At 29.6% G+C, this 109,112-nt stretch overlaps 2 protein-coding genes across 3 annotated transcripts; both read right to left on the bottom strand.

Moving 5' to 3' along the window:
• Positions 1 to 5,412: 5,412 nt before the first annotated feature.
• Positions 5,413 to 93,793, bottom strand: LOC100163966 (scavenger receptor class B member 1). 2 transcript variants are annotated; one of them, XM_016804376.2, is made up of 10 exons: positions 92,478 to 93,793; positions 31,906 to 31,997; positions 27,950 to 28,113; positions 17,907 to 18,048; positions 16,200 to 16,400; positions 11,661 to 11,888; positions 10,850 to 11,015; positions 10,216 to 10,334; positions 9,916 to 10,041; positions 5,413 to 7,218 (listed from the first exon to the last, which is right to left on the bottom strand). In XM_016804376.2, the coding sequence occupies exons 1-10, from the start codon at positions 92,746 to 92,748 to the stop codon at positions 6,769 to 6,771; spliced, it is 1,959 nt and encodes a 652-aa protein (XP_016659865.1). In that variant the 5' UTR covers positions 92,749 to 93,793; the 3' UTR covers positions 5,413 to 6,768. The 2 variants fall into 2 exon arrangements, with proteins under 2 accessions (XP_016659865.1, XP_001947205.2); XM_001947170.5 differs by lacking the exon at positions 92,478 to 93,793 and adding an exon at positions 50,986 to 51,961.
• Positions 93,794 to 107,673: 13,880 nt separating this feature from the next.
• LOC103309443 lies at positions 107,674 to 108,627 on the bottom strand. The gene has a single exon (XM_008184893.1). It carries the CDS (start codon positions 108,625 to 108,627, stop codon positions 107,674 to 107,676), a length of 954 nt encoding a protein of 317 aa, XP_008183115.1.
• Positions 108,628 to 109,112: the final 485 nt, after the last annotated feature.

Genomic DNA, 109,112 nt, shown 5'->3' with positions numbered 1-109,112 from the left:
TATGAGTACTTATCTAGATAATTTATTTAAATGAACTAAAAAAAAATTTGGAAATTTAAAATATTTTTATTATTTTATTTTTACATTTTTCTATACTTCATCTATTACATAGAAAACACGTTTAGTAATATGCATTATAATGCCATGATTTTCATATTTATTAATATTCGTTGTTAGCCTGGTGTCTTACATCGTAAACAATGAGAAAACCCAAAAATAGAAATATGCAATGGGTATGTAGTAGGTAAGATTGTAAGAACAACTAATAATAGCAAAAGGAAAAACATCTATCCCTGCTACCCGCCGGCTCCCGACCACCAACGAATGATGATGGTCTCATTAGCTGATACCCGTTTCATAGAAATGTGTACAAACTATGAAAAATAATTATTGTTTTAAAAAAATAAACCAACATTCGTGGATATTGGACTCACAAGCATAATAATATTATAATAATTGTAATTTATAACAATTTAATATTTATAAAACCCTATTTGAATTCCTGGTATTTCAGTTATTGCTTAACCGATCTGTACGATCTCTGTCCTCTGCTTTAAAAAAATTTAAATTATGTATTTTTTTTCTACCTGTAGACTCAAGTAAGTATCCTGAATATTTTCAAAATTAAACATGAAATTATCTCATATTTATCTAGATAAAAATGTACTAATTTTTATCTTTATCTAGATAAAATTTAGTATAGTTATCATTATCTGTATCTAGATAAAAATTATTACAGTCATCTTTATCTTTATCTAGATAAATTATTAGTTATCTATTCCCAACACTGCTTACGTGGAATCTTATTTTAAATTTTCAGTCCTTAGATACAAAAGTTGAAAATTTTATAAATTTTTAACAACAAAAAAATTATTCAATTTCAAATTTGATAAATTTTGTAAAAATTCGAACTTCAAATGCTTATAAAAAAAAATGTGACTATGTATTTTTAATATTTTTCAACTGCTATTGTAAAAATAAATCAGGAGCCTTGCATTACATTTTCACGCTTTTTTACCAAACAAACAAAATTTTATTGATATTTATAGAAAAAAAAACTAAAAAAATTGAAAACTGACCATGTCCGTAAACAGCTCTAAAAGAGTCAAAATATTTTGAAAATGTTATGGTGTATAAAAAATAAAAATATTAACATTCAGTGAAATTTTCAAATATCTACAGTCATTCGTTTTTAATTACAATAATATAAGAAAATCGTCACATGAGAAATCGAGCGAATATCAAATGTGGTAAAAATGTGAATTTCAAACGCTCATAAAAATTTAATTTGACTTTCTTGTAGACATTTTTATTTTGATAAAGGTAGACAATATTATGTGGAATCTTGTAATACATTTTCAAATCTTAGATTTAAAAAGAAAAATTTTTTTGAATTCTTAACTCATAATAATTTTCTAATTTTTGTGATTTTTACATATTTTGTCAATTTTTGAACTTTAAATGCTAATAAAAAAAAACTGTGACTAAGGATTTTTAATATTTTTCAAATGTCATTGTAACAGTATAGTAGGAGCCATGTATTAAATTTTCAAGTATTTTTACTCAACAAATATAGTTTTATTGACATTCATAGAAAAAAAAACTAATAAAATTGGAAACTGAAAATATCCCTAAACAGTTCAAAACAAATCAAAATATTTTGAAAATTGTATTATGTATATTGTATAGAAAATGGAAATATAAACAACCAGTGAACATTTCATGTATCTACGGTTATTTGTTTAAAGTTACATCAAAAACCAAAATCGATTTTCTTGAAAACAGCTTTTGCGTAAAAATTCCCGTTTTTCCTTAATTTTTCTTTTGTTTTTCATGGAGCTTTTGAAAACTATTGGAAATTTCAAATTTCGACATCAAACAAGATACCATTGAAGAAAAATCGAAGCAGTTTTACTGCCCCAAACCGTGATGACAGAAACAAAAAAAAAAAAAAAAAAATAAAAAAAAAAACACACATCATTGTAAAACCAATACATTCATCGTTCCATTCGGAATCTAAAAAGTATAACAAATTACAAAGTATAAACATTTATATGTAGATAAACATAAAGTGCAAAATATTAAAAAAATTATACCGTGCAGTTTAATATGGTATAATATGTCTTATATTTCAAATTACTATAAGAATATTTTGTGCAGGATCTTGTACAAAATTGTCTAGCTTTTTTTACTCAAAACCAATAATGTTATTATACAAAAATTAAACGAAGTAAAATATTTCAAACATTTGATATATACCTAGCTCAAAATATGTTGATGTAAATAAATTATATATTGTATAAACCTTTGTTTTAATTTTTCAGCATATAATTGTGCAGCTTGACAAGAATTTTGGGACACTCATTAAAAATTAAAACCATATCCAATTTTTCACTGGGATCTAGCCATTTTTGTATATTATGAATAAGCACAGAGATAAAAAAATGACCAAGAAAATGAATGAATTGTAATGATGTTTGTCGTGGTTATGCTTATGAGGTAAAAATTACTTAAAAAAATTAATCTGTCTGAATTTACCTGAAGACAATAACTAAATAAACATTTGAAAATCGTTTAATACATATGCCTCCAGCATATGGACTGGATGGCTTGGCCTGAGCATTCACCTGATGTAACATCTCTTGATTTTTTTCTTTGAGGACATTCAAAATCTGCATTTTTTCAACTCGCCAATAATTCACAGCAAATAAAATCGAAAATCACCGAAACATGCATACAAGATACAACTGACAAATGAACAAATTATGGCATCTTGCTACTCAAGATGAAGTCATAGGTATGATGTATTTACAATTCATAAGATGCTGATGAGTAATATCAGTAATAATATATGAGTAAATTATTGTTTAAAATAAAAATACGATTTTAACGTAATTGTATTGACTATTAAAATTCCCTCTTCCTAGTAGCGAGTTTCAATCAAAAGTTATTTTAAAATGACAAAATACAGATACCTTTTTTTATGTCAATTTCACTTGATGTAAATCAGCCATTTTCAAGATGAGAGAAAAGTTTATTAATAAAAGTTGCTTAAAAAAATCGGACTGTCCAAATCTAGCGTGTTACAAACACCTGTTGCTAAATAAAAAAAAATGCAAGTTGAAGGATTGCACATGCACACACTGAAAAGGTTAGCAATTTGAAAATCAGAAAAAAATGTGTATTTCCGTATTCCCTATTATTTCCTGAAAAGCATATTTCAATCCGAGATTACTAAATAGAAATATTTTGTGTTACCATTTGAATAAAACTCACTGTATAGGTACAATGTAAATATACATTTAAAAAAAGGCAATGTTCGAGTTGTTCTCGATCTTGATCATTTCACAAAACCTCTAAATATTAATTTTATCAGACAATTATTACATGCGTGTGTCAAGGTAATACAAACTAATTTAACATATGTGCAAATTTATGTCTGTAATATAAAATATTTTTTCCTCAATTTATTGCACAATATCAGTTCATTTATTTCAGCTGGTTTCTCAGTTCTTCTATTGTATAATATATTAATAAATTGTCGGCGACATTATTTTTCGGACTTTTTATAGCTCCTCTCCAGATAATGCAGTAACGTTGATAACATATTAATATATTATAGGAGAACAGCGAAACCAGCTAGGGGTTACAACAAAACTAACCTAATAATATTATTTTATAAATTACCATTACAGAATTATCTACACATTTTTTACACTTGATATAATATACTTAATATTATTTAACTATATGGGTTATACGATTTGTTTGCAAGTCATAAAATAAGTTTGAAGACTTGTTTAGAAACAAATGATTAGGTTATGGTTTCGATTTTTGGGAATAAATACTATTTTGTCCAACTAATTATATTCGGTTACTGTACGCCAGTGGCGTACCCAGGATTTTCGAATGGGGGGGGGGGGGGGCTAAACAAAGTAAATCAAAATTTAACATCATCTTAACAAACAATTTTCAATTAAGTCTTATAGCAGTTAATTGTAATATTTCATTATTATATACTTTTTATAACACATACATAATATATTAGTGATATATTTAATTAGTAGGAAGTAGGGACTGATTTATTATAAAAAATATGTTATACGATTATTGCTTATAATAGGTCGTTGTTACTTAAGATAATAGTACGTTCAACGTTGTATTCAACACTGTTTTTAGGAATATAATGGTTGGTACTTTGTATTTTATAATATAAAATGTATTCCATAACACGGCCAATGGGGGGGGCTGAAGCCCTCTAAGCCCCCCCCTGGGTACGCCACTGCTGTACGCCATTGTATCTATAGGTACCTGCTGTCTAATTATTATAATAAAAACAATACACTTTAGATATTAAAAATACAAAATATTCTTTCAATTGTCAACTGATATTCGTTGGTAATTGACAAATATGTTTTATATGTAATGATCGAAACGAGGAAATTTTGAAAATAACATTTTTCTGTCCCGAGTACAATTCGATCATTACGCTGATCTAATGAATAGTGCCGTGGTAATACTAAAAGTAAATAATTATATTGTTGTTGAAAACTAAAATCATATTTATTAAATTATTCCCACTCAGGTATATATATATACTTTAAACAGTATTAAAGATTAGCTTACATCTTGTAAGTATAAAGTAAAATATTTAATTTCAAATTGTACGTTTTAATACTTTTAATTTTTTAATATGATGTTTTTTTTATAAACGCTGTCTAATATAACAATTAAATTAATCCGTTTTATGAACTACAATAATTTTGCCATAATTTTATTTGATATTTTAATGTTTTTATATAGGTATTTAGTAGTTTAATATACCTAGGTACTATATTATATATATAAATGATATAAATATTGTAGTGATGAGAACGACAGCATATGTAGCTATATCTTAGTTTAATGAGTTTCGTAGAAGAAAAACGTGTAAGTACCTATTTATTATAATATTTTATTGCATACGATTCGTCCAAATAGGCAAGACGACTTTGTAATTATGACACGTGACGGCAACAGGTATTCTGCTAACAACGATGGGAAAAAAGACTTGGTAACGTTTATTATTATTATAAAATGGATAAAAACTAGTCGCTCCTCTCGCCTCCGTCACTCTGTCCGGATTCTGGTTTTTTACTTTTGTGTTTCGACGCATGCGATTTTATATAGGCGCAACATCTATCAGATTCTCATTTCCCAGACTTTGTATAATTGGTTACCTATAGGTATAATATATGGAAATAGTTTGTGGACAAAGACAGTAAAAAACATGTTTGGCTCACGGAGCATATTAAAATTTATTGCATTTTAACTTCGAGATTCCGAGTCATTAATCCAAATGCTTTAGTGCCAACCTGTGCACGTACATTGTACATAAAGCCATATAAGTTAGACCATAAGCAAATTATACGATTTTAATTGGAAGAATACTTTTCTCCATTTATATTTATTTCAGATAAATACAAGTAAATCCAATATACAACACTTATGTACTAATGACAGCCTTAAAGATACATTTCAATATGGCTTGGCCAGTATAATATAGACGTATACTATAATATAATATTAAACTAAAAGTTAAAATAAAATTAGTACTAGAATATTTTTACTTAACTTTTCAGCCAAAAAAAAAAAAAAAATTATAATAGTAAAATAATATATTATAATGTATATCATTGTTCCATATTTGTGTACACAAAACAAATGTCAAATATATTACTATTCATATCGCTATAATATTATATAAAAATAATTGTGGTCTTTTGGGCAAATGCAATCGAAAGGTATATATTTTTCGTATGATTTGTGGTCAATTAATTTAGTATTACTGGAATATAAAATCAGTAGTGCCATTTGAGGTTGATTCCAATGATGATAAAATAATTGCCAATCGATGGATATTATTACGGTAAACCGTGGTATAGGTACAACTACTTTTGTTTGGGTATAATATTATTATTAGTTTAAGGTGGGTGTTAGCGATTTCCACGTTAATATTATGTAAGTTGATGGCCACTGCCTAAATATATATATATATATATCGATAGGATTTCCGAAAGACGCTTTATTTGGGCTTGTAGGCGCAACGGAGTGATAAAAAAAAAAAAAACAACGGTCGTATAATTTTTTATCCGGGTGATTCAAAGAAATTTACGATCGACCACAAACACGCGTACTCGTTATAAATTATAATACCTATATTATACCGATCGCATAGGGGCCGACACCGAAAAGTGCGTAAACAGTGTATAATATTATATATAATTAATAAAATATAATATAAAAATAACATTTTAATAACTTAGGTCTAGGTTATCACATTTTTGCATCGATATAATATTATATAGTAATATATTACCATATTATATTGTATTATACATTTATGAATAAACATGACGTACATATATATAATAATATATAATATTATTACGGTTTAAAAAACGAGGAATGGGCAATCGTCGAAACGTGATTGAACAAAAGTTAAATCGAATTTTTTTGATTTTTCTCTTCGAATGGCTTTGAGATTAAATGTTACATACACATTACACAAATACATAATATGCACAGGTACATAATATAAATAAATATATATACATATATATATATATATATGTATATCGTACAGCTCGATGATGTTAATAACATTATGATATAATAAATGTAAATATAATAATATTATTATATATTATGTCGAGGCGACAAAATGCTGTTGCGTCATCGGGTCGTATTATAAATAACAATATTTTTCGCGTCCCGTCGTCCGGTCGGTCAGACGATTCGGTCGTTTTCGTCGGCGTCGTCGTCGTCGTCCTCCGATCCGGTGCAACTGCTCCTGAGCGACCTCACCTCGTGCACCACGTCCAGCCTGTCGCAGAGGTCGTCGTTGAGCCGGGCCGCGGCCGCGCCGTCCCCGTCAAGCAGCGAGTTGTAGTACGTGTTCATCTCCTTGCCGGCCACGACGGCCGCGGGTATCGGCATGCGTATCGTCGGCGTCGTGTCCCGCGTGGTCAGCGTCTGGCTCTCGCGGCGCCACGCCGACGAGTTACGGTACCTCAGTTCGTCGTCGACGGGTATGAACAGGGACGCGAACACGGTGAGCGCGACGAACGCAACGCCGCCGACCAGCAGCGCGTACTTGAGCCCGATGAGCATGACCGGCCCGACCCGAAGGTACAGGAAGAACTTGTTCAGCATGTCGTCGGGCAACTTTTCGAATCCCTGAAACGCCGCACAAGACAATATTGTTGTAGAAATATGTTTTCGCATGTATATTATGTACCGATGGTTAATATAATATTAGGTTACCATATTATACCAAACTCATTATACTTTTTTAGATTTTGAGCGGATAGCGATGAATGCATTAAATTTACAAGACTGAATACATGATGTATCTACATGCAGTGTCGATACGCCTTGGTTTAAATAGTTTTATCTTTTGTAGGGTTTTATTTTTTATAATTTACTATTTCGATACTTTTTTTTACAGACGTTACAAAATCATATTACTAGCACATATTATATAATTTTTTTCATAATTTGCAGGCTATATCTACTTTGTGGAATAAAATACGCAATGTTAAAATAATATTATGAATACATTTTTGCCGTTTATTTTATAGATACATTAATTACTTATTGAACATGTTAAACAACTAAAACCCAAATTTTGAAAACAGGAGAACCTTGACTGTAATATTGGTTTTATCTTTTAAGAAAATTAAAAATGCATACGATATTATACACTGCCAAAGTTATTCTCTTTTTGTAATGAAAATTTGGGTTCCTAACTTGGGTTGTAACCCGAGTGTCTCGTTTAAGATGATTTATCGAGATTTTTGATTACCTAGTGATAGTTTTTTTATTATTCTTATGAGCCTGGAGACATGTTTTTAATTAAAAACTCTTACAGTGTTTAACATTAGCGCGTACGCTTGAACAGAAATATTGTTTTAATAAAGCGACATAATATAATAATATGTCTATAAATCGTAGCATTGGTTGAATCAGTGGCGTCATTTCAGTTTTTATTAGACTAGGGCAAGTTTTCACTGCTTTTCCGACTCAACATTTTCTTCACTCAGATTCTCATAGCATAGTGCCATAGACATTAACGGGGGGGAGGGGCATGTGGTAAATGTGCCGACTTAAGTTTGATGTAAATACTAGACTGGGGCAAATGCCCCAGTTCCCTCCCCCCCCCAAATAACGCCACTGGGTTTTTAATTCTAGCACTTACTACTTACAGAGTTTCGGCAAACGAGAGCGAGTTGAAAATTTGATCCTTCGTTAAATACTTTTTGGTCGGGTTTTGTTTTCTTCAGTACTTTATGTTTTTAAAAGTAATAACGTATGAATTAGTAGTTTTTGTTTTCAGCAATCAAGTGGGTAAAATATTCAATTAATGTCCCTTACCTTATAAAAAATTACGCGATTAAAAGTGAAGGTTATCCCACAAATAAATTTAGTGTTATATATTCGGATCGTTTTTATTTAGTGTTTTTTGAAGGCTAAATATTAAAACATTTTATGATTTTTATATATTTCGCGATATATTTATGTATAATATATATTAATAAAATATATGGGTACAGTGTGCAATTATTAATTTATACATCAAACGCAATGTATAAAAATGTGAAGGTTGCATCGCATATTTTTTCTCAAGTTCCTATACTTATCTATTTTATGACCAAAGAGCAATTCTTTTTTACAACATTTTTATCATATACTTTGTCAGTGTACCAAATTGTAATTTTTATTGTTTCACAATTTGAAAGGATTTAATTTTTTTAACACACAAAATTATACCACTAAATTTGGTTGTAGGTATATTATGGGGTAAGTACCTATAATAAATGCATTAAGATTTTTTAAAAGAATTATATAATTTGCTTAAAAACTATTTCAATATAATTTAGCAAGCAGCTCACCTCTTTAAAATGTCTATCCTTTAATCAATAAATTGCGCATTTAGTATGCATAATATTAAAAATAACTTTAAAAGATGCTCGATTAAAGTTCATTATACATTATACCTATCAAAATATACAATAAAAGATTATCTGCCTAATAATGTACATGTACTGCAGTATTTTATTTCACAACATGGCACTATAGCATAAAGAATCAAAATAATATAGTATTGAAGTAAACTTCAAAATTTCAAAAATGCGAATTTAAATAAATGGATAATTTAATAAATTGGAAATGTCAGTTTGTATGAATACTGCTTAGTGAATCAATTATTTGTCTATATAGTATATATATTAGTTGTATTTGTATATTATAGTATTATGTTTAATGTAAAACTGCACTGCAAGGTATAAGGGATTGTTCTAGAAAAACTTCAATTGAAGTTATAACGACTGACTTTCCAATAATTAGAATCCAAACTGGGTAAATTAGAAATTTGAAACAGATAACTTGTTCACGTACTATACCGACCTATTTTCAGTGTTAAAATGTTATTCAAATTCTCCATTTATTAAGATTGCGAGTGAACCTCGTGTTCTCATTAGTGTCATCGAGATAGCCTTAACAAATTAGCCATGCTTATTATTTTTATAACGATTTAAATTTAGAATAGTGACTGTGAACCTATTAAAAGTAATTCATTTAAATTTGTATCAGATTAAATTAAAATGTAATATTTCATATCGTTCGTCTTGTAATTCAATTATTTTTATTTTTTATTTTCATTGTGAAACGTCCGTATGACTTATTTCTGTTAATTATTTAGCACTTAATGAAAATTATTTATGGGTTTTGTTCACTATAATATAGTTAATATTATTATGTTGTGTTGTTACTTATCATTATTACATTTTATATTGTCGCATTATTATGCACGTTTAGTCATAATAAATAACGAAAGAATGATATTGTGAGCTAAATAAATGGGCAGGTACTTACAATCTCAGTCCAAACTAATGGTATAACCAAGTTGCTACAATGTTCCGTATTTGCCATGTCCGATATGTCACCTAGAGCTATGTTAATTTGCATTCTGACGTACAATTGTGTGGGCATACCCGTTTCCTATATAAACACAAACAATAAGTAGTAAATAATACAATAAATTGTAACTACGCGTTTGATTTTCGATCTCTGGAAAACACACAACAACAACGTGGAATGTAATTATCGTAATATTATATTATATATTATTATGGGTACTTATTTTTTGATATTAATTATAAGGTATCGTCTTACCGGGTTGATGAGAAAATAGGTTTCGTGCTGTTTTTGATCAGGATTCATTCCTTCAATGGCGTCTAATATCGATTGGTCGGACTTGTAAAAGTGAGGGTAAGACAATGCGATGGGAAAACCTTAAAACAAAACCAAAATAGATTTTAGCTTTAAAAATCTGCTTATAACCGGTTGGTTGTTGCGCGTAAAACAAATTTATTCATATACGGCGCCGTAGTATCATAATAATATAATATACCTACAGTCAAGTATTTTTCAAACGGACATAGTATTGCAAGGGAAGAAATCGATTTTGAATATCAATAAAAATCGTTAAAAATCATCTAAGAAATCAGAAGTGATTGATTAAAATCAAATATTTCTTTTGATGATTGGTATTCAAAATGTATATTGAAATTGAAAAAAAAGAAAAATTATGTTCAAAATCTAATTAGAAATCATAATACAATTAAATTGATATTATGCAACAATGCAACAATATAAAAATTATAAAATCATAATATAATTAATATATTATTTCAAATTTAAATCAGAAAAAACAAATATCGATAAGTGAATTTGAATTTGATATTAAAATTTTTCATTTTTATTTCAAATCCTGTAGTAGGTATTGCACGGTAGTTGACAATCTTACCATAATAACAGTCGGTGACATCGATCAGTCCCGGTTTCAAACATTTGTTTTTACGGCAAAAACACTTATTGGCCGGGTTGTCGGCACCGTTGTCCAATGATCCATTTTCGAAAATATACTTATTCACTTGCAAGCCGTCGTGCAAAAACAGTTCGCTATTTTTTACCTAAAACCGAACGTAAAAAATAAACATGAGTGTTATTCGTGTTGATCGCATTTAGTGATGGCAACACATTTTATCTGTTCATCGAAACTATACGAAAACGCCACAACGTTGAATTCACAATGTATCAGTGCAAATGGAACATGTTTGTTAAGAGGACGACAAACAACAACTTCTCAAGTGGTTGGACATGCTAAATCTTATTGACATTTTAAGAAAAATTTAAATACCTACTTATTCAAAATAACTTCAAACAGTCCCAAACAGTAACATATGTTGGTTATTGGGTAATTATAAAGCAAAACAATTTCGAATGTCATTATAGATAAGGAATCAAATTGTTGACATCACAAAAGGAGTGCCTATAGGTTGTAAAATAAATGTAATTTAAGTTTAAAAATAAAATAAAAATAATATAAGGAGGAAGTTATTTTTGGTATTATTTTCGATACAAAAAAAATTTAAATTCTAATTTCAAAGTTCGAGTCTCTTTATGATAAATTATAGCCCAAGTGGTTGTTTGCACACGCAAAACGAGTTTCAACAAACAATTTATATCTTTCAAAAAAAAATCTAATATTTGCGTCCCCGGGAGTCCAGAAGCAACCGGTGGTTTGTAGTTATACCTACGCGCACCATAATACGTACCATCGGAATTGCCCTGCAGAGAGACTTCCTGAAGAACATCATTTGTGTGCCGTCGTCTGATACTGATGGAAACTTAGTACCATCCGAAGCACCCGAAACTTTGTTGCAAGGGGCCGCTGGCCATTGCGGCAGATATGGTCTATTATTGTAGTTCTCTATGGTCCCGGACTTGGAAACGTCACCTGTGCCTGTGTAAATCGTCGCACTGTCACCGGTGAAGTCGTACATCTGTAAAAGACGCAAAATAAGAACATCGATCACTTCAAGCCTCCCTCGAAAGAAAGAAGAAACGAAAAGAATAAAATATGTCAGTGTGTAGCACTGTAGCTAAATGATATATATTGTATTATATAATACGCATTAGACAACATTGTTAATGGTAGTATTTTGGCCGTATACCGACAGAAGTTGAAACTGATTACGAGCTTATAGATTAAGTTAGGAAAAATACACTGCTTTTGGCGTCTTATAGAGTTCCTGATTTCTATATGTTAATGTAAGAAAATATTGTTTGATCAGGTAAACCTATATGTATTAGAATAGTAATTAGAAATACAAATACCTATTATATTATTACAATAGCAGTGAATATGCGTCGTCAAATTTAAACTTTGAAATATTATTATTAAAATTCAATTTTCCTATACATATTTTAATCACGGCTTAAGTGTAAGTATTTTCACTGTGATCTAGGAATCAGGGACTGGAACCTTGATAATTTTTATGGTTTCAGTTCCTGTTTGGTTCCCAGAAAATCGTATTTCAGTAAGGTTACGGTTTTAAATTAATTTAAATAATGGTTCCGGTGAGGTTCTGGTATTAAAATTAATTTAAAAATAGTTTCGGTTCCCAATATTCAAAGGGTTCCGGTTCTTTTCGGTAAGGTACCAGTCCCTGCTAGGAATATTTCAATGTTCCTAGGAAAATGCAACAACTTTATCTATCAAATACATTACCATTCAATAATATAGGTACCTAATAATATAATGGTTTAATAAAATTTATAATAATATAATAAATCACAAAAACAAAATAACATAATATTATGTTAAGTTTGTAAAAAAAACATAAGGCTCATTTATCCTAACCTGCTCGGTTACAACTTACAAATCAGAAGTACACACAGACGGACAAACGCGCGGGGATATAATAATTGAATATATTTCGCGAGTAAAAATCGTGTCGCAACGCATTAAAATGAAATATTTCATAAAATACTACAAGTTATCGCAAAAATGTGCAACAGTTCTCTGAATTTCCTGTTAAATGCAGCCGTACAAATAAACAATATTGTGATTTATACTTATACATTTTATTTTTGTTCGAACAAAATAAATATTGACATAATATACTAACAAATTCTACTCTTTTATTTGTCGTTTCAGATAATCGTGAAAAAAAAAAACTAGATTTATTTTGAGTTACTTACATTAAAACGACTATGCATAATAAAACCTATTATTCATCATTATACCCACACTACTGATTCGAAATAAAAATAAATATAATGATAACGTTAAGTGCTTACCCTCCATAGCACTATGTCTAACGACTTGTGATTTGCTCACCTGAGAACTTGCCAAATACTTTACTAGTTTACTGCACGTCTCTTGTTATGATTTAATGTTCAATGTATCGCGATGGTCACCCACCGACAATAATACACACATATCATTATCAATAAAATTACAATTATGAACTACTCAGAAATATTTGAACTACATAATATATAATGTACCACCGTGCAAGTATAATATTATAATGCCGTGGAATGTGCTTTAGATTATCGTATTATACTTCATTACAGATTTGATTATTTATTTGTCGAGACGCGCCCTAGATGCCCACTGAAGTGTGTAGTCGTTATTGTTTAAATTTATTTTCGCAACTAGGAAGTATTGAAAATTGAAAATTATTTGAAATGCATAAGTAGGTAGCCTAGGTAGGTGTAGCGACTCGTATTAGATATAGGTAGATTAGTTTGAGTTTTTACTGGTGAAAAAGACAAAGCCGACGCGCTTTTAAAAAATATTATTATTTTTCTGCATAATATAAGTTGTAGGTATATCGAAATGTTGTTTATAGTGTGGCCATTTGTTTAATTATTTTCTTCCCGTGGTTAGGTGTATTATAATTGTATGAATGCTTGGGGATATTTTTTGTTTTAACTGTGACAGGGAATGAATAGTTTTTCTAAGCTATTAATTGATGATTAAACTTACAATAATAATATTTATTATAGATAATAATTTAAATCTTCTCTAAAGTATTAAATTTTGACGATATCGAATAAATATAAATTTATACTGTACTTTATCATTTACGTACGTAGTTATACAATATGACGGAGGTAGGTATATTTATGTATCTAACAGAATTGTAAAAAATGTTTATTTTTTAAATTAATGTATGTACCTATTCTTCTGTATACTTCCCTTATTAAAATTAAATTTACTTTATTTATAGTTGTAGGAAATCTCACGAACTCGTCAAAATATGATTGCCTGTTTTTATGCACGTGCAATACATTAATGCACATGCTCATATTATTTACTATCTGACCAATACTGTATTTTTATTCACAAAAAATAACCATTATTTGAATAATTACATTTCAAGAGTGATGTATTAAATTATTATGTTCATATTTAATAATTATACATATTGAAGTGAAATTCGGTATAATATAGGTATAACACCTACTATTATAATATCAACGTTTCGTACACGAGCGTGTGTATTTGTTTTCCTTTAACAAACAATTACATTAAAAATAATGTTTTTGGTACAACCCGCAGATTTGTCATGAGTTATGATTAATAATCATTTTTTAACAAATCGAGGCCAACTGTGCAGCGAACAATAACCAGGATTCTTTGTGTGGTCTAATCATCGTCATTATATTCTGGGTGTATAATCTCGAGTATTGTAATAATATACATAATTTATAAATTATAAACCACACAGTTTGGTTAATCCGAACTTCGGATAAAATTTTCCGTGTGGCAACTACACGGTCATGCCGATTAGACAACATAATATTATAGCCTATAATGATCGTGCACACGAGTTATAATTTTATACACTTTACGCCGTACACGTTTATAATTATTCCGAAGAGGCGAAGAAACGTCCGACCACGCGCTCGAATAGACATAAAAACAAATAATTATGCAATTTTCAGCTACACGTAACGGGTTTCGTTTTGAGCACGCCTTGCATTTGAACATCGATTATACAGAGTGATCCATTTTAGTGTAGTTACTCATAATTTCGGAGGAAACGATTTTATAGTATATTATTACAATATTTTTATTCTTATATATTTCTTTCATTTTTCAAAAAATTTATAATTTTCTTAATTATCTGAAGTTTTAATGTTGATGAAATTACTCCTTCATAAACAAAGTGATCATATAATACTTATAAGTTCTAACTAAACACTAATAGTTCAAAATCCAAATTGTTACATAAAAACTCTTTGACAAATAGTCTGCTTTATAATATGAAATAAAAAATGTATTTTATCTTCTAAAAAGGTAAAAATACCTAATAATAATGAAGACAAATAGTAAAATATGATTTTTAAAAACATTGCTTGGTAAAAATTCAAATACAAATTATATGAAAAGAAATATTTTAAAAAGCGTTAATACTCAACAAGACAAATGTTTTCTGTTAAATAATCACTCTGTATAATAACTATGTTGCACAGTATTAACGCCAACATAAAATGCTTATGGATATTTTTATAGTTTTGTGTCGAAAAAATGGAAAAACTTCTTAAATGCAACAGCTAATTTATGTATTTATTTAGTTTAATGAATAAACATTTGACGTATAGACGTAAATAATAAATTGTGCATTATAGTATATAGGTAATATATATTTTTTTCATCCAACATTTTACAATATACCTACCCAATAAGTAATAACAATAATAATGACTCGCCTACGATCCCACAGATCACCCTTTGGTAGGTACGTCGACTTGACACTTTGACTACATGACGTTAACATGTAAGAACAGGCTGTGCAGCTGCTCATTTTAAATTTTTGATTTAGTTACAAATATTATTGTAATTTATTATAATATTATGAATCTATTGATTGTAGGCAAAATGTATAGCAAAAATATAAAATATATATATCACTAAAAAAAAATGTACTAACTTAAAACTATAAAAGTCATATAGGTACAAAAGGAGTTTGATAGTTTGTATGTAATGTACTAATATTACTAATACTATATAGTATATATATTTGTAAGCATATTATATACCTAGTATCTATATAGGTATACTATATTACCTAAGTTTAAAACAATTGTAGAAAAAAGGTATTTTTTTCATAATAAAATAGTTTTGGAATCGTTATTTTTTATGTCAGTGAAGTTGTCCCCCAACTTTGTCCAATCAATTTCAAACCTGTACCTACAAATATTTAGGGCCAAATTCACTGACATTCATTTTTTCAGTAATTGATCTTAACTGTCAATGTGATATGTAGTAGGTACTTTTTATTATTTTCTAAACTTACTCTGTCTATAAGGCCCAGCTTGTCAAACGCGATCCAGGATGGCAAGAACTTGTTGCCTATAGTCACTAATGGACTTTCGTAACCAAACATGAACTCCTTAGCCGTTTGTCTGATAAATGGTTTGGATTTTGTTTGGCGAATAAGTAGATTGACACCCATCCTGGTGATCAAAGATGCTTCTGACATAACACTGGCAAAACTCTATAAACACACAGCGAGAAAAATAATTTTATAAACATTATTTTAGGATTGGAAACGTGATTATACGCAGAACAATAATTATTGATAATTATTATAAAAATATTCGTTGGGTTGAGTTTCAAAAATCCAAATCTATAAATCAGGGTTCGGCAATCTACGGCTTTCATACCAGTTTTATGTGGCCCGAAATTAAAAATGATAATGTGTATAAAATTAGACATTATGTATAAAAACTAAGATGGAACTATATGGACAGGGAAACGACGGATTAAAACGTTTGTTTGTAGATACCTTGTTAAACTAATATAATATCTAACAGTTAAAACTTAACTAAACAAAAATTGATATGACCATACATTTTTATTTGAAATAAAATAAGAAAGGTTTATTAGAATATTGTGGCCCGTGAAAAATTTACATTTATTTTTTGGTCTTTGTTATCAAAAAGATTCCCGGCCCTTGCTTTAACTTAAATTATAATAATAATGAAATATGTGATGTAACCATAGGCTAATTACCATTTGGTTGAAGCCTTATACATTTAACAATTAAAAATGTATAGATATAGGTAACGCAACGTTTTTAATTCGATATCAATAGTAGCCAGTAGGTGACATTAAAAAATATTTAAGGATTTAATTATTATTCATTCTGAAAAACCAATGGTCGATATAAGGTTAATTATATTGACGAAAATATTATTGAGAAAACATAATGATATGATAATTTATTGAGGTTTGAGTATATCTATACGAAAGCCTTTGTTTTATTGCTATAGTATGTACTACACTACTATTGGGTATAATGTGTTTGTATCGTATACCGCATGTCGACTGTGAGTCTGTAAAAATCAAAATATCGTTGTAAATAACCGAATTCACTCCAACCGCTTCGACAGATTTTTTTTGCTTCGTCTGTTTTAATTATGATAATTTGACAGAGACGAGTCACTAAAAAACGAGTGAGGACGTAGTGTGTACTTTGGTTGGACGGTTTACCACGTACGTAAAGATCGTGCACCGACTTTGGCGTGGCGACTCTAAATCTTTACCAATATTTCGGCAGTTAAATGCGAGAATTTGAGAGTTCTCTTTGCCGTTTATGAAATTTTTTAACGAAATTTAAGAGCGACACGGGTGGGTTACGTGAAGTTGGCACGCCCATATTTATTTTTGTCTGCAGTAGCTTATAAACGGGCAACTAGCAAATCCTGAAAGCAATAACTAGGATATTCTCGCAATTAACTCTTTAATAGTTTGCAAAATATTGGTGAAGATCTCGAGTCACTACGCCCAAGTAGGTGGGCCAACTTCACGTTTAGGTACGTCACTTTACCACGTTTCAAAATAATTATTCGTTCGTATGGCAATCGATCACCGAACATATTATTTTGACCGGTTTCTATGTCCGCATTTGAGTTTAATTTATTATGTCTACAGCAGTAGGTATACCATGGCTGATGGATCGGTGTCGTAAAATAATGTTTTATTATATCGAATAACTTACCAGAAGAGCAATGTTTGGTAATATCAACACGTCGTCTTCTTTTCCAGCATTCAGTTCCGGCACCCATGTCAACGGAAATACAGGCGTCATCGTCAGCGTATCGTTAGAATTAAACGTTACGTTTTTGTGTGCCGAATTTTCCCTGAAAATATTTCAATATTACTATTTAAATATAAAGTAGGTAGGTACATGCATTATCAAACGAATCGTTTCAAATGGAATCAAATAGTATGAAATAAGGCACAATAAACAGTACAGCTATAGAGTTAGGTATATAATTTTCAACTCGTAGGTACCTATAATAATGCACTAAGCAATGTTAATAAATAAATACGGGTTTAGAGTTATGACCTATTGTATTACTAAGGATAATTAATCTACTGTATGTTGAGGTAGTTATAACAATTAAATATAACTGGTATTAGAAAACAAAATGTAATTCAATTATAATTGTTCACATCATATTTTATGGCCATGATTTAATACTTAATATTTGATATTGTTGTGTAAAGTGGTGTTACGTAATCCGTGAGACACTAAAATGTCTTAAATACATTTAATGCATTTAAATGTCTTAAATATATCATTCCCCCCTTCAAGTTGGAGGGTTTCCACAATGGTGGGGGAGCTCTTCATGGGTTTTTCATATTCATGTATATTTATATTTCACTTATGCACGTATGCATAGTAAATTTATGTGTCACATGTTAAAATAGGTATGTCTTGTGTGACACACAAAATATTAACTACGCATACGGACATTAGTGCTTACAAAATATAACTGGTTGTAAATATACCTAATATTTTGTTAAATAAAAAAAAAATATATCATTACAAATATACCACTATTAGTAAAAAAAAATGAAACTAAATAGTAGTTACAGGGGAATTTTTTTTTTAATTGTTGTCTCACATTATTTAATCTTATAAAATAGGTGTAGATATATTATTAATAGTCATACAGTGACCGATATTTAAATCTTAAATGTATAATTTTGCATCCTAGAAGACAAAAACAAGAAGCAGTAATCTCTTCTCATTCACTCAGCACAATAATTGTATAATAATTTAAAATTATAAATCATTGATCAATTTATTATATCACCACATTAAAAAAAATTTGTTAAACAGAAACCAATAGCTTACGAGAAAATGTGCAAGTTTTTTTAAAACTGGGTGTGCAAATTTTTGCGGGGATATACGATTTATTGTAAAAATAATCGAAAATTCTGTGTTCTATTGTAGCTACCGTCCTAAAGAGTGTTTATCAAAATATCGACATTTAAAAGGGGCAATAATCGTTTTTGCGATTTATATAAAAAATAAAATCTGTTACAACCAAATCACAATTTTTCGTAACATTTTTTTTTTTATTATTATTGATGGGAGTGCCTATTTGTAATCCTAAATTCTGAAAAATATCAAATTTGTAAAAATGTTTCAACAACCACATTTTTGAAAGATTGAACAAATATAATATATTCGTGTTATTCATGGTCAATTAATGAACAATTAATTTTTAAGGTGACGTATATAGCCAATCAATTTAGTGTACACTAAACTGTGGGCACCTGCATATACTTACGCTCTCTCAAGCATTACACTTAATTGCATTGATTGATATGTTACATTGGGAACGATTAAAAAACTACAACGATATATCATCGGTCAGAGATTGAACACACCCACTGTGTACATATCAAGTGTCTTAAATGCTTTTCTGCTATAACTGAATTAAAATTATTCATGGACCATGATAAAATCACGTATAATGTGTATCGTCGCGTTTGTCCTCGTACGAATACGCTCACCTGCCTATATACTATATAATATTATTATATATATGTATTGTAATATTGTTTAACCCGCCTCTCCCTTGAACCAAAACTACATACCGATTTGATGATTGATGGAAATATGAATCTGAAACGCTAAAAAATTATTTACATAAATTATCTGTATCGAAATTTCAAGAACCAAAAAGAACTACCAACCATTATAATTTATTGGTTGGGTACCTAAACCAAAAATGTACTACTTATATTTAATTCATACCGATAATAGTATTACAAAATTAGTCAAAATCATGAAAATGTGCAAATTATCTCGGGTAAAATATTCTTTTAATTTTAAGCAACTTATATTTCGGGTATAGTTTGGACAAAATGGAAGGTCTATACTACACAAACGTGGCCGAGTAGCACATAGAATGTATAAACATTTCGTGTCATGTTAAGTAAAATATACGAATACTAATCGAAACGAAATTATTTACAAGCTGTTGAAATAAAAATATAATACCTTGCACTGAATTTTTTTTTTATTAACTGTCATGATATCACGGATTTACTCTAATTATAAAACAATTAAATTACGTATATACGTACGAGGGCGATGTACAGAGTCAATCACAAATAATATCGTACCATTTTAGCTTCTACATGACGCTTGGGTACTAAGAAAATCGTATTGACGATGACATATCGACACATAAATAATAACAACTGCTAAGGATGGTTTGAAAAACTGTATGCGTATCCTACACTTATACCTACTTTATGTATACATAATAGTGTTTTAAGCTAAGCACTGCTGCAGCTTGATAAATTCTCACCCGGAAGAAAATCAAAATTAAAGGCCAAATTTGTATATTTGGCTTAGTTATTTTGGTATGGATTACCTTAATGCCTTTTGGCATACCTTAAGTATGTCTATTCTAATAGTATAGCATACTACACAATAATAAAAATATTTTTATTCCAGAAAGATATTTTATGTTAAACTATATAATATGCCACGTGCATGGTATTATTAAACTGTTGTTAAGAAATGCAGAGGTAAAAATCACCTTTTATTTATAAACACTCATATAGGTACTTCTAATCGAATCGAACCCTGAAATGTTTATGATAAATACTATTCTAATTTTTATAGATATACACATCCATTTACAGTTATTAATTAATTGTAATGTTTGAATTGAATTTATATTACAAGTAAAAATATTTAATAATGAAAATACATATTAAGTTTATAATTGAATATAAAATATATTATAAAGGAAAATTTCAATAAAAAAAAAAGAACATTAAAGCCCATTTGAATATATTATCCTATTACTTATTTAAATTCATGATTTCACAAACATACTTGATTGTAATTAGTTAACTCTCTAGTTAACCAAACCGAATATCATAGTTTAATTTTCTGTATTGGAATTTATTTTACTATATTATTAGGTATTCCCAATATGCGGTACGCCTATATGGTGGTACACCTAACCTAGATAAACCTAAACAGAGATGGTAAACATGTATAAGTTTATAACGTACTCTTAATTTCTATTTTATTATGTATACAACGTATATAAATTGTTTGAGAAGTACCTATTATTATTGATGTAAAAATATCGGCAATAAGATAAAAGAGATCCAATTTTTTTTAAAATTCTTTTTGATTCATTTCGACCGTTTGCTCGAGTATACATTATAGCTAGTATTAATACATAGACAATAGACACTTATTAATTATATTCACCGTGAAACGTCCCTGAATTCGATTACTGCCCGAGGGAGTTTCTGCTGTCTTGGGATAGGTCCGATCAACCAAAACCGTAAAGTCCGAGTGTTACATAATTACAACCGCGGAGACGTATTGCAACAAGTTAATATCGTTTTGTTACTTATCTGAGATTATTGAAGTAAAAATACGGTAATTTTTTTGTATGTTAGTATTGGTAGGTAGGTACCTTGTATAAATTATGCTTGTATTAAAATTTGCATAGTGCCTATACTGTATGCATTAAAAGCAATGCAAATTATTAAATTTGAATTAAATTATAAAAGAGTAAAGAGAAAAAAAATATTGAAATTTTTTAACAAGTTTACATAATCAGTAAGCACACACTTTTTTTTCATTTATTTATCATTTAATTACATTTCTTAGTTTTTATACGAATGTTACACTATTGTATTAAATAATTCTATATAGCGTGTATTATAATATCTTATATAATACGATATTATGAATACACGTGTATTATTCAAATTATTAATATTAATATCGTTACCTAATGTATATATTCTATAATCTATATTATAGTATAATATGGATATTCGGTATCGGTTAGAAAAAATGTATTTCCGTTTTGGCGTTCCATCCATAGTGGTTTGCCTTCACGCGAGACCCCTTATATACATATAATATAACGTTGTATAACGTCTAATTATAGCGCCTATAAGTTGTCCAAATATTCATAAATCATAATCTGCTCGAAAAATATTATATATTTTGATCTTATGTTACTGCAATGGGTTTTTTTTAAACATTTTATTAGTTTTAATTTTTCCCGTTTTTGCGATCAGGCGGTGTACGCCACGATGTGATTTTACGCACCCGTATTCAGATGAGACGAATCTATAAGTTTTTTTTTATTGGGTAGGTGTATTAGGGCGACGCGAAAAAGCACCACACGGCGCAGCTAGATAATTATATTAGATTAAAAATCGTGAGATGGAAAATATTATTCATTACAATACACATGACGTGATAAATACGCTCTATAATTATTTTACTTACATTGTGTACCTTCAAAATATACTCGTAGATTATTAAACTTGCCCAGTTTGTCTTAAGTATGTATTTTTTCTTAACTAGTATCATTATGTAGACGCGCTACAGACATAATTTCGGGCCACCAGTGTAGAGTATTAATTAAATTAGTATTTGAATTTCAGCACTATAGAAATGTTCTTATTCAGTTAATATTTATAAGTTATAACTCGCAGGTATTAATGGCTTACATACATTGTACATTTATGCCTTGTACACTTATTTCAAGTATTATGTTCGGTTTCTATGGAAATAAAATCCCCCAACCCTCGGTAATTATAGATACATTATAAATGAAGTACCCGCACCCGAACATCCCGAAACGTCTTACTCTCGGGTCGAAGCTAGCAACTTTTGAATTCATGCACAACATTTAAAAAAAATTTAATATCGACGCTTTCATGGTCAGGTTTGGATTATAAACAAATTATATTAATTGAGTCTTTGATTAGTAACTCATAGCACAATAATTATACTTAGGTGCATAATATTATTATCTATGTAAAGATGTTAATAACAGTAATAATATTATATACATTTCGTAACAGAAGTCAATATAAATAATAGGTTATTAATATAGGTATATATTATAATATATACCTATAGTGAATAACAATATTAACATCTATACGTCGCGTTTCTGATATCCGATTATTAAATAATAAAAGATTAAATTATTAGGTACATGAGCACAGTGTTATAAAATTAGCCTCGATTAATTGAATTTCATTTTTAAGTACCTTTTTTTTTTTTTTTTTATTTTTTTGGTTGAGGCTTCGACAACTTAGGTCATTAGCCTTTGGTACTGTGGGGGGGTGGAACTGTAGGTTTGTTTGTTTGGAACACGTGGACAGAATTTTTTAGTGGGCACCCGTAGGTATCTGCCATTGCCCGGGTGGGGGATGGCGGCACTTGTTCTCCGGACCCTTAAGTACCTTTGTAGGTATTGCATTCTATTATAGTGCCCGCCTCATAACAGTATGATAGCTGCGTTATTTTTTATACATTATATTAAATATTTATCTTAATGGACATAGATTGTATAAAATAATTATATTCGATAGCTATAACAGTAGATGTTTGACTAAAAATATTATTATGACATTTTAATAATATTATTATAATCATAGGCGCAAATAGACAAATTATTTTGGGGGACTATAGCCCCTCCTATAATATTTTCTAAAAATGATTTATGCTCAGTACTAATTACTGACTTTTGAACTGGGGGGACTTGGCAGAAATATGGGGAGGATTAAGTGCCCCCAAGCCCCCACCTATTTGCGCCAATGATTATAATATTATAATAGAACAATAAAATTACAAAATGTTGTCTGTGCGTGTATTGTGTATATTTAAAATTTAAATGAAACGTTCGATTAGTTAAGCCGGATAAGAGTTTCTACAAATCGAATACTTAAGACGAAATAGAGACAATTTTGAGGAAAACTAGGAAATATGAATTAAATCTGAATTATTTGAAAAACGCTTGTATATAACTATTAAAAGTGGGTCTTTAAGTCTTCTTGCCTATTCTATACGTTCAATGTATCCATTTTTTGACCATTATAATATAATAACGGTTAGGTATTCCACAAATTCTGATAACAGTTTTTAATAAATCAACGCCTATACTTTACATCGAATTTTTTTTTTAAACATTGTTATTACTGATTTGAGAAATTTGTCATTTGACTAAAAAATATGTATTCAAATTAAATTATCTTTATAGCTAGACTTCTAGGACTTCAATTAATATTTGATTTAAAGGTTCATAATTCACTATATTTTTTTAAACAAACATCAGAAACTTAAAAGCGTAAAGAAATTGTGGGACTAAATATTACAGCTAAGCCTAAATAAGAAAAATCAATAATCATCTGGTTTTTGTGTTAGAGATGCGTATAGTTAGATTATACATGAATACATGATACTGTTGTGTAATGTCCATGTTTGATGATTTAAATTTAAATTTATAATATATTATTAACAAATGAAAATAATTAGACGTTTATTCGATCATCGTGTATGTATATATTGTATATAATATACTATTGCGGTAAAAAGCGAGACTATTATATGTTTATAATAAACATATAATATAAAATATAATGGGAATACTATAAAAATCAATCTTTATATATTTGATTAAAATCAATATAACATCTTAATATGTTTTATGTTTGTGTTATATAATAATGGAATAAAAATATAGTGATGCAACATGATTATAGACGACTTACAAAGTTTGAATTTGACCTCAGTACCGAATATTGAATTAATTTTTACTCAGCCGATTTGCTAAAACTTAAAAGTTGTTTCCGGTGAGCTATATTACACACGCGTTATTTTTTATTTCCATTATTTGTGGGTCTACATATTAGTAATGTGTGTGAATGGATTTTGAACGCACACAATCATTTCCGTTGATTGTCGATAACTGTTTCAAACAGTTTTACAAATATTTCTTTAATGATTTCACAAATCCACAGTTCAAATATAACGTACCTATATTTTTCTCATCTATAAAATAATTGTATTTGTGTCTCATTAAATTTGTTTTTAATCAGTATCGACTCTATCGGCTATCTGCAGGGCGCAACTAATCTGTCTCAACAGACTAATATTATCGATATATCAATTGCGTATTTTTATGTATTTTAAATTCGCTATTATAAGAGCATAGATTATTAGTTATTAAGTTAATATAGGGTATATTATGATATTTATGTGTATGTTTTTTTGTAACATTGCTGCCGCAATGAATCAATCCTTCTAGCACCTGCATATGGTAGTACTGTAGTATAGAATGCACACTGTGATAAAAATTGTTAAAAATAAAATGAAATCAAAATTTATAAGTTAATAAATGTGTGACTATGGCCCTAATTCATTGCACACTTATATACTATTATAGGTAATAATTATGGTATACGTATAAAAAATTGTATATAATATTCACCAATATTAACTATTTTACATAGGTATATAATAGGTATGCATTATCCCCATATTATATGTGTGACTGTACGTCTATAATATAGTATGTACTATGTACATATATTTAAATTTGTTCATTTTAATTGAGTTTCTAGAAGGTTTAATGCCATACGAATAGTTTTTTAGCAGCGGATACGAGATAGCTTCGGGTACTAATATAATATTGCCATTCGCCGATCACTAATTAAACTCACACTAGGACGAACGTTATACCTACTACAAACTATCTTGGGATTAAAACAATATTATTTTCTACAAATAAAGTGAATAATATTAAGACAGGTTTTGATATAATAATTAGGTACCTATAGTGTTTAATGCTGAAATGAGTAAAAAAAATATGCGCAATGTATTATTTTACATGTTTCCATTTTTTATCTTCGTTTTTTTTTATTATTATAATTATGTTTTTTTCTGTCTGAGATACATACTAACTGCAGTGTTATATATATGCATGGTAGTGACGTAGGTCCCTATAGTACCTACCCATTTTATGTATGGTAATTAGTGGGATTACTTAATTTTTATTTTTCCTCAAACAATAAACAATTAAATGTTGTAAGCTGCGAGAAGCAATGTAATTATATCTTAATAACATCATTTTTATCGAACAATTCTAATTGTTTTAAATTAATTATATTGTAATAACAAAGTCTTTAAAAGTAAAAAAAAACGTTATTATGTAATATCTATCTTTCAGCTTTATATATATATATATATCTCGCATTATGTTGATTGTGCCTACGCTGTTTTTGTCTTGATCGTGTGTTTTGTGTATAATCGATTTTAATCAATTTTTGTGGTAACGAATAAACTTAGTGATGAAAGTATACACATTAAAATGTGTATTGAATAACATTGTAGTTTTGACGGTGTATTATACAAATGAAGAAAATTAATTATACATACATTTACAAAACTAACTAAATTCATAAGAAAATAAATATCAGATACGATAAATATACAGATATTTTATTAAAGTGTATGCCATAAAAATAACATTAAAAATATTACCATTGTTTGTACCATTATCTGATTGGACCCAACATTTTGAATAAACACTTTTGACAATTTAAAAGATTTTAATTAATTCATTTTTCTATAATAGGTTCTAAGTAGAAATCGCTCAATTCTGAACTAAAACAATTAAGAATTTGAATTTTATTAGGTACAAGTTTATTTTAAGTCCGTAGGTTAATTTTAAAACATAATAATAATGAACAAACATTGTACGTGGTTAATTTTACTTACAGGTAAACATTTTTTGAATAACTATCAATGCATCAATTTTCAATAAGCAAGGTAATAAAAATATGGTAGAACGGTCGACGACAATATATTATATGTATAATATTATCATAATATATTTAGTAATGGTATAAAATTGTTTAGTAATTGCGTATTTAATCTTTAAACCATTGGCTGGGCCTGCTATGTCACTGTAAATGGCTACTTTAGAATTAGTTTTCTGTATTTTATGTGACAGGAATTTATTTGAATATTATATATCCGTTAGGTTTATTATTCAACATCATTTTCAGTTCTCATGTTAGAGTAGAATTATAAAATTTAAAATTCAAATATTTATGAAAATGTATAACTATTAATAACTTATTATTGTTTTGAACTAAATGTGAAAAATAATAAATGAAAAACAAAATGTATATTTATATATATTAATATATTATAATATATTAATCCAGTGGAGCCAAAATATATATTTATCTATGACAATATTGTCATAGGTGATTTTAGTAGGTAGGGGGTCACCTTTGTCATTCCATAGTAATTTTATAGAAATGTTTTCAATTATAGACAACATAAATACTTGGTGTTTGTTAAAGTAATTATAAGAAATAGGTGGGTGTCAACATTTTATGTGGAGGTGTCTAATGTCATACGTTAAATTTTGGACTTCGGCGCCACTGTATTAATCAAAAGTAGAAATGTCACTTTGTTATAGCAGTTTTCGAGTGTACGAGGAGTGACTTACCACATGTAATTTATTGATGACGTGATTTTAACTTATTGAATTCAATGATCAATCATCTGCACATACAAAAAATGATGTTGTGCGAAATTGATGCGTCAGCATCACTCAGAAGTCAGAAGGATATATTTTGGTTTATTTGTATTACTATTACCTAGTAATTAATTTTTTATGAGTAATAATTATATTATAACATGGTATGTTGAACTAATTTTAAAACCACATATTATATCATATATTATTATTATTCGTTTATAGGTAAGTCAAGCATGTTGTTATTTCAATTTATTTTTTTGTGTTTTTGTAAGCTCCTTTGGCAGGCATATAATAGTTTATACATTTATCATATTATATGATGGTATTATACACTCGCCATACATAGGTACCTATAGATACCCTTAAAATAATGTTTTTAAATATAAATTTAACATTCAATACACACCTGTAAACATATGGCCCGACTTCTTGAAACCGCAGTTTTTCGTCTCTCCCAGACAAGAAATCTTCACGGTTCGTTATGTTGAATATGTATACCTTTAAGTAAACGGCTGCTGTTGGTGTTTTCCACATCTCGAACGTCTCGTCACCTTCGACCATTACGAGTTTCTGAAAAGGAAAACATTGCAACGATAACATAATGCGTTTTCCCAGGTTTGTTATTCATTAATCATTATAATTTATGAACAATAACGACAAATTATCGGATTGTATCGAAATAGCGATGAATTTTGAAATGAAAAATGAAAAATCTTATCGATCTCTACTGTGAAAATAGTAGAATAGTGGATACGTATTATGCGGGCCGGAACTAGCGGAATTCTCGAGGCTGGAAAGAAAACAATATTTAAATTTCAGGGTTAATACTATCGAAGGTCGAAAAATATTATAATACTATTTACGTATAACCAAACGATACCTATCCTAACGAATCAACGAAGGAGTTGATAATTCAGACGATCGGTAAAAATATATACCTAAATATATTTTTTGTATTTCTAATAAAACATTCCAATTTTTTGTAATCGATAATGAAATTATTATTTATGAAATTAAAATATGTACATTTTAATGGCACATTATTAAAAGGTGCAATTATCAAATGTCATCTTTATCCTATTGGCTAAAATAAAATATCATACAAGAGCGAACGTCATGTTAGTATTTTACATAATACATTGAATTCCCGGCAACTCAACTTCTTTGTCGCCATAATATTATATTTCAAACTCAAAACAGATTCATAATTTTTAGCGATTAATTCACGCGATGGTAAAGATACACTATCTAAAATATCATGTATGTTAATTTTATATTCTGCAGTTTTTTCGTATATTTAATCATACAATATATACTATACATTATAGCGGAAAAATAAGTGTTAATAGAATAATAAAAAGACATGTTCGTTTGTCGAAGAAATCATCCTGCGACAGCACTTCGGCTCATGATTCTATGCCTAGTAAGAATTAAAAAACAAACGTATGATTGCTTATAAATGCATTAACTTTTCCGGGCCATCGAAGTAGGCACACTACACGAGGAAGTGTAATGCTATAAGATTATAACACTAAGTTGAGTCGAAAACATCGTATAGTTTATCCAAAAAGTAATCAACACGAACATTTTCTGGTTTTGATATTATAGGTAGTGTTAGTTAGGAATATTATAAACACGTAATAGACAATTATAAATATTTTAAGTACGCGGAAAAAAAAAACAGTTATTATATACTAAAAGAAAAAAATCAATTATATGCACATCTAGATGTGATGCTGAAATTATCAATCTAATTTTCCAACAACGTAAATTATGTAATTAGTATAAGACATTTCAGGTTTACGACCCGAAGTTGTAGAGGTTATGTACGTCATAGACTCGTAGTAGTTGAATTTTATACCTGAAATCGGGTTACTACTCGTTGTAGGTATAAGCCGCAAACAACTACAGTGACGGAAGAGTGTTATTATAATTTATTATTATGGGTCGGTATTATTACACATTAAGGATATTTTTATTATGACCCGAATCGTTTTCGATCGCCCTCAGAACAAATAGCAAAATAATAAATACCTTTTCGCATAGGTATCATGTGCAAAATCAAAGCAGCCGCAACTACGTTTAAAAAAGTTGTTATTATTATTTTATTTTTATTTACTTCGTACCACTTTAGATAAATTGCTATACCTATATAACAAAATGATGACGCGAGTGGTCGGGCAACTCATCGGGATAACCCCGGTGAATAAATAAGTGGCTGGAGAACTGGTATTGCCTACTATTCGCGGTCACGGTCTTGCGGTTATCTCCGGATGTGCAACAAGAAATATTTTAAGAAAAAAAACATTTTTGACTCAATGACCGCATAGGTGAAGAGGTAGGAGGTATCTATTTTAACTATTTCAACGGCGGTCGGCGGAAGAGGTACCTAAGTGGTTTTTGTTATTTATTTCTTTTTTTAACTTTTCATACGATTCGCCGCCTAGATGGATTTCAGATTGGCCGAACGAAATGCATTCTTCGTACCAGAATATTATACCTAAAATTATCTAAGCCTCTTTAGTCAATAACATATAATACGCCTAACTTGTACCTACGGGGATCATTAAACTATGCATAATTTAATATAGTGGATCGGGAGAATTATTTTGACCTTAACAAACCGCCAAGACGCATTCGACTCAATCTGGCGATTATGTGTGAAATTCTTAACGTGTTGCCGTTTAGGTTCGTCTGACTATTTGATAGAACACATACAATATTTTCGGATATAAATGCAATCATGTATATTACAATATAGGTATAAGGTACTAAAAAGAAGAGCGTCGTATAAATTATATAAATGCACATTGTCACAGTATTATAATTTTACTCATGCATGATTCATCCTAATTTTTCTTTTAATGAATTAAAAAAAAATACTAATTTATAAATTAATTTACTAATTTAGCACCGTGTTTTCAATTATTTAGATTTTTTACACCATTTAAAGAGTTCATACAATTTCGATACAAACTTATATTTTTCAAATAAAACCTTCAATGAGTAGGTTTGTGAGTTATTAAAATGTATATTCCAACTAAGGATAATAGTCCTTAAAAATAGGATTACAAAAATATTAAATATATGTAATATTGGATGTTAGGGTCTAGACAGTATTATACTCAAATAATTTTTACATAATATTATAAAATGTTGATATTTATAGATTAATAGATTATTGTTATTTACTAAAATTCTCAAATTATCATAGCCTCCATATCTTTAAAACCATCGTGAACGATAAGTAATTCAAAAACTACGTGTTTCAATATTGATTTATATTTATATAATATAAAAAGAAAGTCATCTGATTAACAACTCACAGGGAAAAGGGATAGCTCGCATTTGAATAAAAGAAAATTATATCGTCACAGTTTATTCCTTAAACAGTATAGTTATAATATGAAATCAAAATTAAAATACATTCTATATTAAAAGATAAAATTGGAGTGAGCGTGTTTAGTGAATTATAATATGTTTATGTTAAAGCCGTCAGGGCTCAGAGAATGAAAAAAAATCATTAAAATGTTTAAATGGCCCCAAAAATGTAAATAGAGGTTAATATGCATAATTAATAATTTACAAAGAATTAATAAAAAAATTTTTTAAAAATTACTCTTAATATTTATATTTTTACTTGTACCTTGAACACCGATTAGCGTTAATTTTATTCTACTACCAATGTTCCAAATATTATATCCACCCATTAAAGTCGCGTACATATATTGAGAGAGTATTTAATACATTTTATAGGTACTCATAGGTATGTCTTTGTGCAGCGGACCCAATATGGCAAATTGAATAACATTATAATAATAATAATAATAATAATGATAATATTTTATTTTTATTTCATAGTATTGGAACGAATGATTAAGTACAGCGTTTCTCAACCTGTGTTACTCGAAAAGCTCATAGGTGGTACCCAAAGAAAATCTCCCTTTATAAAAAAAAATGGCATTGGTTATTTACATCAAATGTTATTTGGTTTATTTGATATTAATAATAATATAAATAATAATTTTATATATTTAATTTTCTTTTTGTGCATTAAATGTTTATATTGTCATCATTTTGATGCTCCTAATAAAATAAAATCCCATGCATGTAAAATAATGTAAACATTTTTGATACGAAAAAAAAGGTATTTTAGTCAAGTGGTAAACGACAATTTAAAAACTGTGGTACGCGGATATAAAAAGGTTGAGAACCGCTTTTTGGTATGTTTGATAAACGGTAAATGCGTATTAAAATGTGTGACACTACTGTATCGTTTTTCTTAAAATCATATAATCTTAAAATACATAAAACAATTATAACATATTATTATGACTGTCGCCGGCGGACTCCGTCACTTACCCATTTGAGTATTAATTGAAATGGATCGAACACGGCGATTAGCGTACCCAGAACGAGTGCGGAGAAGCCAATTAGCATCAACGATATCAGACCTGAAAACAAATTAAACGAATTTATTATACATGTAAATCTGCAACATCATAATATAAGCGACGAGTGCACAATATATTATAATAATATTATGTACTATTTCATTCTACGCGTGTAAATACATGCACATTTCAAACAGCCAAAAGTTAACGCTATGACGAAAACACAATATTCAAATCATTGTTCAAAGCAGGGCTTGCAAACGTTATAATAACGTTATGATTGTAACGTTATATTACTTATGTTTGACAAAAAAAACGATTGAAATTTGTAAACGTAATTATAACGGAAAGCGATAGTCAAAAATAATTAAATACTGCAAAACATAACATAACGATTAACAAAATATATTATACATCATTAAACAAAACGTAATTTATAGAATATCATTAAATGAAAAATAACACAAATCGTAATTTATGGAATATCATTGAACGAAAAATAACGCCTATTGGTTTCGTAGAAACATTTATTTCATGCAAACAGTCTAAACTTGCACAACGTTTTAATTCTAAATAACGATAAACGCAAATGTTGAATAACGTTTTAATTCTAAATAACGATAAATGGAAAAATTATGTAACGTTTTAATTGTAAGAAACATAAAACAGAATTCTTTTCCAACGCAAGCCCTGGTACAAAGCAATTCAAAGAACATTCATTTTGAAAATTACGGTTCCGGCAACAGGTGTTATATTTTTTCCCTAAAAATGGTGCATATACACCGTTTCAGTGTTTAACTTACATAAATTGGACATTACTATTTACTGGCAGTCATAGTTTGCGCACGTTCAGTAAATTACCCAACAACTTATTTGTCCATAGTTTTACAACTATTTTGCGCGCAGATTATGAAAAAAACATTTTTCATTATTAAAACTAAAAGAATTATTTCTTTGGTTGTTCATCATTTGGTTTTCCAGCACACAGGGATGGGTTGAAATTTTAATTGGATAAAAAATATTATATATGATGCAAAAACATAGTGTGAGCAGTATAATCCGTCTGCTGGAGCAATAGCTATTCAGTTTTTAAAATAATATGTTATCTCCATCTATTTTTTCTACTGGTAAATAAGGCAAACCTTATATTATTATAAACCGTCATATTAAGTCCATATCGAGTCAATGGAATTAACCGTTTAATACATAGATGCGTTTATAATAATTTACTATGAAATTGATCAGATGTATTAAGCCATAACTAGGACCGTTACAAAAGTAGTTATAATAATACGTTGTATCGGTGCATTATACTGTGTTGGTAAATAAGAAAAAGCCAGCTTTTTCAATCCTATTTTTTATTAATAACGAATGATGGTTATACGCTTATAAACAGGTAGGTACATATGTATACACACAGGCTCGGCTCTCTCTGGAAAGGCATTTTCTTGTACTACAGCGTGGCCAACTTTGAGAGAGATCAATTCGATGTTAATTTTATCATTAAAAATAGAACAATGTGCAGGGGCCGGGTGGAAGCAATGCGAAAGTAATCCTCGCCAGATCTCACGATTGAAATAGAAGAAAAAAAGGCAAATAGTAATTACTATATGAACTTGATAAAATTTATTAAAATATAAATTGAACCGTTATAATAGTAGTTATAATAATGAGGTGTATCGGTATAGGTACAACAAGAAAAAGCCAGCTTTTTCAACCGCATTATTTTGTTAATAACAACGAATGATTGTAAAACGCCTATATTAGTGCTTGTAGGTACCTAGGTAATCTATACTGGGCACTTATAATAGGTAATAGTGATTATAGTTAATCTGCAAAAACCAATTTCATCATGTCTTTAGAATATAACAACTATAAAATAATTTTAATATTATTAAAACATCTAGACCAGTAAAATATTATAGTACCAGATACTACCTAGTAGGTACTTATACAACTATAGTATTTTGTATCCTAATCGTTATATAACACTGATATATGATGCTTTCAGACTTGTCGAATACGGTATACAATAATTACATAATCATACGTTATTCGCACACCTATAATAACATTCGGCAATAAAATTGAACGGGTACAGTATTTTTTCCTCGTATGGAGAATTTAACGGTCGTAGAAAATAATTCCCACTTGCAACGCAGTTGCGTTCGAATGAGCATTAGCGCGTGTCATAAAATATGTACGACAATCGACGTGGCGCAAGTCGAGCACATCATGTAACAACAAAGTCGTCTGCAATCGTCATCGTATCATAATATGTACAAAACGGCTGTGAAACAATGTAAAATATTGTGGTTTTAGGTATAGATACTTGCTCAATTTCATACCAATAACAATTGACAAAACTAGACGCCAGGCACAGACGCGCTAGGATTTGCAGCTGATCGGATTTGAGAAATGTCCCACGTGATAATATTATATATTTTTTTAAAAATGTAAACGCCGAATGGATTTTAATTATAATAACAGTTATTCACATAATTTCAGTGACAAAATAATTATCAGAAAAAATACAAAAAAACATTAAGTGGTAAAATTTGGGTAAGTGCTGTTGTAACCTACTAATGAGATTGCATTTCTGTCTCGCATAAATTGCACCATTCTTGTAAAATGGGCATTTTTCAAAAAATTTATTTGCCCAAGAAGTGAATAAGTCGTGTGACCTTGTTTTATTTGATACCCGGATGCTGAGTCATATTATAAAAGACGCGGGGTACCTATAAGTTATAACTTATAAGGCTATTTTTAACAGTCCCAATATAAAGCAAAATCCACAAATCTAACGTCTTTACTTTAAAGCATCTATGGTAATAACTTTCAGTGTACCAGGTCTGCAATCATAAGGATGCAGGTAAGTAGATATTTAGGATAATTCAACAAAGCCGACTAGAAATCTATTCTGAACGACTGAATCAGCGACCATATAATATATATATTACACATCGAAATATATCACTCACAGTGTATGGATACCAAAACATTGTCTCATAGCATGTTACATAATTAATAAACGCGTTATAATGAAGTACGGATCAGCAAAGACATTTTCCACATAACGCATAATAGTGATGTTTGTGAAGCAAGTTAAATCGCAAAAAAATTACGCAAACAGAAATAATAATAATATATAGTTACTGTATACATATTGATATGTTGTATAATCACTATAATACCTATCTTTGTGCGGTACTTTGTTCCGACTGAACGCGTTTGCAACCTACCTATCATTATTTACACGTGTATATAATATTAGGTATAATGTCTCGATCGCGAACGACACTACAAAGATTTGTAGTGTTTTCGAGTCACACTTCCATGCAGGCGGAGTACTGGAGTGGAGGAAAGTGGACTTTTTTTAAAAATATACTTCTTCATACGTCGTTTGTTGAGTACGATGATAGATCATATATTATGTTGACAGAGATCCGGTGACTGGGGCATAATTTTAAGGGAGGGGGTGGAAGAGTGAGATGGTCGTGAATTCGTAAAATCTCGTTTTACGTTGACGAACTCATCTATATAACCATATTATATACGTACGACCTATCGGCGAATATCCAATAATATATTTCCTCGTTGTATACTGCCGTCTGTACTCGTGTATATTACTATATATTAATATGTTACTCATATTACTGTGGCATATTATTTAAAAAATAATTAGAACTACACAGAACAAATCTTAAATTTGACACGATTTTGAAAACAAGCTGACGGTGGCGGACTTTGTTTACCCAATGTACACTTTAACTAGACTACTTGAACCAAGATCTATGCGCATTTTCAATTTTCAATTTTTACTTAATATTATATATAATAGTCCCTCCATTTTACTCCTAGAACCGACCTTGTGGGAATTAGGTAAGTATTGAGTTTTTAATTTTACAATCACAAACGTATAATGTACCTATACCATCAACAGTAGAACAAGTAGAATTTTAAATGCATTTACCTGTGTCCCGCGGTTGTTAAATAATGTTATTAAACGTGCCCACAAGTGTACCAGCTATGATATAGCGATAATAATATTTGAAACGAAAACAACCGAAATGTGAAATAATACCATTACGTAATATGGCGATATAGATAGACAGATCGCGCAGTGTCAGGGAGACCGAGTAACATAATTTTCATCAAATTCGCGAATATTTTGTTTTTATGCGCCTATTTTTCCCTATTTCGAATTTATACGGTTGTAGGTAAAGCGGACCTGTTGATATCATTCTTGTTATTTAATCTGGTTACCTGCGCTAACCGAATTACTGGTTACCTACATACTTAGCAAAGTATAGATACCTAATTATAATGGGACTTAAAAAACCATTATAATAAAAAACCGTAAAATAAAATCCACTTTTATGAATGTATAAAGGTATGCATTATTTTGTATACCCACATAATAATAATATTCCGAATTCTTCATTACTATTATTATTATTATCACGGGTCATCTTGAGCGCACACAACAAGAACATGATATGAATAAGACAAGTAATGAGAAGTGATATCGAAAAAGCACGTCACAATATCGCAGCAGCCAATGATAATAATAATAACCAATAAATCGGAATCGGATGTCTTCGAAGAGAAAAAAATTATTGATTATGCTATTATAGATAAATAGTTTGTGCAGGTGGCTGTGGCGCGCTGATTGCAATCATGACTGTATCAGTGCCTAATCTTTGCAATACACATATTATGCGCAAATTTAATTAAGTCCACAACAGCTGAGCAGCGTTCCTGATAAATAAAAAAAATAAGTATCACGTGCGTGCTCCAAACGCGTTATTATAATATGGTGATTTGTAGTGGTAAGTATGGGTACACGCCTGGATTAAAACCGTTCACAGGTCTTAATAATATATCATAATAGTAAAGTTATTGTACCTTAACTATTTTAAATGGTTATAATATTATTAATTATCAATTTGTATTACATGTCGTGTGTGTAAGTTGATTACAGAAATCATTCCAACAGTAAACTTATTCTATACCTACATTTTTTACGAAATCAACCGAGTTAGAATATTTAATTGGTATACTTAATGTATTATTGTACAACTATTATTATGTAATAATTTTTTTTTTTATTAGTTTTCTATTACAATCCTACTGAACATACTAATAGTTTAGTTCTTAGATTGTGCCGTTTTGTATGTGTTGAAAGGTTTGTAAATAATTTTGAACCCGTAATTGTTACCTATCAAGTTATCGGACATTAGTATCTATATCCTCCATTCAACAGTCATCGGAGGCCTCTGGCTATATAGTCTGAAATTAGTTTAAAACTCACACTTTATTCAAAACATAAATTTATTATTTATAATTTAAGCACAATGATTTTACTTATTTTTTTGCTTGGTATGAATCAGTATTAAGTCTTAACATCAATGACTGAGTTTGTGGTAAAAGAAAGGTGAAATATGAATTAATTGTAAAATACTCAAGGCACACTACATTGTAGTGACTAAAACATGCCAAACAGTACCTATATTTGTGAATATTTCAAACTTTTTTAAGAGGTCAGTGCCGATTTCAATCTCCGTCGATTAAAGTCGGTATGAAAATATAAAAATAAAATTATTATATATCAGCGTCACTGGGCGAAAATAATTAATATATCAGCTAATAAGATTTAATAAATAAAACACGTGAAACTAATATAAAAAATTTAGTTTTATAATAATTAATAATTATAAACGTATCTATTGTCGAATCGACAAACAATCAATTAAATACGTATATTTATTAACCGTAAATGGTCTTAAATAAATAATTATTCTTGTCGTAATTAGATATAGGTATAAATAAGAACACGAAATAACCAATAAAAATGTCGACAGAAAAACATATTTTAGTTCAGGGCGTTAATAAACTGCAAATATTTTTTTTATGAATATATTACAATAGTTAATAATTACTATAAATTACGCAAATTATACGGTTAAGCTACTAACTAACTACCAGCCTGAGTAATTATATTAGATGACAGACCTAATCGCCTATGGGCGATGTAGTTTAGTATAGTACTGTTTTGTACTGTATAGTTAATATGTAAGTAAACACGCAATTGTACGTCTTATTTTAGTGATCGGTGGTGCATGCATAATATATTTTCCTAATTTGTCCTACCAAATTAAATATTATATTCTCAAATATCACACTGTTTTAAACATTTAAATTGTTTTGGATTAAAATACGAACATATTTTTCAAAAAAAACCTTGTTGTACCTAGCAATTCACCGTAGCAGTGGCTGAAGACCTGTTGCAGGCGTTTGACGCATACAATTACTGTCGACGCATTGGAAAAACTGTTTCAAGCACTGTATTATATCATTGAGGACGCGTTAAGAATTAATCGAATTTCTCAGTCCAAAACTTCGAATCAAAAATGTTTGACTGTGCAATCGCTTTAGAAAAGTAGCGAACAACACCCAATTGGTACTTTATATAGATAGGCAGCACTGGGAAATTGCGAATATTCCAGAATTGTTTTAAAAAAAAAGCTTTAATAACGATTATATTTTGAAAATATTTCATGAAGGTTATCATTATTGCTCACATTTTAAAATGGGACGATATTCGAAATTATTGTGAATTGGACGTCACCGTTCCCAAACTAAAGTTTTTGCATTCGCGGTGTTGCAGAACCGACGGGCCCGATTTTCAAAGTCATCGACGGAGGAGTATACATTTATTTAACACCAAAGTGGATAATATAATAACGATACACGCCGATAAATCACTCGCAAGTTTGTTCATTTCAACCACGCCCAAGATCACGGCCATTAAAGCACACCGACCGCGGTCACAGAGACTCGCAGCAGCGTGCGTATAATAATCAGTGCATTAAAATATTATATACTTGGAATGTCTGTGGTTGTGGTGTGCCGATAACTACGATACGACGTAGTATATTTGTGTACCTATACATAATAATATATTATAATACATGGGTGAATATTGTGAGTACCTATAGTGTGTTATTGGTCAAACCGTTCGCGGCCGGGAAGGCCGTCGCCGTTGGTTCTGTTATATTATGGTGACTAATGAATAATAATAATACAAATTAGATAATTAAACCTCCAACAAGAGGACAAGTATATTATGATATGAGTGTTTGTAAATACGCGGAAAAAATTATTGCCGGGGCTCGTTTATTTATTATAATATTATATTATTACCTATGTACAATATAATATAATACAAGCATTATAGCTGTTTCCGCATAGTCGCATAGTTATTATGTTACTTACAACGCTTGTCCGATGCAATATTATAATATATTACTCTATTATACAGTTGAGTTTCAGTTGTTTCGTATCCACAACGATGGTGTGGCTGTGGCGGGGGGGGGGATGAGTGGTCAGTTATATTACATTACTGTTAAAACATGTTTGACAAAGCTATATGAACACTTTTGATTATTATTATATAGGTATCGTTTAGACTTTTAGACTGTTGTGGCCAAATGCGTAAGTGTTTTAGGGAAACTAGGTGCTCAAAGGTTGCTTTTTATATGATTTATAAAAAATGTACCTGTATAATATACAGTGAAACTTTCGTAATACAAAGTTTCATGGGCTCAAAAAAAAAAAAAAAGCTAAATAGAATAATTATATAATTAATATGGTTTCAATTTGGACTAGTTCTCAACAATATTATCGCTGGAACAGTATGAATTTAAGTGTCTATAAGTAGACGCCTGTTGGGTACGACACCGGCTGCATATTAGTGTATCTCGAATATTTAAGCTAATGGGTCACGTACGTGCGTATTGTTTTCATATCGATCTGCAGTTATTATGTAATATTTTTTCATTACGGATCCGTGTATACGCGATTTCGACGTGTGCGTGAACTTGAACTCAAAACTGGTGGCGGCAAAATTCAGAATAAACTAGTCGAAAAACTACTTTCGCATATATTATAATGTATAAGTCGTTTATTTTAATAATTATATGGGTACATCCAAATACGTCAATGTCTACGCCGTTATAGTATAGGCGTACAAATAAAACCAGAATGTCACGGGGCAAGAAAAAAATCACGATACGGCGTCCTGCAGACCGGCCGGAGACGTACATTGTAGCTCCAATGTTCGACCATTAGATAATATCAATGAAATTGTATGCAAATCTCGTTCTTAGATACTTTATTATTTTTTACGACGGAACGACACACGTCACATATAAGTGCATAATAATCGTGGTACAGTGTGATCCTCGTGGAACCTGTATATCTAGAGTGGTGGTTCTACTTTAAAAGGTTAGGCTCTCTTGGCCTGCAGTGTAAATCTGTCAATTCAAATAAGTACCTCAAATATTGTCATCAAAATATAATACACTTATTACGCATAAAAATTATTTAATATACAGGTACTTTTTTTTTTTTGTCGAGAATAAAGGATTCAACAGCTAGGTCATTAGCTTATACGGTTGTGATTAGATTATTATTGTTAATGGATAATATAGGTACAGGTAGGTACTTATAATGTGCAGTATAGGTACTGTATACAGCACCTAAAAGATACTTTCCTACTCCCTTCGGGAATGGATGAGAACTCTATTGAGATTGTTATTGAAAAAAAAATTTAACATGCTTATTATCAAAGTATGTTATAAAGAAGGTATCGACCAAATTTTTTTAAGATTTTTACATTGTGTGAAATGTATAATAATAAATACATTTGTAAGCATTTTAAGTCTAGTTAAGCCTTCAGTTGATCGAGTTGTAGCGCGCGTGTTGGACCTACAATATTATCCGCTCAGCCAGACATCACAAATGGTTTTGAACAGAAAAACTCATTTGTTCGGTATCCGACGCGTGTTTGAAAAAGTATTCTACTATGAAATTCGGGAACGAGCACTTATCGAAACGTTATGATGGCGGCACGTTTTGAACCAGACATAATAGTGTATAATTGCAGTCGTAATTCATTTTTATTTTAGAAGTCTGTGAAAACGAGTTCACTCTGTATACGATATATAGTTGACGAACGGCTACAACTGCATATTATTAGACACTACCAACTAGTTTTTCAGCTTATATACGAGTATCATGTGGCTATGAATCCATACTACAGGTCATAAATGTATAATATTATACTTTGTCCATACTATGTTAGCTTAAGTCCACTGCACGACTTTTTTAAACAGCGTGAGTGTCTCTAGATCAGGGCTTCTGAACCTTTTCTACACTATGGGAAACTTTGAAATTATTAAGTATATTACAGATACCCCTCCCCCCACCACAAAAGTAATTTTTAATTTTAATTTTTATTTAATATTTTAATTTTAGTTAAAAAATTCAAATCTGCTACGTGATTCCGAAGTAACCATCTACGGACCTCCGCGGCACAGAAATTCTTATACACGTGCCACAGTACACGGCCCTAAGGCGGTACACGAATCCACAATAATATTATCATAGCTGGGTGCATCGTACAGCATGTGCACGCGATGAATGGTAGTGTAGTAGTATGGGCGTGTGCCAGTAAATGTTTGGACATTTGGGGAGTCACTCGTGTTTTGAAAATTACATTAGATATCAGTATATTATTGAAAGTAAAAGGTCTTACAATAAAACAATTTAGTAAGACAATATTATATAAAGAGTTTTATTATTGATCAGGGCATTATTAATAAGTCACAAACATATGATATTTGTGTACTTTTATTCTTGTATAATAATTCCATAATGTTTACTATTTACTATATAGATCGACGTACCTACATCAATTATTGTTACACGCACGAGTACACGACCGTCGCGTCGTTGTCTGCATCTATTATTATTATTATTAAGCCATAATATATATATATAATATATGACATAATATTATTCGTATAGACCGATCAAGATCGAACGGCGTTTCAATGTCACCACGTGTCAGAATGTCATATTATGCACATTGTTATATAATAATATACCTACGTCGACTACTAACTGCGGTCGCGGTTACAGCTACCGAGCGCCGCACCATGCTGTTTGCCCTTCGGACCGCGAGTAAATATCTCTTATACATTATTATTACTATCTAAGTATACGTTTTGGACGCGTTTCGCCTTAATAATGTTCATATTAAACTATTGTAATTAGCTATTATTAGTATATGTATGTGTTTACTATACCTACAAGACCACGAGTAAGCACACAACGAAAAATATCAAAGAAATCAGCTCAAACCACATATCCGGTAACGGTTTTATTTACAAATATTCGCTCGTGAGTGGGAGAAATTTCGTCGCTTATTTTTCCGTGTTTGTCGTTCCGGACTGTATGTAGGTAGCTAGCTAGACGTGCCAAAAGTGTTTCGAAACATTGAAGTGTTATACCTATTATAATGAAATCAGTACAAAACAAACAGCTGATGTCTAGCGAAATGTCAGAAGTCCATGTTATTACGTTATATACTACGAGCGCGGCGGCCGGATTTAGCGTCTGCAGTTTCTTCAGGTAGGTTCTCCAAAAATCTGGTGCCCGTAATACAGCACGATAAAGTGAGTGCACTGTTTGAGAAATATGCGTGTGAGAGGTCGTTTACAGTTGGAACGACCTGTATACAAAAGTCGAAATGGCAACTACTACTATGGCGAGCGGTGCGGTGGAGGAAGTTGATTTGGCGACCGGTCATGGCTCTTAACTTGCGCGGAGTGTAGCCGTATAGGTATGTAGACTTTTTATACATAATATTTTATAGATTCCTAATATATTTTTATCCAAAAGAATTCCTAAACGAGAAGCATAAATTGAAATTCAACAGAAACAAACGTTATTGATTCATTTTTATTTTTTGTTGTATTGGAATTCAACACACACATACGTTATTGATTCATTTGTATTTGTTAGAAATTATAGATATATAATCAAGTACCTAATTATTTGTTGAAAAATGTAAAATATTGACGTTTTTTGTAGATACGAAAGCAATGAGCTTCGGTAAGTAATAGTTTATCGGTATAGTCGTCCCAAACACGCCATAATAGTTCTGATCAACCGGAATGGGCTGCCGATCCAAGTATAATACAATATTTTGGCCAACAATAATAGAAAATATCGAAATGTTTCTTTTACATCATCCGTGACAATTTTTTACACCAAAAACAAATAATAATTCAAGTATAACTTATATCTAACTATCTACAGTTCTTTAAATACCTACATCTAAACTTTTTTAAATTAAAATGTTTATACTATTAGTATAGGTAGGTTCTTATACTATAGCTTCATTATAAAATTCTTATGTACCACATTTCAAAAACTAATAACAGGAAAAAGTGATTTTGAAATAATTGTTTTAAGAATTTGTAAAATAATAGAGGTCGTTAGCCCATTGGCAATATAAATAGCGTACCGTTGAGTTCGAATTAAAAAACAAGTATAGACTATCTAAAAAAATATCTGAAAAAGTTGGGATACTCTGCCCGTAAAAAAACGTAAGTTTTTTCTGATCGAATTCTGTACAGTCTTGTCGTTGTTCAACAATTTTGTCTGTGAAACGTGCGTATTATATGAAGTGGATACACGAAAGCGTGTATATAGGTACCTACGACATTCTGGATTTTTCAGACTATCGTAGGTAATATAATACTTCGTTTCCAAAAATGGTTAGACGGAGGACGTGATTAACCTACACACTACACGATACTATATATCACACTGTCCAGCGGTGGACAGCATGGTAAATAAGAATATAAATCACTGCAGTGGCGGCAGCGGTGCGTTTTTGGCGTTCGGGTAAGGTGGTGGGGGTAGTGGTATAACGTGTGTATATGAAAGCATTATAATATGCGAAGAATTATTGTAATGAATATGTTGCAAACAAAAATTTATTAAATTACAACAATAAACAATTTTTAATTTTTGTATTTATAAGCAGAGCAACAACCGCTGGATGCCATGCGATAAAATAACGATACGCGTGGTCAGTCGTGGGCGAGACGGTTTAGAATCCATATATCGTTTCTGCAATCGCATGCGTACATATCACGAACATAACATAATAATAATATAATATATATGCGTTGTGAGCACTCCGGAAGGCTCGCGGGCACTCGACAACGGGTTATATTGTATAGTGATGAAGTCTGATATTCGCGTACCCCACAATCTACACAGAGACGCCTCTCTCACATAAATGTATTTTTATACTAACATTTGAGACCGAATTTTCATTTTCATATTCGTGCACAACAAAGTCAAAAATCAACAATTGTATGCAAACGTCTACTTTTCGATTTTTCTATCGTATCAGTGGTTGAGTAAGAAGTATATATTATTATGTATTTATACATTAATGGCAATATATATTATTAATTATTGTTACTACAGTGTTATTAAATGATTACCTACGTAAGTCGTACATAATATTATTTTTTCAACGATATATAATGTTTCAGTGGTTTTTGAGATCGTAGACCGCAGTATCCAAATTTTGTCTGACACATTCGTCTCAAGTGTAATACACATAACAAAATAAAATCAAGTATGCAGATCAAAGGATCAATGGTGTTTGGGTGAGTGAACCATTGACATTTTCGGGAAAAGCTGTGGGACTTGAGAAAATAATGCATGGTTCGATTTATAATAATATTAGAATAATAATAATAGCAATAATATATTATGTATGTAGAATCGCATTACAATTTATACAAAAATGATAGTGACCGACCGAAATTAAAAATATAGTGTCTCGTCTAAAAAACTATGATAAGGTAAATAGTCCGCGTACAAAGTCCATAGGTAGCTGGCATGTATATAATATACCAAATGTCGTAATTGTATATATTATATATATACCTGCCTAACATTAGTATAACGATGGTAATACTGATAAGCAATAACTTTTGTCGGTCAGTTCAACGACATCGCGGGTATACTAGTGTGCGTATATACAAACCTATATATGTAGGTTGGTATATTAGGAATATATTAATTATCATTACAACTATGATAATAATATGATTAGGTACACGGAAACATGCTGAGCGCGTGTGTAAGTTTTCGTGTGCGATCGTTGTACTGCAATATCAATACACACATGTATGATATAGTGATCGAGCTTTGATCCCGGGCGCATCGTACTCGATTTTACACAGTGATCTCAATCGTTTTTATATAGCGCCGGTCATCGGTCGGTACGATCGACACAATATACGTACGACCTGTCTACATGTCAACAGCCCGTAGAGGACTTAGGTGTGTCGAGGGGGAGGGGGGGGCTTGAGTTTTCGACCGGCTGTAATGTTATTGTACACCAGTTATAGTTTCTTGTCGATTTTGTCGAAATCATGGGAACAATTTTAGAAAAATAGAACATATTCACAACACGACTTAATTTTCAGTTTTGTAATAACAATTTAAAAGGTAATTATTGATGTATTATTGCGTGTTTATCGTTTATAATAAATTACACAATATAATACACTGAGCACACTGAGGTTCTACAAAATGTTTTAAAATCAGAAAACAATATTTTATACTTTGATATACTATATTATATTATATTATGCTAAAATAGCGGGTGTGCTAAATGTTATGGAAAATTATATCTCGTCATCCTATACCCTGCCATCAACAATAATTATTCTTGAATACGCGTTCTCGTTATTTGACCTATTAATTGTATATTTATAATCACAAGTTGTGTTTCGATCTAAAAATCGCGTATGGTATACAGAATACCGATAAACATGAGTGTGCTTATAGTTTTCGCATTCCGATAAGATCGTAGACTGATATCACAATACGGTGAGAATGGCTCTCCGTTGACCCATTCGACCTTCGGCACCTAATGTTGTACATTATAAAAAAACAAAACCGAAACGTACATCGCATATTATGTATCATTTTAGAATTTAAATATAATGCGTAAAGATTAGCGCGAAGTCGGACCAAAAGATTCTCGATGAAAATTATATACGTTACAGCGGTATAATCATATTATTACGGTATATAATATTATAGTGACTGGGCAAATGTGAAACACGGTTGGTGCAAAATAATACTGCACATGCACGATGCACAACCACGGACATCCTGATTTTATCTTGGTAAATATAAATTTACAGTTGGGTGAGTCGGACTATACATGTTTTCCCACAACCAATAAACATTAAGCAAATGTATATTATAATGATTTATTAAAATAGTCCCCCCCCCCCCAATCACGATTTATGAGAAACCAAACTAGGTAGGTACCACTTACGGTCTACGGATATCTCGTTCTAATAAAATAAAAAAAAAATACTAGTGGATTAAACACGTTATTCAGTTATTGTTTCGTTGGAGGCTCCCATACACTTTTGGAGAATTGTTGATGGTTTGGTAAAAATATTGGAAAGAAAAGCTGAGCACGCTTACCGGGGGTAATTATCTAATATGATATTTTATGATTTATGTATCCGGCTAGTGTCAATAAGTGCCGATAATATATCTTTAATGCCAACTCATTATCTTTATACGGCTACACATCAAACGCACAAGGATTCCTTAGGGTTTTCTACACTATTATACATAATATTACTTGTTACTTATTAGGTATGCTTAATAGCCACTCACTTCGATAGTATCAATAATGATATTAAATATCGATTAAATGTGTTTCACGCATATTTTCACCTCCGACAACATGCGTCCTTAATACCAAATAATAATACGTCTGTGGTTTTCGGAATATCTTTCGGAGCCTATCGTTAACTATACCTACATAATATGTATAATACTGTATATTATACTACAATGTATAATATACATTTTATACACAGAATCGAAGTATGTTCTACTATCATACATACATTTAATGTATAGGTATTACATAATAATTATTGTACATTATTATTTATCTAAATAATTTTATATTTGCGTGTAATTATTATGATCGTATACATTTTCATTTCATATATATGAGCAATCACTATTTTTTTTTAAACACTAACAAAAATATGGGAAGTAATTTTTTTTTTAAATTATAATTATACTCTTTGAAGGACAGTGATATCATGGCTAGTCCGTAGCAGAAAAGAAGACATGAAAGGTTGATAAAATATTATACCTAAACATATAGCATATTATAATATCTAAGTTGCTTTCGGGTGATAAATTTAAAGTTTAAACTTCGTATACAGTTTTATTTTTCATTTTCCATGCGAATAACCCGTGTTAAAAATGTATATTGTTAGTATGCTGAATTTTTCTCGAATTTACTATGGTCTACTATGAAATTCATCTTGATCGAAAACCTGTTTGGTTTAATGTTATATTAATTAGAGGGACGCCTGGGACAGTGACATATGCTAAAACTATGTTCACCGGTGGGGAGGCTCAATGCATACAAATTACAACACCCTGGATCAAATATTGAAAAATATAAACGAAAAAAAAAAACGTGCTTTTGAAAATAAAAACCAATTAATTAACAGGTACAAATAAAACACGAAGAAATTTATTATATGGGTGTATTATACATGTTTATATTAATTATTATACTTATGTCTTAAATTAAATCAATTTTGCCGATCACTATACAGATATATAATATGCCATAATCGCGTGGTTTTATAGTAGCCAAAGTTGTATAGGTCATGAAATACACATAAAATGTGTAGATAACAACAATTTAACACCGATTATTATTATTTTGTCTATTTTTAACTCCATTTGCTTGGCTTAACGATGAATGATAATATGTAGAATGTTTACCTATGTGGTTTTTTTTCTTAAATATTACACAGCGTGTACTGCAGGATAGTTCATAATATTTGTACCTATAACTTATGTGTTTGAAAAATGATTCTGGATGGATCTCATAACTGGTTCACCGAAAGGGTCAACCGAATGTTAATTATTTACATTAGGTTTTCACGATCCGGAAGGATGCAATTTTTTAAGACTTTTATTCTTTATAACAAAATATGTGTTTTCCGGCTAAATAAATATACATCACTATAAGACCTACAATATATGGTTCAGTGACCGATATAAAATTGTTACGTTTAACGAATAAGCTGATAAACATAACTAATAGTGTAGATAATCATTTTTTATTTAACACGATTCTATTGTGAATCATTAGATTTTCTCGAGACATATTTTCTCGGCTCCAGTTAACTAATGTTCTTTATATACAAATTGTATAGGTTTAAATATTTAAATTCAATAATATTGAAATCGTATATAACTAAACTACAGCTGCAGGTATTATACAGTACTTAGGCATATATATTGTATAGGTAATAGTTAAATTCCTAGTAGAGTTTAAAATAAACAATTATAATACAATATTATTATTGTTGATATACAATTGCATATTTAATATTTATAAAATGTATTTGAATTTCAAATAACTTTAACATTAAACTGTTCGCAACATTTATTGTAATTTTGTAAATTTTAATAAATAATAATTAATTTTTATATTAAACATGTGATGTTTATACTGTTAGATACTAGGTGAATTGATTTAATTTTTTCAACATTATTTATTCAAATATAAATTCGATAATTTATTTTTATTTTATAAAAATATGACTACATAAAATACCATGATTAAAAAATGTAAAAACGTATATTTATTACGAGAACGTTGTAAATTTGTGACCGCGTAGTCACACCTTCTGCTACCAAAATTTACTAATACATGGCAATAGATATTTATATAATATATTTTAAATATTGAATCGGCTGTAAGTAATATAATAATAATATTAATTGGGACTATACAAACAATGATTGTTACGTATTTTTGAGATTTTAATGTTAGGTATTTATGTAAAATTTCATAATTTCAATTTTACATGTATAAGTACGTAACAGTACAATTAAAATGCCATAAAAAAAACTCATTATAATATCGTAATTTTTTTTCTATTTAAATATTTTGATAACAGGTCAAACAATAAATTATATGGGTCAAGAGCAAATTAGCCCCCCGGAAGTTGGTTCCGAGCAGCTACATTTCATGATTTTCAGAGCTATATTATTATACTATATATATAAATATATAATATATACAATATTATAATATTATAATGTTATGATACATATTTAGTATAATAGAATAATATAATATAATATTTTGTTTCCGTCACATAAAACTTGATATTTTTCGTGAATTATTTTTGTATCTATACACGCGATCGTATCCACGAGTGTACGCATAAAATAAAATATTAAAAAAAAAAAAAACATTGAAAACGAACCCTGTAACTTTTAAGTTTTAATAGTTTATGTATTGTTATACATAAACTATTAATTTAATTTGTTTATAGCTTAATATGGACATACTTACGATGTATATTTAATAAAAAATGAGAAACTGCAGACTGCAGATGATTTAAGTTTTTTTAGGGTAATTTTTTTAATATTATTAAAGTAAACTATACCATGTTTTTTAAAATAATTTTATTAGTAGATATTAGGTATTTAGGTACTCGTCTAACTTGAAAATGAATTCAAGTTCAATAGTATTACGACGCGGCGCTCAATAACAAGACGCCGTATTCGTTACCGCTCTAACTACTGCAAGGTTGAAACGTATGTCTACTTATATAATGTTTTAATATGTTACTATGAAGTTATCATTGTGAGTTTCAAACTCAAGTTTGTTTTATACATAATAATATATTATATAGACCAAGTTATATAATTGAGTATTATTTCCTTGTGGAAAAAATAGTCCAAAAAATTTGTATCAATCGTCTAAAAAAGGATCTTATATGTAGCTGTTCGAATAACATTATGCAAGTGAGTATAACAAGTGCATTGGTACGTTTTGGGTTACCTAATACGTTTGTTTTGGTGTGGATAGTATAAATATTAAATGTTTAATATCAATGTATTTGTCGATTGTACTATAAAATATGCTCTAATTTCGATACAATATTAATATGTTCAACCCTGACATTCAACTTTTAAAACAATAGAAAAAGCTTCCGATCAATGCCTATTGTCACCTGATCTGAAACCTAGTTTTGTTGTGAACTCAATGATCGCGAGTTACGTTTTTCATTGTCCATCTAATAGTATTTAAAGAATTTATTTCCAAACAAACAATTTTAATTATAGCCGACAATGCAATGACCACAAAGAAAACAACATACTTATTTAGTGTTTATTTTAAGAAATTTTTGGAATACTAACTATATGCCTATATTTAATATAGGGAATTGATAACTATATCAGATATTTTATACTCAAAAAATATTTGTAAATAATATTTTGATAATTATTGATAGGTAAATATTATTATTATATTAATATATTATTATACAATATTTTACACTCTAAATTATGTAAATACAAAAGAACAATGGCTAAGATAAAACACAATATGGTTTAAACATAAATATTTTCATTGTTCATACAGAAATTGATACAGTAATTCATTATTTTCATAAAATATAAGTGTATTATCAAAAATTTTACGCATCAAAATTACATAATATGTATATTAAGTTATTAAATTAGTACGATTTGTAAATAATTCAGGTACCTATAGCTCAAATTTTATTTTTTGAATTGATTTGAACGCTTGGTACATTTAAACAATTGCAAATATTTGTAATGTAATGTTTATTCTATAGAGACATTGTAGACATTGTTATTTGGAGAATAATGATTATCATGTTATTGTACACGTTTATAAAAAAATGCGATGAATGAAAAAATATTCGTAAAATATTTCGTGTCGATCATTTAATGTTAATTAATTTTTTTTTTCAAGTATCTGAACATGTATATTTGTGCGACTATTGACCTATAGCATCCAGACATAGCCTTTCGTCACAACCCGTCAAAACTCGTCGTCGGTAAAATGTATTCTATTTTAAATTTGCAGATGCAGAATAACGACACTATAATAATATACCTATACGTTAATCACTGAGTATAGTAATTTATTTAAACGTGTAACACGATACACACGCGTTCAATACGCATAGATAGGTTACATAATTATAATGCATGTACATATTTTGATTGTATTATTGCTGTAACATGATTGAATATTGTGTCGTCGGGCACTTACCGTGTCGGAAACGATTCGAAAAAATCGTTACGATTTTCATGATGACCATCGTGCGTTGTACAATACGATCGGAATTACGTGGATCGTCTATAATATGCGTACGATGCCGAGGTGTATCTTTGCTCGGCTCGCAGTTATTTGTCGTCGGCGGCGTCGTCTTTATAATACTATAATACTACGTGCGCGATAATGATTGTAATAAATATACGAGTATATCGCGGTTTATCACGTTTGGGAAAACTGTACCCAGCCCTGTGGTGGACGGGAAAAAATTTCTATTCCGATAGCGAAAAAAAATCTCCTCCGTCGCGTCGTCTCGGCGTGCGTTACACGTGCCCGCGCCACGCTCCGATATATTACTATAACAATATTATTACTATTGTTGTACCTATGAGTATAGGTGCCGAGTAAATTTTTTTTTTAAAATAATAATAATAATAATGATAATAATTTTATATCGAACTCGCGGTGAATGAAAAAAAAAAAAAATTAAACGAGAAAATTTTCTTTCAAAAAACAATCGTCCGGGCGGGGAGGCGAAACGCTTAGTAAAAATTTCGGAGACGAAAAAAATTGTCAATAGACCCGCGAGTGTCTATCGGCAAGTTAACTGGTCCCGGGATCATCCAAACGTCGACTGACGCGTACGCGTGTATACACTGCAGCAGCTGCCGGACGCCTTGTATCGCGTGCGTAGTGTTTTCGCGGTGGTGCGCGATGACGGCGAGACAACGGTCCGTCTGTGCGTCTCTCGCCGATGCCGAAACGGTGAGCGACCGATGCGAATCGGACCGACTGCAGCCGATACTATTATGCCCGACGACGGTAACACTAATAATTATAATGATAATATGGTATAATATTGTACTATGGTGGGCTCAGGTCGGGCTGGCCGATTATTCCCCGCGAATATACAATTTTTCGCTCCGTAATTTGCAGTATGCGATGCCGCCGCCGACCAACGGCCGTCCGTCGCGATTCCGCCGGATCGAATTGTCGAGAGTATATAGGCACTGCGGCGGCATTCGTCACCACCGCACCACCACCACCACAACCACAACCACAATCACAACCACCACCACCACCATCACCGGCATCATCATCACCACCGCCGCCGCAATCGGTCAGACAATGCAGTGATCGTGCGTGTAGAATACCACCACCACACGGTCACCGCAACCTCGGTATATACGCACATTCGGCCAATCTCCTGGTCGGTTCCACCTCCTTTGCAATCGGTCAAACGTATTTATGCACACACATATACATATACCTATATAGTAAATATAAGACGAGAAAAACTGCTGTGCTGTTCTATAATATACTAGATAAATTGCATATTTTATACACGTGTACCGTGTAGCATGTGCCCATAGATATTATTATTATTATTACTAACAGGTTTAATAGGTAGGTTCTATAGAATAACAAAGTAAAATGATGCATTTATCGTCGTTTTTGTATGTATATATATATCATGCGAGTTATTTTGTCTGCGAGATCTACGCCGAGCAGTCCGCGTATTTATTTATCACCAGCAGCAGGTAGGCATAATATGCTATACTGATTTATAGTAGAAATTATAGTAGAAATACGATCGCTCAAACCGACGTAAAAAAAAAACGCACTGGGTTATTTGCACCACATAATTTACATGTGATTCATAATCCTGCATCGGGATAATATGGAGATAATTTTACACCAGTTTGGACCAACGAATTTCTAGACGGTATACCCTTAAAATAGTATAAGGTTGAAGCAACTGGTCCGATACTTACGGGCTCTAGCCGGTTCCGGTCAGAAATAAGCTTTTCGAACCCGTCCGATGTTTTAATCTCGAACTCAAAGACTTTTCAATACCACCTCTGGAGAAAAACGCAGATGGCACATAACTTGCGTTATCACTGACATTTAAGTCATTCAAGTTTGCCTACCTAATTAATCACGGAGTACTAGAGTATCTCAAAATTGAAAATATGTTTGCCTAAAGTATCGATTGCGGTTTGTGGGTTTTTACAGTTTTATTATACTTACCACAAAACAACTACAGCATATAATATAGGCCACAGAGGTTCCCAACTAGGGTGCCACGAACTTTATTTAGGGTTCCGCAAAATTATTTGAAATATATAGCTGGGTTCCTCTGGATTTTTAACAAATGACTAAGGGTTCATCAAAAATGAAAAAAAGGTTGGGAACCTGTGATATAGGGATTACCTATAGCCCAATTAGGTGCAGAGATCGTGCAGGGAACTTGCCCAATGCCTTAATTTTTAAGTCAAATTCACTTAGATAATAACGATCTTTTAAATTAAACTTCGACTTAATTGGAAAGTGGATATATTATATCATCGGGAATAACAAATGTAAGTAAGTTAACTTACGTCAACCACGATAGATACAATATAAAACAATAAACTTGGACACGTCTTGTGTAACTTGTTTTAATACTGTAAATAGTTAATTTAATTCATCTAAAATGTTTAAATCCTTTAAAAATATATAGCCACTTAAATTATAGACAATATCAATATCAAAAAGTCATTGAAATATAAATACGTAACTAATATTGAGTAAAACATGCTGTGGTGAATTGCGATACCACCAGATTATAGCCTTGATAAATATTCAAGACCATCGCCCTAGGAATGGAACATTTACATAGATCTGTCATTGAACACATATTATGTAAAGAAGGTCCTCGATGGCTCGACCACCATAAGTGCAATTTTTATTTTTATTTAATTTTTCAAGAAAAAACGGCTAAAACGAATTGATTGTGACTCGTAGCTATTACTAGTTGTTTACAATTCTATATAGTTTATATAAGGATAGAGTACAGTAGGTGAACCGAAAGTTAACGTTATGTAGCCCCCCGCTGTTGTCATTTGGCGATTGAATTACTGTCAAAGTGTCAACCCAGCCGCTGTCCTCCCCCCTCCCACAAAACTTGATTCATAACTTTAATTCCAACTCTGCAACTATACCATAATATAAAATAATTAACGTTTGACATTTTTCAAATGCATATTTCAAATTGCAACGGAAAATATCCGTAGGCCCGCATACTTCGTTCGTATCATATACCTAGGTGTCTCCGTAGAGTGGCGTAGGCACAATGCCAGCTGGGCAACTGATATTCGTACGATTAAAACTAGGTACCTAGTCATTGTAATTTAGTCCGGTAGGTAATAAAACGTTTTTATGCATAGTTCGTAGGTATCATAGACACAACACACACACATATTATTACATTGATAACTATACAGGCTGACACGTATTTTCGTCGTCGTAAAGAATATGTTTTACAGTTTTGCTCGTTAAGCATTCGGAAAGGATGTTTGAATTTATTTCGCGTACACCTCTTGTATACGAGTAGGTATATAGGTATACTACGTTTTTGGCATCTGTACACGCCTCGCTGTCAAAGTATGATTTCGTGTTCAACCTACTACTATAATACCTAATAAGTAATAACTATTACGATATTGTATATGTGTGCAAGAGTGTTTATATGGGAAAGACTATTATTATTATTGTTGTTGTTGTTATTATTGCTGTTTATGAAATAACAGTTTCTTAATACACGTGGTGTGTTTACGGGTAAACGACGCTACGGATTATAATATTATACCTACACGGTACATACTCAAGGAAGTCAAAACGAGTCGTAGATAACGTCGGTAGCGTTTAGATATTATATTGATAAGAGGTGCAACAGGTGATATGATGACTCTCCGGCGCCAAATGTCCGAACTCACACGCCCACGTGTAGCAAGACCGTCAAGTTCATAATTGTGACGACGAGTTCCTATTGGATTTTTTGAGACGACAACCAACGAGTTTTTGCTTTCGTGTAGTCGTGTAGATACTAAATATACTACATGCTATATTGCTATTCCTATATACTACACTACTCATAGCATACAATTTTTGTTTTTGATCAGAAATGCTTTCAAATGACATCCAAATCAGTTTTCATTGAATTTAAATTTAACACAATCCATTACAGTGACCCGCTTGTAATCTACTGTACAGCAGAGCGACACTCACTTTCCGACCTTTTTTTTTTTATTGAACTAAAAAACATCAACTAAACACGTTATTAGTTTTTGATTCTAAATCATAGTTGTTACGTCATAATAAACAAGATTGCTAGGTATATAAAGTTAACAATCGTATTAATATATAATAATCATATAAATGCATAGTAATGTTAATTATATATATCTTACATCTATTTTTGCTGAAATGCATTATACAAGTACAGTTTTTCTTATGAAGGTTATCATATTTGTGGTGTTTTCAGTGCTGGATCACTTTTAAAAATACACTTTTATGTATTTTAATTTTTAAGTTTTTTACAAAAACTTCTACAAAGATTTTCAGTTAATGGAAAAAAAAAATTGTAAAAACCTCTTATAATTAGTATAATTACCGGGATTGTTTTCTGGTAAAACTATATTATCATCACTATTTGGTTTGTTATTTTATTAATTATATATTGTTAATCAATGTTCATGTGCAATAGGTACCTATAATATTTATAAAACTAATACTTGTTTAATTTTAAATTTATCTGGTACCATAGGTATTATCGCAGTGATGCATTTATGTTGCAACAAACGTATTAATACGCGATGTTAATCGCAATGGAAAACGAAGAAACGAGAAAGAAAATTAATGAAATAATATGTTTTATACTACGGTTAAAGACGTCATCAGTCATCACTGGTGAAGATATAAAATAATAAAGTCGTTTACCAAAATTAGGCACAGTCGTACGGATTCCGTCTTCCTATGTAATTATAATATTCACAACAACTCATATTCGTAAATCATAGAAAATTAACAAAACCGTTTTTTGTTGGCTGCCATAATTAACGTGGAAAACACGTTCTGGAATTACACGGTTATATTATAGTCCTCGGTGGAAATAAAATATAATAGGTATATAGATAATAGTCGGTACCTACTATTATAGTATAAGTATAATACTTATGTACAATTGCAGTGATGAGCAATAATAATATGAATGAAAAATAAGTAGGAACCTGTATAATTATCAATTGGCCGACAAGAAGGGCAAGTTCAACAATTTGTTTAAAGGAGAAACGGGATGTAACTGCTCTACTTCGAAGTAATTATATACACAAATAACAGCGATAAAAATCATATTACGTAAACAATTCGGTAGATAACAATGGCGGTATTAACCAAAAAAATCCACACGGAGATTGCGTTAGTTACCTCGTATTGAAATAGGATTATAATTTAAAATTCATTTTGACTTAAATATTAATAGTGAGTAGTGATAAAATAAATATTTTTGTCGGAAATCATCATCGGAAATTACTTATATTAGGAATTATAATTTATAACGTGTAGACTAATTCTTGACGTTACAATAAAAACTCTCCGACAGAGTACCGATATTATTCGTCACGTTTAATAGGCAATAGCCAAGTATAAAGGGTGTTCATCCCTATTTTCTACTTTAAAAATAAATTTATTATAATAAAGTATACTTTGGTGTTTTTTGAATTATTAAGTAGGAATACTTAAATGTTGACGACTATATTATTAACTTATTTATTATTATCAAATACTTGGATTCTTTATGAATTGTACCAAGTTTCTTGCGGCGATACAAACTATCCTATATAGTATATACCAGATACCTATACCTATATGAATATATTATTATAAATTTATACTTTACTGTAGTGTATTTTTTTTTTATTATTGCTTATTTGCACAATTTGTAATATATTTGGTAAAGTATAGGAATCTGTTGAAAAAGTAAAAAAAAATAAGCCCTTCAACAAACCTACCTATACAATGACGTGTTACGTTTATTATGAATTGTGTAAGTCATTGTATTTGAAAAACGATTCCTAGGTAAATTATCCGGAATTTTCAGAATTTTCTCGCCTTTTAACTTTCAGAATAGTTTTTTCTTCGTGGATAGGGAAACTTTAACGGAATAATAAAAATAATAAGACCGTTTCAGATGAAGATCTTTGATGATGCCTTTTAGATGAGTTCTCAGGTCTCTATACAAATACGAAGCAGTGCACAAAATGCATACCTTTTTTGCAACATAAAAATATTTAGTGGAAAAAAAATTGACAATTTAACTCAATACGCTTTGCTTTGGATTTCTAAAAGAAATTTCCATCGTGTAATAAATCGCGTGCAATATGGGTCTTCTGTCGATAGGAGATACGCGCGGATTTCGGTCCACCTATAGTTCAGTGTATAGATATTGAAAATTTGAAATGCAATACGTTATGTATAACACGACCTCAAAAACAATTTTTTTCTACGAGATGATCGTGCTGATTTAACACATTTATACATACTTACGCTGTACATACTAATCGACAACCATTCCATTCCGTTTCCATATTATAATAATAAGCGCCACCGCCGCCAGTCGTATAATCTCGTTATTACACTTCTGATAATCTGTGAGTATTCGATAATTTATTATTATTAGCATTTACGACTCATGAATTTATAATATAGTAATAGTTGCTTCGTAAATAAATTTTCCAAAACATGAATGGATACTTAGTTCAGCCACCTACGTCGGGGATAAAAAATCTATGAAATTTTATTTACTTATTTATTGCTATATTGAAATGTGATAATTGACAACTAACAAAATAAAAAAGATTTAAGATTTAAATTATTTATAAAACACCTTATGTCCTAATTAGTGGTACATATATTAAATTATTTATTTCTGTTCATTTGTAAGGTAATAAAAAAAACTAGAAATATGTAAAAAAAAAATGTAAATGTACACATAAAATCACGAATGTATATAATGATATAACCGCAGTTTCTATGGTATTAGGTAGGTACTCAAGATTCAGAGATAAGTGATAACGTATTGCGTTATAATACGTAATCCCTTTATAATTAATAACAGAATGTTTGACCTGATAATACGATTTTGGGTGGTCTTTTAAGGTTTAATAAAAAGTTTACAAAAAGTTATTATATAATCTATTAATTTACGATTTATATTTAATAAATAATAATGATTTATTTTTGGGTCTTTTAGTGTTAAACTTTAAATATTTACACGTTTGAATTGAAATAGTATATTTATTATGTAACCATTATCCCCGAATCCATCCATCAATCACTATTCACTAGGGCGAAACGAGACGACTAACAAGGAAATACTAAAACTCATCAATTAAATTTATATTAATAAATCATAGTAATAACAGCAAGCATAATACGTATATATCATATAATTGTACTGTTGTATTATAGGTATATAAATGAAGATTTTTCAGCCAATGGCCTAGATGCCAAAGCTTTTCCTAATAAAAAAAAAAATATATATCTTATATAATATTATTTTAAATATTACCGAAATATGGCACCCAGACTATAAGCAGTAAATTAGAACGAGGTTTTTCCAATAATTAGCTAAGGCCCAGGATTCACTTATTATTATAATAAAAAATTCATTAAGCGACTTTTCTACACGTTCTCCAATAAGATAAATATACTTGTAATATTTACCTAAGCCGTACATAACTACATTTTAAAAAAAATGTATTTTACCCTAAATAATGGTTACATACTATGTACATGAATCTACTAATGTAAAAACAAATTGGCATTTTTTGTTTTGCTCTGAATCTAGAAAAATTATATTAATAGGTAGGTAATTCAAAAAACAAAAAAATATTATTATGATAGTTATATAATATAATACATTGTGTTTATAACATAGTAGGTAGTTTACTGATCATAGGTACATTAGCCGTATGTACCTATAACTACAATTCATTTTTTTTCAATTTCAATAAATACTTAACTAATTTACTTACAATCTATATACCAAGCATAAGAATAACAATGTGATACATATAGCTTGATGGCCGAAGGGTGTGGATGGGGATACCATTCGATAACATATTATCTCATGTCTATATCCCAGACAGTATTTTTCAATGATTATATTATAAAAGTATTATAATAACGCGGTTATACTAATGTCTAGTATTATAATCACGAATAATTTTAGTATAGTATTAGTATAGTGTAGTATTTTAGTATGTTATAGTAATATTTTTAAACAAAAAAAGCTAGATGAGCTCAAGTGAGGCAATCGTTGTTTAAGGTGGTTTCGGTAAGTAGTACAGTTTAATAATAATAAGAAAAAAAAACAATATAGTATATATTCAATATAATTTTGTAAACGACCAAACATCAGAAGGCCGCTATACTTTTTAATTCTTCATCATTGTCATGTCCATATTATATTTCCTTTTATCGTAGATTAATATTATTATAGGTACTAGAAACTATAAATATTACAGAGAAGATCACCGTGTTTTTTGTTATCCCGTTCTTCTGTGTTAGCTATATAAAAAAACACAGTGGCCCATCCTGTATACAGACACGAACGAAGCTAATGTAGACATCAATCGCTAATAAATTAGCAACGGTATATTTTGCTGATTCGTTTGCCGTCGTCTATATTTGGATTTCATATAATTTAAGTGGTGTTACAAAATCCGGATAAATATATTACAGACATTGCTTACCAGCTATATTTTATATTTTAGTATACGATATAATATGAGTAATATTATATATTTTGAACTATAATAATGTTTTTATGTTAAATCTTGTTCGACATAATACGAACTGGAAATTGGAATTTCTACTATATTATAATCGTTTTCGTGTCAATGTCGAATTTTAATTTAACTTTTACAAGATTGTAAGTAGAAACATACGTTTTGTAAAGGGCAAGCTCTAGAGTCCAGATCACAACTGGTTACAGAACTTTGACGACAAGTGACTCATTATAATATACTTAGCGAAGACTTGATAAAAACACACGAACACATATTTTTAATCGACTCTAGTCCAACAAATCTCATTATGTACCAGACGACAGTCACAAACACTGTAATTTAGTATAATAATAATTGAACCGGAGAAGTCGGAGCACCATCAGCCGTTCTTAGTGACGAATACATAACTCTAAGGGTGGGGATCAGTGAAGTGAACCAACCTAAACTGTGTATAACAAATTGCCATTTTAAGAGATATTCACAATGCTCCATAGATAAAAAATAAAGTGTCATTGTAGTGTATGAAAATAATAATTTTAAATTCACACAAATTCAAAGTCCTACGTAAATGCAGTGTTTTATAAATTATCCTCTATATGGTCAATCAAATATGGATTGTAATAAAACGTATATAAGCATTAGGTACCTACCCACATGTTTATTACAATTTGTATCAAAATTTTATACTAAAAAAATTAAAACATAAGAATCAATTGTATTTAATTTTTTATCAATTTATTTGTCTATTAATTCTTTAGCAATGACGGCTGCCGGCGATCGGGTTGTATCTACTATCATTGTGTGGCGGCTTAGAAAGTGGGGGTCAATGAAATGGACGATGGCGAAGACGTGAAACAAGTGATTAATTCTGTTGTCTACTGCAGTGGTTATAAACCTTTTTCAAATCGCGACCCACATTTTTTAAGATTTTGTGATGTGACACCTTCTAAGTATTGTTTCATCAAAATTTAATTTAATTACCTTTTTTTTTTTTTTTATTGTGGTACGAGGACTGGAGGAGGAACTATGGTGCCAGTACTTCTCCTCAGGTGCCAGTACTTCTCCTCGAATGCCAGTACTTCTCCTCAAAATGCCAGTACTTCTCCTCGAAGGTGCCAGTACTTCTCCTCAAATTTAATTTAATTACCTACCAATGAAATATTTAAAAGTATATTTTGATTTTTTATTTTGATTTAAAATTTAATTAATTATAAAATGACAGCTATATGAAGGAACTGATAATTATAAATATTTGTAACTATTATCCGGTTATCACACCTTAACAAATAATTAACTATATTTTATTTTTAAAATAATATAGTATTATATGAAAAACCATTTCATTCTATATTTTTGGTGACCCCCGGGTTGAAAACAGCTGCAAGTAAAGTATATATTTAATATAAAGTACTATAAATGGAGTAGGTACAGTAAGTTGTGCTATATACAATTATTAAATTACCTCCATATATTATAATATGTGAAGTATCTACCTAAGTATTATAACGAAATAACTACTTACATTACAAATTATGTTTTTAATTTGTTTCTAAAAAGCATTATTTTCCCTATACGTGTTTTTTTTTTTTTTTAATAAATGTTAAGTGAATATCTGACCTCCAAATCACACCATTAAATACGCCCCTGACCACTCTCAACAATAAACATGATAATATAACATTATGTAAATACTTCAGGTACGTAATCTACTTTTTGATAATAAATATTATATATAATATATATATCACTTAGTTAGCACTTAACAGTTATCGTTCAGATTAATCAGTTGTCTGAATTTGTCACTATATGACAAATATATTTCAAAGGTATATATTATTATACCCCAACACGTTATACTTAATATAATATACTGACGATTTATCCAGTCAAAGGCCTGAAAAATATCATTAAGTCTTAGGTTGCATAGGTACTTGAAAACAACTGGTTTTTGTTTCGATAAATTCGATTAAACTCGTCAAATTATTTTCATTTCCGGCATAGTTTTGACTGTTTAATTTCGTGTATTTAGACGTCCCAATTGTTTGTATAAGCAATGTCGACTAAATTGTCGTGTTTTCTGCTTTTCATTCAAACGATAAATGTGATTTTTTTTGGATTTTTACTATCTTACTGACGGTTAACCGGATAACGTAATCAATCAATATAGTTTCGTAATTAACATGCAGTTATTACAGTTGTCATTTCGAAAGTCTCTGATACGTACCTACGATACAAATTTGGAATAATAGTTTGCAAGTTGCAACACTCAACAAAACATCGCTTGATTTTAATATTTTACCTGTCTGACAAGTTTATTTTTCGTGTCATTGACCTTCACCACACGTGTTATATAATACATATATTATAAAATAATTATAGTTATCCTCTTTTAGGCTATTACTATAATGGTATTAAAATATTGTTATGATGCAGTGTGCAGATATATATTAAAGACAATAAACATGTACAGAGTGTTGAGTGATTATATTTTAATAGTAGGTAGTTGAAGCTGGTTATTTTGAAAATTGTAATCATTTTTTAAAATTGTTTCCTTAACAAAATTTAAGGTAGTTACCTACATTCAAGTTTTAATACTTTGCACATACCTAAAGGCTATAATCCTTGTGTTTTTAACCCCTGTTTATACTTTGGTGATCAATGAGGTATTAACAAGTACCTATTGACTTTTGATATTTAATGGCAATTTATATTTTTTAATTCCATTATCTTAATTGAGTATCAAATATTTTATAAAAATTTTGAGTCTAGATAAGAGTAGTGAAGTGTCATGATTATTTAATTTCATGGTTAGTAAGTTAAATAATTAATAAATTCAAAATGTTGAAATATTATTGAAAAAGCATTTTGTCTTATATTATATTGAATTTAAAAATTTCGGCTGGCATTTGAAAATTAAAATTGAATATTGTATTGGTTTCACAACAACAACAGCCATATTATGTAGGTTAAAGGTCAATAAAAATACTACGATCGTGCTCAACTAAAATCCTTTTAAAAAATAAAATTAATTCTCCAAAAATCTCATACGTCATGTTATAATGACATCTATGTCTAATAATTCCGATATATCGAGTTTAATATCCTCGCTATATACCGGTATCGTCGATGACCCCATCATATTACGTCGCTGCAACTGTTATCGTCATATAGGTATTATAAACTCTCGACGAATTAAATATTTTAATGTCTGTGAAATAAAATAGCATAGCTAAGGATATTATAGCATCTAAAATAATATATTATGGTGTATACCTATATATTATATTATGATACCTCATAACTTACTAATACCTATATAGTCTTTCCAAGTCCACTCGCGCCACGTACAAAAAGGAAACGAGTTTCTGTGGGTCTTTTGCATATTATGTATTATTATTATTTTTATTTATACACACACACACACACACACACACACACACACACACACACACACACACACACACACAGCTGCACGTCGTTTATTCGGCAAAACGCATTATTGTAAAAATTATCGGCCTTCGGGCCCATATAGTGACCATGCAGCCAGCAATGTGTGACAATAACAAATGGTCGATGTGCCCAATAATATTCAACGTTTCGAGTAATACTATTATTTATTTTCATAAGCCAACTCGAAGTATATAATGTACTCACGACTTTTTTTATTATAACGGTGAAGGCGTGGACTTGCAAATGGGATGGGCCGTACAACGGACATCATGCCCAATATATATGCTATATAATAATAATGTATAATACGTACCTATTCGACTCGTCCGCCTCTGAACATAATATTACCTATCTCTCTACTACAGTGATATTTAAATAATGTTGTACCTATTTATTTTTTTACTGGACGTCGGTCGATGATTGTCCGAAATGAGACAAGCATAGTCGTATAAATCATATTTTGTTCATAGCTCACTGCAGCAACGCCAGAGACTGTAACGAGTTTTTAAACACATTTTTCTTTTCTAAAATATACAAATATTATTAGATTTCGTTGGCTAGTGGCGTGTTTGGAGTTTTCCAAAGGTGCAATAAGTGCAGCCGTTAATGGAACGAACGTAATTCTCGGTCTATAAAAGGGAATACGACTTTAACAAAATTAACACGTTTTATGATAATATATGTATTCGAATCTCGAAAGTCGTACGATTGCGTACGGCAGATTGTAAACATTTCAATAGTAGGTACTTTCGAACATGTCAATGGTGTATTAAAATTCGTACTGTGAATTGTTCACTTATATTGTGTTTGACGCACTTTTTGAGTTTAGGACAAATAACTAATAATAACTAATAAGGGACCGATACGAAAAGAATAATACTATACAGTGTGTTCAACGATAAAGGTAACACGACATATTTCGAACGCATGACTCTGAATTTTACTGTATTTTTTACTGACTTAATACTAGGTACACCTATTTTTTAAAAATTAAAATTTTTAAAAAAATATCCGCTCATGCGCAACAAAATACATTTTTTTAACTGTCCCCCCCCCTCCTATGAGTTTGAATTTGAAGTCCTTCAATTTAAAAATGCATTTCTATCTTAAAAGTTGACTTATTGAGAGTAAGTTGAAGTTTCAATTTATATATTTATTATATTATATATATTATATGTATATATTTATTATATTTACAAGTATACGCCTAACAGTCCATCTACAACTGAACAATTCTACAATGTTCAATGTATGTTTTTTTTTGAAAACTCATGTGTGTTACTTATTACAAGTTAAACACATTTACAATATTTTCACATACGAAATCACACTGTATAATATTGTAGATAATCTGTTAACAAATTCGATAAATATAACATGCATAAATCGAAAGTTTAACTCACTGTCAATGAATCAGTTGTTAAGGTAAAAAAAAAACTTAATAAGTCAAAATTGCTTAAAAATTAGAAAAAAATATTGGAACTCAAAAAGGAGGGAGTAAAAATCCCAAAAAAAATAGAGCTGAACTTTTTCAAAAATAAGTGTAAAACTTCAAGTTCTTTATGCAGTTAAAAAACCCCAAAATGAAATTCAAAGCCAATGCATTCGAAATGTTTTTTTGTTACTTTTATCGTTAAACACACTGTACCTATTCCAGATGGAAAAAAAGATCACGCTAACCTAACTGCAGCGACCAAATAGATCTGTCCGGTTTTCCAACATTTACAATTTACATTTTACAATATGGTGTAAAAAGTGTAATAAATAAATGTTTATTACGTTTATCTATGTTTCGAAAAATAAAAATTGTCAGCAAATTATTCAAACCTGTTCCGAAAATACGGAGTAAAAATATTATTTGTAGCAGATGCAAGTAGATTAATGACAACCAAGAATATAATTTATACTTAGCGTTGTTCGCTTTATACAAATATTTGTTCCATCATCTTTGATTAGGATTATAGTTAAGATTATAATGTACCATTATAGACTACCAATTATTGAGCCCATCATCATTAAATCACGCGTTTATGCCACGAACAAAAGCCTCGTAAAATAGGTAGGTTATTTAGTAGAGGTATAGGTTATAATAAGCCTAGTTTGAAATAATATAATATAATTTAAATATTATAATGTTTACTTTTTTTTGGCTTGAATTATAATCTAGAAGTGATATGGAAATTTATGTCATGGTACTACGATTTGAAATAAGACATATCCCTAGTATTTTTTTTTTCGTATAATATATTCTTCTTTAAAATGACGTAGACGGTCACACCAACAAAAATTTTTAATGATTTAAAGTGTTTTTATGAGTGCTTGTAATGAAGTGTTTAAGTGTTCTTTAAATCTCTTATTTTGATGATTTTAGGTGTCCTGGTAATAAATAATTTGTATATAACTATTAACCGTGGCATATTATTACCTAATTCCGAAAGTCCAAGGTTTAAATCACATCGTTGTTTAAAATATTTCCTTATGTACATTAGGTATTCCGGTGTGGTTTTCCGTTTTATTTATACCCACAATTTCACTGCACGTGTGTCTCCACATATTATTATTTCCGTTGTCGGAAATGAAAGCCGCACAGACTCAAATTTATATACATATATTATGTATCAGTTTATTAAAGTGATATTGAAAAATTAAAAACAATATTGCACATATTTTGCACAGTTAAGATTATCTTCAAATTATGATGAATTTTTGGTGGCATAATCGTATTTGACTTAAATCTTACTCTCTCGTTATCGGCCGATTAACTTTTCGTATAAATCAAAAAGTTTAAATATTTACTTTATGTTATACATGGAAAACAATATTTAATATTTAATGACAATATATAATATTAACATTATTTTTAGCTTTTTAAGTTAATATTATAAAGGTATACAATATAATATAGCCATCTCTTGAGTGGTCTGTCCAAATTGGACGATATCTCTTAAAGGGGTCCATCCGAATTGCATGCTGTGTATAGGTATCCACAATTTTATCATACACTTATGTATACAACTGCCATTTTTTTTTTAAATGCATGTATAGAACTACTCTATGATTTGGTTTCTAGATTGAAATATTTTTATATCTGATAAAAAAATTACAAAACAGTACCTTTTGTAATGAAATTATTAGAAATATGTTTATAGAAAAGTTAGCATATTATATTGCATTGCTGACAACAAAATAAATAAAACAATACGTAATTATATTGACAATATTACCTATGTAATATATATATGAACACATATATGACAATATAGACAATATTATATGTACTTTATTATTATTATTAGATTATAACTTCATGGAATTTACGCCCCTAAATAATTTCAAACTTAAAATATTACCCTTTTAGTATTACTATTTTATTACCTATTCAAAAAAAGATGATATGTCCGGTATTAGATGGTATTATTATTATATATTTGCCATATCGGTATATTTTATTATCAATATGAATTATCATCTTTATTATTTCATTATTATATATAATATAATATTGTAATTGTAATATTATATGCCCAAAATGTATTATTTTATAATACACTTAATTACCCTAAATTACAATCTTTTTATTTCATATTTTATATTTACAGTGTCACCTTCCCTAATATTTTTATTATATTTTATTGTAATGTAACAAAAGCCCGTTCCTTTAGTGGAAAATAAGTTAAATTGTATTAAAGTAATTATTTTAGAGTAAATTTATAAATGACATGTAATTAAAACGGACCCCTCTATGAGATACTAATTTATGTTAATTTATGCATGCAATTCGAATGCAGAATTTTTTTTAAATTTTATAAGTTATAGGTAACTACCTATTATAAATTACGCATCAAAAAACAAGGATACGGTATAGATTATTTCTGAACACTCATTAAAATTGCCTATATAAAACCCCTTAAAAGCGTTTTAATATATAGCCATATGAATTATAGTTGTATACTTGTATAATAATAGTGTTTTAAAATAATTCTTTTTTATTTTAAAGGTAATACGATTATTCAATCAATTCTGTGCATATCCAAATAGATTAGAAACTAATGTGTTAGTTTATCCGAATAATTAATAATTTTGATAATAGCACGGTTCAGACTATTTCTTTACAGCATTCAAGGTCTAACAATTTTTGTTATGAAGTGAATTAGCAAACTAATTTCAATCTATAAGATCTAGTAAAAAATTGAATGATTTATTTGATTCATATCTAACAAACAGAAAATTACACAATATTAAAATCAATCAAGATTGCACACTGTTATTGCGTTGTAACCCTGGATTGTAGTTACATATTATTATTATAAGTTAATTAAGTAATTCGTTTTAAGTAAATTGCACGATATTTACAATTTTAGCAACATTTAGTAACATATTGATGAATTTTAAAAATCCAAGGCCTAAGGTTTATTATTATTGTGATTATTATTATTGTTATAGGTAATCAAAATGTGAGTAAAAAGCCTATACATAATAATAATTATAATATTATACTATAGTTCTTACTACCTATATTTATTATTACCTACAATAGTACATAAATAATTTAAATAATTATTATTTATTATTAGTGGTAATAATGACTGGTCCATTGAATTAAATTGCCGTATCATCAAGGCGGAAAAGGCATCCTTTTCGTTGTCCAAATACTTAAAATCTAAACTGTTTTCTAAAAGAACCAAAGTACATCTCTACACAGCGATAATTAGACCGACGCTGACATATGGATGTGAGGTGTGGCCTTTGACAAGCAAAATGAAACAAAAACTCATGTCGTTCGAAAACAAAATATTGAGAATCATCTGCGGCCCAGTATACGACAATGACCTGGGGTGTTGTCGTAGACGGAAGAACAAAGAGACCCGAGAGTTGACAGGAATACCAGGGATAACCAACTTTGTAAAGGCCCAAAGAATACAATGGTTTAGGCACGTGATGAGAAGGTTTAACTCAGAATACCTTAAAGCGGCGGCTGAATGGAAACCCACAGGAAAAAGGCCAAGAGGACGTCCAAAGAAACGATGGATAGATGGAGTAAAGCAGGATTTAGAGAAACTAGGGATACTAAATTGGGGAGAAAAAATACAAAATCGAGAAAAGTGGAAGGCGGTGTCGGTGGCGGCAAAAACTCTTGAAAAGTTGTAATGCCAATGAAGAAGAAGAAGGCCCAAGGTTTATTATTATTGTGGTTATTATTATTGAATAAAAAGCCTATACATAATATAATATTATACTATTGTTCTTACTACCTATATTTATTATTACCTACAATAGTACATAAATAAATACATCGTCACAATTCATGAATCTGAGATACCACGGTTATGTACACTATAATCATAGCATACCAAATGGTTGTGGACGTATTCCACACGTTATTTTTTTTTTTAATCACAATATTACATATTTTATGGGTTAAACTCTACACTTTTAATAAATATAAAAATGTACTTAAGCTTTATCTATGGATTTGATTTACCATGAATTTAGTAAATATCACTATTTTATATGTACACCTGTGTAGTATCGATACCCATCGATCAAAACTTGATCTTATAATTAAGAGACACGACATGAAGGTGTAAAGTACAATTTCGTTTTATTTCTATAATTTGGTTATCATTGTGTTGACATTTATGACATATCGCGCTTGTGTTATTTATTACAGCTTGCGTGTTTCGCTTTTCATATATTAGTAGGTACCTAATATTATAATTTGAATTTTGAACTTTTTTCATCCAATAAATTGATGTTCAAATTATAGTTAATAATAAAAGCGATATAGGTATGTGCATTTTTAGACTATTTTAAATATAAGAGTAGGTATAATATTGCAATCGTTTAGTGGGTCCACTAGACATTAATTAACCAGCTTACTATGCACATTGTTATTTATCGTAGGTGGTACATGACCAATGATCATGTAAAAAATGATGATCATTCTTCCGGATTAGGGGTTTTGTCTTCATATTTATTCACCATCAAAATCAATTATTAATTATTAACCTATACACTATACACAGTGAATCACTTGAGCCGTCATGCCTTGTAATTTGTTTTATATATATTACTCATTGAATTTGATTATACAAATTTTAAACATTTGTTTTTCTTAAAAAAAAAATACTCGAAAAAAAGTGACTATAATATTATGAATTGAGGTGTATAAGCCATAAGGTATATTAATAAACACTAAAATATTATTTATGTTAGAACTTAAAGCCAAGGACCGGCTCTTATTCTAAGCCGAGACTCTTATTCAAATTAATTTAAAAACCAGAACCAGATCGGACCCGATACTTTTACTTTACAATTTTTTTTTACATAAGTATAAAACCAAAATAGGTAACCAATTCTTATTTTTTAAGAACCGAAAATAAACCGAAACCTAAATTTTAGATTTCTGGGAGCAGACCAGAACCGAAACCAAAATTTTAGTTTTTCTGGGAACCGAACAAGAACTGGAACCGTAAAAATCATCAAGGTTTCAGTCCCTGCTTAAAACTGACGTTTTGTACACTTTTTTCTTACAAACGGATAGCATTTTTAAAAATCATGATGATTATATTATTGTACGATCACAAAATACAATATAATATTACCCTACTGTTTTAATAAATCTTAATATTTAGTGAATAAAACTAACCATTTTTAAATGTATGGTTTTTATGGAAATTATACAAAGCAAATGGTGCTGAATATCTAAAAATTGTAATGTAAAATTATTTAGAAATTTTATATTTGTGTTTGAAATTTGTAGTTATATAACATAATAAAATATAAGATAGGTACTATTGATAATGTATGATTAGTTAATACAATTAAGGTTTTAGTTAGCTATTCTTTATATGGTAGTGGGCATTGGCCCGGTAATATATTATAATATAAAATAATTGCTGTATATAATGATATTTATTGATATAACCATATAAGTCAAATTTAATTGGCAAATTAATTAATAATATTACTTATGAGGTATTTCAGAGTAATTGATGTAAGCTTAGCTTTAAGTCATGGCTATGTTTAATATATTAAAAATAGTCTTCATTAGAAAAATTCTATACTGCCGACCTACAATTAAATGTTTATAGAAATATTAATACTCCTTTATTTTGAATCTATTTTAACTTTTAAAACAAATGAATTAGATTATCAATTGATATATACAAAAATGTTTAATAATTGTATTATAAATAATATTTTTTTAAAACCCGTTAGGAACTTCCTTTCTTATGAATAACTCCAAAGCAACTTAATGATTTTAGATCCTGAGTAGAGCGATTTTCGATTTCCGATGTTGTGTATTTTTTTGTGTCTAGAGACACTTTTTACCGTAGAAAAAAATGCTTTGACTATCAACATCAACATCTTTTATTGTAGGATATTGCATCTAATATTTGGTTCTTAGAGAGGTCAAAATTAAAAAAATTCAAAGTAAGCGTCAGTAAAAATAATATATGAATTAAGAAAAACGGGATCTTTAAAGCAAAACTAGTGTTTGACAAAATCATTTGGTGTACCTAAATACAAATAACTGTAGATACTTGATATTTTCATCAGATATTTATATTACTATTTTATATATTTGATAAAATTTGGAAATATTATCACTCTTTTTAAACTATATATTCATAGGCATTAGACATTCTAGATTTATTATGGTTTTTTTTTCAATAATTGAAAGTAATTATTAGTGTCAATATTTTTTGTTTAGTCAAAAAAATTTGAAAATTAAATACAACATATCTCAAAAGTTTTTATTAGTGTGATTAAAAAAAAAAAAAATTGAGCGTAAATTCACTATAATATTCGATGAAATTCGTCAAAATTGCAAAAATTTGAGAATTACCTATTTTTTAGTTAGAAATTAATGAAAATGTTTCTTTCATATCTAAGATTTGATGTTCAAAACAAATTTTAGATTAATTTTAAGGTATGGCCAATTTATAGCATAAACCTTCTCACGCGGTAAGGTGGTATATATAGTTGTAATATAGACTCGAATGTTAATAATAATAATAATATAATATGATACAATTAATAATGTAGGTATATATAGGTACAGTATTATAATAATTAAATATAAATAATTTATTAAATGCAATGTTTTTGGCAAAAATTAAATCAATAACGTACCGTAATACTAATAGTTAACAAAACTATACTGTAATATCAATATGAAAAAAAAAAAACATTTTTTTATGAAATATACTTGATAAAGGCCAACAGACCACTCAGAATCGTTTCGTCTACAATTAATTCAAATTTAACACATAAATATTACTGTGACTCACTCGACGCCTACTGTATAACAGAGTGATACCCACTTGCCCACCATTTTTACCTTGGTTTGTTATAAATGTTTTAGTACAAAATAAAATATATCTGTGATTATCCTAGATACAAAGTATTAATATTTCACATATAATTGAGTTTAATGAAGATATTATGCACCTAGTTAAATACCTGTTTAATTTCTGGTACAGATGTATAGTTATAAACATGATATTTATAGCAATACAATTTGAGAAAAATATATTATCATTTCTAGTCATAGTTAACCAATTTTCTAACTTGTAAAATAGGTATCCATAGAGTTGATAAAAACATAGCCTTTTTAAATGCTTTCTAAAAGTCATCGTTTATACATTTTAGCGGTAAAAATTATATTTTTTGGGTTTTTAGAGATCACATTACATGGGAGTCAGAGCCTGCATTTTATGAATCTATTACTTATTTAGCACAACTCGAATACCGCACGTATAAAAACATTTTGGGGAGCTCATAAATCACCTCAAACACGACGTGTGTGAAGTTGGGCCACCAAGGTTATAAATTATTAAAAAAAAATCCGAGGTTGATACGATTATGTGGTAGGGCACGTGGATATTTGTTTCTCCCAATTTTTGTATATCGATTAAGGCGATTGGCGATAATATACATAAGGTCGCACATTTTATTATGCTGATCTCAAAAAGTTGCAAATTATTATAGTTGAAAAATGCCAAAATATTGATAAAAGTTTGGTGTAGTTATCATGGCATGGTCGGGCCCACTAAACATGGACATTGGTATTAATCAATGGTTGTTATCTCTTTTGAAGAGAATAAAAACTATATTTGGTACTTAGACGTACTTCTGAAATGTGTAAATATTCGTCATTCTCTGAAAACAAATACTAAGTATCTAACCCTGTACCATTAGCGTGACCTTGTAAGTCGATATAATTATATAGGTAGTGAAAAAGTAGCACGCACATTATATACATAAATAATTAGGTACTTTTATTTTATCATAGGTATACGATGATTTAATCGTCAAGTGTCGAACACTAAACTATTTTAAATAAAAAACGTCTTGAAATATTGCGGATAACATAATATTATGCTGGCACGCTGCAATCGTGAAAACACTCGAACACTTGTGTGATTACGTTTAATTATGAATGACGTCAATTCGGGAAATACCCATTTATCGTGCCCATGATACCATGTCGTTCTAAATCTAGGGGAAGGAGTCTATATTATACTTAGGTGCTAGGAACTTTGGCTACCTACACATAGGCGCAAATAGGCCCTCCCAAAAATGTCCATAGCCCCCCAAACATTTTCTACATTTCGTTTTAAACTTATTCAATATTGTCAAAATAAGGCTTTACCCCCCCCCCCCCAAATCCCAAACGCTATTTTCGCCTATGTACCTACATAAGAAAAGCATGCTTACTCCTGCTTATTCCTTCAGGAATTTTAAAACGACCGAGCAGAGTGTATTTCAAAGACTTTTTTCGTTTAAACGAAATTCAGTAGCTATAAGTAAATATCATAAAATAATATTAATTTACACTTAATAACCAATTGAAATGTCATTTTTTTTATTATTAGTATTGTATAATATCTTGGTTAGAGATAACAAAGAATTATTATCATATGGAAATAAACAAAGATATGAAATTTATTTTTTTTTAATCAAAATATTAATAGGTATTATAGAATTTAAATAAATCTTAAATAAATCTTTGGCAATATTATGTTTGTTATTTCATATTTGTATTATTCAAAACATTTTTTTTTTTTGTGTTTAAAAATGACAGTCAAAATCTGAGTGGCAGTATTTTATATCAGTATTATTATCCGTTGTAAATAAAAGTCAAATTATTCTGTTCGCTAAAAATAAAGCTTAAATATTGATAACCAGGTGGTCCGTAAAAATTAAAAAAAACTTTAAATTATTAATATCCGAAAAATATAATTATATAACAAGAATATAAGAAGAACTTTTTTCAAAGAATATTTAAAAATATATAAATACCTAGTACCTACCTAATATATTATATACAATTATGCTCAAAACCTAACCTTAATTTGTACGCAGAAGCTAGAATTAGACAAAATACCCTCCATTCTCACATCTGAATAATATTAATTTGTAGTAATGTAAAACAAATTTCAACAGTACTTATAATGTCTTCAACAAAGTGACGAAAACACCATGCTATCATAATTCATAGTCCCGGGTCTCATATCTTTTTTACAAGTAGGATTTAGTACAAAAAAAAACCAGTTATTGAAAATCTAAAATAATATATTTGTTGGTGAGACGGTGCGTCACGAGTGTATTGAAAAAAGTTGCTGTGAATAATACCAATTATCGAGAAAAATGATTGGCTTTTTTCCTAAACATTTGTGAGTACTGATATTTAATAAAGCTAAATAAAATATAATTATATTATTAAGCCAATATAATTATTGGCTGTTGCGTTTATAACAAAATAATGATTTACAGAATTATTGCGTTACGTTGTGTGATATTTTCCTTAATGATAGGCTTCATATTATATTACAATTAACTAAGTCTTGTTTTAAAATAAATTATACGATGACACATTTATAACCACTTTACCGAGGTTTAGATCATTAAATCAACCGCTCTTGTCGAGCAACAGACAAGAGTGTTGAATATAATAAATAATAATAAAACATCATGTTAAGTCATGTTTTAAATTAAAATATAGTATAGAAAAAGGGAGGAAAGTTCTGTTGTTCAGTAGATGCCATGTATTCCTATCGTCATTGAGTAAGTCACTGTAATGTACGTGTTAAATTTGAGTTCAATTTTAAATCATTGCATAGAAAAACGATTCTGAGCAAAGACGGTAAACACATATACTATACTATATACTATCTGTATCATATATTATTAATATTGGTATTATACTAATACTGTATATTTTAGTAATTTATTTTACGTGTAGTAGGTTAAATTTAAATTTTTTCAGAAAACATTGCATTTATTATTTGCATAATATACGTAGAACTTATCGTAGAACCGTGTGAATAGTTCGAAGTTCGTGCTACCTATAAATGTGCAATAGCATTGAATGAATCGAAATTTTTTGACAAAATCATTGTGTAATCTATAAAAAAAATTTGGCATATATATTTTTTAGATTTTTTGGTTCCAATATTAAATACCTACGAGGAACCCTTGTATTAAGACTTAGCTATAAAAATTAAGCATTTAATACATTTTTAACTATAAAATAATTTGCAAATTTTCAATCTTTTTGAGAAAAATATTTTGTAGTTTCTAAGCGAAGCTATGAATGTATTGATTTTATAATAATTATGTGTGTTTTTTTTCTTTTGTGTCTCTACACACGATAATTAGTAGTTAAAATATTGTTTTATTTTTCAAATTCAGTATCAAATTCAAATTCAGGTTAAAATTGGGAAATTGCTAGTAGTACTTAGTTTTCAAAAACAACCAGATAACCGATAAACCAAAAAAAAAACTCAGAATAAATGGAATTTTTACGCAAAACCAGTTTCTGACTATATCGATTTTTTGTTTTTTTGGCTTAAATCAAAATGGAATAACTGGTACATGCAATGTTCACCCAATATTTGTACTAGCATTTTCTATAGGTACATGATACAATTTTATTTTGATAATAATTGATTTTAGGCATAAGAAATTTTCGATTATTATTAATTTTTTTACTAAAATTATTGTTTTTTATTAAAAAAATTTTCGTCGGAATAAAAAACTTAAGAAATTAATTCAAAGTTCCTCATTAATTGTTATTAGTGCAGTTTAAAAAAACGAAGGGTCTGATGTCTGAAACAGATTTTGATCAAATTTGTCAAAATCATGAAAATTTGAAAACTATTTTGAGTCAGAACTATAATAAAAATTGTTCTTTTTATATCAAAGATTTGAAAATATTTTAAAAAGATTCATCATATTAAGATTGTCTACATTTAACAAAAAAAAAAAAATTGTACCAGAAAACAATACAAATTTTTATGAGTGCTTGAAGTTCCCAATTTTTTTAGTTTTTTTCTCTATGAATGTCTATAAAATTTTATGTGTAGTGTAAAAAAGATTGACAATTGAATACAAGGCTCCTAAAATATTGTTTCAAATACAGATGGAAAATATTAAAAATCCATGCTCACATTATTTTTTTATGAGCATTTAAAGTTCAAATCTTGACAAAATAAGTAAAAATTACAAAAATGTCAAAATTATTTTTTTGGGTTAGAAATTTATAAAATTTAAGAATATGTAATACATAAGATTGTCTATCTTTAAAAAAAATCTTAAAATAAAAAAAAAAATGTCTACGGGAATGTCAAATTAAATGTACATAAGCGTTTGAAGTTCATATTTTTACAACGTTGGATATTCACTGGATTTCTCATGTAGCGATTTTCTTATTATGTTTTAATTCAAAGACGAATAACTGTAAATACATAAAAATTGCACTGAATGTTCATATTTTGATTTTCAATACACTATACAATTTTGAAAATATTTTGATTTATTTTGAGCTGTTTACAGACATTTTCAACTTAGTTTTTTGTCTATAAATGTCAATACAATTTTATTTGTTAGGTCAATAAGCGTAAACAATTAATACAAGGATCTTGATATATTGTTACAAAAGTAGTTGATAAAAATACACGGGCACAATTTTTTTTTATAAGCATTCAAAGTTTGATTTTTGACAACATATATCAAATTTAAAATTTAAAAATATATAAAATGTTCAACTTTTATAGCTAAGGATTGAAAATTTAAAACAGGTTCAACCCACCTAGGTTATTATATGTAAACAAAAAATCTCAAAATTATATGATCACAGTTTTTTTTAAGGTTATTTTACAGAATAACCTAATTACGTGGAATATTGTTATAAGTTTTTAATCCTTAGCTATGATAGTTGAACATTTTATACATTTTTAACTATAAAATCATTTTTAAATTTTAAATTTAATAAATGTTTTGAAAAATCGAATTTAAAATGCTTATAAAAAAAATTGTGCCTATGTATTTCAAATATTTTTCAACTGCTATTTAAGCATCAGGATCCTTGTATCAAATGTTCACCCTTTTTATTTGCACCAACTAGATTCACTTTCTCATCGAACAAGGTACTTAAATTGAAAATCGAGGTATTATTTCGACTACTTCTCGTGAACACAGGCACACACAAAAAAAAACACATATCATTGTAAAATCAATACATTTATTGCTCCGCTCAGAATCTAAAATAAAGCGAAATTTGTTTGATTATACTTACTTATGTATACTATTTAAAACAATTTTTATGGAGTCTTTTATAATATGTATCTTCTTTAAAATAAATAATCGTATTACTTTATTATTACGGCATATTTCTGCTGATAAATGGTGAAATAATTATAGAGATGTAGCAGAAATGTAAAATAGTGTATTGTTACTTATCTAGTAACTATTTAGTGCTTTTACACTACTGACTATATTTAAAGACACCACCACGACAAGGCACCGCAGTTTATATGATATTATATTGTTTACATTAATTTATTATGAACTTCCTGTAAAAAAAGTAGTTTTTAATTCCAAATTAATCAGTATAATATAATATATTTATTAAAAAATGTGCTTAAAAAGTAAATCGTTGTGCATCGTATACAAATTTTACACCGATTCTTATTAAACACTTTATTTTATATTAGAAACAATTATTGTATACTTACTGGTTTCGAATCCAAAGTTATAATTATTGTTATGTAAATAATAATAATCTGTTTTAAAAATTAATTAATGCATTCAAATATTTTAAAGTAATAATATTGATTAAATATACCGCACCTATATGGCTTTGATATTATTAGCATTATTAGTGGTTATTATACATGTAAATTACGGAATTAGTTATCTGTTGACCCTCACTAATAGTTTTGCATAAAATCGTAATGCAATACCTACCTGTTTTAATGTGCACTTAAAAACATATCTTACAGTTTTGGAAACGGCTTCCTATATAAATACAATAATTGTTGTAATCCTCCAAGCGTTAAAATGTGTAGCGTAGAACAATCATTCCATTGCCTACTTAAGTTACGTTAATGTGATAATGACGTTCGGTTTTCGACAAAAAAACGAGACAATACGACATGTCGACATACTTTGGTAAATACCTTTGACGATTCTTCGACCTCGCTGGTAAATACCGTAGACGTCGGTGAGAAACACGTCGGTGCAGATATAGTTTTAGATGGACTTAACGATTTATTGTTGACATCATCAAAGAAACCGGATTTGAATCGAGGCATATTTCGGAAAATCGAATGATACGGATAATTATTGCAATATTTACGCTATTTTTCGATTGAACAAATACATAAAAAATAGTGTTTATGTTTTTATTATCAATTAGAATATAAAATTGAAAAAATATTCAAACTCGTAACAAAACACAATATTTGACTAAACACAACGACGTGTTTCTAGGAGTTTTATTTTTTTCTACCTACGATTGATTTCATGTTATATAAAGCGAGTCCGGCTCAGAATAATTAATCGTAGTTGTTTGACAATTTCACGAAACAAAGTCCGGAGACCAACCTGGCACTTCGCTATCGTATATATTTATTATTTGTTTATTTTATAGGTAATCATCAAAATATGCAATTTAATTTTCCGGTAAGACAATGCGTTTTACTTTCATATATTTCAGCGATTCGTGTCCCTGCTAGATATTTTCTGGTAATTTAATTCCATTAACACCTTTCACTCATATAAACAATAATATTAGATTTGTGCTGTAATGTCTATTTGTTTGTAAGCCATACGAATAAATAAATAATTGTCCCGCCGGATGCCACTGCAGCTGCAGTCATCCGACAGTAATTATCAAACGGTGTCGTGTGTATTAACAGGAACACAATATTATATACAGACGGTGTCATATATTACGACGATGGTTGTAACGATGTTAATTTCAAAGTCGCGGCAAAATTCCATGTACAAAATCAAATTTGGTTATAACGACATCTGGTTACAGCGACGTATTTTTTACGGTCCCTTGACCGTCATCGTTATAGATGGTACTGACTGTATATGCAAATCAGTCCTAGTATAATGCCCCCCATGACCTTTGAAATTTTTTCCTCTCGGTCAGATGTACGAATGAACCTCATAATAGAACTGTGGCTATAATAAAACAAAACCTGTACCTAAACGCCTACTGTCGGTACAAACAAACCTTGATAAACACCTCGTTTTCAGTAAACATCTGAATCACGTGAATTTCATCACACAACGCGTGCAAAAAATTTGATTTATCACATTTGGTAGTTAATAGTTATTAGATAGGTACATAGATAATATATAACTCAGTGTGACGTAAATCGTGTAGTTTTTCCAATATGATAAAAATTATATCCGAGGGCAAGTATACAATATGTGAAAACATTGTTAAAAAAAATTATGATGGCTATAAGGTATATTATTCTTTCATTGTGACATTTGATTTTAATTACCTTAATTTATGTTCTCACTGTTCTCAGGAAATGAACGCGTGTTTAACCGTCCAAAAAGCATTGCCAGACAATAGCTTATAGTAATATTATTATTATTATCAAGATCGTAATCGGTTTTCTTTCAAGTGATGTTGTTGTCACCGGTTTGTCCATCAAAATGAGCTTCGTTTGCTGACATCAATGTAATATAATAATAATATTATTGTTTACGGTTTGTATAGGCACAATTTATTTATTTAATTATCTATGTTCGAAGCGCTGTGTGGTTTCTTCTCATTCGTATCTCCAACAGTGCATAATATTATAATAACATGTTTCTTAAATATATTCAAATAAATAATATGTGTGTGAAAAAGACAGTATAACACTATAACCTATACGGTTATGCATAATATCGTTATGTATCTATACGGGCTATACGGCTATTCGTAATGATTAATGATATTATATGTACCTATGGTGGCATTATCTGTAATCCTATAAGGAGGCTATTCCGAATTTGTGTAAACTGTAAAACTTTTTTAGCCTTCTAGGGCAGAGATTTTAAAAACCTAAGCATAGTTAGGTACCATAAATAGATATATGAAAAATACGTTAACGTTTTTATTGTTTTATGTTTTTAAAATATCAACTGCACATTAATGTCAATCGTCAGGGTCGTGATTTTTTTTTTAAAAAAAAACGAGTATAACTATGTATTTTATATCCACTTTCCGGTTTCTATAGACTTAATTTTCTGTTAAATGCATAGACATTTTAAGTTATAGTAATGTGTTAAACGATAAATAATAGTTTTCGAGTCATAATTATCAATAGAGTAATGTACTAAGTAAAAGTTAAAATTTAGAAAATAATTGTTGACACTTGAAATAACTGTCAATAGATCAATAGATGAAATTAACAATAAGATACCGACAAATGATATAATAAGGTGGTATACGTGTTTTCGATTATCTAGCGTTAGATTTAAGTAAGTCAACGGTGGGGGATAGACAACCTCAAGATTGCCCTCCGAGTGCAGTCACGCCACTATATCCCCTCCTCATTGACTCTTTATACGATAAACGTATTATACTATAGTAATAATATGTAAAGATTGTGAATTTGACATTGGTCCCCGGCACTTTGGAGAGGTCCATTTCGAAAAACTTACGAAAAAACAACTCGTAACATGGGTAAATTCGGGTTAGCCTCGTCACTAAATAAATAATATAATTGGGTGTTCGGAACATTACATAAAACGAAAACGCGCAAAGGACCACGTTGCAAGAAACGTAGGATTTGTTCATTTCTCTTGTTCTATGTTCACGTATACAATTTGTATAATATTATATACGCCAATTAGATATTATAATAATATTAGCAGTGTTATTAACTAAGTGTCTATATCCTCACCTCAGACCTGATAACGAACCTACTTGACAATAGTACACGTCGCGTCTTATCGTTGTCGGTAGGTATACTTTGAAAAAAAAACTTAGACGTGCGTAATATTAATAGACTGTTGGTGTATTTTTTTCATTTTTGAAAAAAACTGTATTTTTTGTTTTTTAACTGTTTTTTCTGTTTCAAAATAAATTATTTGAGTTTTAAACAGTATATTTAAAATAACTTAGTTTTAATTTAATATGGAATTTACTTAGTACCAATACCTCGTGTACTAGTAAATGTTTTGGTGTTTTTTTATTACCTATTTTAAATCTTAAAAGTATTTGAAATGTATTTTAAATATTTTCTGAATGGTTGTTTTATAATGGTTGTCATTATAATATTATGTATATATTAACTATTAAGTAAAAACATTTTAAACTTGGTAATTTATTCAATATAATTTAAAAAAAAATTAAAATGAAGGATGGTAATAGATTTATATAGATATAATTATTTAATACTTTCAAATTCATGTTTTAAACGTGTTTAAGACATTGTGTCTGAAGCATAAATAATTAGTATTTACTGCAATATACGTGAGTGTCTTATGAGTTACTAATGAATCACCCCGTATACTAGGCACACATTATAATTATACATATAATATAAAATATACACTATAGCTTCGCTAACTTCACCTGGGGAAAATAATGATCAATTATAAAATATGGAACTCGTCGCTCGGTGTATTTCGGTTTGAGTGTACTTAAGGACATCACGTGATATAAATTGTTTTGCAAATATTGCATCCGTTTGCCCAACCAAAGATAACATACATATGGAATATATAGATATTTCATATATGTCTCATTTAAATTGAAAAAAACAAACATACTTTGTAATATTGAAGGTAGACCATAATATGACACTCTATTATAGATCTCGCTGAATCGATTGACACAAATTTCATGAAAATCGGTCGAGTAGTTTTTGAGATTAGCTCAAGCATACGTCCGAGTATAATACGACTTTACGTCTTTATATAATAAAATAGAATATAGATAGGTAATAATATTACAGTAGAAGCAGCTTATTAGGAACTCTTTTGGACCAAGGTGAAATGTGTCAATTACCGATTGTTTCTAATAAGTGATTGGTTTCTACTTAGGCCGTCCCTAGATATTTTGTTTCAATAACTCGATTGTATCAATTATTATCCGTGTTCTAGGTTCCCAATAAGCGACTTCCACTATGTAATATAAATATTAAATATTATAAGAACGGCTCATAACGATTGTACCCATAGGTATTTTATATTACCTATATAGCTACTGCGCGTTATCACACTGCGAGATGTGATAGCGTTTTGTATTCAACAAGCGTATTATTATTATTATTATTATTTATTATTATATTATTATATTGTCGTGCGGTTTACCAGTGCACAGCGCGACTGCTAAATCAATTCTGGACAACGGGGACCGCGAGGTCGCGTTTTACATATGGTAATAAAATATATATATTATAGGTAGATATGCGTCTTCTGCGCCAACTATTTTTACATTATTGTATGATGTACTTTATGATAAGATATTGTCGTCGCGTCAAAAATACCATTTTGAGAGGAACCTATTACGATTAAATTATTAGAGTACAGCAATAAAGGAACAAAACCAATATTTTCTTCAATTCATTACACTATAAGAAATGAAAATTACGCACAAGAAAGCATGTTTTATGTTAAATTTGATTGAAAAAATTAATAATATGTATTTTTGGGATTTAGCATCATGGAAAATCGTCGTCCGTCCGATGACCGCTCCTTGGGTCGGGGGCAAGAAACTCGGTGCGTTCACGATGATGGGTCTAAATCCAAACGCTTATAGACATCGTGGATACCCACACGGAAATATATCTCATGCACTTAAGGCTGAGAAGACCTGGACGACCATCAAGACAGATCTACGCGGAGATCTACGCGTTTCAGCTTTACCGCGATACAGGTCGAAGTCGTGTAACGTGTAGGATATTCTTTTGAAACTGTTTGAACTTTTACTGCCCACCCTACGCTGTACAAACGAATTTCGCCGTACCTACACTTAATATAATAGACTTACCTACGTCAGAACGCAGACGAAAATGATATAGGTAATTTGCGAAGTTAAATACGGGGACGAGTTGTTTACGCATGCAATTATTATTATTTTAATTATTATCATCCTCTGCGTACGGATGTCGGAATGTCTGATTGTATTTTATGATTTTAATTTTAACCCGACCACACGTTCGTCATGGGTAATCCCGGTTATAGAACTTAGGTATCTATCGTTTTAAGACGCGTGAAAATTTGTAATAGGTAGGTACCTAGGTACATAATATTATACAATATAATTTAACGGCGCGCAATCATCGTTGGCTGTAAAACCAGTAATAAGTATAATGTATATGTTCCTATACTTACATAGCGAAGTAACATAATATTATAGGTATAATAACGCGTATTATAAATTTACAAATTATAATCCTCAGCGAGTCCTCGACTCCTATAGCTTTGTGTAAAATTATTATTTACGTCGGTGGTTGTGTTCTCGACGTTCCCGTGGACTGTGGAGTACCTAGCATATCATATTTACGATATATACATATAATAGTAACACAACAACATAGTTGTCTACCAACGTCCTTAACAATGTGCGAATTGAGGAAGGTCATTTTGGGCGTAAGGGCGTATTTTCGTCTGTGCGAATCCCATAATGATGCGTAATCTCGTTGATGCGAAAAAAACAAAAACGTCATTACATTATTATATTTATAGGCACTCAAATAAAGAATTTCTCATGCCCATAAAATGGTCAAATAAAGTCAAAAGTTTTTATAAATTAGATGTAAATATAGAAAATGCTAACAAACATTTGGTGAACATTTTAAATATCTACGGTTATATTAAAGTTTTTACTTTTTAGTTACACCAAAAAAAAAAACAAAATCGATTTTGTCAAAAACTGGTTTTGCATAAAAATAATTCCCATTTTCACTTAAATTTTTTTGTTTTTTTCCAACAATTTTCAAAAAAAAAAAAATTACTGGGAATTTCTTACTTTTGACCCTTTTCCAAATATCAACTTTTATCACTTTCCCTCCAGAAAAGGTACTGAAGTATAGGCATTACTATTTTTTACTGCCTAATAGGTGATCGGAAAAACAAAAAACAAATTAAATAAAAACCACAAATCTTTATTAAATCAATACATTCATCACTCCGTTCAAAATCTAAAATTCAAAGGAAGGCTAATCGTATGTAAATAATACAGACCGGACAAAATTAAAATAAAAGTTGCATTTTAATGACTATTATTTTATGTTTATAAATGTAATTTTTCTTTTCATAAAATATTTTTTAAAGAACACTATATTATTGTATCAAAATATGAGAGCTTTATTTTTTTTAACCTGATCTTGTGTCTATACAACTTTAAACTTATTTTTTTTAATAACATTTACAAAATAATACACTGTAATATTATGTATCTATATAGCTAGTATACGTTTGTTAATAATTTATTATTTCATCGCAATTATTATATTATTGATACCTATATTATACTTCAGACAAGGCCCTCAAACATCAGCACATTCCTATAATCAATATAGACGTGTACGGATGTACAATTACCCTATATCATAATGATGATATCAATACATTATATAAATTGTAATAATGTAGGTAACTATACATACGTTCTATATTTACAACACCAATTAAATGTTTAAATTGTACACCGACCGTATACGCGTATTTCACGCATTAACCGCAAAAAATGTTCAGGTAATATACATAGTAGATACGCGTTAATAAAAAAAGGTCTGTTATTTTTTTCATGCATAATCAATTGCGCAACACAATAATAAAATACACAATATATCAAGCAACTATATATTGCATGCGATTTATATTTATATTATATTGTAAATTACCTTTATTCCTATGTTGATAATTTTAATATCACGCGTATAATTTTTCATTGGTTTAATAAACCGAAACGAACTATAATTGTATAGCCCGTGCCCACATTTTCACATAGCACACGTCATATATTATTATTACAGGTTATACATTTATAATTCGTATTTCACACAATTATTCAGTTGTCATGAGCAATATTTTACGTAAAAAATTCGAACGTTGGGGTGTAGGGCAACCCACCTATCTTAATCAGATTACGACGTAATATATCTATAGCGTTACTCTTAAGTCACATCAAAGTGTGCACTATGTACCTACATCCTATAATATACTATATAGGCACGTCATAACATATTAGTATTATAATATGTGATTTTAAATTGTAGATTAACGTAACAATACAATAGGTATACATTATAGTAGTCTTTGAATTATTGTGAGTATCGATAAACTATTTATTTATTGAGGGAACGTGAGAGTAGGTACCTAAGCGTAAGAGTATCCGGTCTACGTGCCATTTTATTCGTCCTAATTCGATTAGGTAGGTATATTAATTTATTATTAAGCCATTACCATTTAAATTGCTATTACAAGCCACGGCTTTGAGATATGGCTTATTGATAAAAAATAAATTCAATTCATTTAAACGCATATTTATTTAATTATATAATATTTAATTATTTATATTGATTTTGTAGTAGGTAATAATCATTGTGAATGATTTAAATGTCTAGCGGACAATTGTTTCGTAATATAATCTTCTCCGATGAAAATTAGTAACACAAGCAGGCAATAACTTTATACGAGAATATTGATATATATTATGATTTATATATTATGATTTATATATTATGATTTATAGAAGTTTGTAGAACAACTTAATATGGCTTGTAACTATTAAATCGGGAGTCTTCAACCCGCGGCCTGCCTTATCATTATTTGAGGCTCAGGAACGCATTATAATATAAGCATAGCACATTTTTAAAGCTCTATGCCCCCCGGCCCTTCCACTTTGGAATTTTGTAACAGAATTAATATTCCATTCGTTTATTTAATACAATATATTTTGACTATACGAATACCGGAATACGATCCTTGAGATTTAAAAAAAAAAATTAGTTCGCCCGCTTCCCAAAAAGGTTGAAGACTTCTGTATAAAGGTATTAAATCGTGAGTTGTAAAATCAAAGTTTTTTTTTTGAATGAAAATGATATAAGAACAGTTCAAATTAATCGTAGTCAACTTGAAATCCAAATGGTACCTACTCGTAAATACAATATAATACCTATATATTATTATAAAATACCATAAGGTATCCATTTAAAACAAATTAGTTATTCTATATTGTTTTTTTCTGCATCGAGAGTGTACGTTGGTATTTTATTTCGTTATTGCAAGTCTACATCATATAATAATACATCGTATCTACCTTAAATTGTTTTACAATATCATCTTCAATAATATAAGTAATATTGGTCATTAAGTTGTTTTCGTCAAATAAACATTTTGTCGTTTGTAAGAAATAAACAAATTATTAGGTATAATATTATGTTAAATTTATTGAAACCAATTGTGCACGTAGACCTTTTTCTGTTTCTCGTAAACAACGGACAACAAAAACGCGTTATTAAAAAGTAAAATTAATCGAGAGTGAACAAAATATTACACTATAATAAATACAGATTGCTCATATACAGGTAGGTTAGGTTAGGCATATTGGGAGGTGGGCTCGTATATTATAATATCCATTATACGTGCATAATATTATAACACGTCTTACACCGTTTCTATATAAAATCGTTGAGTATACTCAATGATAATATGTAGGTATATAATAATATATAAACATCGATCGATCGGAAACAGTATAATATAATATATTATACCTATACCTATAACATTATCATAATAACCGAGAAAAAAAAGTAGGTCACACTGATTATGCGACGTGAATGTATCTGTATGATAATTACTATTCGCGTGTGTACGAATTAATTATATCCACCGAGAAAATATTGTTGTAGACCAATTATAATAATATGGTATACCTGTATCAGGTGTAATATAATATACCTATAGGTAGATGAATATTTTAAGAGATTTAATATTCTGTGACGTATAATGTATTAACTATAGCTACTGTATTTATAATGAGCAATAACATTTCGGACGGCAAGGACTGCGCAGTATTGGCAGTATTATATAATATGTTATAATATATAGTACAGAAATAATACTCACAAAAGTATCGAAAACTCTACTGGGTTTATATATTAACAGAATAAATATTCATTATCTCGACGTTTTTAAAACCATTTTTTTTTTTTTTTTACCTCAATTTTAATGTATTACAGAACAACATTTTAAATATATGTTTTTATGAGATTTATTATTTTGGAATAACATAAAACTGGAATTTTCGAACTATTATTATACATTATTATAATATTTATAATATTTAAAATGTCGATGATCGGAGTGGAGTGGAGTGGCTTATGGGTTCCCCGCAAAACGTTAGTCCTCTACGCCAATCATCGAAACGCTAAATACTATAAATATCTACGATTATTCGTTAAAAAAAAACAAAATCGATTTTGTCAAAAACTGGTTTTAAGTAAAATAGTTCCATGTTTTGTTTTTCCTGCTTGTTTTGAAAATACTGGTAATTTTTAACAATGAAATCTCAAAAGTGCCAAGACCAACTTACTATAGGTCCAATTTGCCATCAGAAACTAGCCTCAAAGTGGAAAATCGAAGATTTTTTCAAACTAATTTTCGTGTATATAAATATATACAAAATACATAATATTATCAATATATATTATACAAACAAATAAAAATTTTTTTAAAAAAAACCTCTTATCATTGTAAAATCAATAAATTTATCGCTCCACTCAAAATTTTAAATTATAACGATAAAGAAATAGTAAAAAATTATTTTTCGTAATGAATTTGAAGTATTATAAAAACATTTTCAAAAACGTTAGTGAAATCCTCGAGAAAACTAGTGTTAACAGTAAAAAAAAAAAAAAATCATCCTATATATATTTTCTAATATAATATTATAATATATACTGTTATTGACGGATCCAGTATATTATAATATTTTATTGGTGGGAAAAGGTTATATACATTTTTTTAAGACAAAAATAAATTAAAATATTAATCATTATACCTAACTAATATATAACGTTCTAAGGTATAATATGTGGCATATTATTATATACAGTTGGAGTGATACTAATCACAGTGTCCCCCTGTTGTTCGGCCGGTGCACATAATATACAAATACGGTCGCCTGCCTTGAATGTGTCTACGGGACAAGCTATCCTTGCTCGATGTTCCGGTCTTGGCTATACATCGTTTGATAACTACTTCCCGACAGAAATTGTTTATATATCTACCTCTCGTAATAATAATTATACCATATCGACATTTTACAATTTTTCTGTGCGTTATAATTTACCCGCGTGCATAACATGTGTACACACGGCACGGTAGTAGTAATAATAATAATAATAATATCATACCTATCTTATGGACTCGCGGTTTCCGGTTCGATGTGGTTGTATCTCATATAGTATACCATTATTATGCGCGCAGGACGTCTATACGCCGCGAGCCTATATAATAGACGTGATATGCGAATGCTGTCCGGAATGCCGGTGACCTAAACTTAGGTATAGGTTTAGATCGAAGTGCGTGATAGCCGACGACGATCTATAATACGACATCATTGAGTAATATGATCATAATAATAATAATATAAGTAGGCAGCTCTAAAATTCAAAACTATTCGGTCAGATTTTCCACGAGAGAATTAATAATAATGCTATTACATAATTTATATCTTCATTTATTATTAATTAAATACGGTGTAAATAAGGTAGGAAAATTTCAGATCGCGCGTTTACGTGGGACAGAACCAAATTGTAACAATTTGTGTTTAATATTATAATACTATTATTAAAATGCAGTTCTAAGATTTTATAATGTAGGCCATATTATTATTCTGGGATCAATGAACAACACACGCGCGGGTGTGTGTGTGAGTATGTGTATGGTGTGTATGTTTGTGCATAGAGTTATCGCTGGTTGTTTTTTCAAACTGATAACAACAACAACAACGGGAGAAAATATACGCTCGTGAGGCGATATCGTCTTAGACATTTCGATTATTTTTCTCAACTGTATATCAAAAGGGCATCGACCTACTTATAGTTTTCACTTTTATCGATTCAAATGTAATAATATATTAATTATTATTACATAAGACTGCGTAGTGCGGTTATTTTTAATTTAAAGATTTTAAACATCGACAACTTTAACGTAGGTAAATATTTAATATTATTTTGAATAATATTGTTTACCGAGTTGGTTATTAGGTACCATATATTATTATTAGAATATTTGGATGACTGATAAAAAATAAAAGTTAAAAATCAAAAATTTGGCTAGTGAACTTTTGTGGTAAAGCCTACTTCGCACTTCTCTACCTGTTTACATATAACCTATAATCTTGTTGGTCTGTTAGTATTTTAAGTTTGCGACCAACGATCAGAGTTTTCTATGCCACAATATAATATGAAAATTAGTATGGTTTTCGTTTGATTCTACATTTTTAATTGTGAATGGACTAAACATTTCTATACAAATTCATGATTTGAACATTGATTGCAAGTTACAAGTCTGGGCAAATTGAGTTAAGTTGATGGAAAATATTTTAAAAAGTTTAAAGTTAATAATTGTTATTTTACAATTAACTTATTAACTTCAGTTAAGTTATTTTTATTATTATTATTTTTTTTTAATATGGTTTAAATTAATAAAACGTAAATGTATATGTAATATTATGCACCATTAGTTATAATTGTATTATTTGATTATTTTTACTAAAGTAACTTGGACTCGGTTGAAAGTAACTCGTTATTTATTTAGCTTTCATCAATAGAAATCAATTAAGTTAATAATTAAGTTAATGAAAATTAAATTTGAAAAAGTTAAGTTAAAAAGTTAAAATTAACATAACTTAATCTATTTAACTCGTTTATGACTAGGCTTTATTGCTTGTATACTACATTTTTATATGTGTGTAATATGTATCAAATCCAATTTTAAGCCCTAGACCATTGACAATAGACTATTGTTATGTATACGCTCTTTACATTTAATTTCATAATAGTTTTTCATTGACCATTGCGTTATAATATTATATTTTACATATTATTCCAAAATAATATAAAATCTGAATAATTCAAGTATGATTTCGATTGTCAACATTATCCTTTTTAATAAACACGTGACCAATCACTGATACGAGTTGGAATTATAAAAAAAATATTTCACCATGTCATTGGCCTTTTTAATTTTATTTCATTATGCAGATTTTGAGCTCTACATTACATAAAATCTATATATGTACCGATTTTTCTAATACAAAGATATGTTTATCAGTTTTAACGCGATGAAAATATTAGTCTATAGGTACCTACAAATTACAATTATCAATTAAGGAAATCGTTCAAATTTTAAGATATGGTTATAGGTTGATATGTGTTTGATGGATCTGTTTTTGCCCAAATGTTCTTTTTTATCCAAACTCAAAAAAGAGGAATTTGGTTTTCGCGCATAGAAATATAATTCATTATAAACGAAAAAGATATTTTGGTCACCACTGTATTTTGTTTTTATTGAAGATCATTTTTTAGTTTATAAAATTAATTAATGCCAATATACAAGTGTAAACCATATAATTATTATAAGTTATTACTAATAAATGCAATGCAATTAAATTAAAATTAATATATTCAGAAAATTCAAACATAACATGTACCTGTAATAATTAATTTATACAATATTTTTAATACCTACATAATATTATTGTTTATCAAAACTGTGCAGGCACATGAATTTTATTAACTTCAATTTGCGGACAGAGGTAACCAAATTGTTTTTTCGTTTATAATAGGTATGAATAACATCACTATGGGTAAAAACTAGCTTAGAAATCGCAAAAATATTCTATGGCTAAATGCATGACTAAATTAACTGTTTTAGTCACGAAAATCAGATCAATTTTTTGATTTTGTGGCTTTGGGCAAAAACAAGTACCTACGCCCGCCTTAAGATGAGATCCTCTGCAACTTCTGGTAACGATTGGCGAACATTAAGCGAATAATAAAGCAATATAAACGTTTGTTTTAAATTTTGCCAGAATGTAATCCACGTTAATATTATTCCATAATAGAATCACAATTTACGACAGAATTAATATTGCTATACCTCTTACCTATACGAACGAGAATTAATTCATGTGAGTTGACGGTGAAGAAGCTATTGGCATTTAAGCATTATGCGGCCCCCCCCCCCCCTGCACACCAATCAACGAGAATTTGGCATAAGTCAGTTGCGTTACCAAAATAATACTTGCCATAACCATCACTGATATATTTTGATCACTTGTTAGGTATATAATATAATATAGATATTAAATTTTTCTGCTACCTACTATAATTTTGCGCCAAGGGCATTTGTATGGGTCTGGTTCGTCTCGGTAGTACTTTCAGGTGATTTATTATTATAGTTCTTGGAAAAAAATTTTTTGATTTTAGTCTTATCAAAGATAATATCAATGATATCAATCTTACATCGCTGATTCCGTGCATAGGTATACGAGTTGTAGTATAGGTAATATAGGTATAGTATATAATAATATTGTGTGGTTTATATCGTATATCATGATTTATACTTTATATACATCACACAACATACTGTTATTATGCATTTATGCGGAACGTCGTTTACAGTCATAAAATTAATTAGAACATCGAAATTATAAATATAATAACTAATATTATATTATTATCTCGTTCACATTTTGAATTTTTTTTTAGTTGACGAAAATAGTTGAACCTTTATATTATAAGGCCACGCCACGTATGTAGGTACGCACAGTGAAAACATAAATCGCCAACAAGGACTAAAAAAAATATTATACGTGTTTGGTGTTTATGTTAATTCATATTATACCTACATATACCTACCATATTTATATACATAATAATACAGTTGAGCGTTATGCCATATTAGATGTTTTTTTTAAAAAACCGGCTCCGTCACATATTAAGCTTCCGGTAAACCAGCTGTACATTTTGCGAACCGTTTTATCATAAATACACTCGGTGACACACATTATTTTATAAAATAATGATAATGTTATGCGTACATGGTTATTACTTATTTTATGGTTTTATCGGAAATCCAACCAGCGCGATCAAATAAAATTTTTATACGGTCGTTTTTGCGCCATTATATTATAATATATTTTATCTATATTGTATGATCTATTCTATATATTAGATATCATAGTCACAGCGATCGCGAGGAAACGAAAAGCGATTTATTTTTACTACGACGTGATATGAAATCGAATTCGAATAAGTATTCGAAACATAATAATAATAATCATAGTAATATAAAAACACGAATAACACAATCTGATGGCGATCTATAGACGTAGAGTTTCGTCACCACCGCAAAGATAGATCATAATCGCCATGGATTTATGCTGTGTTATAAACCTTGGTAACATTTTTAAGTTTCTGAGCAGCAAAACAAAAAAAAAAGCAAAACAAGAAGCAAGCAGGGCAGCAACAGGCGTATCACAAAGATGCAGTCACGAGCTCACGTCGAAGTACTAATAACTATTTTAATAATTGTTGCATCTAACAACTACCTAGAACTACAGTATCTACAGTGTTGTTTTCGTTTGAGATCTCTGAAAACTAAATAGAGTGACTTACGGCAGCGAAAAAATTTCAAAGATCGCAGGCATCGTTATGAAACACGTGTTCAAGATGGGATGTTGCGTAGGAAGTGGTCGTAGATCGGCATAGATCCCCCCCCCAAAAAAAAAAAAAATCTATGCAATTTACGAGTATTTTTATGCATTTAATATCAGACAAATTTGTTGTCGGCAAATTAAATTTAAGCTGAAAATAATGTAAGCCCCTCAATCACCCCCACCCTAAAAAAAAATTCGACCAAATCTTCGACTATTGATTTTAGTAAGGTATCTGAAACATTGCAATATTTCCATATACGATCTATATAATATAATATCATGGTATACCTATTGTGTCATAGTGTAATATGCATATTACACTATGACACAATTTATTTAACGAAGTTCAGCATCCCTGCGATACGCCCATCATTGGTAGGTATACTATAATATATGCTACAACTACAGCAACAAGTTGAATGCTTCGTACTTACACGTAAGTCTGGTCCGAGGATCGGTGAGGCGGCCGTCGAACAGGTGCCGGCCAAGCACCGCAGCCGGGTCCAAGCTCTTTCGTCTGTTGGCCCCATAACTCTGACGCCGGGCCGCCGACGAACGCCTCCTGTGGTCGGCGGGCACGGCGCTGTAGCTAGTCCTCCGGCCGGCGCTGTAGCTGGTCCTCCGGCCGTCGTTGTAGCTGGATCGCCGGCCGTCGCCTTTGGAAGACGCGTACGACCAACCCATCATGCTGAACAGGTTCTTCATGGTGACGACTCACGTGCGTTCAAGTCTCCGTAAATCTGCCTGTCTGTTTTTTTCCGTCGGTCGTTCGACGTAATCAGCTGCACCCCGTCCTCACCGACTGAGACAGGATTCGCAGGGTACTACGACGATATGCGGCGGCGACGATGATAGCGATCGATATCGATCGATATTATATAACTCGGGATTATAGATCATCGGCGCACAAGAGATATCTATATTATACAATAATAATAATAATAATAATAATTACAATAATGTAAGGTACCGTTTTGAATGTGACCCGATGCTGATACGCGCACTGCGGTGAATACTGTCCGCCGAAATCTCGATCGAAGACAGGACGGTTATATTATAGAAAATGTATAATAATATTACACGATCCGTTGTTATATTTTAGGTGATAACTGATAATATATTATAATTTGTATTAGGTACATCAATAACCGTTGTGGATGGCGCGTAGAGAACATATCATATCATAAACGTGCGTATGATTAATAACAATGTTAACGGCAGTAGGCCAGCGGGAATTAACGACTCACCGGACCGAGCAAACTCCCACTATTATCTGGTCGTCTGGGAACCCCTACTCGAAAAAATACGATAAAAAAAAATTTAAAAACCACGCACAGAAGAGATGTAACAAGCGTGCGCACGCGTGTGTGTGTTTTTTTCTGTTCAATTTCACGAAGGTCTTGGACATCGGAGGTCGCGACCACGATCGTGGCAGAAAACCAGACCGCCGCCGCCAGCGCGAGCGTTTCACAATCAAAACGCGTGCAACCGGATACGACCTAGGGGAGGTTACTCGGACGTGAGTCCGATGAGAACCGACGGATATTTTTCTGAACGTCCTTGGTGGGCCGCTGTTTGGCTCGGAACTTATTCTTCTTAAAAATCGCTTTGGTGAGTATATACAAATGATGCAATATATATATAATATATATACTATATGTATGTTAAAGCGGCGCGTACAATATGATTTCAAAACTTGTGTAACATACGAAAAATCGATCCAATTCGCGCGTGGTGATGATCAGCTGGTAAGTACGCGAGATATACAATGCGTTGATTATAAAATTGGACGAGAATAACGAAAAAAAATAATACGGCGCGTATTTATAATATATTAATATTATAATTATAGTAGATACCTACTTACCTACCTATATCACTGTTGTGCACACACATCACGTCATGTCTGTTTAGTGTTTACTATGTTTTTGATGTAGGTAGGTTAAACGTGTTTTGATGTCGTTTCGTAAATACTCGTATCAATATAATGAACACTCTATTTTTCCGTGTGATAATTTTACTGGCGTGGAAGCAGGCACGGATCCAGAACACTGCAGATGTGCTGTATTACAACATAAATTATACAACATATATATTATATATTATATATATAATTACATATTGGTTACAAATGCAGTATTTATACTACATTACTTTAAAATCAATCGTAGTATCCTGTATAGTACGCAGTTATATTTCTTGGAGTAAGGAGAGGGTTCTAGGTCTACCCCAGTGCGGAGGACTTACACAGAGGAGGTTAAATAATATTATTACATAGTTTTCGTGCAAATCGTTTTTAGGCCTCGTGGTTATGAATTACTATACTTATTATATAATAACACCGTATAGTCCGCGGTCTGACACCAACTCCACACACCGGACTCGCACTTAGACTTAAAATCTTTCAGCCAACGGAAAACAATATAGGTAATATTGTGTCCCGGTCGAGTCTCGAAAAAGCGTCCAAAGTTGCCCGCTGAAGTCGTACGCACTTTTACATCAGTGTGCTATATTATTATTGTTGATTGCATTGAATTACGTTAAATCTGGTTTTACACACTAACGGAATATTCCTACGTGTATATAATTCGATTTGACATTATTCAATTATATTCGCTCGAATCGTGTCGAAGGTCTCTTTTTACGGAATATAATATAGGTACATCCCACCGACCTACGTCGTGACGCCGACAGGTTTCATCCAACGCGGTTTCTTGAGCTCACGTCAAATTCGTTAATATAATAATTATTATAGCAAAATAAACAAAGAAGCAGCGAGTGATTTACTATTCATTTATGCAATAATCACAGAATTTGGCAGTGTCGCTAAAATGAGACGGACAAATATTGAAACGTCAACCATACAAAATATATAATATAATATCGTCTATGTTATAATAATATAATTATTATGAATCTCGCTTTTGAATCGAAAAATCTTCGTCGACGCACCGCAACGATCGACTGCAAGGTTATTTTATATATTGGTACGTTTCGTGATTCAAGTATATAATATTATATTGTAGGTGCTGGTATATAATATGTATATATATATATATATTAATATATTATATAATATAATGTATATGTTATAAACAATCTGATTATTAAATAGCTGATGGTAAAGGTCGGTACCTCCTGCAATTGGTATACACTCGTAGTCATATAGGAGGTACGTACAGGTACCTATAGTATTATTACGATTCCTTGTAATAATAATTATTGTTCGCACGTACACGCGCGTGCTTTCAATCAACCAAGGAAATATTAAAATATCTCTACAAATATCTCTATATTGTTGCATACCTACCCGTTGAATGTATCTAATAATTATAGTCACTGCACACGGATAAAATGTGTGGGTGGGTATAATCTCTACACATCTCAATATTATTTATTATACATTTATAAGTTATAACAAATAATAATAATAATGTTATTAAGTATTTTAGGTAATATTCCAATACGTGAAGAGTTCTATAAGCCTCGAGTAACACACTACAAAAATGCTACTGTTATCCTTCTCACTGCGTACGACTATATAGGTAAGTATTGTTATTATGTGGCATAATGCATAAGTCTTATTGTATACGGCGCGGACGTCGTGGGGCACCCAATAATTATTAATAATATACGCACGGCTACTTGTTGATGGTAATTAACGCTATTTATAATCGACGCTTGTATACTATATTCTAATGACGGCTGTACACAACTGTGTTGCTAATGATTCTCAGGAATTTCTTTTATTTCATATTTTGACAGCAGTGTGACTTTGTAATTATTATTGTTTATATATGATAATGTGGACGCGCGGTAGGTACGGACATCTATCATAATAACATTATTATATTTGACGATTCGGTAAATTATTATTATGTCAACGGTAACGTAGGTACAGAGTACTGATAATATAACACCATCGCCATTCATGACATAATATTGGAATATATCATATTATTATCATAACAGGTAGGTACTATAACATCGATTTGGGGCGGTCGGATATATAGAAAAAATATATAATATCCTATCGTCCTATCGTAGAGATCAAAACTGAAATGAAAACTGCTGACACAGCTTAAACGTAGGTAATCAACACGTCGAATAGTCGTCCATCGAATGCGTTTGAAAGAGTTAAAAACATTAGGTAGCGGAAGAAAACGCGTGTAGCCATAGATTTTATCCATAACACGTGCAATTTATTAATACCGTACGCTCTAGACGATTTTAACATAATTTGATACTCATTTTGCGGTCGACTGTATAATAATATATCGTATGACCGATACGCATAAGTATAATATTAACATACAAATATGCGATATCAATTATGTAGCCATGTATGTACCAGGTACCTATAAAAAACTGTCTATTATAATTACATATATATAGTAATATATATAGGTAATAAATAATAAGTAGGTATCACATATCTACAGCCAGGGTCGGATTAAGACTTTGGGAGCCCGGGGCGAACGATATATTTTGGAGCCTGACAAATTGATATTATAAGAACAATTATTAGTTTGAGCGTAGGTAGGTATATAATATGATAGTATGTGATATATGTATAAATGGATAGAGTATAATGTATAATAATGTACTTACATTTTTAAGTTCTGAATTATAATTCAATATTATATAAAATCAGATAAATTTGTTAAACGGTATAGCTGATCACTTTTTTAAGAACATAAATAATATTAAGTATAATTTTTCATTTTAAACATTTCATTGGTTGTTTTGCTCTCAGTTAAAATATTTAAAATTTTATTAATTTGGTACCTACTTACTTTATATTGTAAATTATTGAACACTGTAAATACATTATAATAAAATAAACGATAGGATAAATAGTATATTATATTATAATGTATACCTAATAAAGTAATAATCGTTAAAATAACGATACATTTACGAAAGTCATATTAAATATATTTTGCTCTTGCATTTAACGGGCATATGGTAAATTAAAATAAAATATTATTAAACTTATCGGTTAAATTATTATTTTTCTAATTTCCTTTCTGTAAACTCACTATTATTAGTACCTAGTTATTATTTTACATGGTCAATAGATGTATCGTCTAAAATATATCGAAACTCAATGATAAATGTCAATAATTGATAAGTAATAATATAGACACAGTTGTAGACTTGGGTTGTAATTTGTAGCCTACAATTTATATATTTACAACGTTGTTCGCGATATAAAAAAATAAAATAATATAAAAATATTACAATTATCGTACAAATAAAATTTCGCTCTTATTTTTTTTTTATACTGCATGTGAAAAAATTACGTAATGTACGAACGTAATGCTGCACAATATTTTAGGCCCCACAGATCGGTCGATGTACCTATATAATGTCCGAGAGCGTTCAACCTTTTCTGTGCTGCAGCACACAATACGGACAAATAGTAACCATAGCGTAATAGTTCATTAATATATTAAAACACGTGTTGTTATGTTAGTAGTATGTAACATGATGTATTTATTTAATAATGGACAGCAAACTAAAAACTATATTAATATTGTCCAAGATCAAGGTTTACTAGAACTGTTAGCCATAGTGTGTCATAATCACCCACTCGGTAATCAGTAGATACTTAAAGAAATCATCTGATTTAAAATATAAATTATATTATATTATATGTTCAGATGGTTTTAAAATCAATTAGAAGCAGTCAAATTCTGTTATGTTGTATTAGAAAAACAATTATAATTGATATTATGCGTCAATGTATACATAGTTACAATCTAATCTTCTTAATCTTTAATTTCCTTAAGTCCTGATAAATTGATTAGTGATTGCCTATATAGTTTTTAGAATATTTAGTTATTATCGTTATGTACCTAGGTATAGTTGTATTAATCTTACCTATAATATTATAACAACTATAATTTAAAAAGTTCGTTTATCGGTGTTTTATCTGGATAAAAAGTAAGGTATCTACCTCCTGTTAATTGTTTTTTTTATTGTAATATACAATGTTTACTTTAAGTAATTTCAACAGGGTACGCACAATTTCAAGTAAAAAAAATATATAAATTGTAGGCTACAAATTACAACACAAGTCTACAACTGTGTCTATATTATTACTTATCAATTATTGACATTTATCATTGATTTTTGATATATTTTAGACGATACATCTATTGACCATGTAAAATAATAACTAGGTACTAATAATAGTGAGTTTACAGAAAGGAAATTAGAAAAATAATTATTTAATTGTGCGTACCCTGTTGAAATTACTTAAAGTAAAAATTGTATATTACAATAAAAAAAAAACAATTAACAGTAGGTACCTTACTTTTTATCCAGATAAAACACCGATAACGAATTTTTTAAATTATAAATATAATATTTTTATATTATATTATTTTTTTATATCGCGAACAATACGTGGACAACGTTGTAAGTCACGTCAACTTGTATATAGGAACTTAGAATTGCTTATTAAGGTTCCTTGGGATGCATATTTAAACATCGTAATTAAAAAACAAGAAAAAAGTTAAATTCAAATTTAGGGTTTTTGCCGTGTAAATTTACGTTTCGGACCACTGTGCGGCTTCGGCGTTAAAAATTATAGTAACCAACAACCATCGAAGCATATAAAACAGTTTTAGTTACTATACGCTTAGTTCACATACAGCTCGATGTACCCATACATGTAGGTACCTACATAATAATTATATGGTGTTAAATAATTTAATAGTTTATGTTATTTAGCTAACTGTAGTAGTATCCATACCTAAGTAATATATGCGTACATATTAATATGCCATTTTATCATATTTATACTTGGACCGTTGCTCGGAAGCTAATATACTATCACACGTAGGGGGGTTACACGTAGGTACATATTATATATAGGGTCAACGAAATCACGAACACGTTCTTATCGTTTGATTTGTCGTTTGTCCGTGACTCGATAACGACGTAGTTTCGGATTCCGACGAAATTATTATTATCATATAAATTTTCAGTACAACATAAATCATTGTTTAGATGTAATCGCCGGACAGTGATACCTACCTAGGTTTGTTGAGAAATAATTTATAGTAATATAGTATTTACTGGTAAGTAAGTATATCGCTTTGTTTTAAATGCCAAAAATGATCAGATATGAAATCAAATATTTGCAGCAAGATTTATTTTTAAAAATATAGCGACATTGAGATTTGATCATATGAAACTGTTTTTGCATTCTACTAAATTAATTAATACTGTAGTTTCCACAAGTTCGAAAAAAAAAATGGTAAAAACTAATTTTTGAATTTTAATATTTTTAAAGTTAAACATACTTTACAAACCGTATAATATAATAGCGTTTAAGTGTTTACTTTTTACTTTCATGACTAACGACTAACGAGAGTTCAGATTTGAAGGTAACAATACCAGTAGTCATCGACCATCAGTCAGTGCCAATTATTGTAATAAAATGCAATAATAACGTTTGCTATTTATATACACATAAAAATTCGAGTTCAAGCTCTAGGTAAGCTGCTACATTTTATCGCGGATTCATAAAAGAGGAAAAAAACCAATTGACAGGTAATTAGGTAGTTTGGCACTCGATTATGGTAATCATATCTAAGCAACCGTAAAATTATAATTATTGAAGATTAATCTACACAAGGCATTTGAAAAAAGATCTCGAGCGGTGTTTGCTAGTTAACTGTATGATAGCGGGCCAATTGCGTATTTATAAGCATACTATTATAAGACATATTTTTTTGTCAAATGCTCATGAAAATCGTTTAGATACAAGTTAATAGTTTTTTTCATGACGCCAAGTAGGGTACCTATATTATATTATTTTATTTGAAATCATTTTTATTATTTAATACGTTGAGTATTTTGTGTTCAAATATTAAGTCTCGTATATTACAATATAATATTAATTTTAGAGTCTATACACAAAATTATATACTCACTTACCTATTAAAATTTAAATAGATAGGGAGTCTAAAATTATACTTAATTATTATATCGCATTTTAAATCATAAAATTGATCGATTTTACTGTAGTTAAAATTTTAAACGATCGTAAAAACAAAATTTGTAGTCAAGGTGTTCAAGATAATATTCGGACGTACAGTAGCGCATGCATGTAAATATATGTAAATATATAAGTATGTGTATGCAAAAGGGAGGGCAGGGTCCAAAAACATAAACATTATTATTATCAATAGTTTTATATGATTTAACATTTCAAATTTAAACAGAAGAAACTGAAAACTACAACAGCATTAGAGGAGCTTGAATGTAAGTATATACATATGTAAATGAGAATAACAACCAATTCTACCACAAGGCAACTGCAGTATAAAAATAAACACAGATGTTTACCTACCTATAGATTATACCCATAATAATTACTCGACTCTCGAACGTTATTATTATTATGTATTCACTTGATAGCAGGGACTGCGGGAACCGAACCTAGAAGTACCGGCTCTGGTACAGGAACCTTTAAAATATTATGAACCAGAACCTTTATTTTGATATACAAAGTACCGGAACCTAGCCGGAATTTTTAAACTAAAAAGGTACTATTAGATTCAAAAATAAAATAATTTTATTTATCATAACTCAAAGGTATTATGGCTTTGTGTATAATCTATGTATGATTATCATATTATTATGAGTTTTCTAATATTTCTCACACTATTAACTAAACCCACATTCCGGATAGGTATTTAAAATTATTATACTTTTTGCCTTTTGGTACCAAAATTATCTGGAACCGGAACCGAAATTATTTGGAGCCGCTACCTTTATTTTTTTTTCATGAAAGACTCAGAACCGAACGGCAACCTTTATTTTATTTTTGGAGAACCGGTACTGGAACCAATACAAATAAATTCAAAAGGTTCCAGTCCATGCTTGATAGTCTGTGAATGCAGCTGAAATAGCTCACTTCCCGCCCTTGTCACACAATATATTATTTCCTCATAATCTAGAGGTGAGTCTATTTGAACTCTATGGCGTTGATATTCTGATTTATATTGATATTTATATTGATACCTTTTATCGATCAATCACACATTAATTAACATTTCGATTTTTGGAACTTATTAGGCTAGGTATACTTAAACTATAATACTAAACCATATCGTTTTCAGATATACATTGATTTTAGTACCAATTAAAAAGTAGGTGTATAGTGGTGGTATAAACTTCTATTTACCAAATGTTAAATGCTAATATAGGTACCTACTTATAATTATCAATAGGTAGCACTATATAATTTTCAAATCATAATTCCCCGTATATATATAAACCTACCACCATGAACTGTTATATTCTTATTAAATATAGTTTAAATGTTTAATAATTCAAAAACTAATGTTTAAAATGTTGATGTATAGACATCGACATTAAAAAATCATCTACTTAACAATACAGAGAATAAGTTGTTTCTCATTTGGCGTAAAAAAGAAAATCCAAATCAGCAAAATACTCTTTAAATGTAATGGTATGTAATTAAAGTATACCTTATAGGCGTAGGGTGGTCACATTTTGTTGGGGAGCTTTAATCCTTCCTAGGGGCAGACATGTAACGACTCGTGAAGGGCTATTATTAAAACTAGGGGCTAAGCCCCCCCAAGCCCCCCTAACTTCGCTTATGGTATACCTATTTGACCAGTTCATATCGAGTGGCTCTTACTGGATTCCAAAAAAGTTTATTTACATACGAACTAAAACTAAAGCCTTATTATAATATGATATTATAATTATTATTATTATTATGATATAGTCTGAATGTCTGATGCCCACGCTCTATAGTCCTCATTCTTAGTTGCCTAGTTATAACCCATCGGGCAAGATACCCAGGCATCTTAGAATATTTTGAGTTTAATACCATTCGGTAACAAAACTATCTTTCGGTCAGCAAAGTCATACATATTTATTTATTTTAAATGTTAACATTTATTGTATCATATCTTTAAAATAATTGCTAGGTGTTTAGTAAAATAGTTAATAGCTACTAATTAAGCTAATTAGTAGTTTACTTTTTTTTTAATTTAATGGATATAATATGGGTTATGGGTAGGACGTAGGAAACCTTGAGTTAAAATTTAAAATTTTAATAAAACTTTTAATTACTTACTCTCAAAACTCAAAAATATATTTACAAATTAAATCGTTAAAAATTATTAAAACCTGTTTAATTACAATTTGAATGTATAAATTCTCGTAAAAACAATTTGTTTCGAGATTACAATAAAATCATCTTATATAGGTTGATATTAGGTCCAATTTTCAAATTTATGCCATACTTACATCACGTCATTTTCATTAAAAAAATAATCGTTTGAACTATAGTATTATAAAACTGTAGAAACCTGGAATCCAACAGACCATTTTGAAGTCTCCACTTATAATATGATTACGACTCTTTGAGTTATTGATGTGACCAAATCAGGTCATCCAGTCAAAAATAGGTACCATATATATAATCGATTATTATTATTAAATACTATTATTACTGGTTGATGTTTCATACGTTTTATCATACATTAATTGAAAAAAACTCATTCAAGTCGAAATAGCACAAATGGAGCTAAAATGTTTTGAAAATGATATTATCTCTACAAAATGCTTGTCTATATAAATATCTGGTGAATAATGCAACTGTTTTAAATTATACATTTTTGAATCACAACAGAACAATAAAAATTATTTTGTCAAAAACTCGTTATAACTTCCTTAATTTCCGTAATTGTTTTTTTTCGATTATATTGAAAAATAATGGGAATTTTACTGCTCCAAAACGTTATTACAAATATAAAAAACCAATAAAAAACACACATAATATCATTGTAAAACCAAAAGATTGCTAAAAATTTAAATTTCTTAAAGACCTAGGTACATATTACTTTGAAAATCATAAGTATTCAGACTATTATATTATAATAGTAGGTCTTCTATAGTCTTATACTCTAATTACGTCCTATGTATTAATAATAACAGTGTTCTAAGTTATACAAATAATTACTCTACCAATCTCTAATTTTTGTAAAATAAAATTTCATAAAATATACATCGAACAAAATGTGTAAAAGTACATAAAAAGCTTTGATGAATGTATACTAACTAGTAACTACTATAAGTATGAACAAAAATACCACAATATATAATTATAGATTTATAATAATATATTATGATATTATACCTACCTGTATACTGCTCGGAGCTTAGTTCTATACTCTACGGTACAGCTTTAGATTTATGTGTTGCCGCCTTACATCATCTATGCAGGTTGTTAATAATGTTGTTATTACATTTTGAAAAATATCGTTTAACTGATTATTTTTTAAACGAGCAAAGTAAAAATAATATTATAGCATATTTTATAATAATTAATAATTATTATTATACAGATTTAAATGTGCATTGAGCATGATGAATGGTAATTTTGTATATTACCTATAATCTATAGGTAGGTTAAATTCAAACATAATTGCACGATTATTTAGCATTCACCCAGTCTTGTAATTTCCATCACTATATTATTAAAATCATATAAAGTACAAACAAATATAATTTGATAACATTTTCGGATTTATCAGTAAGTACGAATAGTGCCTCTGTAAGCACGAAGAAAATATACAGACAGCCCTCGAAATATTTTTAAGAAATCTCCACACGCTCTGGCACTATCCGCTATAAGCTATTATAGTAAATACATAACACAAGTAATAATAATATTATTATCTCGCGCCGAGGTGAGAGAAATGACCGCGTATCCAGTTTGATTTTTATATTTTTTCAGTTTACCTTTTGTTTGTTTGTTGCTATACACTTGTACATACAATCATCTTCATAACCTCCACGCGAATAATTTTTAATTGATCGAAACTTAATGCGGGAATGCAGCTCGAATACCGCTAATAAGTGTTAATCTATTTTGTCTTCATTTTCTGCAAGTAATTCAATTTGTAAACCGGTTATTTTATTAAATACATTTCCTCGGTGTAAATTATATTATTGTAATAATAGATTATAAAAAAAAGACACCATACGACTGTTTTTTAAAGCTTGACGTGTTAATATATTATTACGATTAATAGATAAACGATATGGAACAATATCAGGTTGAGATATTGTGAACTATCTTGAGTTAAATAATTTACCTATACTCGATAACCTGTAAACATAATAATTACCTATAATAGGTAAGTGCATATTATATTCCCTGTTTACTATAACGCATTATCTTACTTGAGTTGAAAACACAAATTATAATATGTTTCATTCAATGTATTAAGACTTAAGAGTAGTATATTAGTATTAGGTATTTATGTGTATATCTATATAGACGATAACACCAGAAATGTTGGTATTCCGATCGTATGTTAGGTATTGTTATGAACAATTGTGGCTTTAAAGGTAATGTTTTTTAATATTCTTCTTGTAAAATCGTTTGAAAGTTGCTTACTTAGTACCTGTACCTAATTATTCTGGTAAGACTTACTAAATTATTGCATCCCCTGTATTTAAACAGTTGATTATCCGTCTTATAATTTTTTTTTTTTTATAAAGGTGTTTAGATGATATAAATGTGACAATAGTAACATATAATTAAACTATCGTAAATCTTCAGTTTGTAACTAATTTTATTTCAAAAATAATTAGCATTCATTTATAGGAATAAAAATTATTACAAGGTTCATATAAATGCTTGCTAAATCATAAATAATTATTTATTTTTATATCAAACTCAATTTTGTGATGATTCGTTGTGAATAATGATGAAATATGAAATATAGTTTTATTAAATATAATGTATAATTTTTATCAGAATTCATTATTATATAGGCACTTAAGTATATATTTGAGTAGGTAACCTATACGATAAATCAACTTATAAAACATGTAGGTATTGCAATAAAAACACGAAATTGGTAACAAATCAAATTTCATAATAATTGCCTACTTCATAATTTTACCTACGTATCATCATTTTAATAGGTTGACTCTTCCAGTAGCATTCTCAGGAATTCATAACGACAGGGATGTATATTTATTATTTGAAAAATAAGCCACAGGTATTACCTACACATGGCCACATCCCCTTCAATATAACTGATATTTGTATGTTATACGTAAATTTCACATCATTATATTAAAACAAATAACAAATTATGAAAATTTTGTATCAGTATAATATGAATTATACTTCAATCATAGATATATTAAAATGTTAATTAATTTCAGGTGTAACCTAACTGGTACTTATAATAATGGTATATTATAATATTTTAAGTATATGTCAATAGTAAATTGATGAATATATTTTGGAAATAATGTGGAATTACATAATATCAGTACATCTATAGCTGTAGTAGTGTCGTAGAATGTTCATTGTTCATTAATTATATTTAGTCTTGATTTCTAGACTTTTAACCCCGAAATCACCCTTGAACATGAATTAAAAACGTCTGAATAACATTTACGTCGAGATATAAATTAGCAAGTTCTTCAAATGTTTAAACTCAATGCTTACAGAATATAGACATTTAAATCTAAACGAAGTATATCCATTACTAATAATTTTTTTTTATAGAACTGATAATTTTAAAAATTATAAAATATAACTATAACTTTTAAAAATATTTGTATGGATCAGAAATCGTTCTTTTAAATGTAACTACCTATCTAAATGCCTATCTAACTATATAAATGTGAAATGAAAATCTCTCTAAAGGCTAAACTCTGGAACTACTTATCAGATCTTCTTGAATTTATTTTAAACGAAAGAGTATTTCAGAGAAGGTTTATATGAAAGAAAATTGTAGGAAAATCCACAGGAAAAGTAGGAAATCTGGATGTCAACAATTCAACAGTGGCGTCATTTGTCCAGAAAAAAATAAACTAAATAATAAAATAAAAATGTAGTTTATTGTTGCAAATTAAAATAATAATAGTGTATAATATATTGGTTGCTATTGGTTAATCGGGCATGTTTATGGATTTCTATTATTATCTTTTGTCATTATATAGAATTAAATTTGGTTTATTTTTATTCCTGGGGTTTTAGTACGGTTAGGTTAGGATAGGATTTTGTATTAATTGATACTGTAGGTTGAGTTAAGTAAAAACGTTTAAAACGACAAACTTGGTATAACTCTGATACTTTAGAGTTAAATCATACACTTACGTACAAACAACAAGGGGTCCGCGATGTACCTACGGTAGATTGTCTACCTAATAATGTACTGCTGCAAATCAGAATTTTTATTCCGAACAGAAAGTTTAAGATAAATTTTGAACACCATACACAGAATATTAAATAACCAACTGAACAAAGTTCGAGTCATATACAGTTGGTACATTTAACGGGCAACGAAGTGCACGGGATCAGCTAGTAATATATTATATGAATAAATGTCAGGGATTGCTATGGTAAAAAATAAACTATAAAACAACAATTTATTTGGTATCACGGTCCAAAAATAACGCCCACAATATTATAGTATTAATAATAAACCACGGGTATACCACCGTACTGACCGTGACTGTGGTTATGTCGATTGTATTTTGTTTTTATTTTACCTACGATAGATTTGTAATAGTTTCCGATATTATCTAGAACTATTATAATAACGAACTTTAAGTAGAAAATAAGACGCGTTAGGTCCGACGCCTATAAAAAATATAATTATTTATGCGTTATTCCCTCACAAACACTGTCTTGTATGCACCTAGTTTAATTATTTATTATTCATAGGTATTTTGTTATTACTTATTTCTAATTAAAATTTCAAATTGCTTACAATAAAATAAGTCAATAACATAAAATACATATTTGTATAATATTATTTTTATTTAAATGTATATTTTATCCAAGGTTAACTGTTTCAACGATTTCTAAGCATAATATAGAATACGGTAGATATATTCAGTGCCGCAACTACATAGTAAGGGGCCCGTGTGCGATATTTTTTTTGGGCCCCTTCCTAAATTAATTTTTATTGTAAGTATTACAATCTATAAGTGCCAACATTTTTAGGTTTTATGTATACTAACATATATATATTTTTTTTGGTTCCTACATTTTATTCAATCTGTTTGAAAGAGAACAATAAGAATTATTAATGGTATAGAATAAGCTAAAATAAATAACTGATTGTTTAAATAAATATCTTATTGCTCTTATTATAGTAAGTATAAAAATTAACAGCCTTGCCTAAATTTTTAAATGATTTTTTATTATAAGGTTTTAATAAACCCAAAATTTAAAAATACACAATTTTTTTTTAAACAAAATATTTAAAGTTTTAATGTAAAAAATTCATTTTTCTGGCTTTTGTGTTTGCAAAAATATTTATTATATTGTCTACATCTATTTCAGAAGTTTGCAGCCTTTCAATATTAAGTAAAGCCAAGCTTGATAATCTATCTTGTGAAATGGTACTACGTAGGTAGTTCTTTATGAGTTTTAGTTTTGAAAAAGACCTTTCAGCAGAAGCAGAAGTGACTGGCATAGTTATGAATATCATTGTAGCCGTAAATACATCAGGAAAAATAGTTGATAGATTTTCTTTTAATATAAATAATGATAGATCTTTTATTGTCATCTTTTTAATGTCACTGGTATTAGTGGTATTATCCTTTGAAAGAAAAAAAATCTTGAAGACTGACTATTTGACGCGTGAAGTCACTACTAATATCGTCACGGTACTTTTCAATAAAATCATAAGTTGACCTAATTAAAAGTTCTTTTGTCATTGAAATCATACTAAACGGTATTAAAAATCTGAAATAATCACATACAGTGTTCAATCCAGTAAATCTAAATTTTAGCTGTGATAATATAGTATCAATAACAGGATAAAAAACAGTTACTTTAAAATTATCCTGGGTAATTGTTAGTCGTCTATCACCATCAATTTCACCGGGAAATAATTTACTATACCGTTCACGGCTTTGATGGAATGTAAATGGTATACTCCATGAATCACACATTTTTTTTGCTTTGTCAACAATTGTATCATAGTTTTCACGCATCAATTTGATATCTGAGATGGCCGTATTTAATTGATCCAAGGCCTGTTGCAAATGCAAGTCAACAGACTGCAGTTTTTTGGATACAAATTGCATAGACTTTAAAATATTTTCCCAAACACACAATATCAAAATAAATTCTGGTGATTCTAACTTTTTCTTAAGAGCTAAGGCCATATCTCTTTCATTTTTTTTTGTACTTGTCAACTGTAATTTTGTGAGAGCTTTTAAAATATCTACAAACCGCATTCTCAAAGAATATAATGCATTATGACGGGCTTCCCACCGAGTTGCGCATAGTTTTTTTAATACAACTTTTCTAATAACAGTTCCTTCTTCTTCGCCGAAAGCTAAATCGGTCCACCGGGGACCACTTGAACTAAAAAAATTGAAAATATCTTGTACAATTTCAAAAAATGATTGAACTTTCCTGGAACTCTTAGCGGCATCACATATTATTAAGTTAATATTATGAGAACAGCAGTGCATAAAAGTTGCATTGGGCACTATTTCACAAATTCTCTTTTGGAGTCCACTAAATGAACCACTTTTCATGCTTATCAATAATGTTAATGCCAATATTTTCTACAAATTCATTACTCTTTTCCTCAATAGCTATAAACAACAATAATATTGAACAATATACCAAAGCAAAATGCTGGAGAAATGGAAATTTGAATATTTAAATAACTATAAACTTTAAATAAGTATTTAAAATTATAGCCATATTATATTTACATATGTATATAGTATATTTTATAAATTGAATGAAATTATGTTTGAATTCACAAATAAAATTTTTAATCTTATATGTATTAACTTAGAGTCACAGTGATACCTTAAAATTGAATGGTAAATACCTATTGTGCATCAGTTAACAATTTTAAATGTTTTAACTATTGTTTTTCTATGTTGTAGTACTAATAGATTTTACTGTAATATTAAACATTGTAGTAGAATAATGTTATAATATAGTCTACATATATTATATTATAATACTATAATCTATATACTTAGTATCTAAGTAGTATGTATAAACC

This window comes from Acyrthosiphon pisum, chromosome X (assembly GCF_005508785.2).
Source record: "Acyrthosiphon pisum isolate AL4f chromosome X, pea_aphid_22Mar2018_4r6ur, whole genome shotgun sequence".
Lineage (NCBI taxonomy): Eukaryota > Metazoa > Arthropoda > Insecta > Hemiptera > Aphididae > Acyrthosiphon > Acyrthosiphon pisum.
The sequence above is the reverse complement of the archived record's forward strand: the minus strand, read 5'-3'. Positions and strand labels throughout refer to the sequence as shown.

What these genes read in the sequence shown, in the direction of transcription:
- LOC100163966 (XM_016804376.2), bottom strand. Translation starts at nt 92,748, where the DNA reads ATGAAGAACCTGTTCAGCATGATGGGTTGGTCGTACGCGTCTTCCAAA. An exon ending in TGTCACCGACTGTTATTATG is followed by an intron (nt 10,335 to 10,849) that starts GTAAGATTGTCA and finishes TTTTGTTTTAAG; the next exon opens with GTTTTCCCATCGCATTGTCT. An exon ending in CCTATTTTCTCATCAACCCG is followed by an intron (nt 10,042 to 10,215) that starts GTAAGACGATAC and finishes GTGTTTATATAG; the next exon opens with GAAACGGGTATGCCCACACA.
- LOC103309443 (XM_008184893.1), bottom strand. Translation starts at nt 108,627, where the DNA reads ATGAAAAGTGGTTCATTTAGTGGACTCCAAAAGAGAATTTGTGAAATA.